Source organism: Pseudoliparis swirei, chromosome 17 (genome assembly GCF_029220125.1).
Source record: "Pseudoliparis swirei isolate HS2019 ecotype Mariana Trench chromosome 17, NWPU_hadal_v1, whole genome shotgun sequence".
NCBI lineage: Eukaryota > Metazoa > Chordata > Actinopteri > Perciformes > Liparidae > Pseudoliparis > Pseudoliparis swirei.
The window spans coordinates 1,714,321-1,827,837 of record NC_079404.1 but is presented as its reverse complement, the minus strand read 5'-3'; the positions used below and the strand labels follow the sequence as shown (position 1 = coordinate 1,827,837).

General features: G+C 47.0%; 3 protein-coding genes and 2 long non-coding RNA genes across 9 annotated transcripts; 4 read left to right on the top strand and 1 right to left on the bottom strand.

Annotated features, from left to right (window-relative positions):
• Nucleotides 1-4,205: 4,205 nt before the first annotated feature.
• btaf1 (BTAF1 RNA polymerase II, B-TFIID transcription factor-associated) lies at nt 4,206-34,378 on the top strand. The gene is made up of 38 exons (XM_056436311.1): nt 4,206-4,620; nt 5,868-5,991; nt 6,249-6,363; nt 6,909-7,052; nt 12,372-12,562; nt 13,318-13,451; nt 13,628-13,754; nt 13,823-13,885; nt 14,490-14,579; nt 14,652-14,747; nt 16,334-16,510; nt 17,505-17,645; nt 17,720-17,844; nt 19,499-19,619; nt 19,793-19,897; nt 19,985-20,137; nt 20,669-20,811; nt 20,921-21,095; nt 21,188-21,391; nt 21,658-22,078; nt 22,442-22,626; nt 22,707-22,863; nt 23,001-23,110; nt 23,204-23,405; nt 23,490-23,638; nt 24,395-24,547; nt 24,801-24,922; nt 25,361-25,528; nt 26,242-26,319; nt 26,392-26,521; nt 26,587-26,728; nt 27,368-27,498; nt 27,580-27,705; nt 28,594-28,746; nt 29,852-30,063; nt 30,127-30,286; nt 32,175-32,345; nt 33,347-34,378. The coding sequence occupies exons 1-38, from the start codon at nt 4,571-4,573 to the stop codon at nt 33,488-33,490; spliced, it is 5,592 nt and encodes a 1,863-aa protein (XP_056292286.1). The 5' UTR covers nt 4,206-4,570; the 3' UTR covers nt 33,491-34,378.
• Nucleotides 34,379-38,636: 4,258 nt separating this feature from the next.
• On the bottom strand, nt 38,637-65,217 carry cpeb3 (cytoplasmic polyadenylation element binding protein 3). 5 transcript variants are annotated; one of them, XM_056436320.1, is made up of 11 exons: nt 65,089-65,217; nt 62,326-63,215; nt 58,428-58,512; nt 53,965-54,021; nt 50,692-50,715; nt 48,516-48,683; nt 47,726-47,815; nt 43,455-43,573; nt 42,247-42,361; nt 41,738-41,919; nt 38,637-39,626 (listed from the first exon to the last, which is right to left on the bottom strand). In XM_056436320.1, exons 2-11 carry the CDS (start codon nt 63,202-63,204, stop codon nt 39,399-39,401), a joined length of 1,947 nt encoding a protein of 648 aa, XP_056292295.1. In that variant the 5' UTR covers nt 63,205-63,215; nt 65,089-65,217; the 3' UTR covers nt 38,637-39,398. The 5 variants fall into 5 exon arrangements, with proteins under 5 accessions (XP_056292295.1, XP_056292298.1, XP_056292299.1 ...); XM_056436323.1 differs by lacking the exon at nt 65,089-65,217 and adding an exon at nt 64,875-65,053; XM_056436324.1 differs by lacking the exon at nt 65,089-65,217 and adding an exon at nt 64,796-64,814.
• LOC130207645 (uncharacterized) lies at nt 63,073-63,994 on the top strand. Its single transcript, XR_008834313.1, has 2 exons — nt 63,073-63,159; nt 63,292-63,994. It is a non-coding gene; the product is annotated as an uncharacterized LOC130207645 (long non-coding RNA).
• Nucleotides 65,218-65,828: 611 nt separating the features above from the next.
• On the top strand, nt 65,829-82,950 carry marchf5 (membrane-associated ring finger (C3HC4) 5). Its single transcript, XM_056436335.1, has 6 exons — nt 65,829-66,216; nt 72,716-72,918; nt 77,057-77,187; nt 79,067-79,250; nt 80,249-80,415; nt 81,544-82,950. The coding sequence occupies exons 1-6, from the start codon at nt 66,173-66,175 to the stop codon at nt 81,658-81,660; spliced, it is 846 nt and encodes a 281-aa protein (XP_056292310.1). The 5' UTR covers nt 65,829-66,172; the 3' UTR covers nt 81,661-82,950.
• Nucleotides 82,951-97,834: 14,884 nt separating this feature from the next.
• On the top strand, nt 97,835-101,023 carry LOC130207644 (uncharacterized). The gene is made up of 5 exons (XR_008834312.1): nt 97,835-97,972; nt 99,304-99,452; nt 99,871-99,969; nt 100,665-100,817; nt 100,943-101,023. It is a non-coding gene; the product is annotated as an uncharacterized LOC130207644 (long non-coding RNA).
• The last annotated feature ends 12,494 nt before the right edge of the window (nt 101,024-113,517 follow it).

Sequence of the window (113,517 nt, the reverse complement as noted above, 5' to 3'; positions counted from 1 at the left end):
ATGAACATTTTGGCATTAGTTGCATGCCAATTGGACAAAAATGTATCGTGCTATGGTAAAAAAAGAGTTTGACCTTTCCTTGACCTTTGACCCGATTGATCCCAAAATCTAATCAACTGGTCCCCGGATAATAAACAATCATCCCACCAAATTTCATGCGATTCGGTTCAATACTTTTTGAGTTCTGCGAAAGATTTTGACCTGTTCATGACCTTTGACCTTTGACCCGATCGATCCCAAAATCTAATCAACTGGTCCCCGGATAATAAACAATCATCCCACCAAATTTCATGCGATTCGGTTTAATACTTTTTGAGTTTTGCGAATAAAACGCATACAAATAAATAAATAAATAAATAAATACACGGCGATCAAAACATAACCTTCCGGCATTTTCAATGCGAAGGTAATAAATAAATAAATACACGGCGATCAAAACATAACCTTCCGGCATTTTCAATGCGAAGGTAATGACAACTGGAAAAATAAGAAATCATCCTGTCGATTGCGTTTATCTCTGGTGTAGTGGCGACGTGCGGCCTGCAGAGGGCAGTGTGCGCCACACTCCTGTTGCTCTGTGTGGCCTCGCAGCTCTGGGATCATGTTCTGCAGCTCAACACTTGTCTCAGGCCTGGAGATAAAAAGGACTCGCAGAGGTTCACTATTGTCTTCTAGGCTCCGCACGAAAAGAAAAGGCTAAATATTGGATCCTTCGTACATTAACGTTGTTTTGCTCTGTGACGACATCAGCGGTCCTCAGTCGCATACATGTGCAAAGTCACTCGTGAAATGATATCAAATGATATCCTGGAAAACTGAGTTAGGAAAATAAATAAGAAGACATCTCATGAGTTTAAATTATTTCACATATTGTTTACTTTTCCCATATGTATTAACATGATGATAATCTCACATAAATCACATCCATCTGGAGGAGGATAAATAAACCCATTAAACACATACAAGTGATATAATTCACATTCAAAGTTCTGAAAGACCTCTGCAGATGTTATCAAAATAAACTATTACAACCTAACAATTAACATGATGATAATCTCACATAAATCACATCCATCTGGAGGAGGATAAATAAACCCATTTAACACATGCAAGTGATATAATTCACATTCAAAGGTCTGAATGCAGGCGTCTATGTGTTATGATCCGCTCCCAGTCAGATGTTTGATTCCTGTTGAAAACGGGATGCAGATAAAACACTTAGTGCTCAAAATACAACAACTCAACATTGTGTTATATTTCCACAGATTCTGATTCCCAACGCGTGTCTTTTTTTTAAACGTGTTTTTCTGCACTATTTACTGACATCAGTGGGTGAGACAGTTCAGCCTCTAAATAAATATCTCAGTATAAATGCAGCTGCTCCCTCCATCAGCTGCTCTTCTCCTTTTCACCAATACTCAACACATGGTCTCTGCAGCAGGGCAGCAGCAGTGATGTTCCCCCTGAGAAATATTTTGTCCAGCCGACTACTCCCTGACCAGCATTTTGAGTTGGAAAAAAATCCTTAATATGCAGCATTTTGCATATAATATGCTTATATTTTATTGAATATTTATGAAATAACTATTTTCAAAGGCTTTTTTAGTGGAAGCTCATTTGAGAACCACTGACATCGTAGATAAGTACTCCAGATGCGTTGCATCTAAACACTGCAGTCCATATGGAACAAGTTTATTCGATATATATAGTCGTTATTTCTAAAAGTTAAAAAGTAAAGTATTACAAAAACAAACCTCTCTGAGTTTCACTTTCAATAAAATAGAAGTAAAAAGCATCCTGATCATTTATTAACAAAAACAGAACAACTTCCACCGTGCTTAGCAACCTGCAGACTCAATAAACAGGATTTATAGTCTTATCGGGAACATAGCACTCCAAACTGACCTGTGCTTATTTTAGACGTTGCATAACAATGTTTCAAAACTATCTTTCATAACCACAATTCTGATAAGAGACAGGATGCCTATTATGTGATAGTCATTTATAATTCAATACGCAGTCTTTCGTTACGCCTTTCCTCTTCAGAACTGACCTCTTCTTTAGTTCTCTCTTTTTGTAGAGTATGGAGTTCACCACACGCAGCTTTCTCCAACCGGTTTCCTACGACAATCCTCGAAGAACACGTTGACGGTTGTATTTTCTTCTTTGTTTATTTCAGTCACATTGCTAGAAGACAAGAGATACACCTTCAAATCACACAGCGCACACTGTATATGTAATATTCAACCATCACAGGTATCGCAGACCAATAGGACTTAGGGATAATAGAGATAAAGGATGTGACATAAAAAGACTGTGAGACATTATGAGAGGTCGCCTGTGACGTCTTTCCCTTCTTGCATTGTAATAAAACATGTCAGCTGCACAGTAAACTCCAGTGTTAAAGTTCAGTGTCAAAGTATATTGACTTTCAGAGTAAATAGCCCCCAGTGTTGGTGTCAATATTCAGTTGGTGTAAATATTCACATGTTTGTGTAGAATATATAGTTTTAAAGTGAATTGACTGTCAGTCATTACAGCTAGACCAAGAGTAAAACGACCAGTGATGACAACATTCACTGTTACTCTGGAAAGCTCCGCCCCCTCTTCCTGTTACTCTGAAAAAGCTCCGCCTCCTTCCTTCTCCTGTTACTCTGAAAAGATCCACCCCCTCCTTCTCCTGTTACTCTACAATGCTCCGCCCCCTCCTTCTCCTGTTACTCTGGAAAGCTCCGCCTCCCTACTTCTCCTGTTACTCTGGAAAGCTCCACCCCCTCCTTCTCCTGTTACTCTACAAAGCTCCACCCCCTCCTTCTCCTGTTACTCTACAAAGCTCCACCCCCTCCTTCTCCTGTTACTCTACAAAGCTCCGCCCCCTCCTTCTCCTGTTACTCTGGAAAGCTCCGCCCCCTCCTTCTCCTGTTACTCTACAAAGCTCCACCCCCTCCTTCTCCTGTTACTCTGGAAAGGTCCGCCCCCTCCTTCTCCTGTTACTCTGGAAAGCTCCGCCCCCTCCTTCTTCTGTTTCTCAATTAATTAACCTTTTACTGATTCATATAATTAGTAAATGTGGAGATGACACAGTCCAGAGGATGTTATGTAGCATTTAAATACAATAAAATAAACCGTGTTATTTAAATAATGGGTATTTTGCATACCTGCAGTCAGAGAGGTGTCACGTGGGTGAGTCATGCTTCAAGGAAGTAAGATCTGATAAACCATTAAAACATTTATATGGGTTACGCTCGCTGTGTGTGATTGTGTCTGATAGGTGCACTTACAAACAAAGAGTCTGGTACAATAATATGAATGTTATTTGCATATTGTAAATACAAGAAAAGAGCAAATTTGTCTGAAACACTAAGCATGATTAACCTTTGCTGAATGCCAAATGCCAAATTATTCATTATAGATAATAATTAATATAAATTGTACATTTTTCTTTCATATTCTTAAGTCAAGGCAAAGGACCCTTGACATATAGCCATTGGCCTTTCAGGACCACGGTCAGCACAAGAATCATTGACACGTTTAACTGAAGGTAAAATTCAGCAATGTAAATCAAATATAGTGAAACTGCTTATGTAACAAATTTAAACTAAAATTATTTTTATCTGATTTTAGAAGCAAATCCAGTTCATGACAAATATATATAATATATATATAATATATATAATATATAATATATTTATTATATATATAATATATATATAAATATATTTATATATTTATATATATATATATATATTATACATATATAAAAATATATCTGAAAAATATATTATATATTTAAACTAAGATTATTTTATCTGATTTTAGAAGCAAATCCAGTTCATGACAAATATATATAATATATATATATAATATATTATATATATATATATTATATGTATTATATATATTATATATATATATATAATATATATATATATTTATATATTTATATATATATTGTATACATATATATATATATTATATTATATATTTATATATATATATCATAGATATATATATATATATATATATATATTATATATTAGGACGCAACAATATATCGAATAGTATTGAGAACGATTTTTTCCCTTTCCATTCGTTTCCTCTTTTAACCTGCATTCTGATTGGCTCTCTCAATACGCTGCTAGCCAATCAGCCTCCGCCCGCCGTGGAGGAAGGAATAAATGCAAGATGGCTCCTCATATAAAAACAGTCTTCTGGGTCGCCCTCGGCGCGCTTCAAAATAACTCTTTTTACCTAATTAGGTTGAAATATTTATCCGCGAAGGGTTCCGAGGGGTAACGTCAGCTATAGATTGTTGTGCCTGTGGTATTCGGCGATAGTTCACGGGATAAGATACCGGAGAGACAAGGGGGACAACTTTGTACCCATGAATCGGAGGTGAACTCCGGGGTTCGGGAGTCGGGCCGGTCGGGCGCGCGCGCCGCCTGGGCCTCGGCTAGCTTAGCGGAAGCTGCTAACTAGCTAATGACTTCATCTATCTGCTGTTATCTGCCGCATTGGGAGCCGTTAAACAGCGGGGAGGAGGAACGAGCCACGGTGTACTGCCTGTTGAATGTGGGTGGGAGGAAGGCCGGTTCAAGAAGCGACCATGGCGGTATCGAGGTAAGACTTGTCTGCCTCCGCGGACCCGCTTTTTGTGTTTGTTTTAATCCGTCCAAACCAATTAACGTTCGCGAGCTAACATGCTAATACGCGTTAGCTTTGGATTTGGCCCTGTAGCGGCCGGCTAGCGTTAGCCTGGGAGCTAACGCGGTGTAGCATTATATAGTGCCTGTTCGCGGGCACATAACTCAACGTTTACGTCGGGTAACGATAACATGAAATACAATATATATATTTAAAGTGTTTAAGTGAGTCCTGACGCCCTGTAAACGGTGGTTCTGTTATAAGGCTGTAACGTAATGAGTGAGGTTGGTTTCATGAAGGCCAGTTTAGCGACACCCTAGAGTCCGTTATTGGGGACCTGGAGAGTTCTACTGATAGGGGGTATCGATAAACTTGATCAGGATCACTGTATATAACAAACATGTCGACGTGCAGGTGCCTGCAGCCCGGCCTCGATGCTGAAGTTTGGTTACTTGTTGAATAACCTTATGATTATGCTGCTTCTGTTCCCTCTACAGAGTGTTTGGATGTTTACTATCAGTGGAACCTCTCATGTAGTTTTAATAACGAGCCGCTAAAGACCAGGTTCATTAGACGGGTTACCTGGGGGCAAAGCCACACTGGGGCTGGGCAACATGGGAGGGGTGGAAATCAATATCACAATATTATGGTCCCATTACCTCCCATTGATATTTGCATCATTACACTAGAAGATTTATTTAGACTTTTTAATAATGAATCATATGTTCTGTGACTTAAGTGGGTTAAGGCAAGTAGTAGAATAAACCGCTTCATTCAGATAATTTCATTTTAAAAGCATAAAAAGACAACGCTAAATGCAATATAACAATTAATAAAATGATTTAACCCACGCAAATATTATTAATTACATGCTGATGAATTATCATAAATCACTGATTCAAATTATTTGATATATATTTAGATATATCAAATGTATAACTATATATATATTTGATATATCAAATATATATATATTTGATTCATATATATATAATATATATTTTATGTGTGTGTAGATATATGAATATGTGTATATATGTGTAGATAGATAAAGTAAAGGTCATATCAATGTACACAAATGCAGATTTAGAAGTGATCCTTGCATATGAGAGCACCAGACATTTGAGAAGAGGAACCGCCGTGTTTGTTCAGTGCGGCACATTGTGCACGGCCCGTAAAGTTTCCATTGACTTTTTTAATTTTTTATTGTCGCCCGTCTTCAGACTCGATCGTTTGTTTATCTTGATTGACACCGGGACAACACCAGTGACCAGGAAAGCAGCGGCCCAGCAGCTCGGAGAAGTGGTGAAACTCCACCCACATGAACTCAATACCCTCCTGTCAAAGGTGCGTCTGGTGGCTCACTGTCTTCTTGATCCTCCATAAAATAACGTCATCCGGGGCGTATTTGACTGTCTCTGCACTCAAATGTGTGAAATATTGATCGTTTAAAACAGTAACTGGATGTGCCATCATAGCACCTTGATTGGGTTGTGTATGTTATTCCCACTTTAACCTAACTTCTTCACAAAGGCTGTACACGGCCCAGTTTCTGCTTGCCTTTTTTTACAAGAGACATTTTAAATGTATTTTCTGTCTACCAGATTTTGACCTACCTAAGAAGTCCCAACTGGGACACTCGAATAGCAGCAGGCCAAGCTGTCGAGGCCATCGTAAAGAATATTCCTGAGTGGGACCCGACGCCCAAACCGAAAGAAGGCAAGTGTTTTCTGTCACATTTCAGTGTCCCTAAAGAAATGATTCTCAAATTTCTTCTGTCACGCCCACTTCGGAGGAAGAGAGATGTTCGTGCCCCAACAAAATTGTGACAATGGTGAATGCTGGTCCATGGCAATGGTCCATGCTGAATTATTATTGAAATAACAACGCAATGTGACTCCATCTGTGCTATTTCAAATAATATAATTACTTTGCTATCACCTTTAAATTAAACCAGATTGCTCCTTTAGACCAAAAACTAATACACGTTTTCTCTAACTTATATTAAAATGCAAAAAATAACTTGTCAAAATAAATTGCTTATTGTTGCTGCAATTAACCTGTTTTGCACTTTAAGATGATAACAAAGTGCACCCTGTAAACTAAAACAACAAGTTCAAATATGTGGCAATAAAGAGTTTTCCTGAGTTTTACATTGCATATCTCTTCAAAATATTAATAACGTACAAAAGGCGTAAAATCTGATTCAACAAGTACTTGGAGGGCCCAACGTGCCGCTCTGAGACTCCTGCTTCTTCCCGTAGAGTCCGGTGACGACTCGTCTCCAGACGACTCCTCTTGTGACCGCTTGAGTTTCTACCACTTCGACATCTCCCGCCTCCTCAAGCACGGCGCCTCTCTGCTGGGATCCGCGGGCGCCGAGTTTGAGCTGCAGGATGACGCAACCGGTTAGTAATGGTTCTCGTTTGTTTCCGTCGGAGTGACCCCCAGGCGGCAGCGCTCTGGATTAACATGCAAATGGAGGAAAAGGATCCATTGTTACTGTGTTCACGCTTTATGTTCCGTGACCTGACTTTGAGCTCGTTGGAGTATTTTGAGTCATTACTTTTCTAAATTGCCCTTTTTTGGGATTTACTCTAGTTCCATAAAAGAGGAGCTTCATACCTGAAGGCTCAGTTAGTTCACAGGATAAATGTGGACGGCTTAACCAGAGAATGGACTCTTGTGTTTATTATTTTTCACAAGCAGAACTAAATCGGCGTCTCACGTCCAGCGATATTAAAATCAGAGATCTGAGACGCCACCAAGACGAAGAGCCTTTGAGCAAACGGGCCGACTCGCATCCACAAAACAAATATAGTCTCGAGAGCCCGATATCATCAGAACCCTGAGCCCAACAGTGATAACAAGAGTAGAATAAGCTGAAGGAAGTGGTTTAATAACCACAAAGTCTTTTTCAGTTTTATTTGTATAGCCCAATTTCACAAATTACAAATTTGTCTCGGAGTGCTTTACAATCTGTACACATAGACATCCCTGCCCCAAAACCTCACATCGGACCAGGAAAAACTCCCAAATAACCCTTCAGGGGGAAAAAAAGGGAAGAAACCTGCAGGAGAGCAACAGAGGAGGATCCCTCTCCTAGGATGGACAGATGCAATAGATGTAATGTGTACAGAAGGACAGATTTAGAGTTAAAATACATTCAATGAATATGACAGAGTGTATGAATAGTTCATAGTAGGCATATTCCACGATGGAGACCTCCACGATCCATCAGGCAGATGGCGGTGGGAGGAGGAGTGCGGAGTCTCAACAGTAGGCGGAGTCTCAACAGGACAGTGGCGTAGTCAGGAGCAGGAATTCCACGACCCAGACCTCAATGATCCATCAGGCAGATAGGATCTATGTCGTCTCATAGGGTCCGATGACCCCATGAGACGTGAAGTCAAAAGGACTCCGGGAGAAAGCAGAATTAGTAACGTGTGATTGAGAGATGAAAATTCATCCTTAAGGAGAGAAAAGAGAGGAGATAGGTACTCAGTGCATCCTTAACGTCCCCGGCAGCTATAAGCCTATAGCAGCATATCAAGGGGCTGGACCAGGTGAACCTGATTCAGCCCTAACTATAAGCTCTGTCAAAGAGGAAGGTCTTAAGTCTACTCTTAAACGAGGTGACTGTGTCTGCCTCCCGGACTGAAATTGGAAGCTGGTTCCATAAAGAGGAGCTTGATAACTAAAGGCTCTGGCTCCCATTCTACTTTTAAGACTCTAGGAACTACAAGTAGTCCCGCATTTAGTGAGCGTAGCTCTCTAGTGGGCAATATGGTACTACAAGCTCCTTAAGATATGATGGTGCATCACCAATCAAGGCTTTGTACGTTAAGAGAAGAATTTTAAAAGTGATTCTTGATTTTACTGGGAGCCAGTGCAGAGCAGCTAGTGCAGGAGTGATGTGATCTCTTTTCTTAGTTTTAGTGAGAACACGAGCTGCAGCATTCTGGATCAACTGGAGGGACCTAAGAGACTTATTAGAGCAGCCTGATAATAAGGAGTTGCAGTAATCCAGTCTCGAAGTAACGAACGCGTGAACCAATTTTTCTGCATCTTTTTGAGACAAGATGTGCCTGATTTTTGAAATATTACGTAGATGAAAGAATGCAGTCCTTGAGATTTGCTTTACGTGGGAGTTAAAGGACAAGTCCCGATCAAAGATAACGCCAAGATTCTTTACAGTGGTGTTGGATGCTAGAGCAATGCCGTCTACAGAATCCACATCACCAGATAATTGATCTCTGAGGTGCTCAGGGCCGATTAAAATTACTTCGGTTTTGTCTGAGTTTAACATCAAGAAATTGCAGGTCATCCATGTTTTTATGTCTTTAAGACATGCTTGAATTTTACCGAGTTGGTTGCGCTCCTCTGGTTTTATCGATAAATATAGTTGAGTATCATCTGCATAACAATGAAAGTTTATGGAGTGTTTCCTGATAATATTGCCCAAAGGAAGCATGTATAAGGTAAATAAAATTGGTCCAAGCACAGAACCTTGTGGAACTCCGTGATTAACGTTGGTGGTTATCGAGGCGTCATCGTTTACAAATACAAACTGAGATCGATCTGATAAGTAGGATTTAAACCAAATTAGTGCCGTGCCTGAAATGCCAATCGACTGCCCCAGTCTCTGTAACAGGATGTCATGGTCAATGGTGTCGAATGCAGCACTAAGGTCTAACAAGACCAGGACAGAGAGGAGTCCTTTATCTGCTGCCATTAAGAGGTCATTTGTAATTTTCACCAGTGCCGTCTCGGTGCTGTGGTGTTTTCTAAATCCTGATTGAAATTTCTCAAATAAACTATTATGATGTAGAAAGTCGCACAACTGATTTGCGACCACTTTCTCAAGGATCTTGGAGAGGAAGGGAGGTTAGAGATCGGTCTGTAGTTAGCCAACACCTCTGGATCCAGAGTGGGCTTCTTCAGGAGAGGTTTAATAACAGCCACTTTGAAGGAGTGTGGTACGTGACCTGTTAGCAGAGACACATTGATAATATCTAATAGAGAGCCGCCAATTAAAGGCAAAACGTCTTTAAGCAGCCTCGTCGGGATGGGGTCCAAGAGACAGGTAGACGTGTTCGAAGTAGAAACCGTTGAAGATAATTGGTCACGGTTGATGGGAGAAAAGCCCTCCAAATATACACCAGGGCATACAGCGGTTTCCAAGGCCATTCCACTTGAGGACAGATTGGCAGTGGTTATGGGCAAGAGAATATTAATCTTGTCCCTAATAGTTAAAATCTTTTCATTAAAGAAGTTCATGAAGTCATTACCACTGAGGTTTATAGGAATGCTCGGCTCTGTCAGCCTGGCTACAGTGCTGAAGAGAAACCTGGGGTTGTTTTTATTTTTTTCTATTACTGATGAGTAATAGGCTGCTCTGGCATTACGGAGGGCCTTCTTATATGTTTTAAGACTATCTCGCCAAACTAAGCGGGATTCTTCGAGATTAGTTGAACGCCATATGCGTTCAAGCTTTCGTGACGTTTGCTTCAGTTTGCGGGTCTGAGGGTTATACCAGGGAGCAAACCTCCTCTTCCTCACTGTCTTCTTCTTCAGAGGGCTATCGAGTCCAGTGTCATTCTCAGAGAGCCTATGGCACTGTCAACAAGATGATCAATCTGGGACGGACTAAAGTTAGACCAGGAGTCCTCTGTTATATTGAGACGTGGTATCGAATCAAAAACAGAAGGAATCGCTTCTTTAAATTTAGCTACAGCACTGTCAGTTAGACATCTGGTGTAGAAACTTTTGACTAACGGAGTACACTCCGGTAGTATAAATTCAAAAGTTATGAGGTTGTGGTCTGACAGAAGAGGATTCTGTGGGAAGACCTTCAAATGCTCAATGTCAACGCCATAAGTAAGAACAAGATCAAGCGTGTGGCCAAAGCTGTGAGTGGGTTTCTGTACTCTCTGACAGAAGCCAATCGAGTCCAACAAGGAGATGAATGCAGCACTAAGGCAATCATTATCAACATCCACATGGATATTAAAATCTCCAACAATAATAACTTTATCGGTTTTAAGAACCAAACTTGATATAAATTCTGAGAATTCAGATATAAACTCTGAATATGGACCTGGTGGCCGGTACAGAATCACAAATAGAATTGGCTGTAGTGTTTTCCAGGTTGGATGTGAAAGACTAAGAACAAGGCTTTCAAATGAGGTGTAGTGTAATTTTGGTTGAGGATTAATTAATAGGCTCGATTCAAAGATGGCTGCTACTCCACCTCCTCGACCGGTGCCTCGAGGAATGTGAGTATTAATATGACTTGGAGGAGTCGATTCATTCAGGCAGACATATTCTTCATGGCTCAGCCAGGTTTCAGTTAGGCAACATAAATCAATGTGATTATCTGATATTAGATCATTTAGTAACACAGCTTTAGATGACAGATCGAATATTTAGGAGACCACATTTAATAGACTTATTTTGTTGCACTGCTGAAATAATGGTGTTAACTTGTATAAGGTTATTGTGTACGACTCCTCTTCTGCTTACTTTTAATTTATTTAATTGAAGTGGCCGTGGGACAGACACAGTCTCTACTCTAAAGTCATGGGTGGGTAACTGCTCGAATGGAAGAGCAGAGAAGGGTGTTAAACTACAACTCTGCTCCCGGTTCCTGATCTGAACCCTGGGTTGTCATAGATTAAGTCCGGTGATCAACTTGGTCATATTCGCAGAAATGAGACGCGCTCCGTCCAACGTGGGATGAATGCCGTCTCTCCTCATCAGATCAGGTTTTCCCCAGAAAGTCTTCCAGTTGTCTACGTAGCCCACATTATTCGCTGGGCACCACCTCGACAGCCAGCGGTTGAAAGACGACATTCGGCTAAACAATTCGTCTATCTGCAAATTTGGGAGAGGGCCAGAGAAAATTACGGTGTCCGACAACGTCTTGGCATAAGCACACACCGATTCCACATTAATTTTAGTGAGTTCCGAGCGGCGGGCTCGAGCGCCATTACCACCGGCGTGTATTACAATCTGACTGTATCTCCGCTTATCCTTAGCCAGCAGCTTCAAACAAGACTCCACGTCGCCCGCTCTGGCCCCCGGGAGGCACACGACTCTGGTCCGCGGCTTCGCTATTTTCACGTTCCTGACTATAGAGCTCCCGATAACCAGGGTGTGTTCCTCAGCGGGTGTGTCGCTGAGCAGGGAAAACTGGTTCGAAACGTGAAGTGGTTGGTGCACAGCGAGCTTCTGTGTAGACTTACTACTCCTGCGAACAGTTACCCAACCACCCGGCTGCACGGTTACCGCCGGGGAACAGCTATCAGCTGACTGTAGCTCCGCTACGGGAGAGGGCGGGCTAACTAGCATAGCTGTCTGAGCTTCGATGGCGCGGAGCCGTGCATCTAACCCACTTAGACCTGCCTCCAACCTAGCAAATAAACTACACTTGTTGCATGTATCGTTATCATTAAGGGAGGCAGGGGGATAACTATACATGAGACACACTGAGCAAGAGGGAGCGGGAGGGAGAGAAGAAGAAGTCATGCTCGCTGTTGAGCTGGCAACCAGAGCTTACCGGAAGAGTGAGATGATGCGTTCAGGAGCAGCTGGGAAAATCAGATGATCAGCCAGATGACAAGAATACAACATCTTGGCTCTGTTCCAGACCTTCGTATGAGGAAACTGGACCTCGCTGAGTTCTAGTTGCTCTAGAGTTCCACCCTGTCATTTAACTTCCTCAGGTGAGATTGACCCTAAAGAACGTCTGGCCCGCCAGAGGAAGCTCTTGCAGAAGAAGCTGGGTCTGGACATGGGCGCCGCCATCGGCATCGACACCGAGGAGCTGTTCAACGACGAGGACCTGGACGACAGCGGCGGGCCGCGGGCTCACGGGAGCAAAGCAACCGCCGGGTCCAGCGCCCACAACAACCTGGTGGGTCTCACTCAGCACCCCTCACCTGTTTGAGTGAGGAGGCACGACGAAGTTCAAGATTATCAGACGTGAGGCAGGAAATGGGGAAACTTGTCGCCAAATCAATTAAAAATCAAGAAGATTGCGTCGTCAAATAAATGACTCGTTCCTTTCTCTCGCTGCCTCTTGATTCCTTCCTTGGTATTTGTAATTTTCTTTTCTGCTTCCGGGCCTGCGTGCCTCATCCATTGTGAGGCGCTGCATTCGTGTCAAGTTGATGGAACAGGGTTCACACGGTCATGGAAAACCTAGAATATGTTCATTTACACCGTGTGTATTTATACTGAATGCTTTGGAATTGTCATTTTTAGTTTAAATATGACATTTTATCACTTTTTCATGTCTACACCCGAGATTTAAAAATGTTTGCTCATAGAAATGTAGTGAATAGTCCTGTAAACCCAATGTGTATGAAGCCTGATGGAAGGCAGACGCTCGGTGTGGTTCTACAATATGATGATTTCCTTTTACCGATTGGCCGCTGCTCTTGAACTGGCAGTATGGAGCACGGGGTCTTCATTCTCTGCGGTATAAAATAGCGAACAGGACTTGTACGTGAACTGAGGGGGACTTGTTCGTCTAGAGGAAGCGCCGCTGAGTTTGTGGCGCTTTGAGCCAGAGAATCGATTTATGAAAGAAACGGTCGGTAATCATGTCTCCGGTGTACGTGCGTGTGGAATGGAACCGTAACATGACCCCGTGGTCTTTGTTCTCAGCCCCTTCAGGCCGCCGAATTGATTGACTCTGAGTTCCGGCCCGGCATGAGCAGTCGCCAGAAGAACAAGGCCAAGCGGATGGCCAAGCTGGTGGCCAAGCAGCGGTCCAAAGACATGGAGCCCAATGAAAAGAGGTAGAAGGACCCTCACTGTGTACCTGAAACGTGTCCATCAGAACTCCATGAACATCAACACATATTGAAGGGGTCAACATGTAGTTTACATTTTCATCTTAACAGTTTTGGACCCTCTGTTTTCTTTTAAAGTTTGATGGCTTCTAATAACTTCTAATAACATGATTTACCTAAAGTAACGACAGCTTCGAGGGCGAGCCGGAAGAGAAACGAAGGAAAACCAGCAACGCTGTCGCCGACCAGGCGACGGAGAGCAAAGCCTCGACGGACAACGTCCCTGAAGGCAGCGGCGTTTTAGAGGAGGTGAGGAATCCCCCCAAAACACGTCCTGGGCTCTGGCGTCGTGTGGCTGACGCTGTGTCTGTGTGCAGGAGTGGCCTCTGGAGAGCTTCTGCGAGGAGCTCTGCAACGACCTCTTCGATCCGTCGTGGGAGGTAAGAACAAAAGGCCTCTTCACGTCGTCGTTGGTTCTGACGCACGGGCTTCCTACGGTCATGGAAAACCTGGAAACGTCCTGGCATTTTAAAATGGTTATTTCCACGCCCGGGGAAGAGAAAAATGTGCATTTCCACTGAGTTTAAAAAAATAATTAATATGCTTTTAAAAGTAAGACGCTCTAAATATAAGCCGCCGTACGCTCTTTCATACTCACACATTGTTCCACGCTGCAAGTGAACACACCGTAACTTAAAATACACGCACGTTTATCCTTTTATTTCAACTATTGTCTCATTCATTTGAGTCATTTAAAGTTCTCTATACTTTGGAATTCTCTTTGTTAGTTTAAATACGAAATTCTATCACTTTTTCATATATACACCTTGATTTTACAAAATGTTTGGTCATGGACATTTGGTTTAAAGTCCTGGACACCCATTGGTCCCCACGTGGATGACCCCTGTTAATTGGTCCCCATGTGGGTGACCCCTGTTAATTGGTCCCCATGTGGGTGACCCCTGTTCATTGGTCCCCACGTGGGTGACCCCACAGGTGACTCGTGCACGATGAATATAAACAAGTTGAAACCGTTGTTTCCAGATCCGTCACGGTGCAGGCACGGGTCTTAGAGAAATCCTCAAGTCCCAGGGCGCCGGGGGCGGGAAGCTGGCGGGCAGCACGGCGGCGCAGGTACGGCTCGGCTTCTTCCTCGGCTCGGCGTCGACTCGAGAGTCGTGACTCAAACTTTGTGCTCCGCCGTAGATGTCGCGGCAGCACCAGGAGTGGATCGAGGACGTGGTCATCCGGCTGCTCTGCGTCTTCGCTCTGGACCGCTTCGGAGACTTCGTGTCGGACGAGGTGGGTCTTTGGTTCTTCTGCGAGACCGCCAGTGTGTCACCGATCGGGATGTTCTGCATTCAGGATTACAGGGTTCATGGAACACATGGGAAAAGTCGGGGCATTTTTAAATGGTTATTTCAAGGCCTGGAAAAGTCCTTGGAAGCAAAAAAAATCCCCAAAGTTCTGGAAAATCAATTTTGATATATTCATTTACACTGAATTTTAAATAATGAGTGTTTTTAAAAGAAAGACGGTCAAAATATAATCCGGCATACGCTCCTTCATACATCAATAGTTTGATTAAAAGAATAAACATTTATATAAATTAGTGCTGTGAAAAATAACGCGTTAATTCAATTACAGGTTTAACTAGTTATATTTTTTTAACGCATGCGCAGAATGAGCTTCCAATCCGTCTGTTGTTGGTCGTCGGGACGAAAAAAAAGTCACTTGCAAAATGAGCTTCCAATACACCACTTCAATCTGAACTCTGTCCGCTCTCATGCAGACGGTCTGTTCATCGGTAATGATCCTTCCGCAGGTTCACCGACGGAAGCCTTGTTACGACTTTTACTTCCTGTAGATCAGGGTCTCAACACGTCGATCGCGACCTGCCAGTCGATCGCGGCGTAGTGTCGGTAGATCGCATGACATTAAAGAGATTGGCCCGCCCCCTGACATGTTCTCTAGAGCACGTCTTTGTTCTTTTATTAAACTAAACGTCTGTTGATCGTATCTCCACAGCAGCATGTCATTTCTGTCTCTTCGCGTTGCGTTAACCGAGCAAAAAAAAGTCACTTGTCAATCTGTCCACCTGTCCGGGCCGGTGAGGTTTCAGCTTTGCAGCGGTGTCCCCGCCGTCCCTTTCATCACGGCCCAGTTCATGAAGAAAACCCACACAGTCAGTTTGCCTCAGCAGCTGCTAGAGGAAGACTAGAGGCCTTTAGATTGTATCATGGTGGAGTTAATGGTTGACAAACAAGAGAAAAATGTTCTGTTTAACCCTCCTGTTACCTTTACATTTACTAACATATTTTACCCTCGGGGTCAATTTGACCCCAGCAATTAAAACCTCCAGAAAATTATTAGAATTAATATTGCTTCCCAAGTTTAAGTGTGAGGTACTTAAGTTTGTTTGTTGACTACCTAAATAGCCCTTTAAATAAATAAAAAAGTTGATATTTCTTATATGTTTGACACAGTGAAAAACAGCCTGGGGTCAAATTGACCCCAAAGAACACCGACATTAAACATTGAATGGGGTCAAATTGACCCGAAAGGTAACAGGAGGGTTAAACATTCTGTTTAGGATGAAGATGTATTAATGTTCCATATGGAAGAAAACTGCTAAATAACTGCTGAGTTGCAGCACCATTGTATAGAAGAATGTATAAATGTATATATCCGTCTTGTGTCATAAATCTCTATGTTCTCACAAAATATACCGAGAATATCGGTAATATGTGATTAATCATGATTAATCCACAAAAACCTGTGATTAACCCGATTAAAAATTTTAATCGTTTCACAGCCCTAATATAAATGTTTATTTATGCCGTCTCTTTCCCCGTCTCGTCTACCCGACACCTCCCTCCCTCTGCCAGGTGGTGGCGCCAGTGAGGGAGACGTGCGCCCAGACGCTCGGCGTGGCTCTTCGCCACATGAACGAAACCGGCATTTCCATGATAGTCGATGTCCTGCTGAAGCTTTTACAAGAAGACCAGTGGGAGGTCCGTCACGGGGGCCTCCTCGGGATCAAGTACGCCCTGGCCGTCCGACAGGTACCACGCATGTGTGTGTGTGTGTGTGTAGATATTGAATAAACACACGAGGGCAAAACTGACCCTAAGAAATATAATGTTGCCCCTGATATAACTAGGAGGGACAAAAAAATGCCCCATAACTCTGATAACGTAATCGCTCGTGTGTGTGTGTGTGTGTGTGTCGTCTGTTTCCTGTACTAGGTAGGTACACACAAAAAATAATAAATATAATTTTTCATTATAAAAAACAAAGAAACAAGTTATAATTGCTAATAGTAGTTTAAAAAAAATGTAATGCCAATAAAAATGTAAAAACAATAAATAACTATAAAGAAATAAGAATAACATTGAATATGATCGTCTGATTTGTTTTCTGTTAAAAAAAAATCTAAGAAAACAGTTTGAATCTGAAGACTACTGCCTAATAATCTTATTATTTTCTAATAGTCTTATTATTGCCTAATATCTTATTGTCTAATAATAATAATATACACTTTTATTAATCCCCAAGGGGAAATTAGTTCTCTGCATTTAACCCATCCTTAGTTATTAAGGAGCAGTGGGCTGCAGTGATGCGCCCGGGAAGCAACTGGGGGTTCAGTGCCTTGCTCAAGGACACTTCGACTTGCAACTAATGGGGAGAGCGGGGATCGAACCCACAACCTTGCGGTTGCAGGACGGCCCTCTTACCCCACTGAGCTACAGCCGCCCCGTCAAAATTATAGTCTTATTTTTGCCTAATAGTCTTACTGCCTAATAGTCTTATTACTGCCTAATAGTCTTATTATTGTCTAATAGTTTTATTGTTGCCATGTTTTTGACAATTGCTCCTATCCTGTGAGCCTAAATAAGTACAAAGGTTACATGTTATTTCATAAGTTTCCAAAAAATTACCCCCATTTTCAGTCAATTTCCCCCTAAATAACATGTACATGTCCTCCCCTGTCTGGATCCATACCTGATGGTACAGGTGTGATCATGAATCCTCTTCCTCCTTTGTGCTCTTCCTCAGGACCTGATCTCGGTCTTCCTGCCCCGGGTGCTCCCGGCCATCACGGTGGGCCTCCAGGACCTGGACGACGACGTCAGGGCCGTGGCGGCCGCCTCCCTCATCCCGGTGGTGGAGGGCTTGATGCAGCTGCTGCCTCATAAGGTCAGAGAGGAAATGGCAACTTTAGTTTTCATGAATAATATCAACAGTTTCTTGATGTAGATTCTCTGTCTCAGATCCCCTTCATCGTGAACACGCTGTGGGACGCTCTGTTGGACCTGGACGACCTCACGGCGTCCACCAACAGCATCATGACGCTGCTCTCCTCGCTGCTCACCTACACGCAGGTCCGCCAGAGCAGGTCGGTGTCATCCGGCTGCTGCCAGAAACCAGAGCTCACTTTCCTAATGTTTCAATGGACAAATGAGGCTTTTTTTGTCTATGGATTTAAATTTAAATTCATATATATATATATTTATATACACATAAACTCTCTATTTATATATATTATATTTATATATGAAATCTCTATTTATATATATATATAATCTCTTTATATATATATATATATAATAATCTCTATTTATATATACAGGACTGTCTCAGAAAATTAGAATATTGTGATGAAGTTCTTTATTTTCTGTAATGCAATTAAAAAAACAAAAATGTCATGCATTCTGGATTCATTACAAATCAACTGAAATATTGCAAGCCTTTTATTCTGATTTATTGCTGATTATGGCTTACAGCTTAAGAAAACTCAAATATCCTAAATCTAAATATTAGAATATCATGAAAAAGTATACTAGTAGGGTATTAAACAAATCACTTGAATTGTCTAATTAACTCGAAACACCTGCAAGGGTTTCCTGAGCCTTGACAAACACTCAGCTGTTATAAATCTTTTTTTTTACTTGGTCTGAGGAAATATTAAAATTTTATGAGATAGGATTTTAGAGTTTTCTTAAGCTGTAAGCCATAATCAGCAATATAAAAAAAAATAAAAGGCTTGCAATATTTCAGTTGATTTGTAATGAATCCAGAATGCATGACATTTTTGTTTTTTTAATTGCATTACAGAAAATAAAGAACTTCATCACAATATTCTAATTTTCTGAGACAGTCCTGTATATATACACACTACCGTTCAAAAGTTTGGGGTCACTTAGAAATGTCTTTATTCTTCAAAGAAAACCACTGTTTTTTCAATAAAGATAACATTAATCAAAAATACCCTCTATACATTGTTAATGTGGTAAATAACTATTCTAGGTGGAAACGTCTGGTTTCTATTGAAATATCTCCAGAGGTGTATAGAGGCCCATTTCCATCAACTATCACTCCAGTGTTCTAATGGTACATTGTGTTTGCTAATCGCCTTAGAAGACTAATGTCTGATTAGAAAACCCTTGTGCAATTATGTTAGCACAGCTGAAAACAGTTATGCTGGTGATATAAGCTATACAACTGGCCTTCCTTTGAGCTTAAAGTTTGAAGAACAAAATTAATACTTCAAATATTAATCATTATTTCTAACCTTGTCAATGTCTTGACTATATTTTCTATTCAATTTTCAATTCATTTGATAAATAAAAGTGAGTTTTCATGGAAGACACAATTGTCTGGATGACCCCAAACTTTTGAACGGTAGTGTATATATATATAAAAGTTTGGGGTCACCCAGACAATTTGGTGTTTTCCATGAAAGCTCACACTATATTTTATATTAATTTAATAAATAACAGTCGAGACATTGACGAGGTTAGAAATACTGATATTTGTGACCCGGCTCGCCGATCGTCTTTAAGGCAAAGTGTCCCCGCTGTGTGCCAAGAGGTTGGCTGAACTTCACATAACACGCCCAACGCTGAGCAAACCTTCTTTAGATGGCCACTCCCTCTTTAAAAGTCTAGACGGAGGTTTAGTGTATACGCTTTGAAACGAGGAGGTACAATTCAAGGTTGTTTTTTGGTTCTCTCAAATGACGGCCCTGCATGGCCCTTCTTGTTTCTCAGCATGCAGCAGTCACTCACCGTCCTGGTCCCTCGGGTTTGGCCGTTCTTGAGACACACCATATTGTCAGTGAGGAGGGCGGCGCTGGAAACACTCTTCACGCTGCTGTCCAAGGCCGACGAGGTAAAGCTGAGCAACGGCAACGAGATATTAAATATCTGGCAGATTACTCATAAATATCCTGCATGACTTAACTATCAAATTCATGCTTCTCCATGTCTGTGTCCAAATAGCCAGTATTACTGTTTATCTGTGAATGCTGGGTATCTTTTGTATTTTTTGGGGTGGTTCTTCAGAGCTGTGCAATGTGGATCAACCCCATCCTGCAAGAGATGCTGCGGCACATCTTCCAGTCCTGCATTCTGGAGAGCAACGAGGAAATCCTGGAGCTCATTCAAAGGGTACGCACCCACACCTCCAGGCTAACGCGACAGGGAACTGTCTGTCTTACTTCCCCTCTTTCATATGGATGATGTTTTTGTGCACAGGTGTGGATGGAGCTGCTGTCTCGAGCCCCGCAGCAGTACGTGGTGGCGGCCAGCTGCCCGTGGATGGGCGCCTGGCTCTGCCTCATGATGCAGGCCTCGCAGATTCCCATAGACGTCAACATGCTCCTGGAAGTGAAGGCTCGCTGCTGCAAGGTGCGACACGTTCTGCCTTCTTACCTACACGAGACTGAAGAGTTGGACCTGCCGTGTGATCCTCCGCTGTGCAGCCGCTTGGTCATCGGATGCAAACTGATGAGAGCGAACTCCGCTAATCTGGAGCAATCTCACTATTCCTGACCTCTTGAAGTCTTTCTGATGGAGTAAATATATGTATGTGTCCTTTACCATGCAACGATCTGAGGGGTCAAAATAAAGGAAAATGTGTGTTATAACGTCAGGGTGACATAACTCGGGGTGACAGGTTCATGCAAATAACTCGTCTGGAGGAGGAGCTTCAGTCTGGGGGAGGAAGTAGAACTTTAACACCACGCTCCGGGTATGAATTTAGGAATGGGAACCGCTTTAATTTTCATGCAGAAACAATACATGTATGCATGTGCACGTATATTTCTATCCACCTCAAGAAGGACGTTTAATTTAGTGCTTCTTACTTTGCATGACATGTGTGTTTACGTCCACTTTCTGTAATGCAATGAACTGAAATGACTTATGTTGCTGCAACAGGATAAGGCCGGTGCGAAGGCCCGTCAGGGGACCATCCAGGTGAAGGAAGTCACTCAGGAGTACATCGCCGGAGCAGAGACGGTGACCGACGACCCGCTCACCAGGGACTACGTGGTCATCCGGTCTCGCCTCATGGCTGCCAAGTAAGTTTTGTTGCATGCGAGAGCTAAAACGTTCTCCGTCCTGATTTTGAGGTGCGCTTGTGGCTTCCTCTCAAGTAGTTTGACTCTGACTCTCGTGTCTCTAAACCAGACTGCTGGGCGCTCTGTGTCGGTGCATCTGCGACCCTCAGCTCAACGCTGCGTCTCAGGAGATCCGCCCGGCCGAGTCTCTGGGCCAGCTGCTTCTCTTCCACCTCAACTCCAAGTCCGCCCTGCAGCGCATCGCCGTGGCTCTGGTGCTCTGCGAGTGGGCCGCGATGCGGAAGGTGAGCCGGCTCGAGGCACTCGCGTTTGTTATCGTGGTTTTTTTGGGACGTGGGACGCGGAGCGACTGACGTTCCCGACCTCTCCCCTTCAGGACTGCCAGGTGGTGTCGCTGATGGTGCAGCCTCGCCTTCTGGCCATTCTGTCGGAGCACCTGTACTACGACGAGATCGCCATCCCCTTCACGCGCATGCAGAACGAGTGCAAGCAGCTCATCGCGCTGCTGGCCGACGCCCAAATCGACCTGCAGGACCGCCTCAACTGCAGCGTGTTCACGATCGATCAGGCCAACGATCTGGTAGGTGCAGAAAACTCATCGGAAACCTCATGAATCAAATCATAGGTTTTAGAATGAGATCATCAAAGAAACATGACTCAAAACTAGTTTACACTGACGCCCGACATTTCAAGGTGTCTGTCTTTATTATTATGCCGAGTGGTTTGTCCCCACGTCATCCAGCTATAATTGGGTTTCTCTCCAGGTCTTTATTTCCTGACCCAACGGCTTCAATCTCATCTTCAAAGGTCAATGGATTCACGGTCTCCCTCCTTCTTGTTCCCTAGGTAACCACCATCTTCACGGAGTCGACGGCCGGTCTGAACGTGAACTCCGCCCAGTTCCAGGCGCTGGATGGCAAGCGGCAGCAGGCCCAGGCGACGGTGACGGAGACCGACATGGACTGGCAGCAGCTGCACCTGCGCGTCCACATGGTCACGGCGTGCGCCGTCATCAACCTGCAGGCGCTTCCTGAGAAGCTCAACCCGCTGGTCCGGCCCCTGATGGAGACGGTGAAGCGGGAGGAGAACACCCTCATCCAGGGCTACGCCGCGTCCTTCATCGCCAAGCTGCTGCAGCAGTGCGCCGGACGCTCGCCGTGCCCCAACCACAAGATCCTTAAGAACCTGTGTGCCTCGGCCTGCATCGACTCCGCGGTCACGCCCTCGGCCGCCTGCCCCGTCCCCCCCACGCTGGACAACGCCAAAGGTCAAAGCGGCGGGCGAATTGTTTTACGCCTACCAACAAAAGATTCAAAAGTTCATTAACTTTTAGTCATTCTACTGACAAGACAGTCGAGTGTAGTTGAATTTATAAAGGGCTCATTTCTTAAGTGGAATATAGTCTCAAGAAAATACAAAATGCAAGTGTCCTTACAAAAATAATGTGCATTTAAATGAACCATAGTGGTGTCATTGGCAGTGTGCTTCTCTATCAATGTGCGACGCTATTGGTCGAAAACAAGGACGTGATGCATCATCAGTAAAGAGAGGGGGGGGGGGGGGAGAAGAGAGACAATGACATGTCTTTGTCTGACTATAATCTTTCACTCCTTCGTATTCACCCCTGCAGGCAGTGGGCTGGAGAAAGATTGCACTTATCACATGGTCAACAAAACCCGCGGCATCATCACCCTGTACCTCCACCAGAGGGCAGCGTTTGCCATCACCAGTAAGAGGGGCCCGGCCCCTAAAGCCCCCAAGAACCTCACCACGGAGCTCCCTCCCGGCAGCACCATCTGCATCGACAACGACGAGGTACAGGGAGGCGAATGGCGTAGATTTAGATAAACGGGTCCCTTACCCTGATTTATATTCTGTATTTATTCTTCTTTTAGAGCAAGAAGCCGTTTCTCATCCAGAGGCGAGGAGCAGAGTTCTCCCTGACGACCGTTGCCAAGCACTTCGGCGCAGACTTCGCCACGTCTCTGCCGTACTTATGGGAGAACACGGTGGGGCCGCTGAGGATGGTGGTGACTGGAGATCATCAGATTGGTGCGTTGATGGGGTTGATCTTTAATCTCGGATGGACGGCTTTTATTTATTACAAGTATTTATGCCTTCTGACGTTCTCTGATGAGTCGTCCAGTGTTTCCGTCCTCTGATCCCGGCGTGTCTGTTGGCTGCTCCAGACGGGCAGCTCCAGCTGGAGAGGGGAGACGCTGCAGCTCAGGAGCTGGTCAACTCCCTACAGGTGCTGGAGGTCATGGCCGGGGCCATGGCGGCTGAGCTCAAGCCTCTGGTAAAGTTAACGTGAAAGTATTGGAAACTTCTTTGGCACAGATGCCGGATATTTCAAATTGTTGAATGTCTTTTCTTTCTTTTTGCCCTCTAGCTGCTCGAGCACCTCCCCCATCTGTTCACCTGCCTGCAGCACCCGTACACCGCGGTGCGCCACATGGCCGCCCGCTGCGTCGGCGTGCTCAGCAAGATCGCCATGCTGGAGACCATGACCGGCTTCCTCGAGTGCGTCCTCCCCTGGTTGGCCGCCATCGACGACTGCACCAAACAGGAGGGAGCCATCGAGGCGTTGGCCTGTATCCACCGCACAATGGAAACGTGTCGCTGCCGTGTCCCCCCCCCCCCCCCTCACAGTAGCATCCTTGACTAGCGCGTCTCAGGCATCATGGAGCAGCTGGACGTGGACATCGTGCCCTACATCGTGCTGCTCGTGGTGCCGGTGCTCGGCCGCATGAGCGACCCCAGCGACAGCATCCGCTTCATGGCCACGCAGTGCTTCGCCACGCTCATCCGCCTGCTGCCCCTCGAGGTACGAGCCCGCCGGCTGTTACACTCACGGCTAGGGACGGGTAAACCGGGGCTTTTAAAACGATACAGGTGCCTGAACCGATACTTTAAAATGAAGAAGAAGAAAACCACGCTTGAGAATGAGGCCATTAAAAACCTCTCCGGCCAGATTCCCTGTAGAAGCCGTTCTCGTGGAGCACCTACAAAGAACGGATATCAGACGGTCGCGCTAGCTCGCAGCTAGCTTACACATGGTCATAATTCAATTCAATTCAGTTTATTTGTATAGCCCAATTTCACAAATTACAAATTTGCAGGGTTCGTACGGTCATGGAAAACCTGGAAAAGCCATGGGATTTGAAAATGGTCATTTACAGGCCTGGAAGAGTCATGGAAAAAACTTAAATCATAAAAGTCATGGAAATGAGTTATAATCAGATGTTCATTTACGCCGAGTTTGAAATAATTAAGATGTATTTTAAAGAAAGTCGCTCCAAAAACGCACAACATTTTCTAAATTGTTCATGTTTATACCGAGTTTTCAGTTTGGTCGTGGAAATTTGGTTGAAAGTCATGAAAAAGTCATGGAAAAATCCTGGAAATCCATGCGTAAGAACCCTGATAACGGCTCATTTATTATTTGTTGGCCTTCTTGCATCAACGTCCCGGTACTAATCTGAGTTCCGGCTGCGCTGGTCATCACCGGTCTCTCCATATTGTCACTGGTTTTCAGTCCCCAACCCCATCCGCTCCGTTTCCTCCCTCTGTCCTCCGCCAGGCCGGCATACCGGACCCCCCCGCCATGTCCGCCGACCTGATCCGCCAGAAGGCCAGAGAACGCCACTTCCTGGAGCAACTGCTAGACGGCAGGAAACTGGAGAACTACAAGATCCCCGTTCCCATTAAGGCCGAGCTCAGGAAGTACCAGCAGGTGGGTGCCGAGCCTCTGCAGAGGAATGATCAAAACCTCCTGGGGTACGCTAGAGTTTTGTGTTTCTTCACCTCGAGTCGGGATGAGGTCTAACTCTGCTGACCAGCGGTAACTTCAGAGCAGTGGGCTGGAGGCGTGTTCCTTCTGGAACCAGCAGCAGAACGACGGTGGCGACCGCTTTGACGCGGCGCCGCCGTGTCCTCGGCCCGGCAGCTCGCCGCGTATCTCAGTGCGTGTCTTTGTCGCCGGGCAGGACGGAGTGAACTGGCTGTCCTTCCTCAACAAGTACAAGCTGCACGGCATCCTGTGTGACGACATGGGCCTCGGCAAGACGCTGCAGTCCATCTGCATCCTGGCAGGAGACTACTACCTCAGGTATGCTTCACCTTCATCGACACTCGCATGATTTATATATCGTTGGATATGAATCTAAATCCATGTTGTCGCTTTTTAAGCAGTTGTTTATATGCTGATGTGTGTGATCATGGTCAAAAATTAATATACTACTATATAGTATATGCTCTATTATATCCCAAAGTATGGATCTAGGTCATCTCGATAAAAGGGAATTAAGGCTTGCTTTGTTTTGTGATTATTTAAATTGATGTAAACTATTCATGTCAGCTTGAGGCTGAGTGTCTGTCGGTCGTCTGCATGAAGACATGAAGGTGTGTTGAGCTTAAAGGTCTTTGTTTGATATGGTATTAATCTCCTCTGAGTCTGCCACCTGCTGTGAAACAATGCACAAAGCTTTTAATTTGTTTTCCCGTGCAAGTAAATCTACTGTGTCTTTGTGTGTGTCTGCGTGTTCAGGGCTCAGGAATATGCCCGGACCAAGGCCCCGGACAGCAGCCCGCTGCCCTCCCTGGTGCTGTGTCCGCCCACGCTCACCGGCCACTGGGTGGACGAGGTGGCCAAGTTCTGCACCAAAGAGTTCCTCAACCCGCTGCACTACACCGGGCCGCCCACGGAGCGCATGAGGTGAGGGGGAGGAGGTCTGGAGGGCTTCACACCTTCAGGATTAGAGGAAGAGGAGGAGGAGGAGGTCTTCACACCTTCAGGATTAGAGTAAGAGGAGGAGGTCTTCACACCTTCAGGATGAGAGTTAGAGGAGGAGGTCTTCACACCTTCAGGATGAGAGTTAGAGGAGGAGGTCTTCACACCTTCAGGATGAGAGTTAGAGGAGGAGGAGGAGGTCTTCACACCTTCAGGATGAGAGTTAGAGGAGGAGGAGGTCTTCACACCTTCAGGATGAGAGTTAGAGGAGGAGGAGGTCTTCACACCTTCAGGATGAGAGTTAGAGGATGAGGTCTTCACACCTTCAGGATGAGAGTTAGAGGAGGAGGTCTTCACACCTTCAGGATGAGAGTTAGAGGAGGAGGAGGAGGAGGAAGAGGAGGAGGTCTTCACACCTTCAGGATGAGAGTTAGAGGAGGAGGAGGAGGTCTTCACACCTTCAGGATGAGAGTTGGAGGAGGAGGTCTGGAGGGCTTCACACCTTCAGGATTAGGAGGACGACTAGATTCATTATGAGCTAAATGTAAAATACAGGAACTAACTATTAGTTTAACTGTATTAGTTACTTAACTGTATATTACAGTTAAGTAACTAGTATACAGTAACTGACTGTATACAGTACATATTGTCTTGTTTACATTGTACTAATTGAACCTAAACCAACATTTTGTTTTCAGGCTGCAGCAGCAAGTGAAGAAACACAACCTGGTGGTGGCGTCATACGACGTCGTCCGGAACGACATCGACTTCTTTAGGTGCTACAATTAAAAACCTTTTGTTTTAGGAGGCGCTCCGTTTTCAACTAACGATTTTAATTGTTTTTTTAGGAATATCAAATTCAATTACTGCATCCTGGACGAGGGTCACGTGATCAAGAACGGGAAAACCAAACTCTCCAAAGCCATCAAGCAGCTGGCGGCCAACTTCCGGATCATCTTATCGGGAACGCCCATCCAGGTAAGCCCCTCCCCCTCGTTGCGTTCCCCGTGTTTGGCTCGCAGCGTGACGCGTCTCCTCCCCAGAACAACGTCCTGGAGCTCTGGTCCCTGTTCGACTTCCTCATGCCCGGCTTCCTGGGAACGGAGCGGCAGTTCGCCGCCCGCTACGGGAAACCCATCCTTGCCAGCCGGGACGCCAAGAGCTCCTCGCGGGAGCAGGAGGCCGGTGAGCCAACCGGTTATAACCTAATACGGCCTTATTTAAATTAACACCTTTTAATGTTGGTGTGGATTCATTATTATGAGCTAAATGCAAAATAGTTAAATGTAATATACAGTTGACTAACTAATATACTGTTAACTAACTGTAGTATACAGTAACTAATTAATATACAGAAACTAACTATAGTATACAGTAACTAACTAGTATACAGTAATTAATATATAGTAACTAAGTGTAGTATACAGTAATTAACATACAGTAACTAATTAATATACAGTAACTAAGTATTATACAGTAATTAATATACAGTAACTAACTAATATACAGTAACTAAGTAGTATACAGTAATTAACATACAGTAACTAAGTAGTATACAGTAATTAATATACAGTAACTAAGTAGTATACAGTAATTAATATACAGTAACTAAGTAGTATACAGTAATTAATATACAGTAACTAAGTAGTATACAGTAATTAATATACAGTAACTAAGTAGTATACAGTAACTAACTAATATACAGTAACTAAGTAGTATACAGTAATTAACATACAGTAACTAACTAATATACAGTATCTACTGCTCTTCTTTATTTAAATGAACCGTCACTCGCGGTGGTTAATGTAGGCTCCTCCCCCTCAGGTGTGCTGGCCATGGAGGCCCTCCACCGACAGGTGCTCCCGTTCCTTCTGAGGAGGATGAAGGAGGACGTCCTCCAGGACCTCCCCCCGAAGATAATCCAGGACTACTACTGCAACCTGAGTCCTCTCCAGGTGCGTCCCCCAGCACTCAGAGGTCGTATCGGTCTGTTCTCGAGACGCACCTGCAGCTCGACGGTTCTATCTCACCTGCAGGTTCAGCTGTACGAAGACTTTGCAAAGTCCCGGGCGAAGGCCAGCGTGGAGGACAGCATCTCCAGCACGGCCCCCGAGGAAGAGGAGGATAAGCCCAAACTGAAGGCCACGGGCCACGTCTTCCAGGTACCTGCTGCAGCTCGCAAACGTGAAGCGGGGTTCACCTGGGAAATCCTGGAATAATAAAATGTTTATTTCCAGGTCTGAAACGGTCCTTAAAAAAATCCCCAACTTTTTTTTTTTTAAATCAGGGAAATTTGTTATTTATGTTAATTTACGCCAAGTTTTAATTAATTATTATGCTTGTAAAAGAATGAGGTTTAAATATAAGCCGGCATACGCTCTTACATACGCGCTGCACGTGTGAGGTTCTGATACACGGGGTTCCTACAGTCATGGAAAACCTGGGAAATCCTGGAATATTAAAATGTTTATTTCCAGGCCTGGAACAGTCCTTAAAAAAATCCCCAACTTTTTGGAAAAAATCAGGGAAATGTTATATTTATGTTAATTTACTCTGATAATTAATATGCTTTAAAAAAAATGATGCTCTAAATATAAGCCGGCATACGCTCTTAGATACATGCTGCAAGTGCAAGGTTCTGATACACGGGGTTCCTACAGTCATGGAAAACCTGGAAAAGTCCTGGAATTTTAAAATGATTATTTCCAGGCAATAGGGAAGAGAGAAATCCCCAAAGTTGTGGAAAAATCATGGAAATTTGTTATTTTCATTTACGCAGAGTTAATAGAAAGACGCTCTAAATATAAGCAGCCATACGCTATTTCATACTCGCAATTTTTCCTTGATGCAAGTGAACGCACCGCAACTGAAAGACATAAATATTTATTCTTTTAATCTAAACTATGGTCTCATTCATTTGAGGTATTTAAGGTTATAAACTATGCTTTGGAATCCTCAGTTAGTTTGGCACGCTAGCGCCCCCTGTGGTTTACAGTGTAAGCGTCACCACCTCCTCACGACCTCGACCCCGTGACCTCTGCTACCTTCAGGCGCTGCAGTACCTGAGGAAGCTGTGCAACCACCCCAGCCTGGTGCTGACGCCGCAGCACCCCGAGTTCAAACGCATCAGCGCCCAGCTGGCGGCGCAGAGCTCCAGCCTGAGGGACCTGCAGCACGCGCCCAAGCTGTCCGCCCTCAAGCAGGTAGGGGGGGGGGCTCACCTGGTGCATGCTTTCATTTAAGGAATAACTGACTGTGATACAAGATCACGGAGCAAAGACTTCACACATTCCCACGGTTCTATAAACTCATTTAAGACCTCGTAAAAAAAAAAAAAAAAGATTATTCAAAAATGTCATTCGACACATTTTTTTAAAATATATTTTCCATTTGTGGAACATTCAGAAGATCAAAAGTATGTTTGGCCGACATAGTGAGTAGTAATAATAATAAAGTGAGTAATAATAATAATAAAGTGAGTAATAATAATAATAAAGTGAGTAATATTAAAGTGAGTAATAATAATAAAGTGAGTAATAATAAAATGAGTAATAATAATAAAGTGAGTAATAATGTTAATAAAGAGCAATCAGTTACCAACAAAGAAGTTTTAGACCACATATCATTTAATTATCTATAAATACACTCGAGGAATTTTCAGCTGTTGGTTGTGTTTCTTTAATAATCCCAGATGATCCGTCGCTCTCGCCAACAAAGCTTTAGACCACATATCATTTAACACAAATACACAAACGCATAATTATACATAATAAACATATAGTTATACAATATACAGATAGTTATACACCGATATACAATATACACATAGTTATACACAAATGCATAGTTATACATCATAAACACATAGTTACACACAACTACATAATAAACATGTAGTTACACACAAATACACAACCGCATAATTATACATAATAAACATATAGTTATACAATATACAGATAGTTATACACCGATACACAAATGCATAGTTATACATAAAAAACACATTGTTACACACAACTACATAATAAACATGTAGTTACACACAAATACACAAACGCATAGTTATACACATAGTTATACACAATAAACAGTTACACACATATACACACAGTTACACGCACACAGACGAGTTGAGAAACTAAACTCCCGCTCTCGCCCCAGTTGCTGCTGGACTGCGGTCAAATACACAATAAACACACTTACACACGGTTGCACACAAATACATAATAAATGCGTAGTTACACATAAATGCACACGGACCCGCTGGGTTGTGAAACTAAACTCCGCCCCCTCCCCCCCCACCAGCTGCTGCTGGACTGCGGTCTGGGCGGTGGCGGCGGGCCGGACGGCGGCGCCGAGGCGGTGGTGGCGCCGCACCGCGTGCTGGTGTTCTGCCAGCTGAAGAGCATGCTGGACATCGTGGAGATGGACCTGCTGCGGCCCAAGCTGCCCACCATCACCTACCTGCGGCTGGACGGCAGCGTGCCGGCCGGCCAGCGCCACGCCATCGTCTCCAGGTGGGTGGACTCGGTCGCCGCCGTTGTTGTTGTTGTTGTTGACGGTTCCCCTCCGGCTCTCAGGTTCAACAACGACCCGTCCATCGACGTGCTGCTGCTCACCACGCACGTCGGCGGGCTCGGCCTGAACCTCACGGGCGCCGACACCGTGGTGTTCGTGGAGCACGACTGGAACCCCATGAGGGACCTGCAGGCCATGGACCGGGCCCACCGGATAGGACAGGTACACACACACACACACACACACACCATGTGGACCGGGCCCACCGGATAGGACAGGTACACACACACACACACACACCATGTGGACCGGGCCCACCGGATAGGACAGGTACACACACACACACACCCATGTGGACCGATAGGACAGGTACACACACACACACACACCATGTGGACCGGGCCCACCGGATAGGACAGGTACACACACACACACACACCATGTGGACCGGGCCCACCGGATAGGACAGGTACACACACACACACACCATGTGGACCGGGCCCACCGGATAGGACAGGTACACACACACACACACACACACCATGTGGACCGGGCCCACCGGATAGGACAGGTACACACACACACACCAACATGTATATGAACCATGTGGACAGGTACACACACACACACACACAACATGTATATGAACCATGTGGACAGGTACACACACACACACACACCAACATGTATGAACCATGTGGACAGGTACACACACACACACACACCAACATGTATATGAACCATGTGGACAGGTACACACACACACACACACACCAACATGTATATGAACCATGTGGACAGGTACACACACACACACACCAACATGTATATGAACCATGTGGACAGGTACACACACACACACACCAACATGTATATGAACCATGTGGACAGGTACACACACACACCAACATGTATATGAACCATGTGGACAGGTACACACACACACACCAACATGTATATGAACCATGTGGACAGGTACACACACACACCAACATGTATATGAACCATGTGGACAGGTACACACACACACACACCAACATGTATATGAACCATGTGGACAGGTACACACACACACACACCAACATGTATATGAACCATGTGGACAGGTACACACACACACACCAACATGTATATGAACCATGTGGACAGGTACACACACACACACACACCAACATGTATATGAACCATGTGGACAGGTACACACACACACACACACCAACATGTATATGAACCATGTGGACAGGTACACACACACACACACACACACATGTATATGAACCATGTGGACAGGTACACACACACACACACACACCAACATGTATATGAACCATGTGGACAGGTACACACACACACACACCAACATGTATATGAACCATGTGGACAGGTACACACACACCAACATGTATATGAACCATGTGGACAGGTACACACACACCAACATGTATATGAACCATGTGGACAGGTACACACACACCAACATGTATATGAACCATGTGGACAGGTACACACACACACACCAACATGTATATGAACCATGTGGACAGGTACACACACCAACATGTATATGAACCATGTGGACAGGTACACACACCAACATGTATATGAACCATGTGGACAGGTACACACACACCAACATGTATATGAACCATGTGGACAGGTACACACACCAACATGTATATGAACCATGTGGACAGGTACACACACCAACATGTATATGAACCATGTGGACAGGTACACACACACACACCAACATGTATATGAACCATGTGGACAGGTACACACACACACATGTATATGAACCATGTGGACAGGTACACACACACACACACACCAACATGTATATGAACCATGTGGACAGGTACACACACACACACACACACACACCAACATGTATATGAACCATGTGGACAGGTACACACACACCAACATGTATATGAACCATGTGGACAGGTACACACACACCAACATGTATATGAACCATGTGGACAGGTACACACACACCAACATGTATATGAACCATGTGGACAGGTACACACACCAACATGTATATGAACCATGTGGACAGGTACACACGAGCCATGTTGACCCTCGCTTGTGTTCCGGCGTTTAGAAGCGCGTGGTGAACGTTTACCGGCTGATCACGCGCGGCACGCTGGAGGAGAAGATCATGGGTCTGCAGAAGTTCAAGATCAGCATCGCCAACACCGTCATCAGCCAGGACAACGCCAGCCTGCAGAGCATGGGCACGGACCAGCTGCTCAACCTCTTCAGCCTGGACAAGGTGCGTAGCACGCCTTCAAAATAAAAGCCTCTTCCTAGAAACGACCACGGCCTCGAGAGAAACTCACAACATCTCGTCCTGTAGTTCTGATCCATAAAACACTTTATACAATCAACCTTACAGGTACACATATATGCTTTATTATACATTCTTCAGAATATGTAAATGATCTTTTTATATGCATTAATTTAAGACTTAAAACTTCCTGTGTACATAAATTCCACGTATGTCAACTAATTTTTGGTTTTCCAAAAAATATTTATAAAACAATTTATGAGGGTTATAAGTCTGATTGAAACATATCTGGATTTTTTTAATATTCATTTTCTGATTTATTTGATTATAATAATTTAGGATAGCAGTATATAAGCATTTTTTGATTCTACCTTTTCAGTTTCTGTTTTGTCTATTATATAATATTGTATTGATTGCAATAAAATATTCTATTATAATAGAATAATATAATTATTATATATAATAATAAGTAATCATATTATTATTCTATTATAGATTGACTGAATAAAATCAAGAAGCATCTCATTAGAACTCAAATTCACACATTTAATGAGCGAAGCTGCTGTTTTTAAATCTCCTCGAATGCCTCACGACATTATGATGTATTCCTGACAACGCCCTGATGACCTGCTCACGTTGGACTGAACCACCCCGATGACATGCTCACGATGGACTGAACCACCCCGATGACCTGTTCACGTTGGACTGAACCACCCCGATGACCTGCTCACGTTGGACTGAACCACCCCGATGACATGCTCACGTTGGACTGAACCACCCCGATGACCTGCTCACGTTGGACTGAACCACCCCGATGACCTGCTCACGTTGGACTGAACCACCCCGATGACATGCTCACGTTGGACTGAACCACCCCGATGACCTGTTCACGTTGGACTGAACCACCCCGATGACCTGCTCACGTTGGACTGAACCAACCCGATGACCTGTTCACGTTGGACAAAACCATCTGCTCTCCGTTTCAGGGGGAGAAGGGCGAGCCGGTGGGAGCGGCGGCCTCGGGGAAGAGTTCCATGAAGTCGGTGCTGGACGGCCTCGGGGAGCTCTGGGACCAGCAGCAGTACGACACGGAGTACAACCTGGACAGCTTCATGCACTCCCTGCAGTAGCACGCCACGGCCACCAGGCTACACACACACACACACACACACACACCTTAGAGAAGGTCACGATAAGGAGTCACGGATGTCTCGAAGCAATAACTAAAACACAGCCGACATAGGAACTCAATATATAGATGAATATATATCGGGTGACTGACCGTGGAGCCCAGCGGACGTCGCCAGTATTTTAACATAAAGAGAAAAAAAGACTTGTACATATTCCTGTAATTGCTGCTTTTTGTTTATGATGACGGTGGAATTTAAATAAATTCTACAGACCTTTGAACTACACTCTTCTTCTTCTTCTTTGCGCGTGAACAGCGATGGCCACTAGAGGGCGTGGTGGAGTCAGGATCCATGAGACTTCATTACAGCCTCATTCTGAAACATGCAGGCGCTTCAGATGGAAGTTTGAGGTCATTCTGTGACGTTGAAGCTGCTTATTGGACATTTTATAATTAAGTCCAACAGAAAAATCAATACCAACACATTTCTAATTTTTTACAGCGAAGCTCTTTATAAATGTCACGATTTAAAAAAAAATTTAATAATTCAGATATATAATGTAAGAACTCAAGAGTTTACAGATTATCTGAGCTCGTCTTTCTGCGATCATGTGACCGGCTCATCCAGGGAAGTACATTTATTTTATTTATTAGACACAGAATGTTGTTTTTCCTACTTTCTGACTAGTATGAATATAAAAGATGTTATTCCCGTAAAGCCTCTGAACTCCACGGAGAAAAGAAGCCAAAGACACAAAGTTTCACAGCGTCGCACAACTACGTTTTTAATAAGATTTGCTTATTGATACAGAAAATGAAAAATGGAGGTGTGAACTCCGCTGAAGCCGTCGCATGTTTCACTGCAGCCGACCAGGTGGAAATAAAAACACAAACCACAATACGCCTTGATTTGAAATAAATAATCCGTAAGTACATTTTTCAAAAGTAGTTAGTTTGTTGGGGCGGGAAAGAGAAAAAGGTACATTTATTTATCTATTGAGCAAAACATGACGACAGTGTTCACCGACCCATGAATATACAGCATCATACCCAAGTTACATGAAATACATACGTATATCGAGAGGAATATATATCAAAATGTTGCCGTCATCAAACCAATTTATCTTTTTCATTTGCACGTTTACACTGTTATAATAAATAAAAAAGGGCGAGGAGATGAACACGTGGAGAACGTTCACTGGAGATCTAAAAACCCAAATGGATGTTTAAAAAAACTTTTAAACAATTGCTGAATACATTTAGGGAAATGGCTCTAATGCTAAGCTAATGGATCTAATGCTAAGCTAATGGCTCTAATGCTAAGATAACCGTTGCTGTAGCTTTAACATGTGTCACGATGTCAAAAGTGGCAAAAAATAAGAATTTCCCTAAACGTTAAACTATTTTTTTAAGGCAATTTAGGAAGATAAATGTAGGATTAATAATACAAAATATGTATAAAAAACCAAGTTTGTCTTGGAAGAATAAAAACACTTCACACCGTTAATGTGCCTCCTACGAATAATTAATATTCTACAGTTATAGACGCTCTTCCCACATTTACATTCATACTTAAATACAATCACACTGGTGTGAGGGGAGGAGGAGGAGTTATTGTAGAGTCGTGATAGTGGTGAAGCGGCGATGTAAATGGCCAGTGGCGTTGTCCATCTTCCATCATGACATCACGACATTCATTTGTATTTTATTGCCCGTTTGTTTACGTTGTGAATCAACAGCCAGCAGTCCGTCCTCACAGTTCCTCTCTAAATCATTTATAATGTAAGCGACACGGTTCACACACAAAGCTTATTATTCAAGAATCGAGACACTTTAGGAACAATATCACAAAGTTGTTTGTTTTTCAGCTTTAAAAAACTATTTGGAGAAAGAAAATGAGAAAGAAAACTAAATTTTTAAAGAATTATCATCGTAGGAAGTAAAAAATACAAAATAATATTATTGACATTTAACCAGATATGAAATTCTCCCGAAGAAATAACTAATAATGTCCGAGAAAGAAGAATATGAAGAAAGAAAAAATGAAAATGTTTAAATTCATTTCTCTTTTTTTCTTCTTTTTTTGTTAGCAAAACTCTCTAAAAAATAAAGAACGCTTGTCAGTACAAAGGCTACATCACTACTGGAAGGTACGAGCAGGTAGAACAGGTAAACACGGTAGAAAATGATTTGAGTGAATCACAATGCAATGAAAATAATTCTGCAATAAAGATTTATACCTCTTTTTTTCTTCTTTTCTACAAACAGTACAAACAGTATTGCACAATACAACAAAGAGTCGAGGCCGTCGGCCGTTAAACAAAAGGGACGAATTCAAGTGTTGCGTGAGCAGAAGGCCGCCGGTCATGTGACGCACCTGGGGGGCTTTCCATCCGGACAGGTGGGAACACGTTAAGAACATTCTCTCTCTCTCTCTCTCTGTGCCTCCAGCTGTCTCTCTCTCTCTCCACATCGGGGGTCACGCTGCCCTTTTTTTGTCTTTTTTTTTTTACAAAATGAAAAAAAAGGAGGACATACTTCTCTTTTTTTATTTTTAGGAAACATAAAAAACTTCTCTTAAAAAAATAATGAACAGAAGATCTCTTTCACACCTCTGGTCAGCATAGTAAATGATTTGATTATAAATATACAAAAAACGTGGGAAATATGTTTCGTTTTTTTCTCTCGTGAACACCTGATAGTTGTATTTCTTTTTCTCTCTGATATTCCGACATATTTCCCCCAGCGGAGCGTTCCCCCCGACGTCCACCGGGCGGTCCTCTCTCTAACGACATCGTTAGTCATAAAGCTCGAGCTCCTTCAGTTGCTTTCAACAACAACAAAAATCTGAAAATAAAAGTAAATAAGCATGATTGAAAATAATTTAAAAAAGGTCAACCATCTGTTAAATCATTTCTCTTGAAGAATTACATTTATATATATATTTTCATCTGAATAAACTTATTTAGAAATATGAGTTTATCTCCTAATATATTTTAAACTTGAGGTATTGCAAAAGATCTCGTCAGTCAGAAAGCGCTTTTCTTTTCTTTCCTTTCTTTTTTTTGTCGTCTTTTAACTAAATTAACTGCCGACCGTCAAACTGCTCGATTCAAAGAGTTCGTGCACAATTAACATCGTAGAGAAGGAAACAAAGAAAAGTCGTCTGGGAAAGAAACGCCACAGAAATTACCCAGAATTCACTTTCACAGGGAAACTAATGACTCAGCGTCTTTGTACTTTTTTTTCTGACCTTAAAAATAAAAATGTCTTCAGCTTTAGTTTAAATTCATTTCTCTTGGACGACAAAAACATTTTATCCTAAAAGCACAAAATAAAAAAATAAAAACAGTTTGCGACTAAAATGAGAAAAGGAACAAAACAAAGAGAAAGAAAAAGGAGGGAGGAGACAACCCACGGACTCGATGTAGCCCCCCCCCTCGCCCCCCTTTATTTAGCAGGTCCGTTACTTCAAGCTTCGCAGGAGAAAAAAAAATCTGGATGATTATGTCGACCCCAGTTTGCACAACCTTATACCCCCCCCCCCCCCCCATGTAGTGAGAGCACGTGCAGAGCTCAGTTCATCAACCTCCAGTAGCTTCAACGTTTTCTTTACCCCCCCCCCCCCCCGACTCTCCCTCCCACCTGTTCCCCCTCATCGTAAATCAAACAAACCTTTCCTGGCGTCTCCTACAGGTGGCGGTTGCGATTTTTCTACGGGTGTCCGACGGTCTCGTTTCAAGGTCGAACATGTCACATTCAAGGTCTAATCTATCGTGTCAAGGTCAAACGTGTCTCGCTTCAAGGTCGAACATGTCTTGCTTCAAGGTCAAACGCGTCTCATTTAAAGGTCAAACGCATCTCGCTTCAAGGTCAAACGTGTCTCGCTTCAAGGTCGTATGAGTCTTGCTTCAAGGTCAAATGTGTCTTGCTTCAAGGTCAAATGTATCTCGCTTCAAGGTCAAGCGTGTCTTGCTTCACGGTCAAACGCGTCTCGCTTCAATGTCAAACGCATCTCGTTTAAAGGTCAAACGTGTCTTGCTTCAAGGTCAAACGCATCTCGCTTCAAGGTCAAACGTATCTCGCTTCAAGGTCAACACATCTCGCTTCAAGGTCAAACGCATCTCGCTTCAAGGTCAAACGTGTCTCGCTTCAAGGTCAAACGAGTCTCGCTTCAAGGTCAAACGCGTCTCGCTTCAAGGTCAAACGTGTCTTGCTTCAAGGTCAAATGCATCTCGCTTCAAGGTCAAACGCATCTCGCTTCAAGGTCAAGCGTGTCTTGCTTCAAGGTCAAACGCGTCTCGCTTCAATGTCAAACGCGTCTCGCTTCAATGTCAAACGCGTCTCGTTTAAAGGTCAAACGCGTCTCGCTTCAAGGTCAAACGTGTCTCGCTTCAAGGTCGAACACGTGAGCTCTTTGGTTGCACTCGGAGACATAAACTTGCGCTTATTTTTTTCTTCTCGTTTTGTTTTCGTCAACGGCGGAAAAACTAAAATCCAAAACGTCGGCTCTCAGGCGAAGCTCGTTGTGGCGCCTTCGGATCAGACGGCTGTGTGTGTGTCCGTGTATGTGCAGTGTGTGTACGAGACATATTCACACATATATATACGTGTGCAGACACGAGTCATGAAGCTTCACAGGACTTCGATGTCGGAGGCTGACGACGGTTAAAGCGAACACAGCTCTCGGCGTACGGACGACGGATCAGACGTCACACAACGACATCGACAATCACCGCAAAACGACTTCTTCAGCCCGGAGACGCAGAACGTCATCCTACGTCTGAGTCATGACGATTAAGGTTGGTTGTTTTTCTTTACCAGCCCCCCCCCCCCCTAAACCCCAACCGACTCGGAGCCAACATTGGTTCCCTTCATTGGCGCCGCCATTGGTTCCCACCATTGGTTCCCTTCATTGGCACCGCCATTGGTTCCCACCATTGGTTCCCACCATTGGCGCCCTCTCCGTTCCCGCCCGGTCCAACGCGCCCTGCGTCCGCAGCGTGTCGTGCGAACACCGGCAGAATCCTAAAAGTAGACGTGACACCGAAAAGTCTTTTGCATGCAGCAACCTGGTTGAAATAAACATGCAGTTAGGGGGGCGACCCCGTGACCCCGCCCCTCCCACCCCTCCCCCGCCACTCAAAGGTAGCCATCGTCGCTCCACGCCACCGGGTGCTTCTCTTGTCCTTCTCCCCCACGGCCTGAAGGAAGTCCTCGCGGTATCGGGTCGCTTAGCAGCAAAGCTAGCGTCACATTTACAGACACAAATATGTTGTTATAAAAATAAAAGACCTAGAAACCAAAAGCAAACTCATCTGATTTCGCGAATGAGGTATTCATATTTTCAGAGTTGCGAGCGGACGCCGCCGTGGAGTCCTGCTACATCGCCTTCATTTCATTCGCCTTTGGTAAATTAGTTTGTTTTTCTCTCGTCGGGGCAAAATAACTACAGCTTTTCAAAATAAGTGCATGCTCCTTTTTACATAAAATAAAATGTTTAATTATCTATGTGTGTCTATATATAGGTACAAAACAAACAAAAAATATATACTTTTTAAATATTTGTATGGCCCCGCCTCTCAGTCCAGAAGTACCAACCACCAGGGAACTGAAAGTAGCCGGTGTGTGTGTGCGTGTGTGTGTGTGTTGTGCCAAAGTGCAAATTCTAAGCTGATAGACTTTTCCCCCCCCCCAATGCGTGGGATGAAGAGAGTCCCGCGTCTTTCTATTCTTCTTTTTTATGCTTTCATTTTTTTCGCGAGGTGTTTGCGGGTGGAGCCGGGTGGAGGGGGCGGGGCTGTGGGCGGGGCTGTGGGTGGGGCTTCCAGCGCGGTCCTGGGTGGGGGGGGCGGGGTTTCTAAAGGTCGTGTGCGGGGCGGACTCGGCGACCCCCCCCCGCCGCCCCCTCAGCTCCAGCGGAAGGACACGTGCCGTGGCCGGTCGCCGCCCTCCTTCACCAGCGGCTTGTGGAACTCGCGGCCGGCCCGGCTGTGGATGCTGGCCCAGCAGAACTCGCAGTAGTACTGCAGGCAGGTGACGTTGGCGCAGAAGAACGGGGCGAACTTTCCCCCGCAGCGCGCGCCCTGGCACTCGTCGCACATCTGGTCGTCCAGGACGTACGGCTTCACCTCCACCTGAGGGAGACGGGGGGGGGGGGGGTTTAGTGTCGGCCGTCTTTACCCCCCACCGACACAAAGTGGCCGCCATGTTCGTGTCCTCGATCCTCTCGAACAGAAGCCAGCGGGTTTCCTGTTTCGTCCGCCAGCGAAAACAAGTTTGACCGCCGAGCCGAGGGGATCGAGAAACGAGAGCTCGGTTTCCATGGAGACGCCCGGAGAGCTCGGGGCTGGACGCTGTAACCTCGTTACAGCCCGGCCGCAAAATGAAAGGTTATTAAATCCTCCTGCAGTGAAAGTCTCTCTCTCCGCCGGCTGAGGTCTGACACCGTTCAGAAAACCCAGATCGAGCCGGCGGACGAAGGTTGACGAGCTGCGGCGTCCGATCATCAACTGGTGAACAAGACGTTCAGCAATGGAAAGAGATTCTTTACGACGTCTTCATTTCCACCCGAGTGTCTTTACCAAAACCCTCTGGGCCTCCATGAAGGGCCTGAGTGGTGAGAACAAAGACACCCGGACCCGAAAGAACAGAGGCTGAGATCCCAGGTGGACCGACTCGGCTTCCTGGCTGACGACCAGTCTCTCTCTCTCTCTCTCTCTCTCTGTCTCTCTCTCTCTCTCTCTCTCTCTCTCCCTCTCTCTCCCTCTCTCGCTCTCTCTCAGTTCACGCTGAGCGTCAGAGTGACAGGGTGTGTGTGTGAGAGCTGCGGAGCGTTGTCTGTGTGTTTCTCTCTTTTCTGTTCTTTCATAGTTGTTTGTATTTAGTTTATGTGGTGTATTAGTTGGTTTCACATTAGTTTAAATTGTTTGGTGGTTATTTGGTTCTTTTCTCTGGGTGTCTTCCCGCTGCCGGTGCCTCACCGGGCTCGGTGCGTGGCGCAAATGTTTGGCCCGGTTCCTCCCCCCCCTGTTTACGAGAAGACACGGCATGAAGATCGCCGGTGACTCCTCGTGCAGCGTGGAGGAATTGGCCCGAGCAGTCGGGAAGAAAGTCGGGTTCGGCAGCATGAAGTCCGCCGCCAAAATGAACGGCTCGGTCGTGATCCTCCTGGATCAGGTGGAGAAGGTGAGCCGAGTGGTGGCAGCTCCTAAACTTTTTATCAGGCTAAGCCAAAATGGCCATTTATTTAACGAGAAAGTCCCGGGTGGAAAACAGAGAGGGGCAGGAGGCCAGGGCAGTGTGGCTCTGTAACATCAGAGCCAGACTCTAGCTGGAGTTCAGGTTTTATAAACACATTGGAGACCTGGATGCTTTTAAACAACGCTGGTGTTTTAACGGTATTGTTTGTTCTGTGGTGGAGGAGGAGCTTTTTATTAGGTAGATTATGTTTTATTTGTTTTTAATGGTTTTTGGTTGTGGTGTTTTTTATTTTAAACAACCTGATTTTTTTAAAGCACTTTATTTTTTTAAAAGCTATGTAAAGGCTGAAAAAATTTGAAATAAAGTGTTTTTCAAAAATCTCTCTCTCTCTCTCTCTCTCTCTCTCTCTCTCTCTCTCTCTCTCTCTCTCTCTCTCTCTCTCTCTCTCTCTGTGTGTGTGTGTGTGTGTGTGTGTGTGTGTGTGTGTGTGTGTGTGTGTGTGTGTGTGTGTGTCTGCCCCTGCTGAAAATTGTCCGGCGTGCCCAGAATAACCCGTCTGCACGCCACGGCCCCCAAGTGGACGTGCATGTACGGGGAGCGCCTATAATCAAACCGTCCCTACGCGCCTGCTACTTATCGGCCACCGGTTCTCCGTTACTGCGAGAAACCTGCGTGGACTCGTGTGGACTAGCGAATATAACGTGAACTCGCGGGAACTAGCGGGAACTAGCGTGGACTAGCGTGAACTCGCGTGGACTAGCATGAACTCGCGTGGACTAGCATGAACTAACGTGGACTAGCGTGAACTCGCGTGAACTCGCGTAACCTAGCGTGAACACACATGGATTCTCGTGGACTAGCGTGAACTCGCGTGGACTAGCATGAACTAACGTGGACTAGCGTGAACTAGCGTGAACTCGCGTAACCTAGCGTGAACACACATGGATTCTCGTGGACTAGCGTAACCTAGCGTGGATTCTCGTGGACTAGCGTAACCTAGCGTGGACTCGCGTAAACTCGTGTGGATTCTCGTGGACTCGCTCACCCGTTTGTCGATGTCGTTGTGCTGCAGCTGGACGAAGCGAGCGCTGATGGCGGCGATGTAGCTCTGCTGGTTGGAGAAGGCCACGCGGCCGGCGCCCTTCGGGTACTTGAGCTCGGGGTCGGTGTCGATGCCGGCGTAGCAGACGCCGCCGTACAGCCGGTCCATGATCATGGCGAGCTCCACTGGGGGGGAAGGAGAAACAGGGAGAGGCGGTAACTTCTGTGATCGACGTGAAGATCCGACCCCTCCTCTTCATCGGGGCGGCGGGCTCGAGCCGCCGGTATAATTAGTCGGGGTCACGTTGCGGAGCGGCCGGCGATGTTTATCCCGAGAACAGAACGCCGGAGCCTTCCGTCACGCCATGAATTCTTAACGCGACGACCGCTTGGCCCGCTTCCTGGAAACTCGAGTGGGGGATCGCTTCGGCCTCTGGGCCGACGTTACGGAGCCAGTTTAGAGCCTTTGGTTGCATATATATATATATCCCCAATTCCTGTTCAGCGAGTTACCTGCACGCAGCGGCCGCGGCACCCCCCCGACAAAGATGGTCTTGCGGGGGTCCAGAGGCTGGGAGCCGTCCATCACAAAGTCACTGTCGCTCAGGTTCCAGGGGCGGATCTGGACCTGGAAACACGGAGGAAGAAGGTCGTATGAAGGATGTGTGTTGTTGTTGTGTGTTGTGTGTGTGTTGTTGTTGACGATGTCGCTCAGTCGTTGAGTCACACAAACATTCAGATCCAGAGAAGATGGATCCTATGAATGCCCTGACATCTGTCAACAACTAACAACAAACATCAGGAATCAGCCTCTGATGACTGGAAGAAAACTTCATCTACTACTACTACTGCTACTGCTACTACTGCTGCTACTACCACTACTACTACTACTGCTACTGCTACTACTACCACCACCACCACCACTGCTACTACCACTACACCAGCTACCGCTACCACTGCACCGCCACCACCGCCACCACTCACCACCACCACCACCACCATCACCACCACCACCACCACCACCACCACCACTGCCACCACCACCACCGCCACCACCACCACTGCCACCACCAATCACCACTGCCACCACCACCACCACCGCCACCACCACCACCACCACCACCACCACTGCCACTACCACCACCATCACTGCCACCACCACCACCACCACCACTGCCACCACCACCACTCACTCACCACCACCACCACCACCTGCCACCACCACCACCACCACCACCGCCGCCACCACCACCACTGCCACCACCACCACCACCACCACCACCGCCACCACCACCACCGCCACCACCACTGCCACCGCCACCACCACCACCCACTGCACCACCACCACCACCACCACCACCACCACTGCCACCGCTACCACCACTACCACCACTGCACCACTACCACTACCACCACTACCACTGCTGGCACCCACTGCACCACTGCACTACTAGTACTTCTACTACTAGTAGCCTACTGCTACTACTACTAATAGTACTGCTACTACTACTACTGCTACTGCTGCTACTACTGCAACTGCTACTGCTACTGTTACCACTACTATAACCGCTACTACTACTACCACTGCTACCGTTCTGCTACCATTCTGCTACCGTACTGCTACTACTGCTACTATTAGCACTACTGCTACTTCTACCGCTACTTCTACTGCTACTACCGCTACCGCTACTACTGCTACTGCTACGGCGAGCTTGTCCTACCGGTTTGTCTTTGATGGTGGGACTGGACACACACAGGTAGAGCTTGCCGTCCTCTTCGATGCAGGCGTCGATCAAGGCCTGGACAGAAGTCTCTTCCTGGAAGAGCAGGAAGGCGTAGCCTGGAGGGAAATAAATACATATATATATAAATATAGCCGTGTGACCATGATGCTTTAAACTTTGTCCTCTGGGCAACAACCGATAAACATGAGAGTACCCCCCCCAATCCCACTGGGCCTCCGCACTTCTTCTTCTGTGTAATTATTCACGGTCCCGGACATTCCTGCCTCCTCGCAGTCGCCTCCGCCTCTGATGAGATGGCTGACATGGCTCCGAAAAACAACTGTGCAAGAATCGACTCCCGGGAGTGGCTCCGGTGGGAAGAGTTCAGAGACGTCTTCACGAGGCCGAGAGCAGAGACCCGGTAGTGGGGATGGTAGAGGTGTGGTGGAGGTGTGGTAGAGGTGTGGTAGAGGTGTGGTAGAGGTGTGGTGGAGGTGTGGTAGAGGTGTGGTAGAGGTGTGGTGGAGGTGTGGTGGAGGTGTGGTAGAGGTGTGGTGGAGGTGTGGTGGAGGTGTGGTGGAGGTGTGGTGGTGGAGGTGGTGGAGGTGTGGTGAGGTGTGGTGGAGGTGTGGTGGAGGTGTGGTGGAGGTGTGGTGGAGGTGTGGTAGAGGTGTGGTGGAGGTGGTGGAGGTGTGGTAGAGGTGTGGTGGAGGTGTGGTGGAGGTGTGGTGGAGGTGTGGTGGAGGTGTGGTAGAGGTGTGGTGGAGGTGTGGTGGAGGTGTGGTAGAGGTGTGGTGGTAGAGGTGTGGTAGAGGTGTGGTGGAGGTGTGGTAGAGGTGTGGTAGAGGTGTGGTGGAGGTGTGGTAGAGGTGTGGTGGAGGTGTGGTGGAGGTGTGGTGGAGGTGTGGTAGAGGTGTGGTGGAGGTGTGGTAGAGGTGTGGTGGAGGTGTGGTAGAGGTGTGGTGGAGGTGTGGTAGAGGTGTGGTGGAGGTAGAGGTGTGGTGGAGGTGTGGTGGAGGTGTGGTGGAGGTGTGGTGGAGGTGTGGTAGAGGTGTGGTAGAGGTGTGGTGGAGGTGTGGTAGAGGTGTGGTGGAGGTGTGGTGGAGGTGTGGTGGAGGTGTGGTGGAGGTGTGGTGGAGGTGTGGTAGAGGTGTGGTAGAGGTGTGGTAGAGGTGTGGTGGAGGTGTGGTAGAGGTGTGGTGGAGGTGTGGTGGAGGTGTGGTGGAGGTGTGGTGGAGGTGTGGTGGTGGGCCTGAGGTGCACAAGTGGACCCAGAGACCTTTGTTTGTAGTAGTCTCTCTCTCTCTCTCTCCCTCTTTCTGACAGGTGAGAGGAGAGAAGATAGGGGAGAGAGAGGGAGAGAGGAGGAAGGAGGGTAGAGAATAGAGAAGAGAGAGGAGACAGGTGAGAGGAAAGAGAGGGAGTCTGAAGGAGGGAACGGCGTGTTCCCTGACAGAGAGAGAGAGAGAGAGAGACACAGGAGGAAGGAGGGGGGGAAGAGTGAGAGAAGGAATGCAGAAGGTGAGGGCGAGGGGAGCGGGAGGTGACCGACCCCTGAATGCCAGAAGAGATGCGTTCACTGTGAAGCTAGTTAGCTTAGCGTAGCATTGAGACTCGGCTCCGCCCACAGGGAACAGCATCTGGAGAGCAGTTCCACCGATTAGCGCGTTATAGCGAGCTAAACTAATTAGCTTCTGACGGTAGCTAAGGGCCAGCGGAGCTCTCCACACCGAGCGGCTCAGAGGAGTCGATCCTCTCCGGTGACTCTGGAGTTATGGACCCAGATGGTCTCAGCGCTCTATAAATACGCTCCGCTACCTGCCGGCTGCTCTGCTGCTCCTCCATTACCTCACCGGCCGGATCCGACCCGCCGCGACGCCATGGAAACGGAGCGAGCGCGGGACTCAAATCTGGGATTATCTCCTTCACGCTGCTGCACTGGCAGATCTACCGGGACGAGAGGGACGAGGGTCTGTGACTCTGCCTCAACATGGACCAAGAAGAAGAAGAAGAAGAAGAAGAAGAGTGAGAGGACGCATCGAGGCCGCAGTGAGATGCGGTCCTGCGGTAGCGGCCATTGCTGCATCACCGCAGGAGGACGAGCGGTCGGGGGCGACGGCATCTCGTTCTCTTTCTCTTTCTCTTTCTAAACCTTTCGGGGCCGTTGACCCCGTCCGGCTCGCTGTGGTGCGGCGTGGCATCAGCAGTTTATAGCTCTCAGGCTCCGCCCCCTCCTCCCTCTGGGCCCCCATCGCAGAAATAGCTCCGACACATTTCAAGCTCATTGGCATCAACACAGAGGCTCAGAGCAACCAGAGCAACCAGGGCAACTAGAGGACCCAGAGCAACTAGAGGAACCAGAGCAACTAGAACAACCAGATCAACCAGAGCAACTAGAGGAACCAGAGCAACTAGAACAACCAGAGCAACCAGGGCAACTAGAGGACCCAGAGCAACTAGAACAACCAGAGCAATTAGAACAACCAGAGCAACCAGAGCAACTAGAACAACCAGAGCAACTAGAGCAACCAGAGCAACCAGAGGACTCAGAGTTTATTGGGGCCTCTTTTCTTTTTTTTAAAGTAAAAAGCAGCATCAAGTCGGGTGACGCATTGTAAGTTGTAGATTATTATTATATTATATAAACCAGGGGAACGTTCTGGCCACAGGTGCATTGTGGGTCTGGATCTCCACCGTATCCTGAGGGAAATATCCAGCTCTAGAATGTGGTGAGTTCACCAGAGCGAACCAGTAAAGAATGAGGTGAATATAATAAATAAACCCCGAGAGAGGAGACGTGAAGTCAGAGCTCCTCTACGCGAGTCCCAACACTGGAGATACGACTCATCCGGGACAGAAACGGGACCGCCGTCTTTTCCACTTGACCGAGCTCGGAAAGGACCCCCCCCCCCCCCTCTCACACACACACACACACACACAGATGTTCCCTCGCTCTCGACCCTAAAGCTTTTAGTGCTGACGTCAGCAGCGTCTGCCCAGCCTCCCGGACAGTTACTGTGGAGCGGGTGTAACAACCAGGTCAGTGCGGCAGGTTCCCTCAGAGGTTTTGAGTTGGGGGTTTGAATCCGAGTGATGAATCCCACACAGAGCTCTCGTCCCGCGTGACTCCGCCCCCTCACATGGCGGCGGCTCATTCATTCCCATAAAAGGAAGCTGCATGTTTCCCTCCTGGCTTTGGATATTAGTGTCGAGCCGATTCAAAATAATCCTCTCGAGCACGATTTGTTTTTAAAGGGATGTTTAAAAATGAGAGTGTGTGTGGAGGGGGGGGGAGGGGGGCTCCAGATGCAGCGTATTACCATCGGCCTGTGGAATGTCAGTTATTTCCAGAGCGTCTTCAATAGATTTCCTAATATGACACGAGCTGCATCCCCCGGGCCTGAAGGGGTGATGGAGGGGTGATGGAGGGGCGATGGAGGGTTGATGGAGGGGTGATGGAGAGGGGCGGAGGGGGGGATGGAGGGAGGGAGGGGCGATGGAGAGGAGGGGGAGCGATGGATGGAGGGGAGGGGCGATGGAGGGGCGATGGAGGATGGAGGGAGGGAGGTTGATGGAGGGGGTGGGGCGGGCGAGGAGGGGTGATGGAGGGGTGATGAGGGGGCGATGAGGGCGATGGAGGGTTGATGGAGGGGTGATGGAGGGTTGATGGAGGGGCGATGGAGGGGTGATGGAGGGTTGATGGAGGGTCATGGAGGGTGATGGAGGGTGATGGAGGGTTATGGAGGGTGATGGAGGGTGATGGAGGGTTATGGAGGGGCGGGGCGATGGAGGGTTGATGGAGGGTTGATGGAGGGGTGATGGAGGGTGATGGAGGGGCGATGGAGGGGCGATGGAGGGGCGATGGAGGGGCGATGGAGGGACGATGGAGGGGTGATGGAGGGTTGATGGAGGGGCGATGGAGGGGCGATGGAGGGGCGATGGAGGGTTGATGGAGGGTTGATGGAGGGGTGATGGAGGGGCGATGGAGGGGTGATGGAGGGTGATGGAGGGTCATGGAGGGTGATGGAGGGTGATGGAGGGTCATGGAGGGTGATGGAGGGTGATGGAGGGTGATGGAGGGGTGATGGAGGGGTGATGGAGGGGCGATGGCCACCGGGGGGCGCTCACACAAACACACACCGTCCACGATTGCCCAACATGAGCTCACGGGAATTCTGGGAAATATAATTCCTTGCAAAAACCTCTTTAAAAGAAGAAGCGCTGCCCGAGGTGATTCATTGGGAAACCAGGCGGGAAGCGGCCGTTACCTTTGGGTGGGAAGTAGGATTTGCTCTCGGCTTTGTGCGGCCAGTCCACCACCAGGTGGCCGTAGCGACGGAAACTGTTGGTGATTTCATCTGCGAAACGGACGGAAACAGAAGAAAACGGTCATTCAAAGACGTCAAGATGCCGTCATGTGAGATGCGTCCGCTGAGCTCCACGCGGAGCCGCCGCCGCCGCTGTTCGTCCGCTCGCCGTGTTCCCGTTTCCTGCGGCGGCGGCAGCCTCTGAAACAGGAACACGGGCTCATCCGGAATCATGAATCTCTCCGTTAGCCGAGGGCTCGTCCATCAGGTGCATCGTGTGCAGGTACAAGCAGCTGGTTTCACAGGCCTTGGGGGCAGATCCCCCCCCCACCCCGATCTTCGTGCTAAGCTACGCTACGCTAGCCGGCGGCAGCTTCATATGCGATGCACACATGTGAGAGAAGAAAGTGAAGAAGCACATTTCTTCTCACTGTTCCTCAGCTGTTCCTTTACCTGTGAGAACCAACGACCTCTCTGAATAAGTTCTTTGGTTTTGGGTTCATTGGCGAAACACAAACTTTAAAAAGAGACATTTATTATAGCTTAATAGCTTGTAAAATTAATATCCTCAGCCATGAGTGTCAAGGAGCTCAAACAGGCTGCACTGGGACGCTTCCTGTGATAATGTACATACATTATGCATCATAGTGTGTATGCATTATGATGTATAATGCATACACACTATACATCCTAGTGCCCGCAGCAGGGAGGAGCTGAAGAAGAGCCCAACAGATGACGAAGGTATCCTCACCTTCGTCGATGTCGGGGGGGAGGCCGCCCACGAACACCTTCCTGGAGTAGCGCTCCATCCGCTCTCCGTTCTGACAGCGGGTCGGCGAGTTCAGGGCCGGGGTCAAGGAGGGGTCGCCGTGACCGTCGTCGAGGAAACCGTCTTCAAAGGGGAAGAGACAGGAACGACCTGGTGGGGGAGGAGAGGGAACCTCAGCATGCCGAACGACAGCACACACACACACATGGAGGGGCCACCTGGAACCGAACATGGTTCTCCAGAGTGACGCCATAGAATAACCATTTGTGGTTCCACAGAGAACCTTTCACACCAGGGTTCTGTAAAGAACCATGTCCTTAAAGAGTTCTTCAAAGAACCTTCAAACATGGTTCTTTAAGGCATCATTTGTGGTTCCACAAAGAACCTTTCACACCAGGGTTCTTTAAAGAGCCATTTCCTTAAATAATTCTTCAAACAACCTATAAAGGTGCCTCAAAGAAACTCTAAACATGGTTCTTTAAAGCACCATTTATGGTTCCACAAAGAACCTTTCACACCAGGGTTCTGTAAAGAACCATGTCCTTAAAGAGTTCTTCAAAGAACCTCTAAAGGTGCCTCAAAGGAACGGTTCTCCACTAGGTGATGGTTCTAATAAGTTCCAGTGCTTCCTCTGATCTCCATCAGGGTTCATGTGTTGATGTGTTTCATGTGTTGATGTGTTTGATGTGTTGATGTGTTTCATGTGTTGATGTGTTTCATGTGTTGATGTGTTGATGTGTTTCATGTGTTTCATGTGTTGATGTGTTTCATGTGTTTCATGTGTTGATGTGTTTCATGTGTTCATGTGTTGATGTGTTGATGTGTTCATGTGTTTCATGTGTTGATGTGGTTCATGTGTTTCATGTGTTGATGTGTTGATGTGTACATGTGTTGATGTGTTGATGTGTACATGTGCACATGTGTTGATGTGTACATGTGTACATGTGTTGATGTGTACATGTGTTGATGTGTACATGTGTTTCATGTGTTGATGTGTTGATGTGGTTCATGTGTTCATGTGTTCATGTGTTGATGTGTTTCATGTGTTTCATGTGTTGATGTGTTTCATGTGTTGATGTGTTCATGTGTTTCATGTGTTCATGTGTTCATGTGTTGATGTGTTTCATGTGTTCATGTGTTGATGTGTTTCATGTGTTCATGTGTTGATGTGGTTGATGTGTTTCATGTGTTGATGTGTTGATGTGTTCATGTGTTTCATGTGTTGATGTGTTGATGTGTTGATGTGTTCATGTGTTTCATGTGTTGATGTGTTGATGTGTTGATGTGTTCATGTGTTGATGTGTTTCATGTGTTGATGTGTTGATGTGTTCATGTGTTTCATGTGTTGATGTGTTGATGTGTTTCATGTGTTGATGTGTTTCATGTGTTGCATGTGTTGATGTGTTTCATGTGTTTCATGTGTTTGATGTGTTTCATGTGTTGATGTGTTTCATGTGTTGATGTGTTTCATGTGTTTCATGTGTTTCATGTGTTCATGTGTTTCATGTGTTGATGTGTTCATGTGTTTCGCTTGGAGTGCGTTGTGTTCCACGCAGCTCCGCCTCAGGCAGCAGCTCCTCTGAGCTGCTGAAACACGTGATTAATGCAAAACAAATGAACTTCAGGAGCCCCTCCAGGCCCAGGCGAGCCAGGCGACGAGGCCCCTCTGAGTCGGCGTCACGGAGCCCTTCACAGGAGCTCTGGATCAACGTGGCGCCGCGTTGGAAACGGTGGCGAGATCTCTCTTCGGATCAAGCCGCACGTGTTTGAGTTTCACAGACGTGACGACGAGACGCCGACTCAGAGCGGAGAGACAACCAGAAACCAGAAACAGAGGACGAGAAGGAGATGTCCTCCTCTCGCCAACAAGGCTCCACATCACTGTTTCAAATGAATATGACGTTCAAATCACAGCACAGACGGAAGCAGATCATGACCCCCGGGAGAGAGAGGGAGGGAGGGAGAGAGAGAAGGAGTGAAAGAGAGAGAGAGGGAGGGAGAGAGAGAGAGAGAGATAGAGGAGAGAGAGGGAGAGAGAGATAGATAGAGAGAAAGAGAGCGAGAGAGAGAGGGAGAGAGAGAGAGATAGATAGAGAAAGAGAGAGAGAGAGACTCGGCGTGGCAAGCAGAAGCCCAGAGAGAGAAGGCCTCACGTTACCTCTTCTGCGGCCATAGCTCCGGGCTGCACAGGAGGGGGGGAGGGGGAGGGGGGGACACAAGGGGAGGCAGAGAGGGAGGCAGGAGGGGGGAAGAGATACAGAGACATGGGTATTCTGTGGCAAATAAACAAAAAGTGTCTCCAACATCTCTGAGACGACAGAGAAACCTGCAGACGGCCACGCACCTGCTGTGGCACACAGACCCGGCAGGAGGCCGGGGGGGGGGCTGTCAACATTTTAGGGGTAAAGTATCGAGATCAGAATCTGCGTTTTGAGGCCCCTCGAATGGCCGCCGCTCACGGTTATCACATGTGAAGATCCAGGAGCCGAGTGCAGGTTAGTCATTACCACGGCCCCCCGGTGGAGGATTACCGCGCTGCTCTGGGATCAGCTGCGGGAGGCCAGGAGGTGCGAGTGGAAACTTCCCACAGGAGAGGAGAGGGAGGGGGGGGGGGGGCAGAGCGAGGCCGCCATGTGGAAGGGGGCCGCGGTGTGAGGGACGATATCTCTTCGGCTGCTCACATGTGAGCGTCGTCAAGAAGATCTCCCGCTCGTCTCTTCTTTTATTGTTCATGCTCGTCGTCACTGAAGTGAAGTCAATAAAGAGAACTCAACGCCTCCCAGCTTCCCCCCCGGGAGCTCCAGCCTCATGCCACGGCCGCTCCATGCCAACCAGCCGCCATTAAGGGACTTAAGGTCCATAAATACTGATCTCCATCCACTGAGGGGAGCATGAGATGCTGCCTGGGGGAACGAAGCAATAAAAAGACCTCGAGTTCAGATTATTTACCTTCAAAATGAAACCACTCAGTAGCTTACTGCTCATCTCGGTCGACAACCTTCCATTGCAAGCAGACCTCCTTTATTTGAGATCCAGAACAAACGTCCACGTCGCGTTCCAGGATCGGGTTCCAGCTTTTTTCTTTTATCTATTAAAATCTTCCAATCTCCATCGGCCTTTACCCGAATCCAAGCCCCTCCCCCCACTCACCACACAGATCCTGCAGACTCACTGCCTCCAGAGAACCAATAAGGTCCTCTGCGTTGCGAGAGCCCCGTTGTGTGACCGGCCCCTCTGGCTTCATCTCGGGAAATATATTGTCTCTGAGCCCTCTTCTTCTCCCTTGCTATGTTTTCATTAAAAAAGATCTGGTCCCCCCCCCTCCTCCCCCCTCTCTCTTTTCCACCTAAATGAAACCTGGACAGCCTCTCTTCAGCTTCGCCCTCTCACTGTCTGGCAGAAACAAAGTCACCTAGCAACCGGGGCAGAATTAAGAAAAAGCGCTGCGTGGGAAAGCGTCAGAAGCCTCAGGGAGCGAGAACTCAGCCACCGGGGAGAGGAGGGGAGGAGGGATTCCCTCGGCACGATGAGTTGAGGACCACGACGCCGTCACGTGGGCAACGCCGATAAACCCGACGCTCTAGAAGGTCTACACTTACCGACTCCTTTCCTAACATCCTTTCTCCGTCACTTCAAGTGCTATAAAACCACCGATGAAGCCGGTGGCCCTGACAGCGAGCGCCTCGACGCTCACGGGACGAAGTGAAGGAGGAGCGTCCCCGTCCACGCTCATCGTCACGGACAACAGGGAGGGAACCGCTGCAGACCGGCATGGGCCATCCGGGCCGATCGGAGAGTCTCGTTGAGTCTCGGTGAGTCTCGGTGTATCTCTGTGAGTCTCTGTGAGTCTCGTTGAGTCACGTTGAGTCTCGGTGAGTCTCGGTGAGTCTGTGAGTCTCGGTGAGTCTCGGTGAGTCTCTGTGAGTCTCGTTGAGTCTCGTTGAGTCTCGTTGAGTCTCGGTGAGTCTCGGTGAGTCTCGGTGAGTCTCGTTGAGTCTCGTTGAGTCTCGTTGAGTCTCGTTGAGTCTCGGTGAGTCTCGTTGAGTCTCGTTGAGTCTCGGTGTATCTCTGTGAGTCTCGGTGTGTCTCTGTGAGTCTCGGTGAGTCTCGTTGAGTCTCGGTGAGTCTCGGTGAGTCTCGGTGTATCTCTGTGAATCTCTGTGAGTCTCGTTGAGTCTCGGTGAGTCTCGTTGAGTCTCGTTGTATCTCTGAGTCTCGGTGTGTCTCTGTGAGTCTCGTTGAGTCTCGTTGAGTCTCGGTGTATCTCTGTGAGTCTCGGTGAGTCTCGGTGAGTCTCGGTGAGTCTCTGTGAGTCTCGTTGAGTCTCGTGAGTCTCGGTGAGTCTCTGTGAGTCTCGTGAGTCTCTGAGTCTCGGTGAGTCTCTGTGAGTCTCGGTGAGTCTCGGTGAGTCTCGGTGAGTCTCTGTGAGTCTCGGTGAGTCTCGTTGAGTCTCGGTGAGTCTCGGTGAGTCTCGGTGAGTCTCGGTGAGTCTCGGTGAGTCTCTGTGAGTCTCTGTGAGTCTCGGTGAGTCTCGTTGAGTCTCGGTGAGTCTCGGTGAGTCTCGGTGAGTCTCGGTGAGTCTCGGTGAGTCTCGTTGAGTCTCGGTGAGTCTCGGTGTGTCTCGGTGAGTCTCGGTGTGTCTCGGTGAGTCTCGGTGAGTCTCGGTGAGTCTCTGTGAGTCTCTGTGAGTCTCGGTCTACGTCTTCTCCTTCCATCTCCAGCTGAACCCAACAAACCTCGACAAGTTGTTCACGACGGGACCAAAGTTCCTTCAGTAATAAAACCGTCACCGGAGGAACTATTGGACTACATGTGCAGTAGAAAACTGGTTATGGCATATTTCCAGAAGGAAATGCCGTGTGTCTACCCGACATGAGAGGGAGCGAGGGCCTCGCTGATTTTGACCGATCGCCAGTCCGGAAAGACTTTTACATCTTCTGAGGTTCAAACCAAAAAGATGGGCTGCGTGATTAAAATAACTAAAGGGCTTGTTTGGGGCTTTAAGAAATCACGTCCCGGATCATATCCACAAGCGGAGAGCACTCGGAGCGGCCTGGAACGCCTCGTGGCATCCGTGTGGCCGCATGTGGGATTAAAGACCGGATTTCTGTCTCTGGCTCATCTCCCGTTACCGTCGGTCATCTGCCGGCCGGTGGGACACCGGGAGGGATCGAGTTTAAATACTGGGGTATTTTTGGAGGCGCTATTCACAGGTGGTGAGAAGTCTGTCCGAGGTTTACGGTGTCAGGGAATCCAGACGTTAGCAAAGGGGATAGCCACCGCGGTTCAGGGGGTATGAGGGGGTACATAACAATACTTCCTGTTCTCAAGGTGGGACACCCAGAGGAAACACATCGTACTTCATGCACTGGATTGTTTTGAGATTTTGTGCAATTTTTGTGGACGGAAAACAACCGAAATGTGTCCTTACTGTTCAACGGCATGATGTGCTCCGCTCCGGGATGATGGAAGTTCAGGCCCATGCGTCCTGCGGCGCAGAGAGGAGGAAAAGAAAGGAAAGGATGAAATGTTAAACATGAAAAGAACGGACACCAAATGTACTCAATGTGACACAGAACACGGACAGCAGCCACAGAAAAGAGGAAACACACACACACACACAGAAAGAGTCAACCTCGTTTCGGACAGAACACTTCAGCCTCTCGACATGATGTGCAGCGGCAGCTGCAAAGCCACGCCTTCCATCCCCGAGCCACGCCTTCCATCCCCGAGCCACGCCCTCCATCCCCGAGCCACACCCTACATCCACGAGCCACGCCCTCGTTCCCAGAGCCACGCCCTCCATCCCCAAGCCACGCCCTCCATCCCCGAGCCACGCCTCCATCCCCGAGCCACGCCCCACATCCCCGAGCCACGCCCTCGTTCCCAGAGCCACGCCCTCGATCCCTGAGCCACGCCCTCGTTCCTAGAGCCACGCCCTCAATCCCAGAGCCACGCCCTCCATCCCCGAGCCACGCCCTCGTTCCCAGAGCCACGCCCTCGTTCCTAGAGCCACGCCCTCGATCCCAGAGCCACTCCCTCCATCCCCGAGCCACGCCCTCGTTCCCAGAGCCACGCCCTCGACCCCCGAGCCACACCCTATCCCCGAGCCACGCCCTCCATCCCCGAGCCACGCCCTCGATCCCCGAGCCACGCCTTCGATCTCAGAGCCACGCCCTCGATCCCCGAGCACTTAAAATTAGGCCCCGAGTCAGAGTCTGCCGACGCAGCGTTTTACCCGACGCACCGCAGGCGGGCGGCCTACCTCGAGTAATTAAAGGACAGACAAGGTGAAGCAACACACTCCCCCCGGGTACACAATTGTGCGCCCGAGTCGTAACCACCGTGGTGGGGGGCGGGGCTTGAGGCCGCGAGCACGCTCCTCCATACGCAACGTGGACTTTGAGAGGTAGAAAAACAAGCGGACGCGACAAAAGTTTCCCACAAATTCGGCTGCAGAAGTCAGATAGTGGGGGGGAGGGGGCAGCAACCTGAGGGGTGGGGGTGGGCACCCTGCAGGGCCACAGATGTGGATTTCCACACTTCTCCCAGCCAGTCAGAAGCCGGTTTGGCTGGAGGGCAAATGGAGTCCAACATACGTTCACACACGAGCGTCTGTTTGAACACGTGTGCGACGCGGGGGGGGTGTAACTCTCCCATCATGCGGGTGGACTGGTTGTTAGTCCTCCAACCAAATGACAGCGTTTGAGCCCAAATGTCTAACCATCTGAAACGTCCTTAAAGCTCGAGAGCAGAGACTCGGCTATGAGACGCTCCCAATCCGAGCTGTGACTCTGCTCATCGGAGGGCAGCAGCACCGCGGTGCGAGCTGGCCTTCTCGGTCAGGATTAGTCATTGGGGGGGGGGGGGGGGGACAGTTGTCCTCTTCAAGCCTGAAAATAGCTCTGGGCATGAGCCAACTGCTTCCCCAGGAGTGGCGAGGGGCCCTGGAGACTCCTGGTGACATTTCCTCACAGGGAGCCTGAGCTCTTCTCCAGCTGCCCATGATGGTCGCATCGCGGCGCCCGGTGCTTCCCTCTGCCCAACAGCGCCGCGTGGTCTCCGTGAGTCTCCGTGAGTCTCCGTGAGTCTCGGTGAGTCTCGGTGAGTCTCGGTGAGTCTCGGTGAGTCTCGGTGAATCTCAGTGAGTCTCAGTGAATCTCGGTGAGTCTCTGTGAGTCTCGGTGAGTCTCTGTGAGTCTCTGTGAGTCTCTGTGAGTCTCTGTGAGTCTCCGTGAATCTCGGTGAGTCTCGGTGTGTCTCGGTGAGTCTCGGTGAGTCTCGGTGAGTCTCGTTGAGTCTCGGTGAGTCTCGGTGAGTCTCTGTGAGTCTCGGTCTACGTCTTCTCCTTCCATCTCCAGCTGAACCCAACAAACCTCGACAAGTCGTTCACGACGGGACCAAAGTTCCTTCAGCAATAAAACCGTCACCGGAGGAACTATTGGACTACATGTGCAGTAGAAAACTGGTTATGGCATATTTCCAGAAGGTAATAAATATATATGCCAACCACACACGGGTATTAAATGTGTCATTAAAGTGATAACGGTAACACCATTTAATACTAATACTAATATAGAGTCTCCAGAATCCAGTTCAGCCGGATTGGATTGGCAGCGCTAACAACAGTTTCAACAGTATTTCACAGCTCGTGAGATTTTGACAGGTCGTTGTTTTAAAGGCAAAACAAGTCCGGACTTGTTCTGTTGCCTGGACTGAAATGAAAACGTCCGTAACCAAAGAACCTTAGTTGACTGGCGGCAGCGTGCGGTTAAACACACAAGGCTTATCTCGGTCCAGCAACGAGGGTTTGAAAGGTTGAGAGGTCGAGTCCACTTCCTTGACCTCGGCCCGACCTTCAGTGTGTCACCACGGAAGATCACATGGTCCTCCTCTTGTGACCTTCCAGGACCTCGCCAAGAAGGTCTAGCGAGTGTCTCGATCACAACCTTCTTGACCCTCACAGGACGCCATTACACCGCAACGTTACCCGATCAGAGCGAGCCGTACAAGACATGGAGTCCACCTCATGTGACCCGGGCCGGTTCCCCTCCTGTGTGTCGCCTCTTATCCGAAGCTCTCGTCAGACCAAGTCCTCCGGCTCCTTCTACCTGTTACTACATCACACTTCATGACCAACGCGTGGTGGGGAGTCTGGGAAGTCGACAGGAAACTGATCGTCTTTGCACAAACTAGGAGGCTTCTTTCAGAACTAGTCGTTCTTTGCTTCAGTCCACAGAAAGACTCTGTACGCTAACCATGAAGCTGCAGCCAGGGGTTAGCATAGCATCAGAAATGGTGGAGCACAGGACCCCCTGGGTTTAGGTGCAGCTCCCCATGTGGGGCGTATGATGGTTCCTGGTAGAAAGACAACAGTCCAGAGATGACATAAGTTCTGTGGATCCTCTGAAGTAAGTAAGTCACGATTTATGTCGACACACATTGCTTAATTTAGCTGACAATCCAGATCGATAACCAGCTGAGAGGAAAAACACGTCTTCGTTATTATTCTGGGCTCAACTGTCCCTTTAGAAAAGTCGATGGCGTTCTGAACGCTGCACTCATAAACACACAGTGCCCGTCGTAACCGACGCATGAGTAAGACCATGTGAGTCAACGTGTGTGTGTGTGTGTGTGTGTCCAGAGATAGAGACTTTGCAGGTGGGATCCACGCACAGCTTCCATGAGGTCTTAAGGGACATATTAACACTTTCTCAAAATGGTCAGTGACACCATTGAGGTTGTGTGTTCATATGTGTGTGTTTGTGTGTGTGCGTGTGTGTGTGGGGAGTGCCATGCCGCGAGCTGCAGACACATTTTTATGGGTGAAAGTGTGAGGACTGCTGAGCATGGAATGTCACAGTTGATGTACATGTCAGAAACTATTTGAATGTGGCTCTCCTGTGTGTGTGTGTGTGTGTGTGTGTGCATGTGTGCGTGTGTGTGTGTGTGTGTGTAGATTTTGCCGGCAGCAGCGATGGTGGCTGCTGTCAGACTGCTGGGGTTTTTCCAGGCCGTGGGGAGAATCTCTGGTGTGTGTGTGTGTGTGTGTGTGTGTTTTTGTGTGTGTGTGTGTTTGTATATGTGGCTGTCCACACATGAGTTCAGCTGACCCAGTTCAGAACTACATAGAAACGAATGTGTCTAGGGGCGTGTGCGTGTGTGTGTGTGCGTGTGCGTGTGCGTGTGCGTGTGTGTGTGTGTGTGTGTGTGTGTGTGCGTGTGTGTGTGTGTGTGTTGCCACAGAAAGGGCCTGTTTGTTCAGACGTCGCCGTGGCCCCTCGCCCAGGACTAAAGAGCTTTTAGAAAGTTTAAAGTGTCTCTCTCACTCTCACCGACAAAACACACACACACTCACTCACACACACTCACACACACACTCACTCACACACACTCACACACACACACTCTTTGAAGCCAACACTTCTCCAAACAAGTGCTAAGAAATGAAACTGGTTAAATCGAGGAGACGGCCTCGCCCTCCTCCCCGTCTGGACAGAAAGAGAGGGGGGGGGGGGTCACCTCACACTCTCTCACCACCGATTCATATTTACATCACAGTACAAGTGCTTCGCTCTCTATAACACACACACCCACACACACACACACACACACACTCAAGGTAAAACAACCATTCCAGTCACAATGAGAAGAATGTGAGAAATGTCTGTGACGGGATGGACGTGGGTGAGGAACCGGGCATTCTGGGTAAATGCCTTTTCAAATAGAGTAAAAATATAAATAAATCTGAGATGACGTATGCCCATGAAGCAAAAGAATACAAAAATAAAATACTGTAAGCACGGACGAAAGAATATTCCTCAGCTGCAAAATGATTCCTCCATATAAAATCAGCGGTGGTGGTCGGCGGGCCGCCGGCGGGGGGCGCGTTACCTTTGTCGTGGTCGGTCCGGATCATATCCATCAAGGAGTTCTCCAGAGAGTGCAAGCTGAAGGCATCAAAGGGCCGACTCCGGTCCTGAAACACAGCAACAGGAAGAGGTGAGGAAGGAGGAAACACGAGGAAACAAAGGGAAGGACGGACTCATCTTCCTCAAGGCTGCAGCAGTTTTAAAACGAAGACGTGGGCTCTGGGAACTTGAGCGGGACCTTTTATTATGATTATCTTCTGATGTTTTAGGAAATCAAAAGCTGATGAAGACATAATCAATAAAAAGGAATCGCGAGTCGAAGTCCCAAATCCAACAAAGACCGGTAGCAAACAGACTGGAGGTAGTGAGGAGGCTCTGCTGCGAGGAGACGTCCATCGTTCGTCCTGCTGCTCGTCCGGCGTGGTCAAACATTCATGACCTCTAGATGTCCAGATCACCATCAGGCTGCCGACCTTCAGACAAGGGCGTCCGGAGAAAACCCAGAGCGGCACGCCGGGTGTTCTTTAGCCGCGTGAGGCTCAGCTACTTGCCCGGTTTCACATCAGCGAACGGGACACTTGACCTTTTGCCCCCTGACCTGAGCGACCTGACGTCCTGGTGACAACTCTCCTCCAATTAGGGGCGGACGTCTCCACAGCTCGGTGTGACTTACAGCCAGGAGGCTCCACCGGCCCTTCAAACGCTCATCACCCAACGCTCCATGGATCAAGGGCCGAAACAACGAGAGGCTTTACACCACCGTTCTAAAGTGTGGGGTCACTTAGAAATGTCCTTATTTATCAATGAAGATAACATTAAATTAATCATAAATCCTCTCTCTACATAGTTAAAGTGTAAATGACTATTCTCTGGTGTTCATGAAGTCTCTACAGAGGTGTGTAGAGGCCCGTCTCCAGTGTTCTGATGGTACATTGTGTTATCGCCTTAGAAGACTAGCGGAGGGGTATAAAACTCTTTAAAACCCTTTAATGTGAGCGCAGCTGAAAACAGTTATGCTGCTGAGAGAAGATATAAAACTGGCCTTCCTTTGAGCCACAAGAAGAACTACATTAATATGATATTTACAATAAAAATCATTATTTATAACCTCCTCAATGTCTTGACTAGATTTTATATTAATTTTGTAATAATTTGATAAATAAAAGTGAGAGTTTTCAACACCAAATTGTCTGTGTGACCCCAAACTTTTGTTTGTGTACGTCTTATCTCAAAGAATTCAAATGTACCAATAAATGTAAAAGTTATGTTTAAAAAACTCTTGATTTCCATCATGCTGTTCATCTGAATGTCTTTATTTTCCATTAGAGGAAAATTGCTAATGATTCTGTAATCCTGTGTGTTTATTATTATGGAGAATAAAGGTTTTATTCTCCATAATAAATGTGTGTTTGTGTTTTTTGGTTATTGTGTTGTAAAGGCATCAGCGACTGATGAATAAACTCATATTTCACTCATAATTTGTGTAATTAATGTTTATAAAAACCCTTTCACACATAAAGTTGTGGTAATCTTTAGCCTCTAACACAAAGGGACAATAAAGTCTTCACTGAAAAGATTAATAAACACTTTAAAATCTACAAAATCATAAGTTTTTAATACATTACGATGAATAAATAAACGCTCTCCTTTTCTTAAAGAAATTGAAGAAAAATATCCTGCGCTTTTATTTTGAAGGTTTCAAATTAAATGGATTTATGTTATAATATTAGAGACATGTTCTGATGTACAATATTTGTACACTCAAATAAACAATAATAAAATGCAAAGAGAGTTATTTAACACTATGTTTGAGTAGTTTATACAGGTACACTGGCCCTTTAAGAGGTGGCCATGATGCTGATGTGGCCCAATAAGTAGACCAACACGTTTGGCTGTATGTTTATTTGTTTATATGTTTACATGTTTACATGTTTATATGTTTATATGTTTACATGTTTATATGTTTATATCTTCTGCTCATCTCATCCGGCCGACCCCGTGGTTTTCGAATAACAATAATATGTAAAGGACAAAAAGACAAAGATATATCCCTCTTCTAAGACGCTGCCTCCAGCTAGTAAAACAAAGTGGAGATTATTGCATTGTCCTAACTGAGATATGGGACGACACGTCCCTTTAACCCTTTAGCGCCAGAGGAGTCGACTTCGTTCCCAGAGTTTCCGCTCAGTGAACACGCGACTCCGTGCGGCGTGGGCCCTTGACCTCGTCTCCCAGGTGCCGCGAGGACCGAGGCGCTCGGCCGGCGTGTAATGAAGCCTCCGGAGGCCCGAGTGACACGCGCGATCCTTATCTCCTCAAAAGGCCGGACGGGTTTCCAGCCAGTTGGAATTTCACACTGAGCCGGGGCCGCGTTTCCTCGGCCCGCGTCGGCTCGCCTTGCACCGACAGGTTGACATGTCGGCCGGTGCTCTCTCTCTCTCTCTCTCTGATCCTTCTTTAAGTAGGCTGTGACTTAATGGGGCGTTCGACTGGCTTATTCTGTCGTGTTGGCTTGCAGGCAGCATGACACACGAGGGAAACACATGGCCGGAGTCACGCTGGACTCATCCTGTATTCAAATCACAAGCAGGGCTCCTTTGCCTTTATATGTGTAATGCCCATTGGGCTAAAGTATCTCACGATGGTGACGTGCTGTGGTATAAACATATAAACATATAAACATATCGTGTGTTGGTCTATGGGAGAAACACGTAACCAGAGAGTTTTATAACTTACTCACTGAATAAAAAAGGTCTTTTCATGGTCGTACAGAAGAAACACAACATAAATACACATCAATGTAGAATATTTAGTTGGAACCATAACAAGAGCTTATTATTATTATCTTCTTCTTAATGTAAACGCTAAATACTTTTTCCAGGTCGGACACAACAATATATCAATATCCTAATTTATAAGCGTCTAAAATCTCATCATCAAACTGAACTTTTTTATACGATTATTAACCCGATTATCCGATCACAAGCGCCGGGTGTTGCCTTCAGGGACCGTCCAACATCTTGCAATTACAATGAGAGCACATGAACTAACAACGATGTTGAAAACGTAAGTTATAAAGCACGATAAGAATAACTCATCATTATAATTACGAGTGTTATTAGTATTATTAAGAGTAGCACCTATTAATATTAATATTCCACGGATATGTTAATGTTTAACATAGGCATTAATAGACTTAGTAGTTTGTATATTATATTTCTAAAACACTCTTGAAGCCTTTATAAAACACACATCACTGAAAAACAATGTCTGAGTCAGAAGGAGAGCGTGCTGTAAGTTAAGAGGTCCCCTCAGTGGGAGTTTAGAAAGTTCCGAGGCGGACCTGAATGCGTCCGCCGTCCTTTAAACCCCACAGTGCGCTGGCGGCCGGGAGGTTAACCCTCCGCGCACCGAGCCGCGACTCTTTCTGGGGGAGACTCGGTCGATGCGTGCTGCTTTCAAGAACCCGATGTCTCCCTTTTCCATTTATTCAACCTCGGAACACAAGCCGGGCGACAGACGCTGAATGTTGAATTATAGAAATCAATATCATGAATACAGCCTCTGACATTGCGTTGTTATTGAAGGCCTATAACCCGTAACCACTGCGTGTGGGGAGATAAACGACATTAATATGACACACTGACAATGTGATTTATGAGAAACCATCATTAGTTTGACCCTAGTTAACTTTGACATCAATCCATATCATATAATATGTGGACCACAACCAGTGATGCGTTCAGGGTGACCTTAAGGATACTTTGTGGGCCTTTTTTCTCTCCGGAAGTGATCGTTTCTTTTGAGTATCTTAATGGGTCGACCAACATGGTAAACTGACAACATGTCAGATGGGTCAATATATATTTTAGATGACAAAAACAGAGGTAAAAGCCCTTCTATAACTGGAAGGTGTTTACCTGGAACGGCAGGATGTTGTTGCCGTTGTCCGTCCTGAAGGCGCTGTCATCCATCCAGGGCTTGGGCCCGAGGGGACCCGGTCTCGGGAACTTGGGGGGCGCGATGACATTGCTGGCGTAGGGCTTCTTCATGGGCGAGATGGGGTTCATGGTGGACGGCACCCCGACGCCGACCGCCCGGCGCGGGTCCCGGCCCGCCTGCAGCCCGCTCCAGGGGTTGGAGGCGGTGCTCCACGCGGCGTTCTGGTGATTATTCCAAGCGGACGACGAGGCAGAAGAAGAAGACGACGACGAGGACGACGACCCTTTGCTGTGGTTCATGATGGTCTGATACGCGTTTCTCTGCAGGGGGAACGAGCCTTGGCTGGGGCTGACAGGGGACCTCCTCAGCTGGGCTTGCTGCTGCTGCTGCTGCTGCTGGGTCTGCGCAGCCAGACCGATCTGCGGCGAGAAGTTCCCCCCGTAGATCGGGTTGACGTGGTGGGGGAAGTTCTGGAACAGCATGGTGCCGTTCACCGACGGTATTCCCTGGAAAAAGCTGTCGTCCGCGGCGGTCGAGGTCCCCGTGGACCAAGTGCTCCCGAAAGAGGAGGACGGCGAGGAGAGGGGCCCGCCGGTCTCCTGCGGCTGGTGGTGGACGCTCAACCCGGGCAGGATCGGCGACTCCATCGGCGGCGCGGTGTCCTCGCTGCTGCTGCTGCTGCCGTTCCGCGGTGACGCCGCCTGCTTGCTCCCGGTCGACGGGCTCTCCGACTCCGATGAGGAAGACGTGGGTTCCGATGACGGGGTCCGGGTGGAGGGAGGGGGGTCTACTCGCGTCGGATCTTGCTGATGGTGAGGCTGGGCTTTGTTTTTGTCCATCAGTAAATCATCCTGCATGGTTTGCTGAGCTGCAACGGGGAAGGAAACGAGGAGTTATTATTCTTATTATTCTTATTCTTATTATTATGGATGTCGCCGTTATAGGAGCGGATGCGCCGGGCTGCCAGTCTCTGATGAAGTGGGACACCTCCGACCGGCGAGGTGTCAAGAGGGACTGGGCAACTGCGACGCGAGTGCGTGATCACCCATTTAGCCGAAAAGGAGACGAAGAAGAGGACAACTCACTCCGCGTGACTCCGCCACGGAGGATTCATAAACACACACCAGTAGACCCGCGCAGCGCACAGCGGCGGATATTCACCAGGTTGCGCCACGTCTCGGTTTTTTTTCCTTCCACGCAGGAACTCCGGAGCTACAATGTGAAACTGATTCAGTATGTGTGTGTGTGTGTGTGTGTGTGTGTGTGTTTTGCCTCTAGGACCTCCCCTATTCATTTACAAAAGTCAGTAAATACAGCTGTCCTTCAACAAAGCTACAAGACAGGTCTACCGTGACACACGCCACCACGGGGCGTTATTGTTTTTGTTGTTTTCAAACGGAAATAACCTCCACCAAAGGACACCTCTTTACGTACCTTTTTACGCACCTTTTTACGCAGTGGAAAGTGACTCCATGAAGCGCTTTATTATGCCGCAAAGAGGTTTCATGTACCGGGAAACCTTTTAAAGAACGTCTCGGTCTTACACTGTAATAATACAGCACGAGTCATGCATCAATAATAGCTTAATAAATAGGATAATGTTGGTGTAAGTGAGTAATACTCAATAAAAAAGTCAATGAATGATGATACGTGTAATATCCCGGAGGTCGACACAGACATATAGGCTTATTGCTTCTTGCATGTGTGTAACTTTAAAGTCCTGGAACGTTGCACAAAGCTCCGTGTCCTTTATTAAAATACCAGGCAGAGGAACATGTCATGCAAAATGCCACCCTTTTCATTTTGCATGTGGGAGACAACGCCTTGGAAAAAGAAAAAAAGGCCAAATTGCACACACACCCTCGGGTGCCATCAGGAGGGCAATTTGGCTTTCAGACAGGTTGCCACATAATTGAAGTAAATAGTGATCACGACCATCTCCAACGCAAATAGACCGCACAATATGCTGGATCATCTTGAGTCGACACACACACACACACACACACACACACACACACACACACACACACACACACACACACACACACACACACACACACACACACACACACACACACACACACACACACACACACACACACACACACACACACACACACACACACACACATAATGACTTCCGCTTGGGCATAATTCATAAGTTCTAGGACGCAGCGTCGAATCAGGCAATGTTAACAATGGGCTTTCAATTAAAAAGCCACATCTCGGTGCCATGAGGCTCCTGTTGGACGGTCGGTACCGGGCTGCAGGAGGCTAACACCCACCGCGAAGGCCCGTCACACACACACACACACACACACACACACACACGCAATAGTCTGTGGACATTTAAAAATATCACTTCTAGATGTCATGATCGTTCACAAGTTGGACTTTAAAGATTCGTCACTGATATAGCACTGCGCGCGCACCCACACACACACACACCGTGTTTTTTCCTCCAAGTGCTGGGCTTCCAAGGTCACCAAAAGCGGCACATTCGGCAGCCGACAGTGACGCAACTCACCGGCTCTTCACCACAAACACCGGCAGCCCCCGGTGGTCGGGTTCCTCATTCGATACCCTGCATGAACTGTCATGCCTTGAAATCCCCTTTAATCCGTACGTGTCCCCTTCTACACGAACCACAGAAACACAAACAAACAACCGCGTCCACACAGACACATGCACGCGCACACACAGCTGGTCGCTTCTCTGCCATATAGGGCCATTTGAATTACCTTTTATCGTTCACCTTTTTGGGACTCTGTAAATAAATTTCTGTTTGCCTCGTCTGGGTTTATGACAAACGAGCTACCCTTGTGCGGAGATAGTCAGCAGTTGCTTCAACAGCTGATTGACTGCGGCGCATGGATGTTGCCGAGGGGACTGCTGGGAGTTGTAGTTTCTTACTATGCAGAGAAGCTCGTCAAAAAAATAAAATGTAGTCGATCTTCTGTATTCTTGACTGCTGTAGTAAAAACAAAAACACACATAAGTTTCAAAGCTCGAGGCAACTCGTTGCAGCAATAATACAGTTGGGGATGATTTATAGTTATCTCTCACGTACGCCCACGCAGACACGCGCGTTTGTGCGCATAACTCAAAAAGTATCAAACCGAATCGCATGAAATTTGGTGGGATGATTGGATATTATCCGGGGACCATTTGATTAGATTTTGGGATCGATCGGGTCAAAGGTCAAGGTCATGAAAAGGTCAACATCTTCTTTTTACCATAGTCAATTTTTATCCAATTGGCATGCAACTAATGCCAAAATGTTCACATGACATCAAGCTCCCCACACTCTCATGCCAAGTACCAAACAAGTGGCTGCGGCGAAGGTATGCGCTCTACCGAGTGCCCGTTCTAGTTTGATATGTTGTGTTGCCCATAAGAGGGTGGGAAGCGTTGTGAAAACTACATTTCCCTTATTTGCGGCGCCGTCCTCGGGTTTTGATGACGCGCATGCGCAGAGCGGTGCTAGCTGACGTCGACTCGGAGACGGCCGGCTAATGGGGTCAAGCGGACGCGCCGGTGCGACAACACGAGACCGCCAAAAGGGGGATTTGTTGTTTTCCGGAACTTGTGTATCGGTCGCAGACGCACGGACTCGTTTAATGCGTAACGAGCGGCTCGCGTGGAGCCGACGCCGCCGAATTAACACAGAGGCCCGTATGTAGCTAACTAGCTTAGCATAGGTAGTTAGCTTGTTAGCTCCGCGGCACATCGATAAGGAGGCTCGTTTTCGTTCATGTTTCATTTGTAACGCAGTCCGTCTGCTCCGCCAAACGACCCCGTGCGTGCTGCCTTCACCCCACGACAATGGCCGAGCAGGATGCTGGGGCCATGGAGCAGAACTCGGACAGGTGAGTTTTAAGTTGAATGCTAACGTGCTAACTGATGCTACATTGCTGGACGTAAAAATCACTACGATTGATCGATTTGGGAGAAGGGAGGGGGGGTCGTTTTTGTCCAAATGTCCAGACTCGCACTGACTTGATATATATAACTATATATATATATATAGTTCATGCCGACTGTCTGCATGAACGTTAGTGAACGGTTAGCCTCGGACGTCCTCCCCCTGTCATCGGGTGAATGACGTCACTGGGGATGTTCATAACGTTGGCTGCACGTCATAAATATGAGCATGCATGATGCTTAACACATGTATGTACACACGACACACCTTCAACTCTGCACATAAGCTAACGACAGAGTTTCATCTGCTCCTCCTAAACATTTAGCCCTCATAAGTATTGACCTTAAGTCGGAAGCTGCATCCAGTAAGATTTATGAATATTATTATATTACATTTTGGCTGACGCTTTTATCCAAAGCGACTTACAATCATGTTACTTTCATACACCGCAGACACAGCAATTCAGGGTTTTAGTGTCTTGCTCAAGGAGACATGGTCGAGGGCGGGGATTGAACCGCCATCGCTGACCCACAGTCGCCCAGGTCACGCTTACAGTTTATCTTACGTTACATGAGACTTTAAATTATGGAAAACATGGTATGTAAATGCATACAGTCACCGGTTATTTGATAAGATGTCTGAATTGTGTGTATGAACAAAGGTGTAATTTATCTACACTTAACTGGAAGGACAAACACACGGCAATGGACTGAACTGTGAGGTGGTGAAGGGGGAAATCAAGCATCACACACCTGATAAACATGAAGCTCCATGGGGATAGATGTTATGGAAATATATACTAACTAGAACGGGCACTCGGTAGAGCGCATACCTTCACATATCACAAGATGGGGCATTGAATTATGAACATTTTGGCATTAGTTGCCAATTGGATACAAATTTACCGTGCTATGGTAAAAAGAAGATGTTGACCTTTTCATGACCTTGACATTTGACCAAAATCTAATCAAATGGTCCCCGGATAATAACCAATCATCCCACCAAATTTCATGCGATTCGGTTTAATACTTTTTGAGTTATGCGAGTAACACGCATATAAATAAATAAATACACGGCGATCACAACATAACCTTCCACATTTTCAATGCAAAGGTAATAATCCATTTAATATATATATATATATATATATATATATAGTGCTATTTAATGTACCCAAAGACACTTTACATGTTACATTTCATACACTAGACACAGCGAGCAATTCAGGGTTAAATGTCTTGCTCAAGGACACATCGACTAGGGCGGGGATTGAACCACCAACCCCCTGATTGATAGACGGCCCTGCTGACCACCGACCCACAGGCGCCCCAAAGACACGAGAGCGGTCTGCAAAAAAACAAATATAACGTTGGGTAGAAATAAGGTTGAATGACACTTCATTGAAGGTGTTTAGCTTTTCATCACGCTGTCAAACAGTCTGTCACAGCTGACCAGTACACACACACACACACACACACACACACACACACACACACACACACGTGAATCCATTTTAAAGCCCTCAGAAAGTGTTGCAGTGGCAGGTTTCCAGCTGACGTAAGGAGTTGAGACATGATGTCGGACAACATTCTGGCCGGATGGAGCTTGACAGAATGCAGCGCTGCAGGTTTAAAGGCCTCCTGTGAGGATCTGTCGGTTCACACCGTTCTCTCTGCGCATCACAGTCAACCCAGTTGAATTATACTGGTGTGAATTCAAAGAGCGTATCCTGGTCTAATCGTTGGGTCCGACCACCCGAGGCTAACTCGGAGCGGAGCAGTCGGCGCGTCTCGTGGTCGGGGGCCCGCCGTCATGAAACTCAAAGTTAGCAAAGCCGGAGAAACAGAAAGTTCTAACCGACCGAGGCGAAGCTGAAGATCATTGGACGTGTTTTTGAGCGTTTTAAATTCAATTGCTGTCGGAACATTTCCTGCGTTACACTTTTTTCTGGTATTTAATTGATTTTATTGTAATTAAATAATGCAGAACGCAGATTATTCTATATAGTTGTGTGAAGAAGTTAAATTAAATGCGTCTCCATTTCCCTCATTAGATGAGATGTTCCTGTATTCGTCCCACAGGGGGACACGTCAGGATCACATTAGAGCATGAATACAAAATACAACAGAATAACAACTAAATATACAGAGGAAACAAAATATACACACAAGGTAGTTCCCAAAGTGAATTTACAGCAGGTTAAAGTGTCCATGAAAATAAAGTGTATCTATATATAAGTATATATATACTAGGTCATGATAACTTATTAGAGTCAAAGGTAATATCCGATATTGCATCCCCTTCACGCCGCCCTGTTCACGCCGCCCTGTTCACGCCGCCCTGTTCACGCCGCTCTGTTCACGCCGCCCTGTTCACGCCGCCCTGTTCACGCCGCTCTGTTCACGCCGCTCTGTTCACGCCGCCCTGTTCACGCCGCCCTGTTCACGCCGCCCTGTTCACGCCGCCCTGTTCACGCCGCCCTGTTCACGCCGCCCTGTTCACGCCGCCCTGTTCACGCCGCCCTGTTCACGCCGCCCTGTTCACGCCGCCCTGTTCACGCCGCCCTGTTCACGCCGCCCTGTTCACGCCGCTCTGTTCACGCCGCCCTGTTCACGCCGCCCTGTTCACGCCGCTCTGTTCACGCCGCTCTGTTCACGCCGCCCTGTTCACGCCGCTCTGTTCACGCCGCTCTGTTCACGCCGCCCTGTTCACGCCGCTCTGTTCACGCCGCTCTGTTCACGCCGCTCTGTTCACGCCGCCCTGTTCACGCCGCTCTGTTCACGCCGCCCTGTTCACGCCGCTCTGTTCACGCCGCCCTGTTGTTGTCGTGTATTGCGCAACACTAAGGACACCCTGCTAGTTTGTGGTAAATACCAACGGCTCCATCACATTAACTCTGGTAGTTGTGGATTTCTAGGCGTCTCCTTGACTAAGAATTCACATTTTAATCTGTTTGTTCAACTCTTCTACATTTTTATTTTTTCCTTGGTGCTCATTGATCTCCTGTCGATGCGTCCTATAAAGAAATAAAAAACGACAAAGTGTGTGTGTGTGTGTGTGACTATTCAGAGTGCTGAAACGCCCCTAACCCGTTATTTGAATATCTTTGTGCACCAAGTCCTCTGCCTCACATGCTGAGGAACCTCCAGGTTCCCCAGTCATGTGACCTGTATCTCCTTCCCCGCGTTGGTGTGACTTCCCCACACAGCGCTGCCTTTTCTTAGACTGTTAAAATGACGTTCTCTGCTGAGGCGTGAATAAATAAATAAAGCATAATTCACTCGCGCGCAGCTCGCTGTGGGTGCAGGTTTCCCAGCAGTCAGTGAGGAGGAAGTGAATTAAAGCTCCAGTTTGCCTGTTTGAACAGGTGAATAAGTGGCAGAGACTCTGGTCACTTTGCTTCAGGCTCCTCGCCATCACCAGATCTCATGTTCTTGAAAAGGAAATGTTTATGGACACCTTGCAGACCTCGCCAAGCAGTAACTGGGGGCATTGTGTCCTCTGTGTGTGTGTGTGTGTGTGTGTGTGTGTCCTGTGTGTCCTCTGTGTGTGGTTGCATTTGTTGGCATTATCTGTTGCTAGACGTAAGCCTCATTTTCTTTTTATCGTGTACACTACCGTTCAAAAGTTTGTGCTCACACAGATAATTTGGTGTTTTCCATGAAAACTCACTTTTATTTATCAAATGAATATAAAAATGTATATAAAATATATTCACGGTTAAATATAATGATTTTTATAGGAAATATTAATGTCGTTCTTGTGGCTCAAAGGAAGGCCAGTTTTATAGCTTCTCTCAGCAGCATAACTGTTTTCAGCTGCGCTCACATAAAAAGGGTTTAAAGGGTTTACTACCCCTCCGCTAGTCTTCTAAGGCGATAACACAATGTACCATCAGAACACTGGAGATGGGCCTCTACACACCTCTGGAGAGACTTCATTATCCAGAGAATAGTCATTTACACTTTAACTATGTAGAGAGAGGATTTATGATCAATTTAGTTATCTTAATTTAAGAATAAGGATATTTCTAAGTGACGGTAGTGTACACACGTGTTGTAAATGTGTTTTGTGGACACATTGCGCAATACGCCGGGACCCTTTTGCCATGTGCAGCTTATCTTTCTCGACTGTTCTGCTGAACCCGGTCAGGGCGACGCGGCGAGCTGCAGATTAAGGTTTCTCCTGGAGGATAGCGTTTCGGGCTGCGGTCACGCTGCAGGCCGGGTTACCGGAACAGGAGCGCTGGCTTTTGTTCTCCTGTGGCGACGTCCGTCCGCTTTGCATCGTCGTGTTTTAGAGCCGCCTCACTTTCAATATCTGTGCTGTAGGAAATGACCAAATCGTGCCTGTTGTTTTTCTTTCTTCTGTTTAGCGGCGCAGGAATATACGTAATGTGCGCCGCGTGTCGAGTCGGCGTGCCCGTTTCCGTGGGACTCGTAACTCACGGCCCGTCCCGGTCCGTCAGCCGGCCGCGTCACCTGAGCGCCTCGACCCCGAGCCTCCTCTCCTGCATCGCCATGTTTTATTCAGCGCCAGGAGAGTATTGGAAAATCATCCATTGCAGGCAGGCGGGCAGCAACCCGAGCGAATGATCCAAGGAGAGCCGCCCTCTGCGCCCCGTGGGCCCGGTAACGGAGCACGCCGAGGCCTCCGTGTGCTGACAGGAGCCCACAGATTTGACATGCATTATTCAACTGTGTGGGGGGGCAGGACTGTAAAAATATACCTGGTAAACTGGATTCACTGAGCTAATGGCCGAATCACTGGCAAATATCTTCACGGTTAGTCGGTAAACCTACCGGAGCTTCCCCCCCCCCCCATAAAACACATTTATGGGCGATGGGACGTTCTACATTCTGGTTAGTGTGAATCGGGACTGAAGCTGTGGTTCATACCACAGTTAGACATTTCCTACTTCCTAGTGAGAGTGAGAAAGCGACGGGTTTCCTCCATTCCAGGCATTCCACAGTAAACCCTGTCGGAGAGGAGATGAGTTGGGCCCGCTTTAAACCAGCCTGGAACCACTGGGATGGAATACACCTTCACCTGTGATGTGTACTGATGGGGCTGATGTATGCATATACATAATTACATATATATAATTATATATATAATTGTGTGTGTATATATATTTATATCATTTTATATATATATCATTATATATATAAGTGTGTGTATATATATTTATATAATTATATATATATTTATATAACTATATATAATTTTATATATATATATAATTATATATTTATTTTTAATTATATAAATATATAATTATATACATAGATATATAAATATAGAATTATTTGTTTACAGAATTGACAATATGAATGGAAATCAAAATATACATCATCATACCCAGAGGGGATGAAAGAAAACGCCTCTCTATTGTCACCACTCATTGAAATAATGGCTTCTGTGTGTGTGTGTGTGTGTTTTTGTGTCGACTAATGATTGTTTCATCCCTCCAGTGAAATGCCAACTGTTCAAGGGTCGGCGTGATTCTGAAAGTGAGAAGCTAAATGTCACGAGCGTGTAGTCGGGCTGTAAACGGGTCAACGGCAGCGGCCAATCGGCTTCTGGGCGGGTCGCCAGGCAACAAGCCACTCCCACGCAAAACTCGATGTGAATTCGACTTAAAGGAAAATCTTGAGCTGGTTCTTCTTCCTCCATTCCCACAATGACCCGCTGTGTGTTTGGATCCATGCTGCCCCGTGGTCGTGGTTGGCTGTAACCTCCGACTATTTTCAAGTGTGAAGCGGCTAGAATCAGAACGTCTCTGGTTCGTGTTCCCGAGCGACGCCGCGGGGCACTGAAGCCTCCACAGATGATGAATTATAGAAAAGCAATAATCAGTGGGAGATGTAGGGTCAGGGGACCCGGGCATCGGGTTACCTCCACAGATGTTCAACTGACATGGAGTATTGTTCCCAAAAGAAGTCAATTCATTATTAATTAATTAATTGGGCGATGGCCCAAACATCCCACGACTCCGTCTGGACCGTCTCTACCATGTGGGAAGAGGAAGGAGGGATGTGTTTGGGATGCTTGGCGGGAGAGGAGGTTAAGATACGGATTGGCTCGAGTCCAGAACGAGGGATTTGTCTGGATGACACACTCACACTCACACACACACCGACACACACACACCCTTCACCCTCCTAAAATATAAATGTAGTTGCTTTGGGGAGCTTGGGTTTCTTTTTTAGGGGGGGGGGGGGTGGAGGTGATGTGGGATTTAATCCACCACTAAAACAAATTCTGACTCATTTAGAAAATCTACAGCCTTTTATTTAATGTTTGTGTTATCAGGGCCTGTGTGTGTGTGTGTGTCATTGTCCTAACCCCCGTGTGTGTGTGTGTGTGTGTGTGTCATTGTCCTAACCCCCCGTGTGTGTGTGTGTCATTGTCCTAACCCCCGTGTGTGTGTGTGTTCCTAGGAGCTGCTGGGTGTGCTTCGCCACCGATGAGGACGACCGCGCGGCCGAGTGGGTCCGGCCGTGCCGGTGCCGCGGCTCCACCAAGTGGGTCCACCAGGCCTGCCTGCAGCGCTGGGTGGACGAGAAGCAGCGCGGCAACAGCACGGCGCGCGTGGCCTGCCCACAATGCAACGCCGAGTACCTCATCGTGTTCCCCAAGCTGGGTGGGTGGAGACCTCTGAGTACCTGGTGTGACCTCTGAGTACCTGGTGTGACCTCTGAGTACCTGGTGTGACCTCTGAGTACCTGGTGTGACCTGAGTACCTGGTGTGACCTCTGAGTACCTGGTGTGACCTCTGAGTACCTGGTGTGACCTCTGAGTACCTGGTGTGACCTCTGAGTACCTGGTGTGACCTCTGAGTACCTGGTGTGACCTGAGTACCTGGTGTGACCTCTGAGTACCTGGTGTGACCTCTGAGTACCTGGTGTGACCTCTGAGTACCTGGTGTGACATCTGAGTACCTGGTGTGACCTCTGAGTACCTGGTGTGACCTCTGAGTACCTGGTGTGACATCTGAGTACCTGGTGTGACCTCTGAGTACCTGGTGTGACCTCCTGAATAAGACTATTAGGCTGTTAGTGTTTTTTTGAGTTTTTGAACAAAAATCACACAATCATATTACATTTTATTCAGATTTCTTTGTGGTTTTTTATTATATATATATTTTAAATGATTATAACTTATTTCTTAGTTTTTTTAAATAATTGAAAATGATATTCATTGATTTTTTGTGTGTGAACCTAGTATAGGCAGTACAGATCGGACACACGACAAATAATTACATAAAAACGCTATTAAATGATCATAATTGTGGGGCATGTGTCGCCCCTCTCGTGACATCAGGGGCAGCGTTATGTTTCTTCGGGCCGTGTTGACCTTTGCCCTCCTGTGTTCCACGCTGGTGAAGCTTTCTGTGGTCTGGAGTTCAATCGGGAAACGTTGAGTTTCACGGACCTGAAGCTCGTTCCTCAGCTCTGAAGCTGGAGGCCGACCCGCGTACGCTGCTGCTGCCATAGCAACGCTTACGGTCTCACCCGCCGTCGCATTCCAGTTGAATTGTGGGTAATGAGAGCGAGTTTTTGACCTGGAAGGACAGAACAGACGATATCTCTGGTTCTGCTGCTGTCGGTTGTGACTGCCGATGTTTTAGGACGATCTGGAGTGTGAGGCGGAAAAATAACTAAAATAAATTAGCTTTCCAACTCGCGCTTTTGAGATGTAATCCGTCTCTTGTTGCGACCACGCCGTCGCCACTGAAGCGGCGCTCCAAAGCGCCGCCGCCCGTCTCCAAAGCTGAGAGTCATTCGGTTTGTCGTGCCTGATGTTTGTTTATTTACTCCTGAACACTCTGGTGCAGGGTCACGACTTCCTCTTCACGAGGAACAGAAGGACGCCTCGAGTCGGAGTGACGGGGCTCCGACTGCTCCCAAACAAACCGGCTGCACGCCACGCACCAGAGCCGCCTCCCCCTTTCCCATCTCCCAGTCCTCGCGCTCGCCTCAGTGGTCCGTACGGGAGCTCCGCCCCGCTTGACGCTCCTCGCTGCTCGCGGCCCTGCTGCCGTCTCTCTTGGTTAACGTCAGGGCGTTCACCTCCATGAGCACCCGGCACACACCTTCAACCAACATGGACGACAGGAGGCACTCTGGTGACACTGGATCTGACTCACGGAGCGCGACTATGGCCCTTTAACCGCTTTCTGTTCATAGAACTTGTGTTTGACAACGGGAGTGAGGACAGAGTGAGGACGCTCTAGACGAGGACTCTGAGCCGCTCGCTAAAGGGAGGAGAAGGTCGCTACTTCCCAGCCACCACAGGAATCTAATTATACAAATATTACACTCATAATATCCGTGTGGTTTGATATTTATCTGGATTTTTGACGTTAATTCAGAATTTAAACGGAACAGAGAGACATGCAACACCTCCTTCAAGTGTCCCCGTTTCAGAAGCTCACGACGACGGGTATCGGGTGTCGGTTAACGTCTCGGTGTGAAGAGGAAGTTAAATCCTGGTGAGCCGTTGGCCTCATGGCCACCAAAAGGCTTTGTACGTGTAATCTCGGACCCAGCGGTACCACCAGAGCTCGAGTAGCGTTGGCCCCGGCAAACCTTTTCTTTGTCTGGTTAATTTCTTGATTAACTGACTTGTTCCATTTCTATCCGGTGCAAAAGCCAGAATAACTGAAGTCGAGTGACTTTCAGCTGGCGTGTTCTGAAAACCCAAAAAGGTGAAAGCCGTGCAGCGATGCCTGGATGTGTGAGGGGAGCACTCCCCGTGTCTTAACCGCAGCGTCGTCACCACGCCCGTCTGACGGTGGCATCCCGTCTCCTTTAGGCGACAGGACGCTCCTCAGACGGGAGCGCATGCAAAGAGCTGCGTTCCGATTTACATGCCGGCCGCCGGGGGTCAGACGGCATTTGCAAAAGTCACGACGTGCGTTCCCCCGAGGCCCAAAGAGACGAGCTTCGCCTCGTTGATACACGGGGCTTTAGCTCAGTGGGGTAAGAGGGCCGTCCTGCAACCGCAGGGTTGTGGGTTCGATCCCCGCTCTCCCCATTAGTTGCAAGTCGAAGTGTCCTTGAGCAAGGCACTGAACCCCCAGTTGCTTCCCGGGCGCTTCACCGCAGCCCACTGCTCCTTAATAACTAAGGATGGGTTAAATGCAGAGAACTAATTTCCCCTTGGGGATTAATAAAAGTGTATATTCTATATTCTATTCACGATGAGTCCCTCAGCTGCCTGCAGAGCGCCGCGGCTCTCCGCCCTCTGAGCCGCGGTGGGATCGGTGCCGCGGGAGGAGTTCCCGTCTCCGGCAGCAGGGGGCGCTGCTGAGGCGGGAGGAGCAGCGTCTTGTTTCACTGCGTCGCTGCTGCAGTGGTCCTCTCCCCCTCGGTCGTCCTCTTATACGATACCTTTACGACGCGCTCCCTGCGTATCGGGTTCTGTTTTAGAAAAAACTTTTAAAAGCTCCAGTGTTTTTGTTTCGAATATAATTTTAGTGGCACGAGCCGCGGCTTTAATTAGCCCTCCGAATCATAGCAATTGTGCACGCGGGACGACTGCGCTCTGATTGGCCGACGGAGACGAGGATCACAGTTTGGAAGCTGTGGTTATTTTCTACTCGCAGCTTAAAGGGCATTCCTCATGTCTGGCTCCTGGGGGGGGGGGGCACAGATCACCTTTTCTATTAACCCCGGTTTTGATTATTTTTAGGCTCAGAAGACGACAACGACGCGGCGCTCGGTGCCGCAGAGCCAACGGCGGCACACCGAGCCAACGTGGCCGGCAGTAAAACTCTGAGGGCGCCGTGTCCTTGCCTCCCCACTTTTTATTTTAAGAGAGAGAGAGAGAGAGTAAACAAGCCAGCTGGAACAGTGTGCCAGCATGTGTGCCGTGCCCACTCCGGAGGAATTGAACTTTCACTCTCCCCCGCCCCCCCCCCTCCCTCACACACACACACACACACACACTTCCTTCTTTTTAAAAAGATTATCTTAACTATGGATTCTGCTGAAATGAATCGCTCGGCTCTCCGTCCTGCCGGCCCGGTTTGGGCGACCCGGTTGGTTCCGTCTGGCGGGGCGGCGCCGCAACGCTGAGCCAGCGAGGACGAGAAACCAATGATGTCATCAAAATGTGTCGTCTTTTTAAAATGAGAGATCAATCCGGCCGCTTGAAAACAGGTGCAGTGAAAATGAGCTCTGGGAAGCGTCAGAGAGAGAGAGAGAGAGAGGGAGAGAGAGAGAGAGGGAGAGAGAGAGAGAGAGGGCGGGAGAGAGAGGGAGAGAGAGAGAGAGACTCAGGCCAACAGTGGCCGACTTGTGGAGCTCTCGCGGGTCGCCGGCCTCACGGCGGCCAAACAGTTTGACTTGTGTGGAAAGATCCCCAAAAATACCAAAGCAGGCTTATTTTAGAACGGCGCTGTCCTTTTTTTTTTTCTACACTCGAGGTGTGTGTGTGTCTAGGTGTGTGTGTGTGTGTGTGTCTTCCCTGCGCAAACTCGTGAGAACACATCCGCTCCAGTATTTGCATTAAATGCGTCTCATTTGAATCTGGAATGTGATGTTTTTTTAAAGTCCTGCGTTCACAGAGAACGGTGACTCTGCGTTTTCTTCCTTTGATTCTCTTTACGGCTTCATTTCACGACTTTAAAAGAGGGTCAACATGAGCGGTAACAGAGCCACACAACCAAAACAACCCTGGGATGTAAATCAAGGTTGTTGTCTAGTTCTGGGGGTCTGGGTGTGTTTGGCTCTGCGGTGCTGATGCATAACGAGCCGGTTCTGTTGCTCCTCCAGGGCCTGTGGTCTACGTGCTGGACCTGGCCGACCGGCTCATCTCTAAGGCCGGCCCCTTCGCCGCCGCCGGCATCATGGTGGGCTCCATATACTGGACCGCCGTCACCTACGGAGCCGTCACCGTCATGCAGGTGAGAGAGAGGCTCTTCATAACAATTTGGACATTGTCCATTTATTTTGTAAAACTGCTAATATAATACATGTTGTTAGTTCTGGTCCAATCACAGCAGAGGAGGACATGGACATATTATTTAGGGGGCAGTCACCCCCCCCACACACACACACACACACACTGACTGAACTCCAGGGCATTAAAAAATAAATTTGGGGCACTTTTTGAAACTTGTGAAATATCATTTAACCTTTGTTAAAAAATAATAAATATACTCATTTAGGCTCAAAAGATATGAGCTATTGTCAGAAAAATGGAAATAATAAGACTGAGACAATAATAAGACTATTAGACAATAATAAGACTATTAGACAACAATAAGACTCAGTGCGGTTACATGCAATCGAATTATTGGCTTAGTCGGACTGAAATCGAATCATCCGTTTCATGTAAGCACCTTAGTCGGACTATGTGCGGTCCGACTTCGGTCCGATTAACACCCCTGGATAGCTCTGTCCGATCCAGTTGATAATTCGACTCTCGCGGCATGTAACTCTGAATTCGATTCGGAACTGGACTTTGCGTCTTTGCGCATGCTCGAGATCCCGCCGCCTCCTCCCTCCCTCCCATGTCGTGACCCGGAAGTCGAAAGAGACGATAAATTAAATTCTCCGTGTACCTTCGGCGACGGCGTCTTCTCTCCGTTATCAACTCAGCCAATCGCGCCATTTGCATTCGCTGTACTCCTATGAACACCATGGAAGAATAGCAGAGGGATGTAGCTTCGCCTCGCTCTCTGTTCGCCATCTTTCTAGAAATGTTGTTGTTGGTGGTGGTGAAGAGGTCAAGCGGAAATGGCTGTATCACCACGAGTTGTCATGAAAACAGCGCCGCCTATCGTATCGGATATGACATGCTTTCAAAGGCCAATGATTCTAATCACTCACTGCCATGTATATTGGGATAACAGCAGATCCCCCAAAAGAGAGCAGAGTCCGACTAAAGCAAGATTAGAATTATACCATCATGTAAACGCACTGACTATTAGACAACAATAAGACTATTAGGTAATAATAAGACTATTAAGCAGTAGTCTACAGATTTAAAGTTTTTTGTTTTTTTTGAATAAAAAACAAACGAAACAGACATTTATATAACATTTTATTATTTGTGGTTATTTATTGTTACATTTTTTTTAAACAACTAATAACATCCATCCATCCATTATCAATACCGCTTATCCTCATTAGGGTCGCGGGGGCGCTGGAGCCGATCCCAGCTGACAGGGCGAAGGCAGGGGACACCCTGGACAGGTCCCAGTCCATCGAGGGCACAGAGACATACAACCATTCACACCTATGGGCAATTTAGACATCAATTAACCTGCAGCATGTCTTTGGACTGTGGGAGGGAACCCACGCTGCCACGGGGAGAACATGCAAACTCCCAACAGAGGGGAGTTAATAACACAGTTATTAACAGAAGTTAAGGCACAGAAATTCTCTGGGATTGAAGCACCAAATGATCACAGGCATACTTTCACACACCTTGCACATTCCTGAAATGCTCTCAGCTACTCAAACAAATCTAAAACTATAGTGTAGAAAACATGCAGTAACATAACATGCAAATGTGGGAGAAGCAAAGAACTCCGTAAGATTTACTTCCTTGTCTAATAACAATTAGATCTTATTTTTTGCTGAAGTCACTCAGTCGAGAAGCGTCCATTCGGTTCTTCACGCAACATGGCGGCCAAAATCCAAACGTGGCGTGTCGACTGAAGTTAACTGATCATAGCGAGGAGGCGATGGCGGCTCTGTGGCCCCTCCCACTGGTATCGGGGGCAGCATTCTATTGGCCCTCGCCGCTCCGTGAGTGACCTCCCCTCCGCCCTGCAGGTGGTGGGCCACAAGGAGGGCCTGGACGTCATGGAGCGGGCCGACCCGCTGTTCCTGCTCATCGGCCTGCCCACCATCCCCGTCATGCTGATCCTCGGCAAGATGATCCGCTGGGAGGACTACGTCCTGCGCCTGTGGAGGAAGTACTCCAGCAAGCTGCAGATCCTCAGCAGCTTCTTCCCAGGTCAGGACACGCCGAGCGTTTACCTTCGTCTTCATCGCAGGGGAGGAGGAGAAGGGGAGGAGCTAGAGGACAGCCTCCGCTGCGGGGGAATGCTAAATCAACAAGGCGGCAATTTAACAGCTAAAAGAAGCTTTTGTTTTCAGATGTTATTTATATATATGTGTGTGTATATATATCTATATATTTATATGTATATAAATATATAGATATATAAATATATTTATACATATATATGTATATATTCATACATACAGGACTGTCTCAGAAAATTAGAATATTGTGATAAAGTTCTTTATTTTCTGTAATGCAATTAAAAAAACAAAAATGTCATGCATTCTGGATTCATTACAAATCAACTGAAATATTGCAAGCCTTTTATTCTTTTAATATTGCTGATTATGGCTTACAGCTTAAGAAAACTCAAATATCCTATCTCTAAATATTAGAATATCATGAAAAAGTATACTAGTAGGGTATTAAACAAATCACTTGAATCGTCTAATTAACTCGAAACACCTGGAAACACATTTTCAAATGTTTGATTTTGTTTTGCTGTTATAAATCTTTTTTTTTTACTTTGTCTGAGGAAATATTCAAATTTTATGAGATAGGATTTTAGTTTTCTTAAGCTGTAAGCCATAATCAGCAATATTAAAAGAATAAAAGGCTTGCAATATTTCAGTTGATTTGTAATGAATCCAGAATGCATGACATTTTTGTTTTTTTAATTGCATTACAGAAAATAAAGAACTTTATCACAATATTCTAATTTTCTGAGAGTCCTGTATATATGTATATATTCATATATACATATATATGTATATATTCATGTATGTATATATATATATGTATGTGTGTCTATATGTATTTATATATATGTATGTGTATATATGTATTTATATATATATATATGTGTGTGTGTGTGTGTGTGTGTATATATATTTAGATACTAAACACACACCTCACCCGGCTCCCTGCCGCTCTCCCTCTCTCTGCAGGGATTGGCTGCCCAGTGCCTCGCATCCCGGCGGAGGCCAGCCCCCTGGCCGACCACGTGTCCGCCACGCGCATCCTGTGCGGCGCCCTGGTCTTCCCCACCATCGCCACCATCGTGGGGAAGCTCATGTTCAGCAGCGTCAACTCCAACCTGCAGAGGACCATCCTGGTGGGTTCACACACCGGCTGTCTGTCGCTTCATGACGAGTCACGAGTCACACCTGTAGCCGCTGCTTGTTTTAATGACGAGTCATGAGTCACACCTGTAGCTGCTGCTTGTTTTAATGACGAGTCATGAGTCACACCTGTAGCTGCTGCTTGTTTTAATGACGAGTCATGAGTCACACCTGTAGCTGCTGCTTCTTTTAATGACGAGTCATGAGACACCTGTCGCTGCTGCTTGTTTTAATGACGAGTCATGAGTCACACCTGTAGCTGCTGCTTGTTTTAATGACGAGTCATGAGTCACACCTGTAGCTGATGCTTCTTTTAATGATGAGTCATGAGTCACACCTGTAGCTGCTGCTTGTTTTAATGACGAGTCATGAGACACCTGTCGCTGCTGCTTGTTTTAATGACGAGTCATGAGTCACACCTGTAGCTGCTGCTTGTTTTAATGACGAGTCATGAGTCACACCTGTAGCTGCTGCTTCTTTTAATGATGAGTCATGAGTCACACCTGTAGCTGCTGCTTCTTTTAATGACGAGTCATGAGTCACACCTGTAGCTGCTGCTTGTTTTAATGACGAGTCATGAGTCACACCTGTAGCTGCTGCTTGTTTTAATGACGAGTCATGAGTCACACCTGTAGCTGCTGCTTGTTTTAATGACGAGTCACGAGTCACACCTGTAGCTGCTGCTTGGTTTAATGACGAGTCATGAGTCACACCTGTAGCTGCTGCTTGGTTTAATGATGAGTCATGACTGCAGCAGCTGCAGGTGTGACTCACAAGTCATCATTAAAACAACAAGCAGCAGCAGAGAGAAACCCCTAGTGGTGAGGATGAGACATGACATGTATTTGTTTCATACTTCTGCGCTGCAGGTGAACGCACCTTAACTAAAATGTTTATTCTGTTAATCTAAACTCTTGTCTCATTCATTTGAGTCATTTTAGGTGATATACTGAATGCTTTTGAATTCTCATTGTTAGTATGAATACGACATTTTATCACTTTTTTATGTTTTCACCGAGATTTCACAACATGTTTGGTCATGGACATTTGGTTTAAAGTCCTGGACACCCATTGGTCGACACGTGGACGACCCCTGACCCTGTGTGTTTGTGTTGCTTCAGGGAGGCATCGCCTTCGTGGCCATCAAGGGGGCGTTCAAGGTCTACTTCAAGCAGCAGCAGTACCAGAGGCAAGCCCACCGCAAGATCCTCAACTTCCCCGAGCAGGAGGAGGCCTGAGGAGGACGGACCAACCACACACACACCTCACACACACACCTCACACACACACCTCACACACAACTGGTGAACTAGAGGCCAGGAAGTGCTTGCGAGATGGACTTGCGATCGGCGACGCCCCCTTTACCTCTGACTCCTCCTCCTCGCCTTGTTTTTATGGAGGGACATTCAAGCGACGGCGTCTTCGCCGCCGCCATCCTTTATTTTATAAGCTCCCGATGCTTCGTGAAGACGAGTCAGACCTGTGGACCCACAATGGAGCTTGTTTTCGCGCACACACACACACACACATATACACACACACACACACAGGCTGTGTCTTTCTGGTGATCTGTAACACTTGTTGTAAACTTACTGTGTTTTAAACAAACCGATGCGGGGCATGTGTAATTAGAAAGTTTTATAATAATAATAATAATAATTAAATGATTGTTTTATATGGTTATTTTGCAGATCGGACCCCTTTGCCAAAGCTCGGGGGTCCACGTTTTTCCGCGTGTAGAATGTATTACTGACGCCGACCACACGGCGACATCCACACCCTCTGTGCGTTGCTCAAAGGCCTCTCGGCAGTGTTTACCTTGTCGCAGCTTCAGCTCCCGTTTCCCCAAACGTGTTCTGTGTGCTCACCAAACGAAGCCGCAGGTCTGGTCGAGCCTGTTGCCGTGACGACACCGGCCGGATGTATAACGTGGAGGCTTCTTTTTTTCTTTTGTTTTTGGACTGTCGAAGCATCTCAAAAGTTTTTGCTGAAGCCCGACGGTTCAGTCGAGCTGAAGCTCCACGTTGTTTTTTATTCCGGGGGGGAAAAAATGTAAAGATTCATTTCAGCCAAATGATGAAATCTATTGTTTTATCACTTATAAATCTTTCTGTGCAGATAGTTTGTTGCCCAGGTTTTCTGTTCGTATTCCTGCCGATGCCTCGCTGGCCTTAGAATGAAAGGGGACATCGTTTGAATTACGTCCCTACAAAATAAGAGCGTTTGGGGCTGCGGTGGAAATCCTAAAACCCTGAACAATGCAACACTATCTGCACAGGAGCAATGTGGGAACGTTTTGTTTTTGAAGTGTCCCTGAACACACCGCCACACGGCGGCTATAAGTTTAATTTTTATTCACGACGTGATGAACAATGAGCCCCAGCTTTTTGTTTTCTCCCTCAAACCCGTGAGCGCACAACGACGTGGCGTGTGCAACCCTCACGTGATCTACACGCCGCCAAAAGAGACGTCCGACATTTAGAGTTCTACGCTATGAGTTCTGTGAATAAATGTATTTTTCCAATGAGGTGGAGCGTTTCATTTAAATACACACATGAATGTTTGAGGCTTCTCACTGCCGTCTAGTCTGGAACAACTAGTGTCAATAGTCACTCACATGATTCATATATATATATTTTATCTATGTTTTACGTATATATATATATAAATTCTATTTATATTATATATAATTTGTATCTATATAATATGTATATATATATAATATATTCTTGATCAAAATGGTAAATAACGATTGTTTTTAAAAGTATTTTGTTTATCTGGTGTTCTCCACAGAGCTGGCCACCTTATTTCTACAGTAGCCCATGAGGAACAAACTAAACTCCGCCTCCTGGTGCTAGCCAATCGCATTTCTACCATTTCGTGTCTGCAGTATGCACCCTCACCACTAGTGGGCGCCAACCCGCCCCTAACCGCTGAAACAGTTTTTAGAGGCGTAAATGTCTCGTGTTTTAGAAGTACGCTATTCTTACTGAAGGTTATTTATGATGGTGTGTTGGCACCACATTCAAATGTTTGAATCTTTGTATACAAATAAATACATGATAGTGGATTAGTGAGGATTAAAATAAATGTTTAAAATATGTAACATGCAAAGTCCATGTAAATTTTTTCTCAGATTCACTTCCATATAAATTAATTTCATGCAAAATAGAACTGCTATTTAAAGCTATTTCAGCTGTTAAATTGGGTGTATATATATATGTATATATATTTTAGGCTGATGGTTACTGTATGTGGGCCTCTTATGTGCAACACGCTCAATTATTGATAACCATTTGAGAGTCGATCAATAATTGATCTCATCCTGCTGATTTAACATCTTAAGGATATGGTTTAGCAGCGATGTGGAAAGTTATCCCGTCAGGAGTCTGGATGATGCAAAAGAGTTCCTTCCACACGATGCCTCTGATTCATTATGGATGAGAGGTGGACTGTGTGTGTTGACGCAAACAAAGATCTTTATATATAACGTTGTTCATGTGAGAGTGAACACTTTCATTATAGCGGCTGAGGAGATCAACAGCTACGTGACACATCTGTCCTCTCCTCGTTGGTTTGCAAATAGATTATCACTTAATGACGTTTACATCTTGACGTTCAGAATTTGCAAGAGGCTGCGAATTATAATTGTAATTTTTTTTATTTTGTAATTGTCTGAAACTTTGTTTCATGTGCTTATCTTGATCAGGACACTCTTGTAAAGAAGATTTTTAATCTCAATGAGGCTTTTCCTCGTTAAATAATTTTGTATAATACAAAAATATTATCTATATGAATTGTATATTGATTTGTGTTGTTGAGAGAGAGAGAGAGAGCGAGAGAGAGAGATGTAAAATGTGTGTTGTTGAACTCAAGTTAGTAGTCAATCGTGTGTCAAGCTTTTTGGTCCCATTCGTTTCCCGTAGTTTTGCCTCCCGGGTCTCCGGTTGCCTAGTAACGCTTCCCGAGTAACGTTTCCTAACGTCAAACACGGTGGCTCTATCCAGCGGGTTACTTGTTTATTACAGACTTCAACAAGTGGCATATTGACGGTAACAAATGTAACGTGTTGCTTTTTCTAATGTTCAAACGGGTTTGACTAACGTAACAAGTTGTACACACCTGTAACTTTACCTTTGAGCGCGAACGACAGCCGTTAATTAGTTTTACGACCTGGCTAGCTAAACGTTCTAGCTTAACGTTCTAGCTTAACGTTCTCAAACAAACACGGCTTAACCGTTGGCGTAAACACACGAACTCCCGATAGTTGACGTTCTCTCGAGATGGACCGGGATATCCGTCAGTTTCTCACCCAGGCAACGGAGCGACAAGGTCTGTATTAAAGCAGAGCTGCCAACTTTTTTTTAAAACCTTGGAGTGAGATTTTGTCGGGGGTGACTAAAATGTTGCCGCGCACGCAGCCACACACGTTGGTGGCTCAAATATCAGGAAATTTGAATTAATGTGGCGTTGTCCCCATGTTGTCCCCATGTTGTCCCCATGTTGTCCCCATGTTGTCCCCATGTTGTCCCCATGTTGTACCGATGTTGTCCCCATGTTGTCCCCATGTTGTACCCATGTTGTCCCCATGTTGTCCCCATGTTGTACCCATGTTGTACCCATGTTGTCCCCATGTTGTCCCCATGTTGTCCTCATGTTGTACCCATGTTGTACCCATGTTGTCCTCATGTTGTCCCCATGTTGTCCCCATGTTGTCCCCATGTTGTACCCATGTTGTCCTCATGTTGTACCCATGTTGTACCCATGTTGTACCCATGTTGTCCCCATGTTGTCCTCATGTTGTACCCATGTTGTCCCCATGTTGTCCCCATGTTGTCCTCATGTTGTACCCATGTTGTCCCCATGTTGTCCCTATGTTGTACCCATGTTGTACCATGTTGTCCCCATGTTGTACCCATGTTGTACCCATGTTGTCCCCATGTTGTCCCCATGTTGTACCCATGTTGTCCCCATGTTGTCCCCATGTTGTACCCATGTTGTACCCATGTTGTCCCCATGTTGTCCCCATGTTGTACCCATGTTGTCCCCATGTTGTCCCATGTTGTACCCATGTTGTCCCATGTTGTACCCATGTTGTCCCATGTTGTCCCCATGTTGTACCCATGTTGTACCCATGTTGTACCCATGTTGTACCCATGTTGTACCCATGTTGTCCCCATGTTGTCCCATGTTGTACCCATGTTGTACCCATGTTGTCCCCATGTTGTACCCATGTTGTCCCATGTTGTCCCCATGTTGTCCTCATGTTGTACCCATGTTGTCCCCATGTTGTACCCATGTTGTCCCCATGTTGTACCCATGTTGTACCCATGTTGTACCCATGTTGTACCCATGTTGTCCCCATGTTGTCCCATGTTGTCCTCATGTTGTCCCCATGGTGTCCCCATGTTGTCCTCATGTTGTACCCATGTTGTCCCATGTTGTCCCATGTTGTACCCATGTTGTCCCATGTTGTCCTCATGTTGTCCCATGTTGTCCCCATGTTGTCCCATGTTGTCCCATGTTGTACCCATGTTGTCCCATGTTGTCCCATGTTGTCCTCATGTTGTACCCATGTTGTCCCCATGTTGTACCCATGTTGTACCCATGTTGTCCCCATGTTGCCCCATGTTGTCCCCATGTTGCCCCATGTTGTACCCATGTTGTCCCCATGTTGTACCCATGTTGCCCCATGTTCCCCATGTTGTCCCCATGTTGTACCCATGTTGTCCCATGTTGTCCCCATGTTGTACCCATGTTGTCCCCATGTTGTCCCATGTTGTACCCATGTTGTACCCATGTTGTCCCCATGTTGTACCCATGTTGTCCCATGTTGTACCCATGTTGTCCCCATGTTGTCCCCATGTTGTACCCATGTTGTACCCATGTTGTACCCATGTTGTCCCCATGTTGTACCCATGTTGTCCCCATGTTGTCCCCATGTTGTACCCATGTTGTACCCATGTTGTCCCCATGTTGTACCCATGTTGTACCCATGTTGTCCTCATGTTGTCCCCATGTTGTACCCATGTTGTCCCCATGTTGTCCTCATGTTGTACCCATGTTGTACCCATGTTGTCCCCATGTTGTACCCATGTTGTCCCATGTTGTACCCATGTTGTCCCCATGTTGTACCCATGTTGTCCCATGTTGTACCCATGTTGTACCCATGTTGTCCCCATGTTGTACCCATGTTGTCCTCATGTTGTACCCATGTTGTACCCATGTTGTCCCCATGTTGTACCCATGTTGTACCCATGTTGTACCCATGTTGTCCCATGTTGTACCCATGTTGTACCCATGTTGTACCCATGTTGTACCCATGTTGTACCCATGTTGTACCCATGTTGTCCCCATGTTGTACCCATGTTGTCCCATGTTGTACCCATGATGTCCCATGTTGTACCCATGTTGTACCCATGTTGTACCCATGTTGTCCCCATGTTGTACCCATGTTGTCCCCATGTTGTACCCATGTTGTACCCATGTTGTACCCATGTTGTCCCATGTTGTACCCATGTTGTACCCATGTTGTCCCCATGTTGTACCCATGTTGTCCCCATGTTGTACCCATGTTGTACCCATGTTGTCCCCATGTTGTACCCATGTTGTCCCCATGTTGTACCCATGTTGTACCCATGTTGTCCCCATGTTGTACCCATGTTGTACCCATGTTGTCCCATGTTGTACCCATGTTGTCCCATGTTGTACCCATGTTGTACCCATGTTGTACCCATGTTGTACCCATGTTGTACCCATGTTGTCCCCATGTTGTACCCATGTTGTCCCATGTTGTCCCCGTGTTGTACCCATGTTGTACCCATATTGTACCCATGTTGTACCCATGATGTCCCATGTTGTACCCATGTTGTACCCATGTTGTACCCATGTTGTCCCCATGTTGTACCCATGTTGTCCCATGTTGTCCCCATGTTGTACCCATGTTGTCCCCATGTTGTACCCATGTTGTACCCGTGTTGTACCCATGTTGTCCCCATGTTGTACCCATGTTGTACCATGGTGTCCCCATGTTGTACCCATGTTGTCCCCATGTTGTACCCATGTTGTCCCCATGTTGTACCCATGTTGTCCCCATGTTGTACCCATGTTGTACCCATGTTGTCCCCATGTTGTACCCATGTTGTACCCATGTTGTCCCCATGTTGTCCCATGTTGTACCCATGTTGTCCCATGTTGTCCCATGTTGTACCCATGTTGTCCCATGTTGTACCCATGTTGTCCCCATGTTGTCCCATGTTGCCATGTTGTACCCATGTTGTACCCATGTTGCCCATGTTGTCCCATGTTGTCCCATGTTGTACCCATGTTGTACCCATGTTGTCCCCATGTTGTACCCATGTTGCCCATGTTGTACCCATGTTGTACCCATGTTGTCCCATGTTGTACTCATGTTGTCCTCATGTTGTACCCATGTTGTCCCCATGTTGTACCCATGTTGTACCCATGTTGTCTCCATGTTGTACCCATGTTGTACCCATGTTGTCCCCATGTTGTACCCATGTTGTACCCATGTTGTCCCCATGTTGTACCCATGTTGTCCACATGTTGTACACATGATGTCCCATGTTGTCCCATGTTGTATGTTGTCCCATGTTGTACCCATGTTGTCCCATGTTGTCCATGTTGTTTACCCATGTTGTACCCATGTTGTACCCATGTTGCATTCCATGTTGTCCCATGTTGTACCCATGTTGTCCATGTTGTCCCATGTTGTACCATGTTGTCCATGTTGTACCCATGTTGTACCCATGTTGTCCATGTTGCACCCATGTTGTCCTCATGTTGTACCCATGTTGTCCCATGTTGTCCTCATGTTGTCCCCATGTTGTACCCATGTTGTCCCATGTACCCATGTTGTCATGTTGTCCCCATGTTGTTGTACCCATGTTGTCCCCATGTTGTACCCATGTTGTACCCATGTTGTCCCATGTTGTCCCCATGTTGTACCCATGTTGTACCCATGTTGTCCCCATGTTGTCCCATGTTGTACCCATGTTGTCCCCATGTTGTACCCATGTTGTACCCATGTTGTACCCATGTTGTCCCCATGTTGTCCTCATGTTGTCCCCATGTTGTACCCATGTTGTCCTCATGTTGTCCCCATGTTGTACCCATGTTGTCCCCATGTTGTCCCCATGTTGTACCCATGTTGTCCTCATGTTGTACCCATGTTGTACCCATGTTGTACCCATGTTGTCCCCATGTTGTCCCCATGTTGTCCCATGTTGTACCATGTTGTACCCATGTTGTCCTCATGTTGTACCCATGTTGTACCCATGTTGTCCCATGTTGTCCCATGTTGTACCCATGTTGTCCTCATGTTGTCCCATGTTGTACCCATGTTGTCCCCATGTTGTCCTCATGTTGTCCCATGTTGTCCCATGTTGTACCCATGTTGTTCCCATGTTGTCTTCATGTTGTCCCCATGTTGTACCCATGTTGTTCCCATGTTGTCCCCATGTAGTACCCATGTTGTCCCCATGTTGTCTTCATGTTGTCCCCATGTTGTACCCATGTTGTTCCCATGTTGTCTTCATGTTGTACCCATGTTGTACCCATGTTGTCCTCATGTTGTACCCATGTTGTACCCATGTTGTCCCCATGTTGTACCCATGTTGTACCCATGTTGTCCCCATGTTGTACCCATGTTGTACCCATGTTGTACCCATGTTGTCCCATGTTGTCCCCGTGTTGTACCCATGTTGTCCCATGTTGTACCGATGTTGTACCCATGTTGTACCGATGTTGTCCCCATGTTGTCCCCATGTTGTACCCATGTTGTACCCATGTTGTCCCCATGTTGTACCCATGTTGTACCGATGTTGTCCCCATGTTGTCCCCATGTTATACCCATGTTGTACCGATGTTGTCCTCATGTTGTACCCATGTTGTACCCATGTTGTCCCCATGTTGTACCCATGTTGTACCCATGTTGTACCCATGTTGTCCCCATGTTGTACCCATGTTGTACCGATGTTGTACCCATGTTGTACCCATGTTGTCCCCATGTTGTACCCATGTTGTACCCATGTTGTACCCATGTTGTACCCATGTTGTACCGATGTTGTACCCATGTTGTACCCTGCATTCTGGCCTGGCAAAGGTCTTTTACGAGGCATCTTTGCTACCTTAAAGAATTAAAATGTTTTTTAATAACTCTACTCTCATTTACAAAAACATGACTAATTCTATTGCACAAATGTCCTGTCTTTATGTTAAATTCTTTAAAATACATCTTACTTGTTCAAAGAGCTGTTTGGAAAAATTTTGAGAGGGTCCTTTTCCTAGGCCTGCAATTAAAAAGATAAATGCTATGTGGGCAGCCTTAACACACAATGTGTTGAGCATGCAGGATACCAAGAGGTTAACAAGGTGCTCTCCTGCTGCTTGTTATGACAGCTGAGTTTACATCACCACACAAAATCACACGCACAAACACAACGAATTATTTTAAGATTTAAAGTTTAAGAGAGTGAGAACTTAATTGAACCACATGTCATTAACAGGGCTCTTAAGTTTTGAAGACAGGCAAGAGTGACATCTATCCAGGATACTTTATTTTCATTGGTTGCTGGATTAAATCTTACCCAGATACAACAGATACGTTTTTTTCTGATTGGCTATTGTGTAGCCCCTTTCTTTTTTTGGATTGGCTGATAAGTGGCTCCTCGCAGCAGAACTCCAGGGGAGCGCTTGATTCCTCCACGGTGAGGACAGCGCGGCTCATGTTTGCGTGCTGCGGCACATTAAAACATTAAATAGCCGAGAGTTTTTTCAGCTTGAGAAATACGATGTGTAGCGGGAGTGCGTGACTTAAGACCGAAATGCGTGACTGTCCCGCTCAACGCGTGACACTTGAGAGCCCTGCATTAACACACCGTAGTCTCTGCTCGTTGTGTCTGTTTGAAAATCTTCTTCTGTTGCTGACTCCGGGACTCTTTGGGGTGAATAGGATGTCTATGCAGCGAATAGGTTTATAGATGCGCTCCTTAGCGCCATCTATCGTCGCGGAGTTTGAAAAGAAACCAACGCGCCTCGGCCCAAAATCAGAATTTCTTTTGCCGTGAGAAATTGGTTGTGTGGCGTGAGAGCGTGAAAACATGCAAAAGCGTGTGTCACATGGCGAAACCGTGAGAGTTGGTAGCTCTGATTAAAGTTACTAGTCATTAAAAGTGTGCCCGTGCTGTGTTTCACGTCACGTAACACTGCTTTACGTCTAGACTCCGGAGCTCTGCGGTCAGCGAACAGCGTTTAATGAGAGCAGCAGCGGCAAGAACTGGTGACGAACCGCGCTGCCGCCCCCGGAGTTGTACGTCGTTTGCGCGGAGGCTTTGCAAGTGAGTCTGGGAGTGCAGGGGATTTGAACCATAGCGGCGAGTGTGTGAGCGAGGCGGAGCGAGTGGGGTGTGTGTGTGTGTGCGAGCTTTTCTAGGAAGTCTGTTACCTCTGCATCAGGGATCAAGTGTTGGTACCACTTGCTCCTCGGAGGCCAGTTGGAGATCTGGTTCTGGAGCTTCTTGCTGGGACTGAAGAAGCTCTCGCTGGTCTGCCGCTCCTTTACTGGTCCTGCTGGAGTCTCTCTGTGGAGAGAGGAGGACACTTGGTTGAAGATAGATCGCTCTAGAGTTCTGGAGAGAGAGAAGAAGAGAGAAAGGTCTGTAGTCGTTGACTTCAGACGGGTTGAGGTGGTTCCCTTCAGGAGACGGTTTACTCGCCTCCTTCAGAGGGTTAGGAAACGGCCGGTTGAGAAGCAGCTGTTGATAAGATGGGTGAGAAAGGTTAGAAGGTCAGAAGCAACAGCCTGGAGAATGTGAGATGGGATGGGGTCAAGAGGTCAGGTGGTCGGGCACCGTAGGTTACTCAGGTAAGAACCTGATCAGGAGACAAGGAGCTGAAAGAGGAAAGAGAGGGGGACGAAGAAGAAGTTAATGGAAGTGTCGTGAGAAAAGATGGATTGGTGAAGGAGGAGCGATGTCGTCCATCTTGTTTGTGAAGGAGACGACAAAGTGGCTCGGCAGATGTGTGGCGAGCATCCCTTGAAGGAGGACATCTCCCTTCCCCACCCCTGCAGTGGTGATCTAGGAGGTCGTGAAAGCTGATAAAGAGTTGTTTGTGTTAGAAAGATTGAATTTTGGTTCATAGCAATGATCTTCGGCTGCAGAGATAGAGTTTTCAGTAGGCAGGAGAGGAGACGCGGACAGGCCAGCATTCGCTGCCTGCATGATTTGATTTTCGTTTACCTGCTTTGACGCTGGTGAGGTGTTCCTCTGAGCACTCGAGTCAGACGACCACCACGGGCAGCCGGAGACGCTTCAGACACCTTTATCAAACCAGGTAGAGTCCTTTGTTTGGCGGGCAACCTAGCCAAGACATGCAGCAACATAGTTCTCGACATGTTCTCAAGTGTCTCTAGTGTCCATGATTGTGGCCCGTGTCTCTTATTGTCTCTTGTTGTCTCTTCTGTCTCTTGTGTCTCTTGTCTCTTGTGTCTCTTGTGACTCTTGTTGTCTCTTGTTGTCTCTAACTGTCTCTTTTTGTCTCTTGTGTCTCTTCTTGTGACTTTTGTTGTCTCTTATGTTCTAACGTCTCTTTGTGTCTTTGTTGTCTCTAACTGGTTCTCTTGTGTCTCTGGTTGTCTCTAGTCTTTTGTCTGCAAGGATGTCTGTGGAATGGGTTCATCTTTTGGTACCATTTTTTTTTTGTCAAGGGCGGCTGGAGAGATCTCAGGCTGCTGGAGTGATCTCTGTGGTCTGGAAGGAGGAGGTGTCCTGCTGCTCCAACGGGAGCTTGTTGTTTTCCTCAGCTCCTCCTCCAACACCAGCTGGTCTTTGATCTGATGCTAGCTGGGCTGTGGAGCTCACTTTGAGGGAGTTCTTCCTCCTCCAACACCAGCTGGGATCTTTGATCTGGTGTTGGGCTGTGTGAGCTCACTTTGGAGGAGTTATTCTCCTCCTCCAACACCAGTGCTGGTCTTTGATCTGCTGGGCTGTGTGGAGCTCACTTCTTTGAGGGAGTTCTTTCTTCTCCTCCTCCAACACCCAGCTGGTCTTTGATCTGGTGTTGGGCTGTGGAGCTCACTTTGAGGAAGTTCTCTCTCCTCCAACACCAGCTGGTCTTTGATCTGGTGTTGGGCTGCGTGGAGCCTCACTTTGAGGGAGTTCTTCTCCTCCTCCAACACCAGCTGGTCTTTGATCTGCGTTGGGCTGTGTGGAGCCTACTTTTGGAGGAGTTCTTCCTTCTCCAACACCAGCTGGTCTTTGATCTGGTGTTGGGCTGTGAGCCTACTTTGGAGTGAGTTCTTCTCCTCCTCCAACACCAGCTGGTGTTTAATCTGGTGTTGGGCTGTGTGGAGCTCGCTTTGGAGGGAGTTCTCTCTCCTCCAACACCAGCTGGGCTTGATCTGGCATTGGCCGTGTGTGGGAGCTCACTTGAGGGAGTTCTTCTCCTCCAACACCAGCTGGTGTTTAATCTGTGTTGGGCTGTGTGGAGCTCCCTTTGCAGGGAAGTCTTTTCTTGAGTCACAGCCGCGACTCTCTGCTTCCACCTGCAAAGGTGATTCAGTGAGAGTTTCCAGTTTCCTCCAGCTGCCTTTGTTCCTTGAGCTGGGCTGTGTGGAGCTCCCTTTGGAGGAGTTCTTCCTCCTCCAACACCAGCTGGTGTTTAATCTGGTGTTGGGCTGTGGGGAGCCCACTTTGCAGGGAAAGTTCTTTTCTGAGTCACAGCCGCGGACTCTCTCTGCTTCCACCTGCAAAGGGATTCAGTGAGAGTTTCAGTTTCCTCCAGCTGCTCTTTGTTCTTGAGCTGGGTGTGTGGAGCTCAGTTTTGAGGAAGGTGTTCTCCTCCAACACCACTCTGGGTGTTGTCTCGGTGCCTTAAGACTGAGAGGCATCCGTTCACCGTCTCATTGAGAGAAGCAATGGTCTCCAGGTGTTCTTTGATGTTAACCTTGGCTGTGGAGATCTCTTCGAGGTGATCCTCTCATTCTCCAGGTCCTTGGTAGCATCCTGTACCTCCAAGATAAAATCAGTAGAATGCTGAGTCATTATCAGCGATGGTCCTTGCATATCTCCTGTGTTGGAGCTATTTCTTTCAGCTCTGTTTTGAGGATGGTGTTCTCCTCCAACATGTTGGCCGGTGCCTTTTGACTCACGAGGCATCCAGTCCGCTGCCGCATTGAGAGAAGCAATGGTCTCCAGCTGGTCTTGATGTTAACCTGGGCTGCAGTGGAGCTCAGTTTTGAGGAAGGTGTTCTTCTCCTCCAACACCACCTGGTGTTGCCCGGTGCCTTTAGACCGACAGGCATCCGGGTTCACTGTCCCCTTGAGAGAAGCGTTGGTCTCCAGCAGGTCCTCTGATGTTGACCTGGGCTTTGTGGAGCTCAGTTTTGAGGAAGGTGTTCTTATGCTCCAACACCACCTGGGTGTTGCCCGTGCCTTTAGACGAAGAGAAGGCACCTGGTTTACTGTCTCCTTGAGAGAAGCGCTGGTCTCCAGTGCAGGTCTTTGATGTTAACCTGGGCTGTCTGGAGCTCACCTTGAAGGAAGTTACTCTCTGCTTCCACTTCCAAAGGTCTTTCTTCAGCTTCTCTGATTTGTGCTGACAAATGTTGAGAGCCTCCTCAGTCGGTGTTCTTCAGGGCTGGTGTTCCTCTCACTTTCTCATTCTCAGCAGTTAGTCAGATGTTTTCTAACCGCTCGAGGTTCAGAATGTTATCAAACTCGATCTTGGTGTTATCCTTCCACTCGGTCAGAGCCCTGACCGAGGCCTTCGCCCGCAGCGTCTTTCGAGTAGCTCAGTTCTCCAGGCCTGGATCTTCTGAGCGTCCTCGCTGGTGGTAACCTTCAAATCATGGATTATGCAGGGGTTCTGCGCGAAAGCCTCCGGCAGCTGCATTTCTCCAATCAGGTGGTCTTCTTGATAAACCGAACCTGCCGTATTTATCAAGTTGATCCTGATGTTTTCAAACTTGTCCTTTTCCTCGATATTCAGGGTGTTATCCATCTTGATCCCGTTGTTATCCATCTCGGTCAGAGCCCTGGATCGAGGCCTTTTGCAACGCTGCAAAGGTTCTTTTTCCTGGAAGTGGCTTAGACTTCCAATCCCGGAGCGCTTGTATCTCTCTTTTGCTACCTACCATCCCGTTGTTTCCTACCCTTTCCTCCTGCTCGATCCTCTTCAACGTGGTCTTGTTCTTATCCATCAACCTCGTCAGATCCCTGACCAGAGGCCTTTGCCCTGCATAAAGGTCTTTCCGAGTGGCTCAGTTCTCCAGGCCTGGATGTTCTGAGCGTACTCGCTGATGTTAACCTTCTTATCACGGATTATGCGGTTCTGCTGGCCCAGCCTCTGGCAGCTGCATTTCTCTCAGTGATCGTTGTTACTGTTGATGCACGTCCTCCGTAGCTATCAATATACGATCTTACTGTGTGCGGTTTGCTTCTCTCTTTGTGATTTGCTTCTCTCTGTGTGCGGCTTACTTCTCTCTGGGTGCGCTGTGCTGAAACTCTCCTCTAACTCTCTCAAAGAAACTGAAACGGTTCTCTCCTACTTATATACTTCAGTGATGTCACAGATCAAAGCCACAAAGGCATCATAGGCAGAATGATGATGTCACTATATTATGTTGGGGGCGGGGCTAGTGAGAGTGTGCTCTCTGCCGCGCTCAGAAGAGTTGTTGAAGTGATTTGCAATTAAACTGTTTCCGTGATGAACAATTATAATATATATATATTATTTTGTATTATTATTTAAATTTTTTTTATTTTATTCCAGGCTCATGAGTCCATAAATCAACAAATACAACAACAATATATACAATTCAATCCAATACGGGGACAATCACTGCAGTTAAAAAGTCACAACATACATACACCTTCCCAGAGCCCCTACGTCCGTGTGCGCTCACCAAGAGCACTATTTATGCGTAGGTAAAGTATGTCTCTCTACGTAAAAAGATTTCTTACGTACCCGACGTTCGTGCATCGCACAGTTACGGAAACAACCCCAGCCAACGTGGGCTGTGGATGTGGCAGCGAGGCAGCACCGGACCCGCCGACTACGCGTCTCCCGCAGGTCGCTAACGAGAGTCGGTCGGTGTTGAAGGTTCCCTGCGAGGTAAGGAGTCCTTGTTGTGTTACATTTAATGCGGTCCGCCGGGTCAACAGCCGGTCTGCCCACGAAGTGTCCACAACAGCTAATGCTAGCTAACGTCAGAGCAGCGGGTCCTTTGACAGCTGCAGCTTGTTAGCTTTAAAACGAGCTGTTCGAGCTCTTTCACCCGAGCAGCACCGAGCTCCGGGCTGAGCTGTAACGCGTCTTTGAGCCACGAGAAGGTCCGAGTCGCCTGGAAACACAATGCTGATAAGAACACCATGGCCCATGATGCAACGCTGCGAGATGAAATCATGTGTTGCATGTGCTCCTCTTTACAGTACGGTGTAGATCACGGTCCACAACCCCCGGGCCGGTACCGGTCCGCGGCTCGGTTGGCACAGAAAAAGTGAAGAGAAAAAAATGTTCTTGCCATCAAAGTCGGAAAAATGTTACAACGGTGTGAGCGGCCAGGTCGTTCACGGTGCCGCCGTGTGGCCGTGAAGCGGATACCTCAGGGTTTCAGTGGCTCTCAAACCGTAGCCCTTCAAAACAAGAGCTCAACATGGAGCTTTATTGAGAGAGGCCGTATGCAACCCCGTTTTAAAAAGTTGTGTCATGAAAAGCTCATTGCAGCGTATAATAATGATAGCACGTGACGCCTCACACATGTCTGCACTCGTTTTGTTTTGCAAAGGTTGCACGTTATTGTTGTTTAAAAAAAAGATATGCTTTGTAAAACTCAGTAAAACTCTTTATAGCCTAATATTTGAATTTGTTTTGTCTTAGTTTTTCACACGTTGCAACTTTATTGTTATTATCTTTAAAAGATATTCAGGTTAATTGCAGCCAATTTGCCAAATGTTATTATTTGTTTGCACTGATTGTATTCTAAGTGATTGAAAACATATACATTTTGTATCTGGTTTTCTTGAAAGTGATTGCAAAGTGGTTATAATATTTTAAAAAGCACAGATGGAGGAGTCACAAAACGTTATTTCGATAAAGATTCAGCGTTGACTATTTTGTTACAACTTTGTTGGGGCACGAACGTCTTTCTTCCTCCAAGTGGAGCGTGACAGAACAAGTTAGAGAACCTTTTGGACTCGGCACCGACATCTGATCCAGACAGAAGCCGAGCAACAGCTGTTTGATAGTTGCATCATCTATGTGTCTGTGGCCTCGTTTCTGATTGGGTAAACATTGAGCCAGGCAAATATTGTTCAGAGCAAAAGGTCCAGACGAAGAAAAAGATTTCTCAACATCCCCTGTGGGTACCCGCTGAGAGTAGCAGCAACTTTGAGAAGTCCTTTGAGTTCTGATATGAACTAGTATGTCTCTATTCCCCCAAGAGGCCAAGCGCACAGCCAAATAATAGGAAAGTGGAGGCGTATGCACCTGTGTACCTTTGGCTTTATGTGTGATTCTCGTCGTAATGACGCCGCTTGATGTGACACCGACAGAGGATTCGTGTTTCTGCTCAACTCGTTGTCACAGTGGATCTTTTCATGTTTGTTCTCTAGAGGTCACGTCTCCAAAAAGGTCTCTGAGCTCAGAGTCCCCGGTGGGAACGCCTCCTGGACGGAGAGTCTGTCGAGTCTGTCGGTCTGAAGGAGGTGCGGCGTCTGGACGGCAGGTGCGAGCACACACTCTGCTCGCCGTCATGGCCGACAGGACTTCACCAGCGCCGGCTCAACCTGCTCAGGGCCTCCGTCTTCGTGCTGCGCATATGGTACTGACCACGTGGGCCACCCACTTGGCTGCTATTCAAGCGCCTCACCTAATGTCGAATGCTCATTGTTTGCCCCCCTGGCTGTCGCTCCAGGTGTCCATGGCTGTAGGTTGGGAGATATCCAACGAGATGGCCAAGAACCAGCCGGCCCCGCCCCCGACCTCCGCTGGATCCAAAAAAGGCAAAGACAGGGCAAAGGCAAAAAAGGGATAGATGTAAGTGAAATGTTGGTGATGAACACGGCGTCAGTGTAAAGCCCGAGGTATTTACTCTGGAGCGATGAAACGGTTACTTCACTTGTTTGTCAGCTGTTGTTTACACTCTCAGTCCGTCTGATGGAAAGGAAACAAAGCTTTGAAATGTTCATTATGAGTTCAAACTTCTTCCTTTTCATTGCCTGAGGCGACGTGACACAAGTCTGACAATGTGCCCTTTATCTACATTCACTATTAGTGTCGGTCAAAATGTTCTCGAGAGGTATTTACTTAATATCAGAGTGAACAATAACAACAACATGTACATGATGTGTCTGATCTGTTCTGTTGCACCAGCCGACGTAGAGGAGGCCTAAACCCGTGGTCCTGGACCAGGAGCTCCCCTCCAGCCCACAGGACTGGGCTCGCTACGCCTGTCCTCAGCAGGCCCGGCTCATCTTCAGAACCAACAGCAACCCCCACTGTGTCAACACACTCAGCATCACCAAGCAGGTCTCTGGGCGTCAGGAGCCGTGTGGGCTGTGGCCCCGAGTTCCTTCTTTGTTTTCAGCTGCTGGTTGTATATCGAATGAACGGCTCCGCTACGGGGTCGGATCAGAACCTTTAGAATGTTATTTTGCATTATGCTGGTGGAAGAGGTTTGAATCAAACACAATGCCACACACATCATCTCAATAAGGAAATCATCCATAAGTTATCCACTCGTCTTTAATCGTGCACTCTACAACCACTCTGATGGGTTTGTTTTTGTTACACAGGAGACTAAATCATTTGGAAACCAACCGTGCCATTTATGTTCTCACATACAAGGAATGTGTCACGGTGGGTGGTGCGACAAGAGACAATAACATTGACAACAATCAACGACAATCAACACAGTAAGAGAATTAAGAATATATATAGATATATAATAAGAATATTAGATAAAGTACACAGACGGGCAGGTTTCAGAGCTTTTACCAGTGAAGGTCAGTTTAAAGTGACACGTGTATTTAAAGTGAAGAGTTACGTATATTTAAGTGTATGAAAGTGAAGAATTAAGTTGCATGCAGGGGAGTGACCGGAAGGAAATTGGGGTCAGATCAGTCTCAATAATTAGAAATGCTCACAGAGACTCACAAATGCAAACACAAAGATTGTTGTTGTTGTGTATTTTATTCAGTCAATCATTGCAATACAAGACAATAATTTTTTATATAATATACAAAACAGAAAGACTGAACAAGTATAGGTAGAAGCAAAACAAGCTTATATATTCCTATCCTAAATTATTATAATCAAATAAATCAGATTCACAAATGCACACAGAACAATTAACAAATATACTCAATTTAAAAATACATTCCAATGGACACGTGAATAAATTACTATTTGTTTGTTTGTTGATCGCACTGCATTGGTTTGTGGGTTTTTGAGACTCCCCTGCCGTGGCTCGATTCGCAAATGCTTTTTTTTTTTACATAGACCTCTCAGCAGCCAATCAGAAGGCGGCCGGGAAGGCTCAAAAACACACAAACACATGTGCAGCGATTCACAAACAAATGCAGTGCAATCCACAAACAAATAGTAAAATCTATATTGAAATGCAGAAATATTTATATAAATCGTAATTTATTGATGTGTGCATTGGAATATATCTGTGAATCCTTGTGTTTGCATTTGCAATGACTGAAATCAGTGCGTGTTGTATTTTGTATTTCTGTTGTTGTGATGCAGCTCGGCGCCGCGGGCCTCTTCCTCTTCTGATGAAGCTCTGGAGAGAATTCAACATGTGAGAATGTGATTTCCTCTTCTTGATTTCCTTTTCTTTTGTTCGGCTGCAGACTCAAAGCCTGTTTTATCTCGACCTTCTGGAGAGATAGTTGTGCTCACTCTCACTCGACCACCTGACCTTACCCATCATGCATCTTGCCGAGACCATTGCCCACGACCTGTTGGATAGGAGCGGCCTCTCCGACCTCTACCGACTTCGGTAAGAACACCGATGAGAGAAACACACACCCCATCTGTCCGCAGTCCAGTTGCATTGTGGGTAATCTAGACCCCAGGTTTTGGAAGGGGTTAAAAACATGATACTTCTGGTTATGCTGCATTCATTTGGATCCTGTTGTCATGGGAGTGCAACGCTAGATCCGACACTTTAAAAAATATTTCAGGCCATTTCCAACACTCCAATTTATTTTATTTGAATAGTGTGCCGCTGCAAGTTGAAGATGCAAACCGTGTAATGGTGTGTGTATGAATGTGTGTATGAGTATGTGTGTGGCGTTACTCCTGATGTGCAGGGGCACCTTAGCCCCCCACGGTGTATAAATGCATGTGAATGGATGAATGATGTCATTTCACAGGTTCATCTACCATTTACTTTGTGTTGCCCCCCCCCCCGCCAGAATTGTGAGGCGCTGCAGTCAGCTGGGTCTGGAGACCCATTCCCCGTACCAGGAGAAGCTCCTGAGTCTAAGTCGAATCCAAGAACAAGAACAGATGAGGTATGCGGGCGGCCGCACATATTCATTGGTGTGCGTTGAGCTTTAACGACCTGTGATATTATATTCATGGTTCAGGTGCCACAGGATTGCTGTTTCACACGAGGGAAGAGGCCTTCACCAAGGGGCCAATCAGGTCAGCCTGCTCCTCACAACAGAGATATATCTGTTATTAACTTGTATACCCGTGTGTCTTAAATCTATCACAAGTTGGCAGTTCAAACATTATTGTCAGGGTTCGTACGTCATGGAAAACCTGGAAAAATCCTGGACATGTGTTGTATTCATATGTGCATTTACGCTGAGTTTTAAACAATTAATATGCTTTTAAAAGAATGACGCTCTAAATATAAGCCGGCAAACGCTCTGATACTTTTCTGCGCTGCAAGTGAACGCACCTTAACTGAAAAAACATAAATGTTTATTCTTTTAATCAAACTATTGTCTCATTCATTTGTGTCATTTAGGGTTATATACTGTATGCTTTGGAATTCTCATAGTTCGTTTAAATAATAAATCGTATCACTTTTTTATGTATACACCGAGGTTCACAAAATGTTTGGTCATGGAAATTTGGTTTAAAGTCGTGGAAAAGTCCTGGACACCCATTGGTCGACATGTGTATGACCCCTGTATTATATCTGTTTACCATTTAATGTATATAAAAAAGCTAATTGTCCATTTTGGTGATCTTTCAGAGGGTGGAGGGGGATGGAGTGGTTGGCTTTGGGCAGCAGAAGAGGGAAGTGAGTGCTCAGCACATCTGGCTGGACAAAGCTGATGTTTGCCTCGGTCTCGGACTCCATCAGGCAGCCAGGCAGCTGCTGGCAGAGGCCCACTGTGTGGCTGAGGTGAGCTCCTGCTCTCAGGGAATTGTGTTTTTCTCTCACTCCAAGGGGATCAGAAATCTATTGACAAAGTACATATTTACTAAATCAGGAGTTTAGTTATCTTGTAACTAAATTCCTGTTTCCAGGATCACTGACTGCTTCCCTTGCAGCCTGTAAACCTTTTCTCTACCTTCAGCTCTAGACTCTCATCATGAGCTGAGAAGGAAGCGAGTTGGATTGCTCCGTAAGGTGCGTTTTACTCGCTACTATTTATTATATATATATATATATATAATAAATAGTAGTGAGTAAAACGCACCTTTACTGAAAAGTTTGGTTGCCATAGCAACAGTAGCTCAGGGACAGCTAGAAGCTACATAGCTAGAAGCTTGACAGCTAGAAGCTACAGAGCTAGAAGCTAGACAGCTTCTAGCTGTCTAGCTTCTAGCTCTGTTGCTTGTAGCTCTGTAGCTTCTAGCTGTGGCTGTAGCCTGTAGCTTCTAGCTCTGTGGCTTCTGGCTGTCCTGGCTATGGCAACCAAACTTTTCAGTTAAGGTGCGTTTTACACGCTACTATTTATTATATATATATATAATAAATATATATATAATAATATATATAATAATTATATATATATATAATAAATAGTAGCGAGTAAAACGCACCTTTACTGAAAAGTTTGGTTGCCATAGCAACAGTAGCTCAGGGACAGCTAGAAGCTACAGAGCTAGAAGCTAGACAGCTAGAAGCTACAGAGCTAGAAGGTAGACAGCTTCTAGCTGTCCCTGAGCTACTGTTGCTATGGCAACCAAACTGTTCAGTAAAGGTGCGTTTTACTCGCTACTATTTATTATATATATATATAATTATTTACTATTTATTATATATATATATAATAAATAGTAAAACGCACCTTAACTGCTGAACTGAAAAGTTTGGTTGCCATAGCAACAGTAGCTCAGGGACAGCTAGAAGCTACATAGATAGAAGCTTGACAGCTAGAAGCTACAGAGCTAGAAGCTACAGAGCTAGAAGCTACAGAGCTAGAAGTTAGGCAGCTAGAAGCCTCAGAGCTAGAAGCTACAGAGCTAGAAGCTAGACAGCTACAAGCTACAGAGCTGAGAAGGAAGTGAGTTGGATTGCTCCATAAACACTTCAAAACGCTCCTTAAAACCCAGTAGCTGAGCGTTCTGTTTCTATTCACTCCACAGAACGAACTCAATGGGGAAAAGTAAATGGCCCTGAGCTACTGTTGCTATGGCAACCAAACTTTTCAGTAAAGGTGTGTTTTACTCGCTACTATTTATTATATATATAATATAATTATATATAATAAATAGTTGTGAGTAAAACGCACCTTAACTGCTGAACTGAAAAGTTTGGTTGCCATAGCAACAGCAGCTCAGGGACAGCTAGAAGCTACAGAGCTAGAAGCTAGACAGCTAGAAGCTAAACAGCTACAAGCTACAGAGCTAGAAGATAGACAGCTAGAAGCTAAACAGCTACAGAGCTAGAAGATAGACAGCTAGAAGCTACAGAGCTAGAAGCTACATAGCTAGAAGCTAGAGAGCTAGAAGCTACACAGCTAGAGCTAGAAGCTACAGAGCTAGAAGCTACAAAGCTACAGAGCTAGAAGCTAGACAGCTACAAGCTACAGAGCTAGAAGCTACAGAGCTACAAGCTACAGAGCTAGAAAGCTAGAAGCTACAGAGCTAGAAGCTAGACAGCTACAGAGCTAGAAGCTAGACAGCTACAAGCTACAGAGCTAGAAGCTAGACAGCTACAAGCTACAGAGATGAGAAGGAAGCGAGTTGGATTGCTCCATAAACACTTCAAAACGCTCCTTAAAACCCAGTAGCTGAGCGTTCTGTTTCTATTCACTCCACAGAACGAACTCAATGGGGAAAAGTAAATGGCCCTGAGCTACTGTTGCTATGGCAACCAAACTTTTCAGTAAAGGTGCGTTTTACTCGCTACTATTTATTATATATTTATATATATAATAAATAGTAGCGAGTAAAACGCACCTTAACTGCTTAACTGAAAAGTTTGGTTGCCATAGCAACAGTAGCTCAGGGACAGCTAGAAGCTACAGAGCTAGAAGCTAGAAAGCTACAGAGCTACAAGCTACAGAGCTAGAAGCTAGGCAGCTAGAAGCCTCAGAGCTAGAAGCTACAGAGCTAGAAGCTAGACAGCTACAAGCTACAGAGATGAGAAGGAAGTGAGTTGGATTGCTCCATAAACACTTCAAAACGCTCCTTAAAACCCAGTAGCTGAGCGTTCTGTTTCTATTCACTCCACAGTACGAACTCGATGGGGAAAAGTGTAAATGTTTTGATATCCAACCTACGGCTTTGTGTCAGTGAACTCATCACAGTCTGAATCTGTTTACCATAAAGTGAAGGTGCTTCTGATTTCACTTTAAATAGCAAAGCAAATATAAAGAAACTATGCGTTCTCCTTTTCTGACTCGGGATTAATGGATGTCAGGATCAGTTAAACATGAATGAATTAGACAAACCAAAAGCTGGAGACAGCAATGGAAAGATGCTGAAGACGAAGATGTACTGACAACGGAGATAAAAGAAGAATTTGGGGATGTCAAACACAGAGATGAGGCATAAGGCTCTCCTCCTCTCGTCCCCTGCACTCTGCTTTGTGGGGCGACCATGAAGTAAAGCTCAGAGAAACAATGGAGTCTATCTGTAAAGATGTGGGCAGCCAGAACATGTGTTCTCCGACATATTGGATGCCCATCTGAATTATTGTACACAAATCTATATCCAGGTTATTAGTGAATGTAGGAAGGAATGATGTCCAAGACATACGGCCGCAGATCAGATGATACGATTATAAAGTCGATCATCGATCTCCGGCCTAAGGTGTTGTGGTACCAAGTACACTTATGAGCCACCTTATGTTCGAACATGGTGTTCGTTATGGACAAGCCGTGGCTAGCACAGCAGTCTAATAACAGAACACCGCTCGGGTTCAGATCGGGCAAGCCGTTCCTCCCAATCACTCCCCGCCAGGTTTCTCTGTCATTGCCCACGTGAGCGTTGAAGTCTCCCAGGAGAACTATGGAGTCTGCAGGTGGTGCCCTCTCCAGGACCCCTCCCACCGACTCCAAGAAGGCCGGATACTCTGAACTGCGGTTTGGTGCATAAGCACAAACCACAGTCAGAGCTTTACTCCCCGCAACCCGTAGGCGCGGGAGGCGACCCTCTCGTTCTCCGGGGCAAACTCCAACACAGCAGCGCTCAGCCGGGGGCTTGTGAGTATCCCCACTCCCGCCCGGCGCCTCTCACCCTGGGCAACTCCAGAAAAGAAGAGAGTCCAACCCTTCTCCAGGAGCGTGGTTCTAGAGCCAGCGCTGTGTGGAGGCGAGCCCAACTAGATCTAGTTGGTACTGCTCCCCTCCCGCACCAGCTCCGCTCCTTCCCGCTAGCGGTGGCGCCCACGTCCCTAGAGCTGGTCTATGTCCCCTGCCCAGCCTGCCGCCCGGTCTACATAGCACCCGACCCCGATGATTGTCCCTGCGGGTGGTGGGTCCACAGGGTTGCTGCTCCATGTTGTTTCTTCGGGCTGAGCCCGACCGGGCCCCATAGGCGAAGGCCCGGCCACCAGACGCTCGCCGATGAGCTCCACTCCTGGGTCTGGCTCCGGGAGGGTGCCCCGGTTTCCCGTGTCCGGGCGAGGTAGCTGAAGACCGTGTGCTGCTATTCATCAGGGTTTTTGAACCGCTCTTAGTCTGGACTCTCACCCGAGACCTGTTTGCCTTGGGAGACCCCCGGACAACATAGCTCCCGGGATCACTGAGCCTCTCAAACTCCTCCACCACGTTAAGGTGGCGATTCACGGAGGAGATATAAGTTAAATAAATAGATCTTCTCGGTTTTCTGTTGATAAATGTTGAGAGTCTCCTGGTCGTTGGTGTTCTTCAAGGCAGATCTCAGTTTCTCATTCTCAACAGTGAGCCGATTACCGACACTTCAGGGTATCGAACCCCATCCCAGTAAACCAGGAGTACCATTACCAGTGCCTTTTTTTTGGGAGGCTTGTGGGTAATTTTCTAGTTACCCTCCCCCCTCCCTCCCTCCTTCCTAATTTTGTATTTGTATTTTTCCAAACAACTGAATGTAAAGTTCTGTATACCCCAACTTCTTGGCGGTGGTATTATTCTTCATTCTTGTGTTTGCAAAATCATGAAAATAAAAAAAAAGAATAAAACAAAACGAAATAAAAGTTTGAAACCTCTCAGCGCCTTAAGCTGCGTTTACTCCTGTGAGTTTTAGCGGCTTATCTCCATGGCTTTACCCGCGTATGACTTTGACTTTAAACACCTTAAAGTCTTTTTCTTTGACATCGGTACTAAATTCTCAAAGGTCCCATCTGATTTTGTATTTGTATTTTTCCAAACGACTGAATGTAACATTCTGTATACCCCAACTTCTTGGAAGTGGCATTATTCATCATTCCTGTGTTTGCAAAATCAATACAAAATCATAAAAGAAAATAAAAAACTAAAAAACAAAAGGTCGAAAGCCTTGAGGTCGAGCGGCCTTTGTTTCACCGTCTCGTTCAGAGCTGCTATGTCTCCAGCTGGTCTTTGTTGTTGACCGCTCCGTTTGGAGGGAAGTGTTTTCTTTAGTCACAGACGATTATTTTCCACCGGCTCGAGATTCAAAGTGTTCTCAAACTTGATCTTGTTGTTAGCCACCATCTCGGTCGTAGCTCTGACCGAAACCTTTTGCCCCGCAAAGGGCTTTCTCCAGCGGCTCTGTTCTCCATGCGTGGGTCTTCTGAGTGTCTTCACTGGTTGTAACGTTCTCTTGATGGATGATGCAGAGTTTCTACGCGAAAAGCTGCATATCTCAGATGAAATGTTTTTCTTGATCAACGGACTCCTCCGTATTTATAAAACTAATCTTGGTGTCTCCCACCTTCTCCTGCGGATCGATCTTCAGGGTTTCATCAAACTTGATCTTGTTGTTATCCATAATCTCGGTCAGATCCCTGGCCGAGCCTGTTGCCCCGCAAAGGGCAACAGGCTCGGTCTATTCCCTGGCCGAGCCTGTTGCCCCGCAAAGGGCTTGTTGAGTGGCTGAGTTGTCCACGTCCACGCATGGATCAATTCAGCCCACTCTTTGATGGTAACAACCTTCTGGTTGATTATGCAGGGGTTCTGCGCAAATGTTTTGGGCAGCTGCATACCTCCAGTATTACTTTTCTTGATTAACGGAAGCCTCCGTATTCATCAATTCGATCTTGATGTTTCTCCCTCGATCTTCAGGGTTCTATAAAACTTGATCTCATCCATCATCTCGGTCGTAGCTCTGACCGAGACCTTTAGCCCCGCAAAGGGCTTTCTCCAGTGGCTCAGTTCTCCATGTGGGTCTTCTGAGCGTCCTCGCTGGTGGTAACGCTCTTGATGGATGATGCAGGGTTTCTACCCGAAAAGCTGCATTTCTCCAATGACTTGTTTGTTGATACATGTCTTCTGTAGCTAACAAGTTGATCTTGTCTGAGTGCACTTTGGTTCTCTGTGCGGTTTGGTTCTCTGTGTGTGTTACTCAATAATGCTCTAAGAAACTGAAATTGTTGTCTCCTATATATTGGCATTCGTGACAACACTGTCAATACAAAAAAAAAAAAAAAAAAAAAAAAAACAAACAAAATAAAAGTCTTGGAAGTGGCATCAAAATCAATAAAATCATGAAAATAAAAAAGTAAAACAAAACGAAATAAAGTTTGAAACCTCTCAGCGCCTTAAGCTCGTTTACTCCTGTGAGTTTTAGCGGCTTATCTCCATGGCTTTACCACAGATGACTTGACTTTAAACACCTTAAAGTCTTTTTCTTTGACATCGGTACTAAATTCTCAAAGGTCCCATCTGATTTTGTATTCATATTTTTCCAAACGACTGTATGTAACGTTCTGTATACCCCAACTTCTTGGAAGTGGCATTATTCATCATTCCTGTGTTTGCAAAATCAATACAAAATCATGAAAAAAAAAGAATAAAACAAAACGAAATAAAAGTTTGAAACCTCTCAGCGCCTTAAGCTGCGTTTACTCCTGTGAGTTTTAGCGGCTTATCTCCATGGCTTTACCCGCGTATGACTTCGACTTTAAACACCTTAAAGTCTTTTTCTTTGACATCGGTACTAAATTCTCAAAGGTCCCATCTGATTTTGTATTTATATTTTTCCAAACGACTGAATGTAACGTTCTGTATACCCCAACTTCTTGGAAGTGGCATTATTCATCATTCCTGTGTTTGCAAAATCAATACAAAATCATGAAAATAAAAAAAAAGAATAAAACAAAACGAAATAAAAGTTTGAAACCTCTCAGCGCCTTAAGCTGCGTTTACTCCTGTGAGTTTTAGCGGCTTATCTCCATGGCTTTACCCGCGTATGACTTTGACTTTAAACACCTTAAAGTCTTTTTCTTTGACATCGGTACTAAATTCTCAAAGGTCCCATCTGATTTTGTATTTGTATTTTTCCAAACGACTGAATGTAACGTTCTGTATACCCCAACTTCTTGGAAGTGGCATTATTCATCATTCCTGTGTTTGCAAAATCAATACAAAATCATGAAAAAAAAAAAAAAAGAACAAAACAAAACTAAATAAAAGTTTGAAACCTCTCAGCGCCTTAAGCTGCGTTTACTCCTGTGAGTTTTAGCGGCTTATCTCCATGGCTTTACCCGCGTATGACTTCAACTTTAAACACCTTAAAGTCTTTTCTTTGTCATCGGAACTAAATTCTCAACGATCCCATCTCACATCAACTCTGAATCCTCTCAGCGCCTTATGCTGCGTTTACTTGCCTGAGTTTACCCGCTTGAGCTTTTGTGGCTTTTCGCGGTTTCACGTGACGTTACACACCCACACAACCTGCCATTGGCAGGCGACGCCCCGGCCTTCACGACACCGTTAGCTAGACACCTCGTACTTTGAAGTGGAAACACATTCTTCCGCCGACACATAACAGTTTAACAGTTAAAGAGATCCTAAATCATATAAAACTTTTAAAGATCAGATTTGGACTCAGATATTCCAGTGAATCCTTCGAAGAGACCTGGAAGCCTTTTATTAACTATTTGAACGCTGCTGCAATCCAACAGGAACTAGTCAACTAAAGACCCCCGCCCCCAAGGACACCACACAAACGTCTGAACATCTAACGCCTCGTGTTTGGGTTCATCTCATCGCCTGTAGGCTCACGCAGCTCGGTGACTTTCATCGACTCCGTCAGAATGACCACCGTTTCCAGCGCTACTTTTTCATAACGCTGATCGGCTTTCCCAACTCGGCTTCTTCACCTGCAGCTGATTCTACGTCGTCTCTGCCGCTGTCTTCCTCATTACCGAGAGAGAGCCTGCGAGCGTCGAAAAGGAAACGTAACCATGCACACGACCTGCTAGCCGATCGATCTCTTCTCTCCTTCTTCGCTGCCTCTATCTCTGACGCCAAAAGATCATTCTACAAAAAACTAAATTCAATCGTCTTTCTCTAACCCATTAAACTCGTCTCTATCTTTCCAACCTCCTTGACCTCCCCTGTCCCCCTCCTTCCACACTTCTACCGAGCCACTTTGTCGTCTCCTTTACAAACCAGATAGACGACATACGCTCCTCCTTCACTAATCCACTTTCTATCACTACACTTCCATTAACTTCTTCGTCCCCGTCTCTTTCCTCTTTCAGCTCCTTGTCTCCTGATCAGGTTCTTACCTTAGTAACCTACAGCGCCTCGACCACCTGACCTCTTGACCCCATCCCATCTCACATTCTCCAGGCTGTTGCTTCTGACCTTCTAACCTTTCTCACCCATCTTATCAACAGCTGCTTCTCAACCGGCCGTTTCCCTAACCCTCTGAAGGAGGCGAGAGTAAACCGTCTCCTGAAGGGAACCACCCTCAACCCGTCTGAAGTCAACGACTACAGACCTTTCTCTCTTCTTCTCTCTCTCCAGAACTCTAGAGCGATCTATCTTCAACCAAGTGTCCTCCTCTCTCCACAGAGAGACTCCAGCAGAATCCGCAGGACCAGTAAAGGAGCGGCAGACCAGCGAGAGCTTCTTCAGTCCCAGCTTGAAGAAGCTCCAGAACCAGATCTCCAACTGGCCTCCGAGGAGCAAGTGGTACCAACACTTGATCCCATGATGCAGAGGTAACAAAACCTAAAGAGACTTCCTAGAAAGAAAGGAAGGAAGGGAGCGAGCGTGCGAGTGAGTGAGCGAGTGTGTGTGTGAGCGAGTGAGTGAGTGTGCGAGTGAGCGAGTGTGTGAGTGAGCGAGTGAGTGAGTGAGCGAGTGTGTGTGAGTGTGAGCGAGTGAGCGAGCGAGCGAGTGTGTGAGTGTGTGTGCGAGTGAGTGTGCGAGTGAGCGAGCGTGAGAGCGAGTGAGTGTGTGTGTGAGCGAGTGTGCGAGTGTGTGCGAATGTGTGAGAGTGCGAACGAGCGAGTGTGTGAGAGAGTGTGCGAGTGCGCGAGCGAGTGTGTGTGTGTGTGTGAGCGAGCGTGTGAGCGAGTGTGTGTGAGCGAGCGAGTGTGTGTGTGTGAGCAAGCGAGAGAGCGAGCGAGCGAGTGTGTGTGAGTGAGCGTGTGCGAGTGTGCGAGTGTGCGAGTGTGCGGTGTGCGTGTGTGTGAGCGAGTGTGAGCGAGCGAGTGTGAGCGAGCGAGTGTGTGAGCGAGTGTGTGAGCGAGTGTGCGAGTGTGTGTGTGAGCGAGCGTTTCTTTCTAGGAAGTCTGTTACCTCTGCATCAGGGGATCAAGTGTTGGTACCACTTGCTCCTCGGAGGCCAGTTGGAGATCTGGTTCTGGAGCTTCTTCAAGCTGGGACTGAAGAAGCTCTCGCTGGTCTGCCGCTCCTTTACTGGTCCTGCGGATTCTGCTGGAGTCTCTCTGTGGAGAGAGGAGGACACTTGGTTGAAGATAGATCGCTCTAGAGTTCTGGAGAGAGAGAAGAAGAGAGAAAGGTCTGTAGTCGTTGACTTCAGACGGGTTGAGGGTGGTTCCCTTCAGGAGACGGTTCACTCGCCTCCTTCAGAGGGTTAGGGAAACGTCCGGTTGAGAAGCAGCTGTTGATAAGATGGGTGAGAAAGGTTAGAAGGTCAGAAGCAACAGCCTGGAGAATGTGAGATGGGATGGGGTCAAGAGGTCAGGTGGTCGGGCACCGTAGGTTACTCAGGTAAGAACCTGATCAGGAGACAAGGAGCTGAAAGAGGAAAGAGAGGGGGACGAAGAAGAAGTTAATGGAAGTGTCGTGAGAAAAGATGGATTGGTGAAGGAGGAGCGTATGTCGTCCATCTTGTTTGTAAAGGAGACGACAAAGTGGCTCGGTAGATGTGTGGAAGGAGATCCCTTGAAGGAGGACATCTCCTCCTTCCCCACCCTGCAGTGGTGATCTAGGAGGCTGGAAAGGATAAAGAGTTGTTTGTGGTTAGAAAGATTGAATTTTGGTTCTGTTAAATGATCTTCTGGCTGCAGAGATAGAGCCAGAGAAGGAGAGGAGACGTTGACAGGCCAGCATTCGTCTGCATGATTTGATTTTCGCCATTTCCGTTTTGACGCTGGTGAGGTGTCTCTGAGCACCGAGTCAGACGACCACGGCAGCCGGAGACGCCTTCAGACACCTTATCAACCAGGTGAGTCCCTTTGTTTAAGGGCAACCTAGCCAAGACATGCAGCAACATAGTTCTCGTATTGCCTCATGTCTCTAGTGTCCATGATTGTGGCCCGTGTCTCTTGTGTCTCTTGTTGTCTCTAATTGTCTCTTTTTGTCTCTTGTGTCTCTTGTTGTCTCTAACTGTCTCTTGTGTCTCCTGTTGTCTCTAGTCTTTTGTCTTTCGTTGATGTCTGTGGAATGGGTTCATCTTTTGGTACCATTTTTTTTGCCGCGGGCGGTTGGAGATCTCAGGCTGCTGGAGGATCTCTGTGGCCTGAAGGAGGGAGGTGTCCTCCTGCTCCAACGGGAGCTTGTTGTTTTCCTCAGCCTCCTCCAACACCAGCTGGTCTTTGATCTGGCGTTGGGCTGTGTGGAGCTCACTTTGGAGGGAGTTCTTCCTCCTCCAACACCAGCTGGTCTTTGATCTGGCGTTGGGCTGTGTGGAGCTCACTTTGGAGGGAGTTCTTCTCCTCCTCCAACACCAGCTGGTCTTTGATCTGGCGTTGGGCTGTGTGGAGCTCACTTTGGAGGGAGTTCTTCTCCTCCAACACCAGCTGGTCTTTGATCTGGTGTTGGGCTGTGTGGAGCTCACTTTGGAGGGAGTTCTTCTCCTCCTCCAACACCAGCTGGTCTTTGATCTGGTGTTGGGCTGTGGAGCTCACTTTGGAGGGAGTTCTTCTCCTCCTCCAACACCAGCTGGTCTTTGATCTGGCGTTGGGCTGTGTGGAGCTCACTTTGGAGGGAGTTCTTCTCCTCCAACACCAGCTGGTCTTTGATCTGGTGTTGGGCTGTGTGGAGCTCACTTTGGAGGGAGTTCTTCTCCTCCTCCAACACCAGCTGGTGTTTAATCTGGTGTTGGGCTGTGTGGAGCTCACTTTGGAGGGAGTTCTTCTCCTCCTCCAACACCAGCTGGGCTTTGATCTGGCGTTGGGCTGTGTGGAGCTCACTTTGGAGGGAGTTCTTCTCCTCCTCCAACACCAGCTGGTGTTTAATCTGGTGTTGGGCTGTGTGGAGCTCACTTTGCAGGGAAGTCTTTTCTTGAGTCACAGCCGTGACTCTCTGCTTCCACCTGCAAAGGGATTCAGTGAGAGTTTCAGTTTCCTCCAGCTGCTCTTTGTTCTTGAGCTGGGCTGTGTGGAGCTCCCTTTGGAGGGAGTTCTTCTCCTCCTCCAACACCAGCTGGTGTTTAATCTGGTGTTGGGCTGTGTGGAGCTCCCTTTGCAGGGAAGTCTTTTCTTGAGTCACAGCCGTGACTCTCTGCTTCCACCTGCAAAGGGATTCAGTGAGAGTTTCAGTTTCCTCCAGCTGCTCTTTGTTCTTGAGCTGGGCTGTGTGGAGCTCAGTTTTGAGGAAGGTGTTCTCCTCCTCCAACACCACCTGGGTGTTGTCCGGTGCCTTAAGACTGAGAGGCATCCGGTTCACCGTCTCATTGAGAGAAGCAATGGTCTCCAGGTGTTCTTTGATGTTAACCTTGGCTGTGTGGAGATCTCTTCGGAGGGTGATCCTCTCATTCTCCAGGTCCTTGGTCGCATCCTGTACCTCCAAGATAAAATCAGTAGAATGCTGAGTCATATCAGCGATGGTCCTTGCATATCTCCTGTGTTGGAGCTTGGCTTCTTTCAGCTCTGTTTTGAGGATGGTGTTCTCCTCCAACATGTTGGCCGGTGCCTTTTGACCACGAGGCATCCAGTCCGCTGCCGCATTGAGAGAAGCAATGGTCTCCAGCTGGTCTTGGATGTTAACCTGGGCTGGGTGGAGCTCAGTTTTGAGGAAGGTGTTCTTCTCCTCCAACACCACCTGGGTGTTGCCCGGTGCCTTTAGACCGAAAGGCACCTGGTTCACTGTCTCCTTGAGAGAAGCGTTGGTCTCCAGCAGGTCCTTGATGTTGACCTGGGCTTTGTGGAGCTCAGTTTTGAGGAAGGTGTTCTTCTCCTCCAACACCACCTGGGTGTTGCCCGGTGCCTTTAGACCGAAAGGCACCTGGTTTACTGTCTCCTTGAGAGAAGCGTTGGTCTCCAGCAGGTCTTTGATGTTAACCTGGGCTGTCTGGAGCTCACCTTGAAGGGAAGTTACTCTCTGCTTCCACTTCCAAAGGTCTTTCTTCAGCTTCTCTGATTTCTGCTGACAAATGTTGAGAGCCTCCTGGTCGGTGTTCTTCAGGGCTGGTGTTCCTCTCAATTTCTCATTCTCAGCAGTTAGCCGTATGATTTCTAACCGCTCGAGGTTCAGAATGTTATCAAACTCGATCTTGGTGTTATCCTTCCACTCGGTCAGAGCCCTGACCGAGGCCTTCGCCCCGCGAAGGTCTTTCTCGAGTAGCTCAGTTCTCCAGGCCTGGATCTTCTGAGCGTCCTCGCTGGTGGTAACCTTCAAATCATGGATTATGCAGGGGTTCTGCGCGAAAGCCTCCGGCAGCTGCATTTCTCCAATCAGGTGGTCTTCTTGATAAACCGAACCTGCCGCATTTATCAAGTTGATCCTGATGTTTTCAAACTTTTCTTTTTCCTCGATATTCAGGGTGTTATCCATCTTGATCCCGTTGTTATCCATCTCGGTCAGAGCCCTGACCGAGGCCTTTGCCCTGCAAAGGTCTTTCCTGAGTGGCTTAGACTTCCAATCCTGGAGCGCCTTCGCCATCTCTCTTTTGGTAACAACCATCCCGATGTTTCCTACCCTTTCCTCCTGCTCGATCTTCAACGTGGTCTTGTTCTTATCCATCAACTCGGTCAGATCCCTGACCGAGGCCTTTGCCCGCAAAGGTCTTTCTCGAGTGGCTCAGTTCTCCAGGCCTGGATGTTCTGAGCGTACTCGCTGATGTTAACCTTCTTATCACGGATTATGCGGTTCTGCGCGAAAGCCTCCGGCAGCTGCATTTCTCCAGTGATCGTTGTTCGTTGATGCACGTCCTCCGTAGCTATCAATATGATCTTACTGTGTGCGGTTTGCTTCTCTCTTTGTGATTTGCTTCTCTCTGTGTGCGGCTTACTTCTCTCTGGGTGCGCTGTGCTGAAACTCTCCTCTAACTCTCAAAGAAACTGAAACGGT

Excerpts from the sequence above, each read along its gene's own strand:
- cpeb3 (XM_056436320.1), bottom strand. The coding sequence starts at position 63,204 with ATGCAGGATGATTTACTGATGGACAAAAACAAAGCCCAGCCTCACCAT. Across the intron at positions 50,716-53,964 it reads GCACATCATGCCGTTGAACA|CCCGGAGCTATGGCCGCAGA; the intron begins GTAAGGACACAT and ends CCTCCTGTGCAG. Across the intron at positions 42,362-43,454 it reads CCACCATCAAAGACAAACCG|GTCCAGATCCGCCCCTGGAA; the intron begins GTAGGACAAGCT and ends CCGTGTTTCCAG.
- btaf1 (XM_056436311.1), top strand. The coding sequence starts at position 4,571 with ATGTGGGTGGGAGGAAGGCCGGTTCAAGAAGCGACCATGGCGGTATCG. Across the intron at positions 19,620-19,792 it reads TGCTGTCCAAGGCCGACGAG|AGCTGTGCAATGTGGATCAA; the intron begins GTAAAGCTGAGC and ends GTGGTTCTTCAG. Across the intron at positions 26,320-26,391 it reads AACGACATCGACTTCTTTAG|GAATATCAAATTCAATTACT; the intron begins GTGCTACAATTA and ends TTGTTTTTTTAG.
- marchf5 (XM_056436335.1), top strand. The coding sequence starts at position 66,173 with ATGGCCGAGCAGGATGCTGGGGCCATGGAGCAGAACTCGGACAG. Across the intron at positions 66,217-72,715 it reads ATGGAGCAGAACTCGGACAG|GAGCTGCTGGGTGTGCTTCG; the intron begins GTGAGTTTTAAG and ends GTGTGTTCCTAG. Across the intron at positions 80,416-81,543 it reads ACCTGCAGAGGACCATCCTG|GGAGGCATCGCCTTCGTGGC; the intron begins GTGGGTTCACAC and ends GTGTTGCTTCAG.